We start from the raw sequence: 143,905 nt of genomic DNA, 5'->3' as shown, positions 1-143,905 counted from the left end.
CTCTCCCTATCCCTCTCCCTCTCTCCCCCTATCCCTCTCTCCTATCCCTCTCTCCCTATCCCTCTCTCCCTCTCTCCCTATCCCTCTCTCCCTATCCCTCTCTCCCTCTCTCCCTATCCCTCTCTCCCTCTCTCTCCCTATCCCTCTCTTCTCTCTCCCTCTATCCCTATCCCTCTCTCCTCTCCCTATCCCTCTATCCCTCTCTCCCTATCCCTCCTCTCTCTCTATCCCTCTCTCCCTATCTCTCTCCCTATCCCCTATCCCTCTCTTCTCTCTATCCTCTCTCCCTATCCCTCTCTCCCTATCCCTCTCTCTCCCTATCCCTCTCTTCCTCTTCCCTCTTCCTCTCTATCCCTCTCTTCCTCTCTATCCCTCTCTCTCCCTATCCCTCTCTTCCTCTCTCCTCTATCCCTCTCTCCCTATCCCTCTCCCTATCCCTCTCTCCCTATCCCTCTCTCCCTATCCCTCTCTTCCTCTTCCTCTCTTCCTCTCTCCCTCTCTTCCTCTCTCCCTCTCTCTCCCTATCCCTCTCTTCCTCTCTCCCTCTATCCCTCTCTCCCTATCCCTCTCTCCCTATCCCTCTCTCCCTCTCTCCCTATCCCTCTCTCCCTATCCCTCTCTCCCTCTCTCCCTATCCCTCTCTCCCTCTCTCCCTATCCCTCTCTTCCCTCTCTCCCTATCCCTCTCTCCTCTCTCCCTATCCCTCTCTCTCCCTATCCCTCTCTCCTCTCTCCCTATCCCTCTCTCCCTATCCCTCTCTCCCTATCCCTCTCTCCCTATCCCTCTCCCTATCCCTATCCCTCTCTTCCTCTTCCCTCTCTCCCTCTCCTCTCTCTCCCCTCTCTCCCTATCCCTCTCTTCCTCTCTCCTCTATCTATCCCTCTCCCTATCCCTCTCTCCCTCTCTCCCTATCCCTCTCTCCCTATCCCTCTCTCCCTATCCCTCTCTCCTCTCCCTATCCCTCTCTCCCCTATCCCTCTCTCCCTCTCCCTATCCTCCTCTCCCTCTCTCTCTATCCTCTCTTCCTCTCTCTCCCTCTATCCCTCTCTCCCTATCCTCTCTCCCTATCCCTCTATCCCTCTCTCCCTCTCTCCCTATCCCTCTCTCCCTATCCCTCTCTCCCTATCCCTCTCTCCCTCTCTCCCTATCCCTCTCTTCCTCTTCCTCTCTTCCTCTCTCCCTCTCTTCCTCTCTCCCTCTCTCTCCCTATCCCTCTCTTCCTCTATCCCTCTCTCCCTCTCTCCCTCTCTCCCTATCCCTCTCCCTATCCCTCTCTCCCTCTCCCTCTATCCCTCTCTCCCTATATCCCTCTCCCTCCCTCTCTCCCTATCCCTCTCTCCCTATCCCTCTCTCCCTCTCCCTCTCCCTATCCCTCTCTCCCTCTCTCCCTATCCCTCTCCCTATCCCTCTCTCCCTCTCTCCCTATCCCCTCTCCCTATCCCTCTCTCCCTCTCTTCCTCTCTCTCTCCTATCTCTCCTCTCTCCCTCTCTCCCTATCCCTCTCCTATCCCTCCTCTCCCTCTCCCTCTCTCCCTATCCCTCTCTCCCTCTCCCTCTCTCCCTATCCCTCTCTCCCTCTCTCCCTATCCCTCTCTCCCTATCCCTCTCTCCCTATCCCTCTCTCCCTCTCCCTATCCCTCTCTCCCTATCCCTCTCTCCCTCTCTCCCTATCCCCTCTCTCCCTATCCCTCTCCCTCTATCCCTCTCTCCCTATCCCTCTCTCCTATCCCTCTCTCCCTCTCTCCTCTCTCCCTCTCTATCCCTCTCTCCCTATCCCTCTCTCCCTCTCTCCCTATCCCTCTCTCCCTCTCTCCTCTCTCCCTATCCCTCTCTCCCTCTCTCCCTATCCCTCTCTCCCTCTCTCCCTATCCCTCTCTCCCTATCCCTCTCTCTCTCCCTCTCCCCCTCTCTCCCTCTCTCCCTCTCTTCCTCTATCCCTCTCTCTCCCTATCCCTCTCTCCCTCTCTCCGTATCCCTCTCTCTCCCTATCCCTCTCTCCCTCTCTCCGTATCCCTCTCTCTCCCTCTCTCCCTATCCCTCTCTCCCTCTCTCTCTCTCTTCCTCTCTCCCTCTCTTCCTCTATCCCTCTCTCTCCCTCTCTCCCTATCCCTCTCTCCCTCTCTCTGTACCCCTCTCTCTCCCTATCCCTCTCTCCCTCTCTCCCTATCCCTCTCTCCCTCTCTCCTCTACTGTCTATTTCTCTCCTCCTCCATCTCACTTTTCCTCCGACTCTTTCTCTTTCCCCCATCCTCAACCCACTCCCCCACTCCCACACTCCCCCACTCCCACACCCTCTCAGGTTGTTGTCATATCACTGGAGTGGCTTGGTTTTGGCAGAGCTGTCACAATACCACACAAAGTGGAGGATAAATACTGATGCAGGAGACTCACATTTACATTACATTTACATTTAAGTCATTTAGCAGACGCTCTTATCCAGAGCGACTTACAAATTGGTGCATTCACCTTATGACATCCAGTGGAACAGTCACTTTACAATAGTGCATCTAAATCTTAAAGGGGGGGGGGTGTGAGAGGGATTACTTATCCTATCCTAGGTATTCCTTAAAGAGGTGGGGTTTCAGGTGTCTCCGGAAGGTGGTGATTGACTCCGCTGTCCTGGCGTCGTGAGGAAGTTTGTTCCACCATTGGGAGGCCAGAGCAGCGAACAGTTTTGACTGGGCTGAGCGGGAGCTGTACTTCCTCAGTGGTAGGGAGGCGAGCAGGCCAGAGGTGGATGAACGCAGTGCCCTTGTTTGGGTGTAGGGCCTGATCAGAGCCTGGAGGTACTGAGGTGCCGTTCCCCTCACAGCTCCGTAGGCAAGCACCATGGTCTTGTAGCGGATGCGAGCTTCAACTGGAAGCCAGTGGAGAGAACGGAGGAGCGGGGTGACGTGAGAGAACTTGGGAAGGTTGAACACCAGACGGGCTGCGGCGTTCTGGATGAGTTGAAGGGGTTTAATGGCACAGGCAGGGAGCCCAGCCAACGGCGAGTTGCAGTAATCCAGACGGGAGATGACAAGTGCCTGGATTAGGACCTGCGCCGCTTCCTGTGTGAGGCAGGGTCGTACTCTGCGGATGTTGTAGAGCATGAACCTACAGCACAACAACTCTGTCTCCCCTTCCCATTATCTCTCTCTCTCTCCCCTTTCCTTTATCTCTCTCTCTCTCTCCTTCCCTTTATCTCTCTCTCTCTCTCTCTCTCTCTCTCTCTCTCTCTCTCTCTCTCTCTCTCTCTCTCTCTCTCTCCTCTCTCTCTCTCTCTCCATCTCCTTCCATGTTCTCTCTCTCCTTCCCTTTATCTCCCTTTATCTCCTTTATCTCTCTCTCTCCCCTTCCCTTTATCTCCTCTCCCCTTCCCTTTATCTCCCCTTCCCTTTATCTCCCTCTCTCTCTCCCCTTCCCTTTATCTCCCTCTCTCTCTCCCCTTCCCTTTATCTCTCTCTCTCTCTCCCCTTCCCTTTATCTCTCTCTCTCTCCCCTTCCCTTTATCTCTCTCCCCTTCCCTTTATCTCTCTCTCTCTCTCCCCTTCCCTTTATCTCTCTCTCCCCTTCCCTTTATCTCTCTCTCTCTCTCCCCTTCCCTTTATCTCTCTCTCTCCCCCTTCCCTTTATCTCTCTCTCTCTCCCCTTCCCTTTATCTCTCTCTCTCTCCCCTTCCCTTTATCTCTCTCTCTCTCTTCCCTTTATCTCTCTCTCTCTCCTTCCCTTTCTCTCTCTCTCTCCCTCCTTCCCCTTTCTCTCTCTCTCTCTCTCTCTCCCTTCCCTTATCTCTCTCTCCCCTTCCCTCTTATCTCTCTCTCTCTCTCCTCTCCCCTTTATCTCTCTCTCTCCATCTCATGTTCTCTCTCTCCCCCTCTTCCCCCCTTCCCTTTATCTCCCTCTCTCTCATGTTCTCTCTCCCCCTTCCCCCTTTATCTCTCTCTCTCTCCTCCTTCCCTTTATCTCTCTCTCTCTCTCCCCTTCCCCCTGCTCCATCTCCCCATGTTCTCTCTCTCCCCTTCCCCCCTCCATCTCCCCATCCCCTCTCTCTCTCTCCCCCTCTCTCCCCATGTTCTCCTCTCCCCCCTTTCCCCATACTTTCTCTCTCTCCCCCTCTTCCCCCTGCTCCATCTCCCTATGTTCTCTCTCTCTCCCCATCTTCCCCCTGCTCCATCTCCCCATGTTCTCTCTCTCCCCTCTTCCCCCTGCTCCATCTCCCCATGCTTTCTCTCTCTCCCCCTCTTCCCCCTGCTCCATCTCCCCATGTTCTCTCTCTCCCCCCCTCTTCCCCCTGCTCCATCTCCCCATGTTCTCTCTCTCCCCCTCTTCCCCCTGCTCCATCTCCCCATGTTTCTCTCTCCCCCTCTTCCCCCTGCTCCATCTCCCCATGTTCTCTCCTCCCCTCTTCCCCCTGCTCCATCTCCCCATGTTCTCTCTCTCCCCCTCTTCCCCCTGCTCCATCTCCCCATGTTCTCTCTCTTCTTCCCCCTGCTCCATCTCCCCCCTCTTCCCCCTGCTCCATCTCCCCATGTTCTCTCTCTCCCCTCTTCCCCCTGCTCCATCTCCCCATGTTCTCTCTCTCCCCCTCTTCCCCCTGCTCCATCTCCCCATGTCTCTCTCTCCCCCTCTTCCCCCTGCTCCATCTCATGTTCTCCTCTCCCCTCTTCCCCCTGCTCCATCTCCCCATGTTCTCTCTCTCCCCTCTTCCCCCTGCTCCATCTCCCCATGTTCTCTCTCTCTCCCCTCTTCCCCCTGCTCCATCTCCCCATGTTCTCTCTCTCCCCCTCTTCCCCCTGCTCCATCTCCCCATGCTTCTCATGTTCTCTCTCCCCTCTTCCCCTGCTCCATCTCCCCATGTTCTCTCTCTCCCCCTCTTTCCCCTGCTCCATCTCCCCATGTTCTCTCTCTCCCCCTCTTCCCCCTGCTCCATCTCCCCATGTTCTCTCTCTCCCCCTCTTCCCCCTGCTCCATCTCCCCATGTTCTCTCTCTCCCCCTCTTCCCCCTGCTCCATCTCCCCATGTTCTCTCTCTCCCCCCTCTTCCCCCTGCTCCATCTCCCCATGTCCCCCTCTCTCTCCCCCTCTTCCCCCTGCTCCATCTCCCCATGTTCTCTCTCTCTCCCCTCTTCCCCCTGCTCCATCTCCCCATGTTCTCTCTCTCCCCTCTTTCCCCTGCTCCATCTCCCCATGTTCTCTCTCTCCCCCTCTTCCCCCTGCTCCATCTCCCCATGTTCTCTCTCTCTCCCCCTCTTCCCCCTGCTCCATCTCCCCATGTTCTCTCTCTCTTCCCTCTTCCCCCTGCTCCATCTCCCCATGTTCTCTCTCTCCCCTCTTCCCCCTGCTCCATCTCCCCATGTTCTCTCTCTCCCCTCTTCCCCCTGCTCCATCTCCCCATGTTCTCTCTCTCCCCCTCTTCCCCCTGCTCCATCTCCCCATGTTCTCTCTCTCCCCCTCTTCCCCCTGCTCCATCTCCCCATGTTCTCTCTCTCCCCTCTTCCCCCTGCTCCATCTCCCCATGTTCCTCTCCCCTCTCTCCCCCTCTTCCCCCTGCTCCATCTCCCCATGTTCTCTCTCTCCCCTTCTGCTCCCCTGCTCCATCTCCCCATGTTCTCTCTCTCCCCCTCTTCCCCCTGCTCCATCTCCCCATGTTCTCTCTCTCCCCCTCTTCCCCCTGCTCCATCTCCCCATGTTCTCTCTCCCCCTCTTCCCCCTGCTCCATCTCCCCATGTTCTCTCTCTCCCCCTCTTCCCCCTGCTCCATCTCCCCATGTTCTCTCTCTCCCTCTTCCCCCCTCATCTCCCCATCCCCTTCCCCTGCTGCTCCATCTCCCCATGTTCTCTCTCTCCCCCTCTTCCCCCTGCTCCATCTCCCCATGTTCTCTCTCTCCCCTCTTCCCCCTGCTCCATCTCCCCATGTTCTCTCTCTCTCCCCTCTTCCCCCTGCTCCATCTCCCCATGTTCTCTCTCTTCCCTCTTCCCCCTGCTCCATCTCCCCATGTTCTCTCTCTCCCCCTCTTCCCCCTGCTCCATCTCCCCATGTTCCCCCTGCTCCATCTCCCCATGTTCTCTCTCTCCCCTCCCCCTGCTCCATCTCCCCATGTTCTCTCTCTCCCCCTCTTCCCCCTGCTCCATCTCCCCATGTTCTCTCTCTCCCCTCTTCTCCCCTGCTCCATCTCCCCATGTTCTCTCTCTCCCCTCTTCCCCCTGCTCCATCTCCCCATGTTCTCTCTCTCCCCCTCTTCCCCCTGCTCCATCTCCCCATGTTCTCTCTCTCCCCCTCTTCCCCCTGCTCCATCTCCCCATGTTCTCTCTCTCCCCCTCTTCCCCCTGCTCCATCTCCCCATGTTCTCTCTCTCCCCTCTTCCCCCTGCTCCATCTCCCCATGCTCCATCTCCCCTCTCTCTCCCCTCTTCCCCCTGCTCCATCTCCCCATGTTCTCTCCATCTCCCCCTCTTCCCCCCCCCTGCTCCATCTCCCCATCTTCTCTCTCTCCCCCTCTTCCCCCTGCTCCATCTCCCCATCCCCCTCTCCATCTCCCCATGTTCTCTCTCTCCCCCTCTTCCCCCTGCTCCATCTCCCCATGTTCTCTCTCTCCCCCTCTTCCCCCTGCTCCATCTCCCCATGTTCTCTCTCTCCCCTCTTCCCCCTGCTCCATCTCCCCATGTTCTCTCTCTCTCCCTCTTCCCCCTGCTCCATCTCCCCATGTTCTCTCTCTCCCCCTCTTCCCCCTGCTCCATCTCCCCATGTTCTCTCTCTCCCCTCTTCCCCCTGCTCCATCTCCCCATGTTCTCTCTCTCCCCTCTTCCCCCTGCTCCATCTCCCCATGTTCTCTCTCTCCCTCTTCCCCCTGCTCCATCTCCCCATGTTCTCTCTCTCTCCCTCTTCCCCCTGCTCCATCTCCCCATGTTCTCTCTCTCCCCTCTTCCCCCTGCTCCATCTCCCCATGTTCTCTCTCTCCCCTCTTCCCCCTGCTCCATCTCCCCATGTTCTCTCTCTCCCCTCTTCCCCCTGCTCCATCTCCCCATGTTCTCTCTCTCCCCCTCTTCCCCCTGCTCCATCTCCCCATGTTCTCTCTCTCTTCCCTCTTCTCTCCATCTCCCCATGTTCCTCTCTTCCCCCTGCTCCATCTCCCCATGTTCTCTCTCTCCCCCTCTTCCCCCTGCTCCATCTCCCCATGTTCTCTCTCTCTTCCCTCTTTCCCCTGCTCCATCTCCCCATGTTCTCTCTCTCTCCCTCTGCTCCATCTCCCCATGTTCTCTCTCTCCCCCTCTTCCCCCTGCTCCATCTCCCCATGTTCTCTCTCTCTTCCCTCTTCCCCCTGCTCCATCTCCCCATGTTCTCTCTCTCTCCCCCTCTTCCCCCTGCTCCATCTCCCCATGTTCTCTCTCTCCCCTCTTCCCCCTGCTCCATCTCCCCATGTTCTCTCTCTCCCCCTCTTCCCCCTGCTCCATCTCCCCATGTTCTCTCTCTCTTCCCCCTCTTCCCCCTGCTCCATCTCCCCATCTTCTCTCTCTCCCCTCTTCCCCCTGCTCCATCTCCCCATGTTCTCTCTCTCCCCTCTTCCCCCTGCTCCATCTCCCCATGTTCTCTCTCTCCCTCTTCCCCCTGCTCCATCTCCCCATGTTCTCTCTCTCCCCTCTTCCCCCTGCTCCATCTCCCCATGTTCTCTCTCTCCCCCTCTTCCCCCTGCTCCATCTCCCCATGTTCTCTCTCTCTCCCCTCTTCCCCCTGCTCCATCTCCCCATGTTCTCTCTCCCCTCTTCCCCCTGCTCCATCTCCCCATGTTCTCTCTCTCCCCCTCTTCCCCCTGCTCCATCTCCCCATGTTCTCTCTCTCTTCCCTCTTCCCCCTGCTCCATCTCCCCATGTTCTCTCTCTCCCCTCTTCCCCCTGCTCCATCTCCCCATGTTCTCCATCTCCCCCCCTCTCCCCCTGCTCCATCTCCCCCTCTCTCTCTCCCCTCTTCCCCCTGCTCCATCTCTCTCTCTCCCTCTTCCCCCTGCTCCATCTCCCCATGTTCTCTCTCCCCCTCTTCCCCCTGCTCCATCTCCCCATGTTCTCTCTCTCCCCCTCTTCCCCTGCTCCATCTCCCCCTCCCTCTTCCCCCTGCTCCATCTCCCCATGTTCTCTCTCTCCCCCTCTTCCCCCTGCTCCATCTCCCCATGCTCCATCTCCCCTCTCTCCCCTCTTCCCCCTGCTCCATCTCCCCATCCATCCCCATGTTCTCTCTCTCTCCCTCTTCCCCCTGCTCCATCTCCCCATGTTCTCCTCTCCCCCTCCCCCTGCTCCATCTCCCCATGTTCTCTCTCTCCCCTCTTCCCCCTGCTCCATCTCCCCATGTTCTCTCTCTCCCCTCTTCCCCCTGCTCCATCTCCCCATGTTCTCTCTCTCTCCCTCTTCCCCCTGCTCCATCTCCCCATGTTCTCTCTCTCCCCTCTTCCCCCTGCTCCATCTCCCCATGTTCTCTCTCTCCCCTCTTCCCCCTGCTCCATCTCCCCATGTTCTCTCTCTCCCCCCCTCTTCCCCCTGCTCCATCTCCCCATGTTCTCTCTCTCCCCCTCTTCCCCCTGCTCCATCTCCCCATGTTCTCTCTCTCCCCTCTTCCCCCTGCTCCATCTCCCCATGTTCTCTCTCTCCCTCTTCCCCCTGCTCCATCTCCCCATGTTCTCTCTCTCCCCTCTTCCCCCTGCTCCATCTCCCCATGTTCTCTCTCTCCCCTCTTCCCCCTGCTCCATCTCCCCATGTTCTCTCTCTCCCCCTCTTCCCCCTGCTCCATCTCCCCATGTTCTCTCTCTCCTCCCTCTTCCCCCTGCTCCATCTCCCCATGTTCTCTCTCTCCCCCCCCTGCTCCATCTCCCCATGTTCTCTCTCTCCCTCTTCCCCCTGCTCCATCTCTCCCCCCTCCATCTCCCCATGTTCTCTCTCTCCCCTCTTCCCCCTGCTCCATCTCCCCATGTTCTCTCTCTCCCCTCTTCCCCCTGCTCCATCTCCCCATGTTCTCTCTCTCCCCCTCTTCCCCCTGCTCCATCTCCCCATGTTCTCTCTCTCCCCCTCTTCCCCCTGCTCCATCTCCCCATGTTCTCTCTCTCCCCCTCTTCCCCCTGCTCCATCTCCCCATGTTCTCTCTCTCTCCCCTCTTCCCCCTGCTCCATCTCCCCATGTTCTCTCTCTCCCCTCTTCCCCCTGCTCCATCTCCCCATGTTCTCTCTCTCCCCTCTTCCCCCTGCTCCATCTCCCCATGTTTCTCTCTCTCCCTCTTCCCCCTGCTCCATCTCCCCATGTTCTCTCTCTCCCCTCTTCCCCCTGCTCCATCTCCCCATGTTCTCTCTCTCCCCTCCCCTTCCCCCTGCTCCATCTCCCCATGTTCTCTCTCTCTCTCCCTCTTCCCCCTGCTCCATCTCCCCATGTTCTCTTCCCCCTCTCCCCATGTTCCTCTTCTCCCCCTCTTCCCCCTGCTCCATCTCCCCATGTTCTCTCTCTCCCCTCTTCCCCCTGCTCCATCTCCCCATGTTCTCTCTCTCCCCTCTTCCCCCTGCTCCATCTCCCCATGTTTCTCTCTCCCCCTCTTCCCCCTGCTCCATCTCCCCATGTTCTCTCTCTCCCCTCTTCCCCCTGCTCCATCTCCCCATGTTCTCTCTCTCCCCTCTTCCCCCTGCTCCATCTCCCCATGTTCTCTCTCTCCCCTCTTCCCCCTGCTCCATCTCCCCATGTTCTCTCTCTCCCCCTCTTCCCCCTGCTCCATCTCCCCATGTTCTCTCTCTCCCCCTCTTCCCCCTGCTCCATCTCCCCATGTTCTCTCTCTCCCCTCTTCCCCCTGCTCCATCTCCCCATGTTCTCTCTCTCCCCCTCTTCCCCCTGCTCCATCTCCCCATGTTCTCTCTCTCCCCCTCTTCCCCCTGCTCCATCTCCCCATGTTCTTCTCCCCTCTTCCCTGCTCCATCTCCCCTGTTCTCTCTCTCCCCCTCTTCCCCCTGCTCCATCTCCCCATGTTCTCTCTCTCCCCCTCTTCCCCCTGCTCCATCTCCCCATGTTCTCTCTCTCCCCCTCTTCCCCCTGCTCCATCTCCCCATGTTCTCTCTCTCCCCTCTTCCCCCTGCTCCATCTCCCCATGTTTCTCTCTCTCCCCTCTTCCCCCTGCTCCATCTCCCCATGTTCTCTCTCTCCCCTCTTCCCCCTGCTCCATGCTCCTCCCCATGTTCTCTCTCTCCCCCTCTTCCCCCTGCTCCATCTCCCCATGTTCTCTCTCTCCTCTCCCCCTGCTCCATCTCCCCATGTTCTCTCTCTCCCCTCTTCCCCCTGCTCCATCTCCCCATGTTCTCTCTCTCCCCTCTTCCCCCTGCTCCATCTCCCCATGTTTCTCTCTCTCCCCCTCTTCCCCCTGCTCCATCTCCCCATGTTCTCTCTCTCCCCTCTTCCCCCTGCTCCATCTCCCCATCTTCCCCCTCTCTCTCTCCATCTCCCCATGCTCCATCTCCCCATCTTTCTCTCTCTCCCCCTCTTCCCCCTGCTCCATCTCCCCATGTTCTCTCTCTCCCCTCTTCCCCCTGCTCCATCTCCCCATGTTCTCTCTCTCCCCCTCTTCCCCCTGCTCCATCTCCCCATGTTCTCTCTCTCCCCCTCTTCCCCCTGCTCCATCTCCCCATGTTCTCTCTCTCCCCTCTTCCCCCTGCTCCATCTCCCCATGTTCTCTCTCTCCCCCTCTTCCCCTCTCCATCTCCCCATGTTCTCTCTCCCCTCTTCCCCCTGCTCCATCTCCCCATGTTCTCTCTCTCCCCTCTTCCCCCTGCTCCATCTCCCCATGTTCTCTCTCTCCCCCTCTTCCCCCTGCTCCATCTCCCCATGTTCTCTCTCTCTCCCTCTTCCCCCTGCTCCATCTCCCCATGTTCTCTCTCTCCCCTCTTCTCTCCATCTCCCCATGTTCTCTCTTCCCCCCCTGCTCCATCTCCCCATGTTCTCTCTCTCCCCTCTTCCCCCTGCTCCATCTCCCCATGTTCTCTCTCTCCCCCTCTTCCCCCTGCTCCATCTCCCCATGTTCTCTCTCTCCCCTCTTCCCCCTGCTCCATCTCCCCATGTTCTCTCTCTCCCCTCTTCCCCCTGCTCCATCTCCCCATGTTCTCTCTCTCCCCCTCTTCCCCCTGCTCCATCTCCCCATGTTTCTCTCTCTCCCCCTCTTCCCCCTGCTCCATCTCCCCATGTTCTCTCTCTCTCCCTCTTCCCCCTGCTCCATCTCCCCATGTTCTCTCTCTCCCCCTCTTCCCCCTGCTCCATCTCCCCATGTTCTCTCTCTCCCCCTCTTCCCCCTGCTCCATCTCCCCATGTTCTCTCTCTCCCCTCTTCCCCCTGCTCCATCTCCCCATGTTCTCTCTCTCCCCTCTTCCCCCTGCTCCATCTCCCCATGTTCTCTCTCTCCCCTCTTCCCCCTGCTCCATCTCCCCATGTTCTCTCTCTCCCCTCTTCCCCCTGCTCCATCTCCCCATGTTCTCTCTCTCCCCCTCTTCCCCCTGCTCCATCTCCCCATGTTTCTCTCTCTCCCCTCTTCCCCCTGCTCCATCTCCCCATGTTCTCTCTCTCCCCTCTTCCCCCTGCTCCATCTCCCCATGTTCTCTCTCTCTCCCCTCTTCCCCCTGCTCCATCTCCCCATGTTCTCTCTCTCCCCTCTTCCCCCTGCTCCATCTCCCCATGTTTCTCTCTCCCCTCTCCCCCTGCTCCATCTCCCCCTCTTCCCCCTGCTCCATCTCCCCATGTTCTCTCTCTCCCCCTCTTCCCCCTGCTCCATCTCCCCATGTTCTCTCTCTCTCCCCTCTTCCCCCTGCTCCATCTCCCCATGTTCTCTCTCTCCCCTCTTCCCCCTGCTCCATCTCCCCATGTTCTCTCTCTCCCCCTCTTCCCCCTGCTCCATCTCCCCATGTTCTCTCTCTCCCCTCTTCCCCCTGCTCCATCTCCCCATGTTTCTCTCTCCCCTCTTCCCCCTGCTCCATCTCCCCATGTTCTCTCTCTCCCCCCCCTCTTCCCCCTGCTCCATCTCCCCATGTTCTCTCTCTCTCCCTCTTCCCCCTGCTCCATCTCCCCATGTTCTCTCTCTCCCCTCTTCCCCCTGCTCCATCTCCCCATGTTCTCTCTCTCCCCTCTTCCCCCTGCTCCATCTCCCCATGTTCTCTCTCTCCCCCTCTTCCCCCTGCTCCATCTCCCCATGTCCATCTCTCTCTCTCCCCTCTTCCCCCTGCTCCATCTCCCCATGTTCTCTCTCTCCCCTCTTCCCCCTGCTCCATCTCCCCATGTTCTCTCTCTCTCCCCTCTTCCCCCTGCTCCATCTCCCCATGTTCTCTCTCTCCCCTCTTCCCCCTGCTCCATCTCCCCATGTTCTCTCTCTCCCCTCTTCCCCCTGCTCCATCTCCCCATGTTCTCTCTCTCCCCTCTTCCCCCTGCTCCATCTCCCCATGTTCTCTCTCTCCCCTCTTCCCCCTGCTCCATCTCCCCATGTTCTCTCTCTCTCCCCTCTTCCCCTGCTCCATCTCCCCATGTTCTCTCTCTCCCCTCTTCCCCCTGCTCCATCTCCCCATGTTCTCTCTCTCCCCTCTTCCCCCTGCTCCATCTCCCCATGTTCTCTCCCCTTCCCCCTCTTCCCCCTGCTCCATCTCCCCATCCATCTCTCTCTCTCTCCCCCCCTCTTCCCCCTGCTCCATCTCCCCATGTTCTGCTCTCTCTCTCCCTCTTCCCCCTGCTCCATCTCCCCATGTTCTCTCTCTCCCCCTCTTCCCCCTGCTCCATCTCCCCATGTTCTCTCTCTCTCCCTCTTCCCCCTGCTCCATCTCCCCATGTTCTCCATCTCCCCCTCTTCCCCCCTTCCCCCTGCTCCATCTCCCCATGTTCTCTCTCTCCCCCTCTTCCCCCTGCTCCATCTCCCCATGCTCCATCTCCCCATGTTCTCTCTCTCCCTCTTCCCCCTGCTCCATCTCCCCATGTTCTCTCTCTCCCCTCTTCCCCCTGCTCCATCTCCCCATCTCCCCATGTTCTCTCCCCTGTTCTCCCCTCTTCCCCCTGCTCCATCTCCCCATGTTCTTCCCCCTGCTCCATCTCCCCATGTTCTCTCTCTTCCCTCTTCCCCCTGCTCCATCTCCCCATGTTCTCTCTCTCCCCTCTTCCCCCTGCTCCATCTCCCCATGTTCTCTCTCTCCCCCTCTTCCCCCTGCTCCATCTCCCCATGTTCTCTCTCTCCCCTCTTCCCCCTGCTCCATCTCCCCTGTTCTCTCTCTCCCCTCTTCCCCCTGCTCCATCTCCCCATGTTCTCTCTCTCCCTCTTCCCCCTGCTCCATCTCCCCATGTTCTCTCTCTCCCCCTCTTCCCCCTGCTCCATCTCCCCATGTTCTCTCTCTCCCCCTCTTCCCCCTGCTCCATCTCCCCATGTTCTCTCTCTCCCCCTCTTCCCCCTGCTCCATCTCCCCATGTTCTCTCTCTCCCCTCTTCCCCCTTCCCCCTGCTCCATCTCCCTGTTGTTCTCTCTCTCCCCTCTTCCCCTGCTCCATCTCCCCATGTTCTCTTCTCTCTTCCCCTGCTCCATCTCCCCTCTTCCCCCTGCTCCATCTCCCCATGTTCTCTCTCTCCCCTCTTCCCCCTGCTCCATCTCCCCATGTTCTCTCTCTCCCCTCTTCCCCCTGCTCCATCTCCCCATGTTCTCTCTCTCCCCTCTTCCCCCTGCTCCATCTCCCCATGTTCTCTCTCTCCCCTCTTCCCCCTGCTCCATCTCCCCATGTTCTCTCTCTCCCCCCCCTCTTCCCCCTGCTCCATCTCCCCATGTTTCTCTCTCCCCCTCTTCCCCTGCTCCATCTCCCCATGTTCTCTCTCTCCCCCTCTTCCCCCTGCTCCATCTCCCCATGTTCTCTCTCTCCCCTCTTCCCCCTGCTCCATCTCCCCATGTTTCTCTCTCTCCCTCTTCCCCCTGCTCCATCTCCCCATGTTTCTCTCTCTCCCCTCTCTCTGCTCCATCTCCCCTCTTCCCCCTGCTCCATCTCCCCATGTTCTCTCTCTCCCCTCTTCCCCCTGCTCCATCTCCCCATGTTTCTCTCTCCCCCTCTTCCCCCTGCTCCATCTCCCCATGTTCTCTCTCTCCCCCTCTTCCCCCTGCTCCATCTCCCCATGTTTCTCTCTCTCCCCTCTTCCCCCTGCTCCATCTCCCCATGTTTCTCTCTCTCCCCCTCTTCCCCCTGCTCCATCTCCCCATGTTCTCTCTCTCCCCTCTTCCCCCTGCTCCATCTCCCCATGTTCTCTCTCTCCCCTCTTCCCCCTGCTCCATCTCCCCATGTTCTCTCTCTCTCCCCTCTTCCCCCTGCTCCATCTCCCCATGTTCTCTCTCTCCCCTCTTCCCCCTGCTCCATCTCCCCATGTTCTCTCTCTCCCCCTCTTCCCCCTGCTCCATCTCCCCATGTTCTCTCTCTCCCCTCTTCCCCCTGCTCCATCTCATGTTCTCTCTCTCCCCCTCTTCCCCTGCTCCATCTCCCCATGTTCTCTCTCTCCCCCTCTTCCCCCTGCTCCATCTCCCCATGTTCTCTCTCTCCCCCTCTTCCCCCTGCTCCATCTCCCCATGTTCTCTCTCTCCCCATCTTCCCCCTGCTCCATCTCCCCATGTTCTCTCTCTCCCCCTCTTCCCCCTGCTCCATCTCCCCATGTTCTCTCTCTCCCCTCTTCCCCCTGCTCCATCTCCCCATGTTCTCTCTCTCCCCCCCCTTCCATCCCCTGTCCCCCATGTTCTCCATCTCCCCATGTTCTCTCTCCATCTCCCCATGTTCTCCTCTTCCCCCTCCCCCTGCTCCATCTCCCCATGTTCTCTCTCTCCCCCTCTTCCCCTGCTCCATCTCCCCATGTTCTCTCTCTCCCCCCCTCTTCCCCCTCTCCTCTCATGTTCCTCTCTTCCCCCTGCTCCATCTCCCCATGTTCTCTCTCTCCCCTCTCCCCCTGCTCCATCTCCCCATGTTCTCTCTCTCCCCCTCTTCCCCCTGCTCCATCTCCCCATGTTTCTCTCTCCCCCTCTTCCCCCTGCTCCATCTCCCCATGTTCTCTCTCTCCCCTCTTCCCCCTGCTCCATCTCCCCATGTTCTCTCTCTCCCCTCTTCCCCCTGCTCCATCTCCCCATGTTCTCTCTCTCTCCATCTCCCCATGCTCCATCTCCCCATGTTCTCTCTCCCTCTTCCCCTGCTCCATCTCCCCATGTTCTCTCTCTCCCCTCTTCCCCCTGCTCCATCTCCCCATGTTCTCTCTCTCCCCCTCTTCCCCCTGCTCCATCTCCCCATGTTCTCTCTCTCCCCCTCTTCCCCCTGCTCCATCTCCCCATGTTCTCTCTCTCCCCTCTTCCCCCTGCTCCATCTCCCCATGTTCTCTCTCTCCCCTCTTCCCCCTGCTCCATCTCCCCATGTTCTCTCTCTCCCCCTCTTCCCCCTGCTCCATCTCCCCATGTTCTCTCTCCCTCTTCCCCCTGCTCCATCTCCCCATGTTCTCTCTCTCCCCTCTTCCCCCTGCTCCATCTCCCCATGTTCTCTCTCCCCCTCTTCCCCCTGCTCCATCTCCCCATGCTCCATCTCCCCTGCTCCATCTCCCCATGTTCTCTCTCTCCCCTCTTCCCCCTGCTCCATCTCCCCATGTTCTCTCTCTCCCCCTCTTCCCCCTGCTCCATCTCCCCATGTTCTCTCTCTCCCCCTCTTCCCCCTGCTCCATCTCCCCATGTTTCTCTCTCTCCCCTCTTCCCCCTGCTCCATCTCCCCATGTTCTCTCTCCCCCTCTTCCCCCTGCTCCATCTCCCCATGTTCTCTCTCTCCCCTCTTCCCCCTGCTCCATCTCCCCATGTTCTCTCTCTCCCCTCTTCCCCTGCTCCATCTCCCCATGTTCTCTCTCTCCCCCTCTTCCCCCTGCTCCATCTCCCCATGTTCTCTCTCTCCCCTCTTCCCCCTGCTCCATCTCCCCATGTTTCTCTCTCTCCCCTCTTCCCCCTGCTCCATCTCCCCATGTTCTCTCTCTCCCCTCTTCCCCCTGCTCCATCTCCCCATGTTCTCTCTCTCCCCCTCTTCCCCCTGCTCCATCTCCCCATGTTCTCTCTCTCCCCTCTTCCCCCTGCTCCATCTCCCCATGTTCTCTCTCTCCCCCCTCTTCCCCCTGCTCCATCTCCCCATGTTCTCTTCTCTCCATCTCCCCTCTTCCCCCTGCTCCATCTCCCCATGTTCTCTCTCTCCCCTCTTCCCCCTGCTCCATCTCCCCATGTTCTCTCTCTCCCCCTCTTCCCCCTGCTCCATCTCCCCATGTTCTCTCTCTCCCCTCTTCCCCCTGCTCCATCTCCCCATGTTTCTCTCTCTCCCCTCTTCCCCCTGCTCCATCTCCCCATGTTCTCTCTCTTCCCCCTCTCCATCTCCCCCCTCTCTCCCATCTCCCCCTGCTCCATCTCCCCATCTCTCTCCCCTCTTCCCCCTGCTCCATCTCCCCATGTTCTCTCTCCCCCTCTTCCCCCTGCTCCATCTCCCCATGTTCTCTCTCTCCCCTCTTCCCCCTGCTCCATCTCCCCCCCCATGTTCTCTCTCTCCCCTCTTCCCCTGCTCCATCTCCCCATGTTCTCTCTCTCCCCTCTTCCCCCTGCTCCATCTCCCCATGTTCTCTCTCTCCCCCTCTTCCCCCTGCTCCATCTCCCCATGTTCTCTCTTCCCCCTCTCCCCTCTTCCCCCTGCTCCATCTCCCCATGTTCTCTCTCTCCCTCTTCCCCCTGCTCCATCTCCCCATGTTTCTCTCTCTCCCCTCTTCCCCCTGCTCCATCTCCCCATGTTTCTCTCTCTCCCCTCTTCCCCCTGCTCCATCTCCCCATGTTCTCTCTCTCCCCCTCTTCCCCCTGCTCCATCTCCCCATGTTCTCTCTCTCCCCTCTTCCCCCTGCTCCATCTCCCCATGTTTCTCTCTCTCCCCTCTTCCCCCTGCTCCATCTCCCCATGTTCTCTCTCTCCCCCTCTTCCCCCTGCTCCATCTCCCCATGTTCTCTCTCTCCCCTCTTCCCCCTGCTCCATCTCCCCATCTTCTCTCTCTCTCCCCCCTCTTCCCCCTGCTCCATCTCCCCATGTTCTCTCTCTCCCCCTCTTCCCCCTGCTCCATCTCCCCATGTTCTCTCTCTCCCCTCTTCCCCCTGCTCCATCTCCCCATGTTCTTCTCTCTCTCCCTCCATCTTCCCCCTGCTCCCCCCATCCATCTCCCCATGTTCTCCTCTCTCTCTCTCTCCCCCTCTTCCCCCTGCTCCATCTCCATCTCCCCATGTTCTCTCTCTCCCCCTCTTCCCCCTGCTCCATCTCCCCATGTTCTCTCCTCTCCCCATGTTCTCTTCCCCCTGCTCCATCTCCCCATGTTCTCTCTCTCCCCCTCTTCCCCTGCTCCATCTCCCCATGTTCTCTCTCCCCTCTTCCCCCTGCTCCATCTCCCCATGTTCTCTCTCTCCCCTCTTCCCCCTGCTCCATCTCCCCATGTTTCTCTCTCTCCCCTCTTCCCCCTGCTCCATCTCCCCATGTTCTCTCTCTCCCCTCTTCCCCCTGCTCCATCTCCCCATGTTCTCTCTCTCCCCCTCTTCCCCCTGCTCCATCTCCCCATGTTCTCTCTCTCCCCCTCTTCCCCCTGCTCCATCTCCCCCTGCTCCATCTCCCCATGTTCTCTCTCTCCCCTCTTCCCCCTGCTCCATCTCCCCATGTTCTCTCTCTCCCCCTCTTCCCCCTGCTCCATCTCCCCATGTTCTCTCTCTCCCCTCTTCCCCCTGCTCCATCTCCCCATGTTCTCTCTCCCCCTCTCCCCTCTTCCCCCTGCTCCATCTCCCCATGTTCTCTCTCTCCCCTCTTCCCCCTGCTCCATCTCCCCATGTTCTCTCTCTCCCCTCTTCCCCCTGCTCCATCTCCCCATGTTCTCTCCCCTCTTCCCCCTGCTCCATCTCCCCATGTTCTCTCTCTCCCCTCTTCCCCCTGCTCCATCTCCCCATGTTTCTCTCTCTCTTCCCCCTCATCTCCCCCCTGCTCCATCTCCCCATGTTCTCTCTCTCCCCCTCTTCCCCCTGCTCCATCTCCCCATGTTCTCTCTCTCCCCCTCTTCCCCCTGCTCCATCTCCCCATGTTCTCTCTCTCCCCCTCTTCCCCCTGCTCCATCTCCCCATGTTCTCTCTCTCATGTTCCCTCTCTTCCCCCTGCTCCATCTCCCCATGTTCTCTCTCTCCCCCTCTTCCCCCTGCTCCATCTCCCCATGTTCTCTCTCTCTCCCCTCTTCCCCCTGCTCCATCTCCCCATGTTCTCTCTCTCCCCTCTTCCCCCTGCTCCATCTCCCCATGTTCTCTCTCTCCCCCTCTTCCCCCTGCTCCATCTCCCCATGTTCTCTCTCTCCCCTCTTCCCCCTGCTCCATCTCCCCATGTTCTCTCTCTCCCCTCTTCCCCCTGCTCCATCTCCCCATGTTCTCTCTCTCCCCCTCTTCCCCCTGCTCCATCTCCCCATGTTCTCTCTCCCCCTCTTCCCCTGCTCCATCTCCCCATGTTCTCTCTCTCCCCTCTTCCCCCTGCTCCATCTCCCCATGTTCTCTCTCTCCCCTCTTCCCCCTGCTCCATCTCCCCATGTTCTCTCTCTCCCCTCTTCCCCCTGCTCCATCTCCCCATGTTCTCTCTCTCCCCTCTTCCCCCTGCTCCATCTCCCCATGTTCCCCATGTTCCCCTCTTCCCCCTGCTCCATCTCCCCTCTTCCCCCTGCTCCATCTCCCCATGTTCTCTCTCTCCCCTCTTCCCCCTGCTCCATCTCCCCATGTTCTCTCTCTCCCCTCTTCCCCCTGCTCCATCTCCCCATGTTCTCTCTCTCCCCTCTTCCCCCTGCTCCATCTCCCCATGTTCTCTCTCTCTCCCCTCTTCCCCCTGCTCCATCTCCCCATGTTCTCTCTCTCCCCTCTTCCCCCTGCTCCATCTCCCCATGCTTCTCTCTCTCCCCTCTTCCCCCTGCTCCATCTCCCCATGTTCTCTCTCTCCCCCTCTTCCCCTGCTCCATCTCCCCATGTTCTCTCTCTCCCCTCTTCCCCCTGCTCCATCTCCCCATGTTCTCTCTCTCCCCTCTTCCCCCTGCTCCATCTCCCCATGTTCTCTCTCTCCCCTCTTCCCCCTGCTCCATCTCCCCATGTTCTCTCTCTCCCCTCTTCCCCCTGCTCCATCTCCCCATGTTCTCTCTCTCCCCTCTTCCCCCTGCTCCATCTCCCCATGTTTCTCTCTCTCCCCTCTTCCCCCTGCTCCATCTCCCCATGTTCTCTCTCTCTCCCTCTTCCCCCTGCTCCATCTCCCCATGTTCTCTCTCTCCCTCTTCCCCCTGCTCCATCTCCCCATGTTCTCTCTCTCCCCTCTTCCCCCTGCTCCATCTCCCCATGTTTCTCTCTCCCCTCTTCCCCCTGCTCCATCTCCCCATGTTCTCTCTCTCCCCTCTTCCCCCTGCTCCATCTCCCCATGTTCTCTCTCTCCCCTCTTCCCCCTGCTCCATCTCCCCATGTTCTCTCTCTCCCCTCTTCCCCCTGCTCCATCTCCCCATGTTCTCTCTCTCCCCTCTTCCCCCTGCTCCATCTCCCCATGTTCTCTCTCTCCCCTCTTCCCCCTGCTCCATCTCCCCATGTTCTCTCTCTCCCCTCTTCCCCCTGCTCCATCTCCCCATGTTCTCTCTCTCCCCCTCTTCCCCCTGCTCCATCTCCCCATGTTCTCTCTCTCCCCTCTTCCCCCTGCTCCATCTCCCCATGTTCTCTCTCTCCCCCTCTTCCCCCTGCTCCATCTCCCCATGTTCTCTCTCTCCCCTCTTCCCCCTGCTCCATCTCCCCATGTTCTCTCTCTCCCCTCTTCCCCCTGCTCCATCTCCCCATGTTCTCTCTCTCCCCTCTTCCCCCTGCTCCATCTCCCCATGTTCTCTCTCTCCCCTCTTCCCCCTGCTCCATCTCCCCATGCTCCATCTCCCCATGTTCTCTCTCTCCCCTCTTCCCCCTGCTCCATCTCCCCATGTTCTCTCTCTCCCCTCTTCCCCCTGCTCCATCTCCCCATGTTCTCTCTCTCCCCTCTTCCCCCTGCTCCATCTCCCCATGTTCTCTCTCTTCCCCCTCTTCCCCCTGCTCCATCTCCCCATGTTCTCCCCTCTCTCTCTCCCCCTCTCCCCCTCCCCCATGTTCTCCATCCCCTCCCCATGCTCCATTCTCTCTCTCCCCTCTTCCCCCTGCTCCATCTCCCCATGTTCTCTCTCTCCATCTTCCCCCTGCTCCATCTCCCCATGTTCTCTCCCCTCTTCCCCCTGCTCCATCTCCCCATGTTCTCTCTCTCCCCTCTTCCCCCTGCTCCATCTCCCCATGTTCTCTCTCTCCCCTCTTCCCCCTGCTCCATCTCCCCATGTTCTCTCTCTCCCCTCTTCCCCCTGCTCCATCTCCCCATGTTCTCTCTCTCCCCCTCTTCCCCCTGCTCCATCTCCCCATGTTCTTCTCTCCCCTCTTCCCCCTGCTCCATCTCCCCATGTTCTCTCTCTCCCCCTCTTCCCTGCTCCATCTCCCCATGTTCTCTCTCTCCCCTCTTCCCCCTGCTCCATCTCCCCATGTTCTCTCTCTCCCCCTCTTCCCCCTGCTCCATCTCCCCATCCTCCCCATGTTCTCTCTCTCCCCTCTTCCCCCTGCTCCATCTCCCCATGTTCTCTCTCTCCCCTCTTCCCCCTGCTCCATCTCCCCATGTTCTCTCTCTCCCCTCTTCCCCCTGCTCCATCTCCCCATGTTCTCTCTCTCCCCTCTTCCCCCTGCTCCATCTCCCCATGTTCTCTCTCTCCCCTCTTCCCCCTGCTCCATCTCCCCATGTTCTCTCTCTCCCCTCTTCCCCCTGCTCCATCTCCCCATGTTCTCTCTCTCCCCTCTTCCCCCTGCTCCATCTCCCCATGTTCTCTCTCTCCCCTCTTCCCCCTGCTCCATCTCCCCATGTTCTCTCTCTCCCCCTCTTCCCCCTGCTCCATCTCCCCATGTTCTCTCTCTCCCCTCTTCCCCCTGCTCCATCTCCCCATGTTCTCTCTCTCCCCTCTTCCCCCTGCTCCATCTCCCCATGTTCTCTCTCTCCCCCTCTTCCCCCTGCTCCATCTCCCCATGTTCTCTCTCTCCCCCTCTTCCCCCTGCTCCATCTCCCCATGTTTCTCTCTCTCCCCTCTTCCCCTGCTCCATCTCCCCATGTTCTCTCTCTTCCCCCTCTTCCCCCTGCTCCATCTCCCCATGTTCTCTCTCTCCCCCTCTTCCCCCTGCTCCATCTCCCCATGTTCTCTCTCTCCCCTCTTCCCCCTGCTCCATCTCCCCATGTTCTCTCTCTCCCCTCTTCCCCCTGCTCCATCTCCCCATGTTCTCTCTCTCTCCCCTCTTCCCCCTGCTCCATCTCCCCATGTTCTCTCTCTCCCCTCTTCCCCCTGCTCCATCTCCCCATGTTCTCTCTCTCCCCCTCTTCTCTCTCTCCCCCCCTCTTCCCCCTGCTCCATCTCCCCATGTTCTCTCTCTCCCCTCTTCCCCCTGCTCCATCTCCCCATGTTCTCTCTCTCTCTCCCCCTCTTCTCCCCTGCTCCATCTCCCCCCATGTTCTCTCTCTCCCCCTCTTCCCCCTGCTCCATCTCCCCATGTTTCTCTCTCTCCCCTCTTCCCCCTGCTCCATCTCCCCATGTTCTCTCTCTCCCCTCTTCCCCCTGCTCCATCTCCCCATGTTTCTCTCTCTCCCCTCTTCCCCCTGCTCCATCTCCCCATGTTCTCTCTCTCCCCTCTTCCCCCTGCTCCATCTCCCCATGTTCTCTCTCTCCCCTCTTCCCCCTGCTCCATCTCCCCATGTTCTCTCTCTCCCCTCTTCCCCCTGCTCCATCTCCATCTCCCTCTTCCCCCTGTTCTCCCCATGTTCTCTCTCTCCCCTCTTCCCCCTGCTCCATCTCCCCATGTTTCTCTCTCTCCCCTCTTCCCCCTGCTCCATCTCCCCATGTTCTCTCTCTCCCCCTCTTCCCCCTGCTCCATCTCCCCATGTTCTCTCTCTCCCCTCTTCCCCCTGCTCCATCTCCCCATGTTCTCTCTCTCCCCTCTTCCCCCTGCTCCATCTCCCCATGTTCTCTCTCTCCCCCTCTTCCCCCTGCTCCATCTCTTCCCCATGCTCCATCTCCCCATGTTCTCTCTCTCCCCTCTTCCCCCTGCTCCATCTCCCCATGTTCTCTCTCTCCCCCTCTTCCCCCTGCTCCATCTCCCCATGTTCTCTCTCTCCCCTCTTCCCCCTGCTCCCCATCTCCCCCCCTCTTCTCTCTCCCCCCCTCTTCCCCCTGCTCCATCTCCCCATGTTCTCTCTCCCCTCTTCCCCCTGCTCCATCTCCCCATGTTCTCTCTCTCCCCCCTCTCTCCCCCCCCTGCTCCATCTCCCCATGTTCTCTCTCTCCCCTCTTCCCCCTGCTCCATCTCCCCATGTTCTCTCTCTCCCCTCTTCCCCCTGCTCCATCTCCCCATGTTCTCTCTCTCTCCCCTCTTCCCCCTGCTCCATCTCCCCATGTTCTCTCTCTCCCCTCTTCCCCCTGCTCCATCTCCCCATGTTCTCTCTCTCCCCTCTTCCCCCTGCTCCATCTCCCCATGTTCTCTCTCTCCCCTCTTCCCCCTGCTCCATCTCCCCATGTTCTCTCTCTCCCCCTCTTCCCCCTGCTCCATCTCCCCATGTTCTCTCTCCCCCTCTTCCCCCTGCTCCATCTCCCCATGTTCTCTCTCTCCCCTCTTCCCCCTGCTCCATCTCCCCATGTTCTCTCTCTCCCCTCTTCCCCCTGCTCCATCTCCCCATGTTCTCTCTCTCCCCCCTCTTCCCCCTGCTCCATCTCCCCATGTTCCCTCTTCCCCTCTTCCCCCTGCTCCATCTCCCCATGTTCTCTCTCTCCCCTCTTCCCCCTGCTCCATCTCCCCATGTTCTCTCTCCCCCTCTTCCCCCTGCTCCATCTCCCCATGTTCTCTCTCTCCCTCTTCCCCCTGCTCCATCTCCCCATGTTCTCTCTCTCCCCTCTTCCCCCTGCTCCATCTCCCCATGTTCTCTCTCTCCCCTCTTCCCCCTGCTCCATCTCCCCATGTTCTCTCTCTCCCCTCTTCCCCCTGCTCCATCTCCCCATGTTCTCTCTCTCCCCTCTTCCCCCTGCTCCATCTCCCCATGTTCTCTCTCTCCCCTCTTCCCCCTGCTCCATCTCCCCATGTTCTCTCTCTCCCCCTCTTCCCCCTGCTCCATCTCCCCATGTTCTCTCTCTCCCCTCTTCCCCCTGCTCCATCTCCCCATGTTCTCTCTCTCCCCCTCTTCCCCCTGCTCCATCTCCCCATGTTCTCTCTCTCCCCTCTTCCCCCTGCTCCATCTCCCCATGTTTCTGCTCCTCTCCCCCCCTCTTCCCCCTGCTCCATCTCCCCATGTTCTCTCTCTCCCCTCTTCCCCCTGCTCCATCTCCCCATGTTCTCTCTCTCCCCTCTTCCCCCTGCTCCATCTCCCCATGTTCTCTCTCTCCCCCTCTTCCCCCTGCTCCATCTCCCCATGTTCTCTCTCTCTCCCCCTCTTCCCCCTGCTCCATCTCCCCATGTTCTCTCTCTCCCCTCTTCCCCCTGCTCCATCTCCCCATGTTCTCCATCTCTCCATCTCCCCATGTTCTCTCTCTCCCCCTCTTCCCCCTGCTCCATCTCCCCATGTTTCTCTCTCCCCTCTTCCCCCTGCTCCATCTCCCCATGCTCCATCTCCCCCTGCTCCATCTCCCCATGTTCTCTCTCTCCCCTCTTCCCCCTGCTCCATCTCCCCATGTTCTCTCTCTCCCCTCTTCCCCCTGCTCCATCTCCCCATGTTCTTCTCTCTCTCCCCTCTTCCCCCTGCTCCATCTCCCCATGTTCTCTCTCTCCCCCTCTTCCCCCCTCCATCTCCCCATGTTCTCTCTCTCCCCCTCTTCCCCCTGCTCCATCTCCCCATGTTCTCTCTCTCCCCTCTTCCCCCTGCTCCATCTCCCCATGTTCTCTCTCTCCCCTCTTCCCCCTGCTCCATCTCCCCATGTTCTCTCTCCCCCTCTTCCCCCTGCTCCATCTCCCCATGTTCTCTCTCTCTCCCCTCTTCCCCCTGCTCCATCTCCCCATGTTCTCTCTCTCCCCTCTTCCCCCTGCTCCATCTCCCCATGTTCTCTCTCTCCCCTCTTCCCCCTGCTCCATCTCCCCATGTTCTCTCTCTCCCCCTCTTCCCCCTGCTCCATCTCCCCATGTTCTCTCTCTCCCCTCTTCCCCCTGCTCCATCTCCCCATGTTCTCTCTCTCCCCCTCTTCCCCCCTGCTCCATCTCCCCATGTTTCTCTCTCTCCCCCTCTTCCCCCTGCTCCATCTCCCCATGTTCTCTCTCTCCCCCTCTTCCCCCTGCTCCATCTCCCCATGTTCTCTCTCTCCCCCTCTTCCCCCTGCTCCATCTCCCCATGTTCTCTCTCTCCCCCTCTTCCCCCTGCTCCATCTCCCCATGTTCTCTCTCTCCCCCTCTTCCCCCTGCTCCATCTCCCCATGTTCTCTCTCTCTTCCCCTCTTCTCCCCTGCTCCATCTCCCCATGTTCTCTCTCTCCCCTCTTCCCCCTGCTCCATCTCCCCATGTTCTCTCTCTCCCCTCTTCCCCCTGCTCCATCTCCCCATGTTCTCTCTCTCCCCCTCTTTCCCCTGCTCCATCTCCCCATGTTCTCTCTCTCCCCTCTTCCCCCTGCTCCATCTCCCCATGTTCTCTCTCTCCCCCTCTTCCCCCTGCTCCATCTCCCCATGTTCTCTCTCTCCCCTCTTCCCCCTGCTCCATCTCCCCATGTTCTCTCTCTCCCCTCTTCCCCCTGCTCCATCTCCCCATGTTCTCTCTCTCCCCCTCTTCCCCCTGCTCCATCTCCCCATGTTCTCTCTCTCCCCTCTTCCCCCTGCTCCATCTCCCCATGTTCTCTCTCTCCCCTCTTCCCCCTGCTCCATCTCCCCATGTTCTCTCTCCCCTCTTCCCCCTGCTCCATCTCCCCATGTTCTCTCTCTCCCCTCTTCCCCCTGCTCCATCTCCCCATGTTCTCTCTCTCCCCCTCTTCCCCCTGCTCCATCTCCCCATGTTCTCTCTCTCCCCTCTTCCCCCTGCTCCATCTCCCCATGTTCTCTCTCTCCCCTCTTCCCCCTGCTCCATCTCCCCATGTTCTCTCTCTCCCCTCTTCCCCTGCTCCATCTCCCCATGTTCTCTCTCTCCCCTCTTCCCCCTGCTCCATCTCCCCATGTTCTCTCTCTCCCCTCTTCCCCCTGCTCCATCTCCCCATGTTCTCTCTCTCCCCCTCTTCCCCCTGCTCCATCTCCCCATGTTCTCTCTCTCCCTCCCCCTTCTCCCCTGCTCCATCTCCCCATGTTCTCTCTCATGTTCCCTCTTCCCCCTGCTCCATCTCCCCATGTTCTCTCTCTCCTCCCCTCTCTGCTCCATCTCCCCATGTTCTCTCTCTCCCCTCTTCCCCTGCTCCATCTCCCCATGTTCTCTCTCTCCCTCTCTTCCCCCTGCTCCATCTCCCCATGTTCTCTCTCTCCCCTCTTCCCCCTGCTCCATCTCCCCATGTTCTCTCTCTCCCCTCTTCCCCCTGCTCCCCTGCTCCATCTCCCCATGTTCTCTCTCTCCCCTCTTCCCCCTGCTCCATCTCCCCATGTTCTCTCATCTCCCCTCTTCTTCCCCCTGCTCCATCTCCCCATGTTCTCTCTCTCCCCTCTTCCCCCTGCTCCATCTCCCCATGTTCTCTCTCTCCCCTCTTCCCCCTGCTCCATCTCCCCATGTTCTCTCTCTCCCCTCTTCCCCCTGCTCCATCTCCCCATGTTCTCTCTCTCCCCTCTTCCCCCTGCTCCATCTCCCCATGTTCTCTCTCTCCCCCTCTTCCCCCTGCTCCATCTCCCCATGTTCTCTCTCTCCCCTCTTCCCCCTGCTCCATCTCCCCATGTTCTCTCTCTCCCCTCTTCCCCCTGCTCCATCTCCCCATGTTCTCTCTCTCCCCTCTTCCCCCTGCTCCATCTCCCCATGTTCTCTCTCTCCCCTCTTCCCCCTGCTCCATCTCCCCATGTTCTCTCTCTCCCCTCTTCCCCCTGCTCCATCTCCCCATGTTCTCTCTCTCCCTCTTCCCCCTGCTCCATCTCCCCATGTTCTCTCCTCCCCTTCTTCCCCCTGCTCCATCTCCCCATGTTCTCTCTCTCCCCTCTTCCCCCTGCTCCATCTCCCCATGTTCTCTCTTCCCTCTTCCCCCTGCTCCATCTCCCCATGTTCTCCATCTCCCCTCTCCCTCTTCCCCCTGCTCCATCTCCCCATGTTCTCTCTCTCCCCTCTTCCCCCTGCTCCATCTCCCCATGTTCTCTCTCTCCCCTCTTCCCCCTGCTCCATCTCCCCATGTTCTCTCTCTCCCCTCTTCCCCTGCTCCATCTCCCCATGTTCTCTCTCTCTCCCCTCTTCCCCCTGCTCCATCTCCCCATGTTCTCTCTCTCCCCTCTTCCCCCTGCTCCATCTCCCCATGTTCTCTCTCTCCCCTCTTCCCTCTGCTCCATCTCCCCATGTTCTCTCTCTCCCCTCTTCCCCCTGCTCCATCTCCCCATGTTCTCTCTCTCCCCTCTTCCCTCTGCTCCATCTCCCCATGTTCTCTCTCTCCCCTCTTCCCCCTGCTCCATCTCCCCATGTTCTCTCTCTCCCCTCTTCCCCCTGCTCTCTCTCTCTGTGGCGATCTGTGTTCAGTGAACATGAAGGACAGCCTCAGTGGTTGAAGACTGTAATCATAAGCCATAAACTCCCCCATCCCTCTCTCCGTTTTTATCTCCATCGCTTTTTCTCTCTGACAGCCTGATATTGTCTCTTCCTTCGTTCCCATCACTGTCATCAATACAAATGCTGTCAGCCTGTGTGTAGCTATTTGTCTGTTTGTTGTGTGTGTTGATGTGAGTGTGTGTAAGGGGGTAAAGACGTGCTTGTGTGTATGTGTTTATCTTTGTGACTTTGTTTTTTAGGGGTGATGGGGTAGAGCTTGAGGCTGAGGATTGTGTGTGTGTGTGTGTGTGTGTGTGTGTGTGTGTGTGTGTGTGTGTGTGTGTGTGTGTGTGTGTGTGTGTGTGTGTGTGTGTGTGTGTGTGTGTGTGTGTGTGTGTGTGTGTGTGTGTGTGTGTGTGTGTGTGTGTGTGTGTGTGTGTGTGTGCCACATGAATAATACACATTGCTACTGAACAAAGCACTGTGGGCTCAGCTCCTCATCTCAGACATGCACTACAGACACACACACTCCTTGAATGCCCTTGACTACACTCGTCACTATGCACACACACACACACCTAGGATACAAGCACACATACAAACAGTACACTACAGTTCAATACTCCCTGTCAGCACCTACTGCTAGGCTTTAATGACATCCCTCACTATATACTCAGCATCTGAATAAATTACCATCATTATCTCTGTCTTTCTACCCCCCCCTTTCTCCCTCTCCTTCACTCTCTCCCTCTCCTTCCCCCCCTTTCTCCCTCTCCTTCACTCTCTCCCTCTTTCTCCCTCATCTTCTCCCCCCTTTATCCCTCTCCTTCACTCTCTCCCCCTTTCCTTTCCCTCCCTCCCTCCGTCTCTCTCTTCACCTTTCCTTTCCCTCCCTCCCTCCCTCCATCTCTCTCTTCACCTTTCCTTTCCCTCCCTCCCTCCCTCCGTCTCTCTCTTCACCTTTCCTTTCCCTCCCTCCCTCCATCTCTCTCTTCACCTTTCCTTTCCCTCCCTCCCTCCGTCTCTCCCAGCCACTGTGTCATAGTCAGGCCCAGGCAGAATGCTTGTAATGTTGCTGGTAGCTCAGGTTGTATCCAGCCTGTTTTCAGCAAATATTGCAAAGTTAATGTGACACCATGAATATTTCAGACTGACTCCCACATTAGACCTCAGTAAGACTGAGGGAAGGGAGGTAGAGGTACGAAATGATGACCTAACCCTGAGACTAAATCAGGATGAGACTAGATGAGACTAGATAAAGATGAGACGAGATAAGTGTGAGACTAGATAAGGGTGAGACTAGATGAGACTAGATAAGGATGAGACTAGATTAGACTAAATCAGGATGAGACTAGATGAGACTAGATAAAGATGATACTAGATAAGGATGAGACTAGATTAGACTAAATCAGGATGAGACTAGATGAGACTAGATAAAGATGAGACTAGATAAGGGTGAGACTAGATAAGGATGAGACTAGATTAGACTAAATCAGGATGAGACTAGATGAGACTAGATAAAGATGAGACTAGATAAGGGTGAGACTAGATAAGGATGAGACTAGATGAGACTAGATAAGGATGAGACTAGATAAGGATGAGACTAGATGAGACTAAATCAGGATGAGACTAGATGAGACTAGATAAAGATGATACTAGATAAGGATGAGACTAGATAAGGATGAGACTAGATGAGACTAGATGAGACTAGAAAAGGATGATACCAGATAAGGATGAGACTAGATAAGGATTATACTAGATGAGACTAGATAAGGATGAAACTAGATAAGGGTGAGACTAGATTAGACTAGATAAGGATGAGACTAGATAAGGATGAGACTAGATGAGACTAAATCAGGATGAGACTAGATGAGACTAGATAAGGATGATACTAGATAAGGATGATACTAGATAAGGATGAGACTAGATAAGGATTACACTAGATGATACTAGATAAGGATGAGACTAGATAAGGATGAGACTAGATGAGACTAGATAAGGATGAGACTAGATAAGGATGAGACTAGATAAGGATTATACTAGATGAGACTAGATAAGGATGTTACTAGATAAGGATGAGACTAGATAAGGATTATACTAGATGAGACTAGATAAGGATGAGACTAGATAAGGATTATACTAGATGAGACTAGATAAGGATGTTACTAGATAAGGATGAGACTAGATAAGGATTATACTAGATGTTACTAGATAAGGATGAGACTAAACAGGATGAGATAGATGAGACTAGATAAGGATTATACTAGATGAGACTAGATAAGGATGAGACTAGATAAGGATTATACTAGGTGAGACTAGATAAGGATGATACTAGATAAGGATGAGACTAGATGAGACAAAATCAGGATGAGACCAGATAAGGATGAGACTAGATAAGTGTGAGACTAGAAGAGACTAAATCAGGATGAGACTAGATAAGGATGAGACTAGATGAGACTAGATAAGGATGTTACTAGATAAGGATGAGACTAGATAAGGATTATACTAGATGAGACTAGATAAGGATGAGACTAGATAAGGATTATACTAGGTGAGACTAGATAAGGATGATACTAGATAAGGATGAGACTAGATGAGACAAAATCAGGATGAGACCAGATAAGGATAGATGTTACTAGATAAGGATGAGACTAGATAAAGATGAGACTAGAAGAGACTAAATCAGGATGAGACTAGATAAAGATGAGACTAGATGAGACTAAATAAGGATGAGACTAGATAAAGATGAGACTAGATGAGACTAAATCAGGATGAGACTAGATAAAGATGAGACTAGATGAGACTAAATCAGGATGAGACTAGATAAGGATTATACTAGATGAGACTAGATAAGGATGAGACTAGATAAGGATTATACTAGATGAGACTAGATAAGGATGATACTAGATAAGGATGAGACTAGATAAGGATGAGACAAGATGAGACTAGATAAGGATGAGACTAGATAAGGATGAGACTAGATGAGACAAAATCAGGATGAGACCAGATAAGGATGAGATGATATAAGGATGAGACTAGATAAGAATGAGACTAGATGAGACTAGATAAGGAGGAGACTAGATAAGGATGAGACAAGATAAGGATGGGACTAGATAAGGATAAGACCACATCAGGATGAGACTAGATAAGGATGATACTAGATAAAGATGAGACTAGATAAGGATGAGACTAGATAAGGATTAGACTACATGAGACTAGATAAGGATGAGACTAGATAAGGATGATACTAGATAAGGATGAGACCAGATAAGGATGAGACTAGATAAGGGTGAGACTAAATCAGGATGAGACTAGATGGGGATAAGACTAGATAAGGATGAGACTAGACAAGGATGAGACTAAATAAGGATGAGACCAGATGAGACCAGATAAGGATGAGACTAGACAAGGATGAGACTAAATAAGGATGAGACTAGATGAGACCAGATAAGGATGAGACTAGACAAGGATGACAAGGACTTGATAAGGATGATATTAGATAAGGATAAGATTAAATAAGGATGAGACTGGATAATGATGAGACTAGATAATGATGAGACTAGATAATGATGAGACTAGATAAGGATGAGTCTATATAATGATGAGACTAGATAAGGATGATATTAGATAAGGATAAGATTAGATAAGGATGAGACTGGATAAGGATGAGACTGGATAATGATGAGACTAGATAATGATGAGACTGGATAAGGATGAGTCTATATAAGGATGAGACTGGATAAGGATGAGACTGGATAAGGATGAGTCTATATAAGGATGAGACTAAATAAGGATGAGACTGGATAATGATGAGACTAGATAATGATGAGACTAGATAAGGATGAGACTGGATAAGGATGAGTCTATATAAGGATGAGACTAAATAAGGATGAGACTGGATAATGATGAGACTGGATAATGATGAGACTAGATAATGATGAGACTGGATAAGGATGAGTCTATATAAGGATGAGACTAGATAAGGATGAGACTGGATAAGGATGAGACTAGATAAGGATGAGACTAGATAAGGATGAGACTAGATAAGGATGAGACTGGATAAGGATGAGTCTATATAAGGATGAGACTAAATAAGGATGAGACTGGATAATGATGAGACTGGATAAGGATGAGTCTATATAAGGATGAGACTAAATAAGGATGAGACTGGATAATGATGAGACAAGATAATGATGAGACTGGATAATGATGAGACTGGATAATGATGAGACTAAATAATGATGAGACTGGATAATGATGAGACTAGATAATGATGAGACTAGATTTTTGTATTATTTTTTTATTTCACCTTTATTTAACCAGGTAGGCTAGTTGAGAACAAGTTCTCATTTGCAACTGCGACCTGGCCAAGATAAAGCATAGCAGTGTGAACAGACAACACAGAGTTACACATGGAGTAAACAATTAACAAGTCAATAACACAGTAGAAAAAAAGGGGAGTCTATATACAATGTGTGCAAAAGGAATGAGGAGGTAGGCAAATAATTACAATATTGCAGATTAACACTGGAGTGAAAAATGATCAGATGATCATGTACAGGTAGAGATATTGGTGTGCAAAAGAGCAGAAAAGTAAATAAATAAAAACAGTATGGGGATGAGGTAGGTGAAAATGGGTGGGCTATTTACCAATAGATTATGTACAGCTGCAGCGATCGGTTAGCTGCTCAGATAGCTGATGTTTGAAGTTGGTGAGGGAGATAAAAGTCTCCAACTTCAGCGATTTTTGCAATTCGTTCCAGTCACAGGCAGCAGAGTACTGGAACGAAAGGCGGCCGAATGAGGTGTTGGCTTTAGGGATGGTCAGTGAGATACACCTGCTGGAGCGCGTGCTATGGATGGGTGTTGCCATCGTGACCAGTGAACTGAGATAAGGCGGAGCTTTACCTAGCATGGCCTTGTAGATGACCTGGAGCCAATGGGTCTGGCGACGAATATGTAGCGAGGGCCAGCTGACTAGAGCATACAAGTCGCAGTGGTGGGTAGTATAAGGTGCTTTAGTGACAAAACGGATGGCACTGTGATAAACTGTATCCAGTTTGCTGAGTAGAGTGTTGGAAGCAATTTTGTAGATGACATCGCCGAAGTCGAGGATCGGTAGGATAGTCAGTTTTACTAGGGTAAGCTTGGCAGCGTGAGTGAAGGAGGCTTTGTTGCGGAATAGAAAGCCGACTCTTGATTTGATTTTCGATTGGAGATGTTTGATATGGGTCTGGAAGGAGAGTTTGCAGTCTAGCCAGACACCTAGGTACTTATAGGTGTCCACATATTCAAGGTCGGAACCATCCAGTGTGGTGATGCTAGTCGGGCATGCGGGTGCAGGCAGCGATCGGTTGAAAAGCATGCATTTGGTTTTACTAGCGTTTAAGAGCAGTTGGAGGCCACGGAAGGAGTGTTGTATGGCATTGAAGCTCGTTTGGAGGTTAGATAGCACAGTGTCCAATGACGGGCCGAAAGTATATAGAATGGTGTCGTCTGCGTAGAGGTGGATCAGGGAATCGCCCGCAGCAAGAGCAACATCATTGATATATACAGAGAAAAGAGTCGGCCCGAGAATTGAACCCTGTGGCACCCCCATAGAGACTGCCAGAGGACCGGACAGCATGCCCTCCGATTTGACACACTGAACTCTGTCTGCAAAGTAATTGGTGAACCAGGCAAGGCAGTCATCCGAAAAACCGAGGCTACTGAGTCTGCCGATAAGAATATGGTGATTGACAGAGTCAAAAGCCTTGGCAAGGTCGATGAAGATGGCTGCACAGTACTGTCTTTTATCGATGGCGGTTATGATGTCGTTTAGTACCTTGAGTGTGGCTGAGGTGCACCCGTGACCGGCTCGGAAACCAGATTGCATAGCGGAGAAGGTACGGTGGGATTCGAGATGGTCAGTAACCTGTTTGTTGACTTGGCTTTCAAAGACCTTAGATAGGCAGGGCAGAATGGATATAGGTCTGTAACAGTTTAGGTCCAGGGTGTCTCCCCCTTTGAAGAGGGGGATGACTGCGGCAGCTTTCCAATCCTTGGGGATCTCAGACGATATGAAAGAGAGGTTGAACAGGCTGGTAATAGGGGTTGCGACAATGGCGGCGGATAGTTTCAGAAATAGAGGGTCCAGATTGTCAAGCCCAGCTGATTTATACGGGTCCAGGTTTTGCAGCTCTTTCAGAACATCTGCTATCTGGATTTGGGTAAAGGAGAACCTGGAGAGGCTTGGGCGAGGAGCTGCGGGGGGGGCGGAGCTGTTGGCCGAGGTAGGAGTAGCCAGGCGGAAGGCATGGCCAGCCGTTGAGAAATGCTTGTTGAAGTTTTCGATAATCATGGAATTGTCAGTGGTGACCGTGTTCCCTAGCCTCAGTGCAGTGGGCAGCTGGGAGGAGGTGCTCTTGTTCTCCATGGACTTCACAGTGTCCCAGAACTTTTTGGAGTTGGAACTACAGGATGCAAACTTCTGCCTGAAGAAGCTGGCCTTAGCTTTCCTGACTGACTGCGTGTATTGGTTCCTGACTTCCCTGAACAGTTGCATATCGCGGGGACTGTTCGATGCTATTGCAGTCCGCCACAGGATGTTTTTGTGCTGGTCGAGGGCAGTCAGGTCTGGAGTGAACTAAGGGCTGTATCTGTTCTTAGTTCTGCATTTTTTGAACGGAGCATGCTTATCTAAAATGGTGAGGAAGTTACTCTTAAAGAATGACCAGGCATCCTCAACTGACGTGATGAGGTCAATTTCCTTCCAGGATACCCGGGCCAGGTCGATTAGAAAGGCCTGCTCACAGAAGTGTTTTAGGGAGCGTTTGACAGTGATGAGGGGTGGTCGTTTGACTGCGGCACCGTAGCGGATACAGGCAATGAGGCAGTGGTCGCTGAGATCCTGGTTGAAGACAGCGGAGGTGTATTTGGAGGGCCAGTTGGTCAGGATGACGTCTATGAGGGTGCCCTTGCTTACAGAGTTAGGGTTGTACCTGGTGGGTTCCTTGATGATTTGTGTGAGATTGAGGGCATCTAGCTTAGATTGTAGGACTGCCGGGGTGTTAAGCATATCCCAGTTTAGGTCACCTAACAGAACAAACTCTGAAGCTAGATGGGGGGCAATCAGTTCACAAATGGTGTCCAGGGCACAGCTGGGAGCTGAGGGGGGTTGGTAGCAGGCGGCAACAGTGAGAGACTTATTTCTGGAGAGAGTAATTTTCAGAATTAGTAGTTCGAACTGTTTGGGTATGGACCTGGAAAGTATGACATTACTTTGCAGGCTATCTCTGCAGTAGACTGTAACTCCTCCCCCTTTGGCAGTTCTATCTTGACGGAAGATGTTATAAGATGTTATAGTTGGGTATGGAAATCTGAATTTTTGGTGGCCTTCCTGAGCCAGGATTCAGACACGGCAAGGACATCAGGGTTAGCAGAGTGTGCTAAAGCAGTGAGTAAAACAAACTTAGGGAGGAGGCTTCTGATGTTGACATGCATGAAACCAAGGCTTTTTCGATCACAGAAGTCAACAAATGAGGGTGCCTGGGGACATGCAGGGCCTGGGTCTACCTCCACATCACCCGCGGAACAGAGAAGGAGTAGTATGAGGGTGCGGCTAAAGGCTATCAAAACTGGTCGCCTAGAGCGTTGGGGACAGAGAATAAGAGGAGCAGGTTTCTGGGCATGGTAGAATATATTCAGGGCATAATGCGCAGACAGGGGTATGGTGGGGTGCGGGTGCGGGTACGGCGGAGGTAAGCCCAGGCACTGGGTGATGATGAGAGAGATTTTATCTCTGGACATGCTGGTTGTAATGGGTGAGGTCACCGCATATGTGGGAGGTGGGACAAAGGAGGTATCAGGGGTATGAGGAGTGGGACTAGGGGCTCCATTGTGAACTAAAACAATGATAACTAACCTGAGCAACAGTATACAAGGCATATTGACATTTGAGAGAGACATACAGCGAGGCATACAGTAATCACAGGTGTTGAATTGGGAAAGCTAGCTAAAACAGTGGGTGAGACAACAGCTAATCAGCTAGCATAACAACAGCAGGTAAAATGGCATTGACTAGGCAATGGGGCTGACAGATAAAACAAACAAGCAGAATGGAGTACCGTGATTAATGGACAGTCCAGCGTGCATCTGCTATGTAGCCAAGTGATCAGAGTCCAGGGGCAGCGGAGGATGGGGCAGGGGGGCTGGACTGGCGAGTGTTATCCAGGTTAAGAAACTAACAATGACTAAATAGCTTGTAGCTAGTTAGCTGGTTAGCTTCTGGAGGTTCTTGAGTGTGTTCTAAAAATTACAAATAATAGCGATTCCGTACCACATTGGGTGAGGCAGGTTTCCGGAAGGTATAAACAAATTTTTAAAAATCGGGAAGAGAGTACAGTACATATGAGCCACTGCGTGTTTGGGACGCGGCGATGCAGACGGTTAGCAGGCCTGTGCTAACAAGCTAACAGATTAGCAGGCCGGGGTAAACAAGGTAGTAGTTAGCGGACCTGGGCTAAACAAGCTAGCAGTTAGCATGCCGAATTAGCAAGCAAGGAGATAGCGAGGGCTAGAGAGTTAGCCTTTGGAGGACATCGCGATGGGGTGAGTCTGTTTATTCCTCTTCATGCAGTGACATCGATAGACCGGTCGTGGGTCCGGGTATTGTAGCCCAGGAGTATGCTAGGAGCACAGGAGCTCTGGCCGGGTTAGCTTCAAGCTACGTGGGTGGAAACGCTAGCCAGAAGTAATCAACCAGGGTTGCGGTTTAGCTCCATAGCTAGTTGTGAAGATCCAGCTGAAAAATGTTCCGTTTGCGGTGGGAATCCGGGGATAGAAAAATAAATAGGTCCATTATGCTCTGGTTAGCGTCGCGTTGTTCAAACTGGCGAGAGCTTTCCGAGCTAAAGGTTAGCTGATGACCGGTTAGCTGAAGACCGCTAGCATAGCTGGTGGTTAGCTGGCTAGCTTCAGTTGAGGGGTTCCGGTTCCGAAGTAAATATAAATACTTTAGGAAAAGTAGCTACATTGGGTGAGGCGGGTTGCAGGAGAGTATTTGGAAGCTTAGGTTTAGCAAAATGTTTTTAAAGATATGCAAAGAAAAATATCTAAAACGAAAAAGAAACTATATTTACAGAGAGACGATACGACAGGACGACTTACTGCTACGCCATCTTGGAAAAGATAAGGATGAGTCTATATAAGGATGAGACAGCTTTTGTCTACAAACATGGTTTAGCTTTTTTGGGGTGATTCCACATGAAGTCTTGCAACTATTCGAATCTCAGACCATGAGAAACATTATTTACAGATGGTTAGCGTATTCACTTGCATTTCAGAGTCAGTCCTCACCAGCAGTGATTCCCCTATCATTACTTAAGCAGGATGCCTGCCACCCTTAGCTCATAGCCTTCCAGTAACATTTGGCCGGTTCAATTGAACAATTAGGTGTTGGCAGCAGTTATATCACTCAGGGAAACTAGAGAGGAAATGCTTCATCAGTACTTCCTCCTCAGACTCCCTACATCCTTTATCTTTGGGGTTCTCTGCTCTCAGCTGAGACACTTTCTGCTGACTGATCTGTACATCATCCGTATCGGCTGCCTGCTGCAAATCACACTGTCCTGCTATGACTGTTTCTGTTACTGCTACTGTTACTGTCACTGTTTCTGTTACTGTTACTACTTTCACTGTCACTGTTTCTGTTACTGTTACTGTTACTGCTACTGTTACTGTTACTACTTTCACTGTCACTGTTTCTGGTACTGTTACTGTTACTACTTTCACTGTCACTGTTTCTGGTACTGTTACTGTTACTACTTTCACTGTCACTGTCACTGTTTCTGTTACTGTTACTGTTACTGTCACTGTGTCTGTTACTGTTACTGTCACTGTTTCTGCTACTGTTACTGTTACTACTTTTACTGTCACTGTTTCTGTTACTGTTACTGTTACTGTTACTGTTACTGCTACTGTTACTGTTACTGTTACTGTTACTGTCACTGTGTCTGTTACTGTTACCGTTACTACTTTTACTGTCACTGTTTCTGTTACTGTTACTGTTACTGCTACTGTTACTGTTACTACTTTCACTGTCACTGTTTCTGTTACTGTTACTGTTACTGTCACTGTGTCTGTTACCGTTACTACTTTTACTGTCACTGTTTCTGTTACTGTCACTAATTTCACTGTTACTGTTACTGCTACTGTCACTACTTTCACTGTTTCTGGTACTGTTACTGTTACTGTTACTACTTTCACTGTCACTGTTTCTGTTACTGCTACTGTTACTGTTACTGTCACTGTTTTGTTACTGTTACTGCGACTGTTACTGCTACTGTTACTGTTACTGTTACTGTCACTGTTTTGTTACTGTTACTGTTACTGTTACTGTTACCGTTACTACTTTTACTGTCACTGTTACTGCTACTGTTACTGTTACTACTTTCACTGTCACTGTTTCTGTTACTGTTACCGTTACTACTTTTACTGTCACCGTTTCTGTTACTGTCACTAATTTCACTGTTACTGTTACTGCTACTGTCACTACTTTCACTGTTACTGCTACTGTTACTGTTACTACTTTCACTGTCACTGTTTCTGTTACTGCTACTGTTACAGTTACTGTTACTGTCACTGTTTTGTTACTGTTACTGCGACTGTTACTGCTACTGTTACTGTTACCGTTACTACTTTCCCTGTCACTGTTTCTGTTACTGTTACTACTTTCACTGTCACTGTTTCTGTTACTGCTACTGTCACTACTTTCATTGTCACTGTTTCTGTTACTGTTACTACTTTCACTGTCACTGTTTCTGTTACTGTTACTGTCACTACTTTCCCTGTCACTGTTTCTGTTACTGTTACTACTTTCACTGTCACTGTTTCTGTTACTGTTACTACTTTCACTGTCACTGTTTCTGTTACTGTTACTACTTTCACTGTCACTGTTTCTGTTACTGCTACTGTCACTACTTTCACTGTCACTGTTTCTGTTACTGTTACTACTTTCACTGTCACTGTTTCTGTTACTGTTACTACTTTCACTGTCACTGTTTCTGTTACTGTTACTGTCACTACTTTCCCTGTCACTGTTTCTGTTACTGTTACTACTTTCACTGTCACTGTTTCTGTTACTGTTACTACTTTCAGTGTCACTGTTTCTGTTACTGTTACTACTTTCAGTGTCACTGTTTCTGTTACTGTTACTGTTACTGTTACTGTTACTACTTTCATTGTCACTGTTTCTGTTACTGTTACTGTCACTACTTTCACTGTCACTGTTTATGTTACTGTTACTGCTACTGTCACTACTTTCACTGTTACTACTTTCACTGTCACAGTTTCTGTTACTGTTACTGCTACTGTTACTGTTACTACTTTCACTGTCACTGTTTATGTTACTGTTACTGCTACTGTCACTACTTTCACTGTCACAGTTTCTGTTACTGCTCCTGTTACTGCTACTGTCACTACTTTCACTGTTACTGCTACTGTTACTGCTATGGTCACTGTTATTGTTACTGTCACTGTTACTGCTACTGTCACTACTCTCACTGTTACTACTTTCACTGTCACAGTTTCTGTTACTGCTACTGCTACTGTCTCTACTTTCACTGTTACTGCTATGGTCACGGTTATTGTTACTGTTACTGTTATTGTTACTACTTTCACTGTCACTGCTTCTGTTACTGTTACTGTCACTACTTTCACTGTCACTGTTTCTGTTACTGTTACTACTTTCACTGTCACTGTTTCTGTTACTGTCACTACTTTCACTGTCACTGTTTCTTTTACTGTTACTGTCACTACTTTCACTGTCACTGTTTCTGTTTCTGTTACTGTCACTACTTTCACTGTCACTGTTTCTGTTACTGTTACTGTCACTACTTTCACTGTCACTGTTTCTGTTACTGTTACTACTTTCACTGTCACTGTTTCTGTTACTGCTACTGTCACTACTTTCACTGTCACTGTTACTGTTACTACTTTCACTGTCACTGTTTCTGTTACTGTTACTGTCACTACTTTCACTGTTACTGCTATGGTCACTGTTATTGTTATTGTTATTGTTACTGTTACTGTTACTGTTACTGTTACTGTTACTGTTACTACTTTCACTGTCACTGTTTCTGTTACTGTTACTGTCACTACTTTCACTGTTACTGCTATGGTCACTGTTATTGTTACTGTTACTGTTACTGTTACTGTTACTGTCACTAATTTCACTGTTACTGTTACTGCTACTGTCACTACTTTCACTGTTACTGCTACTGTTACTGTTACTACTTTCACTGTCACTGTTTCTGTTACTGCTACTGTTACTGTTACTGTTACTGTCACTGTTACTGTTACTGCTACTGTTACTGTTACTACTTTCACTGTCACTGTTTCTTTTACTGTTACTGTCACTACTTTCACTGTCACTGTTTCTGTTACTGTTACTGTCTCTACTTTCACTGTCACTGTTTCTGTTACTGTTACTGTCACTACTTTCACTGTCACTGTTTCTGTTACTGTTACTACTTTCACTGTCACTGTTTCTGTTACTGTTACTGTACTACTTTCACTGTCACTGTTTCTGTTACTGTTACTGTTACTTTACTGTCACTGTTTTCTGTTACTGTTACTGTCACTACTTTCACTGTCACTGTTTCTGTTACTGTTACTACTTTCACTGTCACTGTTTCTGTTACTGTCACTACTTTCACTGTACTGTTACTGTTACTACTTTCACTGTCACTGTTTCTGTTACTGTTACTGTCACTACTGTTCTGTTACTGCTATGGTACTGTTACTGTCACTGTTTCTGTTACTGTTACTGTTACTGTTACTGTTACTGTTACTACTTTCACTGTCACTGTTTCTGTTACTGTTACTGTCACTACTTTCACTGTTACTGCTATGGTCACTGTTTCTGTTACTGTTACTGTTACTGTTACTGTTACTGTCACTTTCACTGTTACTGTTACTGCTACTGTCACTACTTTCACTGTTACTGTTACTGTTACTGTTACTACTTTCACTGTCACTGTTTCTGTTACTGTTACTGTTACTGTTACTGTTACTGTCACTGTTACTGTTACTGCTACTGTTACTGTTACTACTTTCACTGTCACTGTTTCTGTTACTGTTACTGTTACTACTTTCACTGTCACTGTTTCTGTACTGTTACTGTTACTGTTACTTTACTGTCACTGTCACACTGTTACTGTTACTGTTACTGTTCACTGTCACTGTTTCTGTTACTGTTACTGTTACTGTTTCTGTTACTGTTACTGTTTTGTTACTTTTACTGTCACTGTTTCTGTTACTGTTACTGTTACTGTTACTTTACTGTCACTGTTTCTGTTACTGTTACTACTTTCACTGTCACTGTTTCTGTTACTGTTACTGTTACTACTTTCACTGTCACTGTTTCTGTTACTGTTTACTGTTACTGCTACTGTTACTGTTACTACTTTCACTGTCACTGTTTCTGTTACTGTTACTGTTACTACTTTACTGTCACTGTTTCTGTTACTGTTACTACTACTTTCACTGTCACTGTTTCTGTTACTGTTACTACTTTCACTGTCACTGTTACTGTTACTGTTACTGTCACTACTTTCACTGTTTCTGGTACTGTTACTGTTACTGTTACTACTTTCACTGTCACTGTTTCTGTTACTGTTACTACTTTCACTGTCACTGTTTTGTTACTGTTACTACTTTCACTGTCACTGTTACTGTTACTGTTACTGTTACTGTTTTTTCACTGTCACTGTTACTGTTACTGTTACTGTTACTACTTTCACTGTCACTGTTTCTGCTACTGTTACTGTTACTACTTTCACTGTCACTGTTTCTGTTACTGTTACTGCTACTTTACTGTCACTTTCTTTACTGTCACTAATTTCACTGTTACTGTTACTGCTACTGTCACTACTTTCACTGTTACTGCTACTGTTACTGTTACTACTTTCACTGTCACTGTTTCTACTTACTGTTACTGTTACTGTCACTACTTTCACTGTCACTGTTTCTGTTACTGTTACTACTTTCACTGTCACTGTTTCTGTTACTGCTACTGTCACTACTTTCACTGTCACTGTTTCTGTTACTGTTACTACTTTCACTGTCACTGTTTCTGTTACTGCTACTGTCACTACTTTCACTGTCACTGTTTCTGTTACTGTTACTACTTTCACTGTCACTGTTTCTGTTACTGTTACTGTCACTACTTTCCCTGTCACTGTTTCTGTTACTGTTACTACTTTCACTGTCACTGTTTCTTTCTGTTACTGTTACTGTTACTGTTACTGTTACTGTCACTACTTTCACTGTCACTGTTTCTGTTACTGTTACTGTCACTACTTTCACTGTCACTGTTTCTGTTACTGTTACTGTCACTACTTTCACTGTTACTACTTTCACTGTCACAGTTTCTGTTACTGTTACTGCTACTGTTACTGTTACTACTTTCACTGTCACTGTTTATGTTACTGTTACTGCTACTGTCACTACTTTCACTGTCACAGTTTCTGTTACTGCTCCTGTTACTGCTACTGTCACTACTTTCACTGTTACTGCTACTGTTACTGCTATGGTCACTGTCACTGTTACTGCTACTGTTCACTACTCTCACTGTTACTACTTTCACTGTCACTGTTTCTGTTACTGTTACTGTTACTGTCTCTACTGTCACTTTCACTGTTACTGCTATGGTCACTACTTTACTGTTACTGTTACTGTTACTGTTACTACTTTCACTGTCACTGTTTCTGTTACTGTTACTGTCACTACTTTCACTGTCACTGTTTCTGTTACTGTTACTACTTTCACTGTCACTGTTTCACTGTTACTGTCACTACTTTCACTGTCACTGTTTCTGTCACTACTTTCACTTCACTGTTACTGTCACTACTTTCACTGTCACTGTTTTTACTTTCTGTTTCTGTTACTGTCACTACTTTCACTGTCACTGTTTCTGTTACTGTTACTGTCACTACTTTCACTGTCACTGTTTTTCTGTTACTGTTACTACTTTCACTGTCACTGTTTCTGTTACTGTTACTGTTACTTTACTTTCACTGTCACTGTTACTGTTACTACTTTCACTGTCACTACTTTCACTGTTACTGTTACTGTTCACTACTTTTTCACTGTTACTGTTACTGTTACTACTGTTCACTGTTACTGTTACTTTCACTGTCACTGTTTCTGTTACTGTTACTACTTTCACTGTCACTGTTTCTGTTACTGTTACTGTCACTACTTTCTTGTCACTGTTTCTGTTACTGTTACTACTTTCACTGTCACTGTTTCTGTTACTGTTACTGTTACTTGTCACTGTCACTAATTTCACTTTACTGTTACTGTTACTACTTTCACTGTCACTGTTTCTGTTACTGTTACTGCTACTGTTACTGTTACTACTTTCACTGTCACTGTTTCTGTTACTGCTACTGTTACTGTTACTGTTACTGTCACTGTTTTGTTACTGTTACTGCGACTGTTACTGCTATGTTACTGTTACCGTTACTACTTTCACTGTCACTGTTTCTGTTACTGTTACTACTTTCACTGTCACTGTTTCTGTTACTGCTACTGTCACTACTTTCACTGTCACTGTTTCTGTTACTGTTACTACTTTCACTGTCACTGTTTCTGTTACTGTTACTGTCACTACTTTCACTGTCACTGTTTCTGTTACTGTTACTACTTTCACTGTCACTGTTTCTGTTACTGTTACTACTTTCACTGTCACTGTTTCTGTTACTGTTACTACTTTCACTGTCACTGTTTCTGTTTCTGTTACTGTTACTACTTTCACTGTCACTGTTTCTGTTACTGCTACTGTCACTACTTTCACTGTCACTGTTTCTGTTACTGTTACTACTTTCACTGTCACTGTTTCTGTTACTGTTACTGTCACTACTTTCACTGTCACTGTTTCTGTTACTGTTACTACTTTCACTGTCACTGTTTCTGTTACTGTTACTACTTTCACTGTCACTGTTTCTGTTACTGTTACTACTTTCACTGTCACTGTTACTGTTACTGTTACTGTTACTGTTACTGTTACTACTTTCACTGTCACTGTTTCTGTTACTGTTACTACTTTCACTGTCACTGTTTCCTGCTACTGTCACTACTTTACTGTTACTACTTTCACTGTCACTGTTTCTGTTACTGTTACTGCTACTGTTACTGTTACTACTTTCACTGTCACTGTTTCTGTTACTGTTACTGCTACTGTCACTACTTTCACTGTTTACTTTACTGTCACAGTTTCTGTTACTGTTACTGCTACTGTACTACTTTCACTGTTACTGTTACTGTTACTGCTATGGTCACTGTTATTGTTACTGTCACTGTTACTGCTACTGTCACTACTGCTCACTGTTACTACTGTTACTGTTACTACTTTCACTGTCACTGTTTCTGTTACTGCTACTGCTACTGTCACTACTTTCACTGTTACTGCTATGGTCACTGTTTTGTTACTGTTACTGTTACTGTTACTACTTTACTTTCACTGTCACTGTTACTGTTACTGTTACTGTCACTACTTTCACTGTCACTGTTTCTGTTACTGTTACTACTTTCACTGTCACTGTTTCTGTTACTGTTACTGTCACTACTTTCACTGTCACTGTTTCTGTTACTGTTACTACTTTCACTGTCACTGTTTCTGTTACTGTTACTGTCACTACTTTCACTGTCACTGTTTCTGTTACTACTTTCACTGTCACTGTTTCTGTTACTGTTACTACTTTCACTGTCACTGTTTCTGTTACTGCTACTGTTACTACTTTCACTGTACTTTCACTGTTACTACTACTGTCACTGTTTCTGTCACTGTTGTCACTGTTACTGTCACTGTTTCTGTTACTGTTACTGTCACTGTTACTACTTTCACTGTCACTGTTTCTGTTACTGTTACTACTTTCACTGTCACTGTTTCTGTTACTGTTCACTACTGTTACTGTCACTGTTTCTGTTACTGTTTTACTACTTTCACTGTCACTGTTTCTGTTACTGTTACTGTCACTACTTTCACTGTCACTGTTTCTGTTACTGTTACTTCACTGTCACTGTTTCTGTCACTGTTTCTGTTACTGTTACTGTCACTACTTTCACTGTCACTGTTTCTGTTACTGTTACTGTCACTACTTTCACTGTCACTGTTTCTGTTTCTGTTACTGTTACTACTTTCACTGTCACTGTTTCTGTTACTGTTACTGTCACTACTTTCACTGTCACTGTTTCTGTTACTGTTACTGTCACTACTTTCACTGTCACTGTTTCTGTTACTGTTACTGTTACTACTTTCACTGTCACTGTTTCTGTTACTGTTACTACTTTCACTGTCACTGTTTTCTGTTACTACTTTACTGTCACTACTTTACTGTTACTGTTACTGTTACTGTTACTGTTACTACTTTCACTGTCACTGTTTCTGTTACTGTTACTACTTTCACTGTCACTGTTTCTGTTACTGTTACTACTTTCACTGTCACTGTTTCTGTTACTGTTACTACTTTCACTGTCACTGTTTCTGTTACTGTTACTACTTTCACTGTCACTGTTTCTGTTACTGTTACTCTGTTACTGTTACTACTTTCACTGTCACTGTTTCTGTTACTGTTACTACTTTCACTGTCACTGTTTCTGTTACTGTTACTTACTACTTTCACTGTCACTGTTACTGTTACTGTTACTACTTTCACTGTCACTGTTTCTGTTACTGTTACTGCTACTGTTACTGTTACTACTTTCAACGTCACTGTTTCTGTTACTGTTACTGCTACTGCTACTGTTACTGCTATGGTCACTGTTATTGTTACTGTCACTGTCACTGTTACTGCTACTGTCACTACTCTCACTGTTACTACTTTCACTGTCACAGTTTCTGTTACTGCTACTGCTACTGTCACTACTTTCACTGTTACTGCTACTGTTACTGCTATGGTCACTGTTATTGTTACTGTTACTGTTACTGTTACTGTTACTACTTTCACTGTCACTGTTTCTGTTACTGTTACTGTCACTACTTTCACTGTCACTGTTTCTGTTACTGTTACTACTTTCACTGTCACTGTTTCTGTTACTGTTACTGTCACTACTTTCACTGTCACTGTTTCTGTTACTGTTACTACTTTCACTGTCACTGTTTCTGTTACTGTTACTGTTACTACTTTCACTGTCACTGTTTCTGTTACTGCTACTGTCACTACTTTCACTGTCACTGTCACTGTTACTGTTACTACTTTCACTGTCACTGTTTCTGTTACTGTTACTGTTACTGTCACTGTGTCTGTTACTGTTACCGTTACTACTTTTACTGTCACTGTTTCTGTTACTGTCACTAATTTCACTGTTACTGCTACTGTCACTACTTTTACTGTTACTGCTACTGTTACTGTTACTACTTTCACTGTCACTGTTTCTGTTACTGCTACTGTTACTGTTACTGTCACTGTTTTGTTACTGTTACTGCGAATGTTACTGCTACTGTTACTGTTACTGTCACTGTTTTGTTACTGTTACTGTTACTGTTACCGTTACTACTTTTACTGTCACTGTTACTGCTACTGTTACTGTTACTACTTTCACTGTTTCTGTTACTGTTACCGTTACTACTTTTACTGTCACCGTTTCTGTTACTGTCACTAATTTCACTGTTACTGTTACTGCTACTGTCACTACTTTCACTGTTACTGCTACTGTTACTGTTACTACTTTCACTGTCACTGTTTCTGTTACTGCTACTGTTACTGTTACTGTTACTGTCACTGTTTTGTTACTGTTACTGCTACTGTTACTGTTACCGTTACTACTTTCCCTGTCACTGTTTCTGTTACTGTTACTACTTTCACTGTCACTGTTTCTGTTACTGCTACTGTCACTACTTTCACTGTCACTGTTTCTGTTACTGTTACTACTTTCACTGTCACTGTTTCTGTTACTGTTACTGTCACTACTTTCCCTGTCACTGTTTCTGTTACTGTTACTACTTTCACTGTCACTGTTTCTGTTACTGTTACTACTTTCACTGTCACTGTTTCTGTTACTGTTACTACTTTCACTGTCACTGTTTCTGTTACTGTTACTGTCACTACTTTCCCTGTCACTGTTTCTGTTACTGTTACTACTTTCACTGTCACTGTTTCTGTTACTGTTACTACTTTCAGTGTCACTGTTTCTGTTACTGTTACTACTTTCACTGTCACTGTTTCTGTTACTGTTACTGTTACTGTTACTACTTTCTCTGTTACTGTTCACTGTTTCTGTTACTACTTTCTTTCACTGTCACTGTTTCTGTTACTGTTACTACTTTCACTGTCACTGTCACTGTTTCTGTTACTGTTACTGTCACTACTTTCCCTGTCACTGTTTCTGTTACTGTTACTACTTTCACTGTCACTGTTTCTGTTACTGTTACTGTTACTGTTACTACTTTCATTGTCACTGTTTCTGTTTCTGTTACTGTTACTACTTTCACTGTCACTGTCACTGTTTCTGTTACTGTTACTACTTTCACTGTCACTGTTTCTGTTACTGTTACTCACTACTTTCACTGTTACTGTTACTGTCACTACTTTCACTGTCACTGTTTCTGTTACTGTTACTACTTTCACTGTCACTGTTTCTGTTACTGTTACTGTCACTACTTTCACTGTCACTGTTTCTGTTACTGTTACTGTCACTACTTTCACTGTCACTGTTTCTGTTACTGTTACTACTTTCAGTGTCACTGTTTCTGTTACTGTTACTACTTTCACTGTCACTGTCTCTGTTACTGTTACTGTTACTGTTACTGTTACTGTTACTGTTACTACTTTCATTGTCACTGTTTCTGTTACTGTTACTGTCACTACTTTCACTGTCACTGTTTATGTTACTGTTACTGCTACTGTCACTACTTTCACTGTTACTACTTTCACTGTCACAGTTTCTGTTACTGTTACTGCTACTGTTACTGTTACTACTTTCACTGTCACTGTTTATGTTACTGTTACTGCTACTGTCACTACTTTCACTGTTACTACTTTCACAGTTTCTGTTACTGCTCCTGTTACTGCTACTGTCACTACTTTCACTGTTACTGCTACTGTTACTGCTATGGTCACTGTTACTTCTACTGTCACTACTCTCACTGTTACTACTTTCACTGTCACAGTTTCTGTTACTGCTACTGCTACTGTCTCTACTTTCACTGTTACTGCTATGGTCACTGTTATTGTTACTGTTACTGTTACTGTTACTACTTTCACTGTCACTGCTTCTGTTACTGTTACTGTCACTACTTTCACTGTCACTGTTTCTGTTACTGTTACTACTTTCACTGTCACTGTTTCTGTTACTGTTACTGTCACTACTTTCACTGTCACTGTTTCTGTTACTGTCACTACTTTCACTGTCACTGTTTCTGTTACTGTTACTGTCACTACTTTCACTGTCACTGTTTCTGTTTCTGTTACTGTCACTACTTTCACTGTCACTGTTTCTGTTACTGTTACTGTCACTACTTTCACTGTCACTGTTTCTGTTACTGTTACTACTTTCACTGTTTCTGTTACTGTTACTACTTTCACTGTCACTGTTTCTGTTACTGTTACTACTTTCACTGTCACTGTTTCTGTTACTGTTACTACTTTCACTGTCACTGTTTCTGTTACTGTTACTGCTACTGTTACTGTTACTACTTTCACTGTCACTGTTTCTGTTACTGTTACTGCTACTGTTACTGTTACTGCTACTGTTACTGTTACTGTTACTACTTTTACTGTCACTGTTTATGTTACTGTTACTGCTACTGTCACTACTTTCACTGTTACTACTTTCACTGTCACAGTTTCTGTTACTGCTCCTGTTACTGCTACTGTTACTGCTATGGTCACTGTTATTGTTACTGTCACTGTCACTGTTACTGCTACTGTCACTACTCTCACTGTTACTACTTTCACTGTCACAGTTTCTGTTACTGCTACTGCTACTGTCACTACTTTCACTGTTACTGCTACTGTTACTGCTATGGTCACTGTTATTGTTACTGTTACTGTTACTGTTACTACTTTCACTGTCACTGTTTCTGTTACTGTTACTGTCACTACTTTCACTGTCACTGTTTCTGTTACTGTTACTACTTTCACTGTCACTGTTTCTGTTACTGTTACTACTTTCACTGTCACTGTTACTGTTACTGTTACTGTTACTACTTTCACTGTCACTGTTTCTGTTACTGTTACTGTCACTACTTTCACTGTTACTGCTATGGTCACTGTTATTGTTACTGTTACTGTTACTGTTACTACTTTCACTGTCACTGTTTCTGTTACTGTTACTACTTTCACTGTCACTGCTACTGTTACTACTTTCACTGTCACTGTTTCTGTTACTGTTACTACTTTCACTGTCACTGTTTCTGTTACTGTTACTGCTACTGTTACTGTTACTGTTACTACTTTCACTGTCACTGTTTCTGGTACTGGTACTGTTACTGCTACTGTTACTGTTACTGTTACTACTTTTACTGTCACTGTTTATGTTACTGCTACTGTCACTACTTTCACTGTCACAGTTTCTGTTACTGCTCCTGTTACTGCTACTGTTACTGCTATGGTCACTGTTATTGTTACTGTCACTGTCACTGTTACTGCTACTGTCACTACTCTCACTGTTACTACTTTCACTGTCACAGTTTCTGTTACTGCTACTGCTACTGTCACTACTTTCACTGTTACTGCTACTGTTACTGCTATGGTCACTGTTATTGTTACTGTTACTGTTACTGTTACTACTTTCACTGTCACTGTTTCTGTTACTGTTACTGTCACTACTTTCACTGTCACTGTTTCTGTTACTGTTACTACTTTCACTGTCACTGTTTCTGTTACTGTTACTACTTTCACTGTCACAGTTTCTGTTACTGTTACTACTTTCACTGTCACTGTTTCTGTTACTGTTACTACTTTCACTGTCACTGTTTCTGTTACTGTTACTACTTTCACTGTCACAGTTTCTGTTACTGTTACTGTTACTGTCACTACTTTCACTGTCACAGTTTCTGTTACCGCTACTGTTACTGTTACTACTTTCACTGTCACTGTTTATGTTACTGTCACTACTTTCACTGTTACTGCTACTGTTACTGCTATGGTCACTGTTATTGTTACTGTCACTGTCACTGTTACTGCTACTGTTACTACTACTGTCACTGGTATTGCTACTGTCACTGTTGCTGCTACTGTTATTGCTACTGTTACTGCTACAGTGGCGTTAGGTTTAGAATTAGGTTTAGGGTTAGGAGCTAGGACTAGTTGTAGGGTTAAGGTTAGGAGCACGGGTTAGGTTTTGGGGTCAGGGTTAGGGAAAATAGGATTTTGAATGGGACAAGGTCAGTTACACACACACACACACACACACACACACACACACACACACACACACACACACACACACACACACACACACACACACACACACACACACACACACACACACACACACACACACACACACACACACACACACACACACACACACACACACAGGTGTAAAAGTGAATTCCTCATACTACAGTAACATGCATGATAAAACACGAGAAAGGAGTTGCCTTGTCATGCAGAGTACATAACTAACATGCAAAACTAAACTGTATCGTCTCCTGTCATTTAGTCTACAGACAGACAGGCCCAAGTCACATGGAACAACAGAGTGAAGAGTCATACAGTCATTTAGATGTGTTCTTGTATTGATTTATTTCACCTCTATTTAACCAGGTAGGCTAGTTGAGAACACCTTTATTTAACCAGGTAGGCTAGTTGAGAACACCTTTATTTAACCAGGTAGGCTAGTTGAGAACACCTTTATTTAACCAGGTAGGCTAGTTGAGAACACCTTTATTTAACCAGGTAGGCTAGTTGAGAACACCTTTATTTAACCAGGTAGGCTAGTTGAGAACACGTTCTCATTTACAACTGCAACCTGGCCAAGATAAAGCATAAAGCAGTGTGAACAGACAACAACACAGAGTTACACAGGGAATAAACAAACATACAGTCAATAACACAATAGAGAAAATATATATACAGTGGCAATAAATAGACCATAGTGGTGAAATAACTACAATATAGCAATTAAACACTGGAATGGTAGATGTGCAGAAGATGAGTGTGCAAGTAGAGATACTGGGGTGCAAAGGATTAAGTGTCTGCCATCACCTGCTGGATGTAGGTGAATATACTGTATCACCACAGCAGGTAGTGCCAGTTTCCATGAGGGGTAACAGATGTGGTGTGCGTAGGGTGGAGGGGGTGTTGTCTGTACACGTGTGTCAAATCAAAAATCAAATCACATTTTATTTGTCACATACACGTGTTTAACATATGTTATTGTGGGTGTAGTGAAATGCTTGTGTTTCTAGCTCTAACAGTGCAGCAATATCTAAAAGTAATATCCAACCATTTCACAACAATACACACAAATCTAAAGAAAAGGAAAGGAATTAAGAATATATAAATATTTGGGTGAGCAATGTCAGAACAGCATAGACTAAGATGCAGTATAATACAGTATATACATATAAGATGAGTAATGCAAAATATGTAAACATTGTTAAAGTGACTAGTGTTCCATTATTAAAGTGGCCAGTGATTCCAAGTCTATGTATATAGGGCAGCAGCCTCTAATGTGCTAGTGATGGCTATTTAACAGCATTTAACAGTCTGATGGCCTTGAGATAGAAGCTGTTTTTCAGTCTCTAGGTCCCAGCTTTGATGCACCTGTACTGACCTCGCCTTCTGGATGGTAGCGGGGTGAACAGGCAGTGGCTCGAGTGGTTCTTGTCTTTGATGATCTTTTTGGCCTTCCAAATGTGTGTATAAAACACCCCCTCCACTGTGTGTTAACTACTCATTTATACAGTTAATGCGTTAACTACCCTGTTTGTATACAGTTAATGTGTGTGTGTGTGTCTCGTTGTTGTACTGATGATGATAGATGGTTAGTTAACCCAGGGCTGAGGGGGAGTCCTCTGTCCTGTCACTCTCTATTGATTGTTTGGAAATCTAAAGGCAGCTGTAACTCGGCCAATCAGTGATGTGTTTATATATGTGTGTGTGTGGTAAGTGGTTGCCGTTGGCTGGTGTTTTGTGTTGTTTCGGCTCATTAACCTCTCTGGAATTTAATGTTGATGTCTGCGTGTGTGTGTGTGTGTGTGTGTGTGTGTGTGTGTGTGTGTGTGTGTGTGTGTGTGTGTGTGTGTGTGTGTGTGTGTGTGTGTGTGTGTGTGTGTGTGTGTGTGTGTGTGTGTGTGTGTGTGTGTGTGTGTGTGTGTGTGTGTGTGTGTGTTTCGATGGGGGCTCCTGCAGACTTCTCCTACTCATGATGTTCTAATGGTGAAGGGGAGTGGGTGGTGGAGGGGAGTGGGTGGTGGAGGGGAGTGGGTGGTGGAGGCTTCTGTTGCAACCACCTAGTTGGCATGCAGATGTAGGGGTCCACTGTGGCACTTTCTATAGTTGTAGTTTTCCTTAGTCTCAGACAGATTGCTCAGCAGTGTGAACGCATTTCTGTGTGTGTGTGTGTGTGTGTGTGTGTGTGTGTGTGTGTGTGTGTGTGTGTGTGTGTGTGTGTGTGTGTGTGTGTGTGTGTGTGTGTGTGTGTGTGTGTGTGTGTGTGTGTGTGTGTGTGTGTGTGTGTGTGTGTGTGTCGATGGGGGCTCCTGCAGACTTCTCCTACTCATGATGTTCTAATGGTGAAGGGGAGTGGGTGGTGGAGGGGAGTGGGTGGTGGAGGGGAGTGGGTGGTGGAGGCTTCTATTGCAACCACCTAGTTGGCATGCAGATGTAGGGGTCCACTGTGGCACTTTCTATAGTTGTAGTTTTCCTTAGTCTCAGACAGATTGCTCAGCAGTGTGAATGCATTTCTGTGTGTGTGTGTGTGTGTGTGTGTGTGTGTGTGTGTGTGTGTGTGTGTGTGTGTGTGTGTGTGTGTGTGTGTGTGTGTGTGTGTGTGTGTGTGTGTGTGTGTGTGTGTGTGTGTGTGTGTGTGTGTGTGTGTGTGTGTGTGTGTGTGTATATTGAGCCCCACAGTATGAGTCATAATACCCATAAAACCTAGCAGTGGAAATGGTTCCAGTAATTTTCCAACCATTCATTTGATCCATTATGGATTTTAGAAACCCTTCAAATAAAGGCTGTATTTTGTGTAGGCTTACCCTGGTATGACGTTTTGATAACCATATAAATCTCGCTCTGACAAAATGACCTTTATCAATATATTCGCCTGTATTTACACCCCCCCTCCCTCAGTAAGGACTACAGATGCCTTTCTCAAGCTTCATGTCATCAGGGCCATGATGACCTCGACGAGACTGATGAATTGAGTAATTAATACATTGGCTAAAGTTGTTTAAATGTACAATTCTGTTATCTGTCTTGGGAAAGTTTTAAATTGTAAATGCCTGTTATCTAGCTTGTTAGCTCATGGTTAGCTAGTTAGCAACATTAGTCTGGATAGATTAGCAGTCTATTTGTCTAGCCATTTAAATGCATGAGTTTAGATTTCTTTGGCTTTTATAAACCAACAGTCTAGCTTGCTAGTGAACTAGCTAGCTAACTTAGATGGTGAGAAGCTAGGGCTAGGCGCTCTTGATAATGTTTGTTTGTGCCTGTGGGTGAGGGGTGGGTTTCCTACTTCAAGTACTACTTGACTTGTAGACCCTAGCTAGATGTGATATTTTAGTCTGGATTTTTGAAAGGTTTTGGAGATGGACTGATTAGCATCCTCTCGAGTCTTTACAGCGGGAAAACATTGATATGTTGACTGATGCCCTCTGGACAACAGATCATGAGTATAGCTAGTAGGTGGGGTGGGGGGTATTGATATATAATGCATGCTCCCCTCAAGTTGAACTTGTTGACTGATGCCCTCTGGACAACAGATCATGAGTATAGCTAGTAGGTGGGGTGGGGGGTATTGATATATAATGCATGCTCCCCTCAAGTTGAACTTGTTGACTGATGCCCTCTGGACAACAGATCATGAGTATAGCTAGTAGGTGGGGTGGGGGTATTGATATATAATGCATGCTCCCCTCAAGTTGAACTTGTTGACTGATGCCCTCTGGACAACAGATCATGAGTATAGCTAGTAGGTGGGGTGGGGGGTATTGATATATAATGCATGCTCCCCTCAAGTTGAACTTGTTGACTGATGCCCTCTGGACAACAGATCATGAGTATAGCTAGTAGGCGGGGTGGGGGGTATTGATATATAATGCATGCTCCCCTCAAGTTGAACTTGTTGACTGATGCCCTCTGGACAACAGATCATGAGTATAGCTAGTAGGCGGGGTGGGGGGTATTGATATATAATGCATGCTCCCCTCAAGTTGAACTTGTTGACTGATGCCGCGGAGGCGGCTGCTAAGAAGGGAGCAGCTGCGAAGCACCTGTCTGTCAGGTGAGTAGTATTGGTTGGTACTGTATGTGCCTTTAGGTTCCTCTCAATGTGTAGGCTATTGTACTGGCCTGTGTGGAACAGTTTGTAGTAGTTTGTTGCATCGTATTGCTTAGTGACAACTTTGAACTCAAGCTAAGCTACAGGTTGTTAACTTCCTCCATTTTGTTGTTGACCTTCATTCACTGAACAAAAATATAAAACACAACATGCAGCAATTTCAAAGATTTAACTAAATTACAGTTAATGTAAGGAAATCAGTCAATTGAAATAAATAAATGAAGCCCAAATCGATGGATTTCACATGACTGGGAATTCAGATATGGATACAGTATGTTAGGCACAGACACCTTTAAAACAAGGTACGGTTAGTTTATGCGAAGTTGCTGGATATTGGCGGGAACTGGAGCACGCTGTCGTACACGTCGATCCAGAGCATCACAAACATGCTCAATGGGTGACATGTCTGGTGAGTAAGCAGGCCATGGAAGAACTGGGACATCTTCAGCTTCCAGGAATTGTGTACCATCATGCTGAAACATGAGGTGATGGCGGCTAGTGAATGGCACAACAATGATCTTGTCACAGTATCTCTGTTCATTCAAATTGCCATCGATAAAATGCAATTGTGTTCGTGGTCCATAGCTTATGCCTGTCCAATACCATAACCCCATCGCCACCATGGGGCACTCTGTTCACAACGTTGACATCAGCATACCGCTAGCCCGCACGACGCCATATTCGCTATCTGCCATCTGCCCGGTACAGTTGAAACTGTGATTAATCTGTAGAGCACACTTCTCCAGCGTGCCAGTGGCCATCAAAGGTGAGTATTTGCCTACTGAAGTCAGTTACGACTCCAAACTGCAGTCAAGTCAAGACCCTGGTGAGGAGGGCAAGCGCGCAGAAGAGCTTCCCTGAGATTATTTCTGACAGTTTGTGCAGAAAGGCTTTGGTTGTGCAAACCCACAGTTTCATCAGCTGTCCGGGTGGCTGGTCTCAGATGATTCCGCAGGGGAAGAAGCTGGATGTGGAGGTCCTGGGCTGGCGTGGTCACATGAGATTTGAGGCGGGTTGGATGTACTGCTAAATTCTCTAAAACAACTTTGGAGGCGGTTTATGTTAGAGAAATTAACACTCAATTATCTGGCAACAGCTCTGGTGGACATTCCTGCAGTCAGCCAATCGGGTCGAGGGTTTCAAGTTCCAAGTTCCTTCGTGTCTTCATCACCAACGAACTATCATGGTCCAAACATACCAAGTCAATCGTGAAGAGGGCACGACAAAACCTTTACCCCCTCTGGAGACTGAAAAGATTTGGCATAGACTCCCAGATCCTCAAAAGGGTCACATCTCTACACCATCGAGAGCATTCTGAACTTCCGAACTTGAAACCCTCGACCCGATTGGCTGACTGCAGGAATGTCCACCAGAGCTGTTGCATTTTATCGGTTGCATCACCGCCAGGTATGGAAACCGCTTGGCATCTGACCATAAGGCGCTACAGAGGGTAGTGCGAACGGCCCAATACATCACTGGGGCCAAGATTCCAGCCATCCAGGACCTATATAATAGGCGGTGTCAGAGGAAAGCCCATAAAATTGTCAGAGACTCCAGTCACCCAAATTATAAACTGTTTTCTCTGCTACCGCAAGGCAAGCGGTCCCGGAGCGCTTGTCTAGGACCAAGTCTAGGACCAGCTTCTACCCCCAAGCTATTAGACTGCTGAACAACTCATAAAAATTGCCACCGGACAATTTACATTGAACCCCCCTTTGTACACTGCTGCTACTTGCTGTTTGTTACCTATGCATAGTCACTTCGCCCCCACCTACATGTACATCTACATGTACCTCAACTAGCCGGTACCCCTGCACTCTGACTCGGTACCGGTGCCCCTGCACTCTGACTCGGTACCGGTACCCCTGCACTCTGACTTGGTACCGGTGCCCCTGCACTCTGACTCGGTACCGGTGCCCCTGCACTCTGACTCGGTACCGGTACCCCTGCACTCTGACTCGGTACCGGTACCCCTGCACTCTGACTCGGTACCGGTGCCCCTGCACTCTGACTCGGTACCGGTGCCCCTGCACTCTGACTCGGTACCGGTACCCTTGCACTCTGACTCGGTACCGGTACCCCTGCACTCTGACTCCGTACCAATGCCCCTGCACTCTGACTCGGTACCGGTGCCCCTGCACTCTGACTCGGTACCGGTGCCCCCCGTATACAGCCTCTTCATTGTTATTCTTCTTGTGTTACTTTGTATCTTTACTTTTTATTTTAGCCTACTTAATTTCACTTAGGGGTGTACTCACTTTTGTTGCCAGCGGTTTAGACATGAATGGCTGTGTGCTGAGTTATTTTGAGGGGACAGCAAATTTACACTGTTATACAAGCTGTGCACTCACTACTTTACATTATAGCAAAGTGTCATTTCTTCAGTGTTGTCACATGAAAAGGTATACTGAAATATTTACAAAAATGTGAGGGGTGTACTAAGTAAAGACAAAAACAAATAAACAATAAACTAACAACGAACCGTGACTACAGAGATGCTACGTGCAATAACTCAGAACAATATCCCATAAATACAGGTGGGAAAAACAGCTACTTAAATATGATCCCCAATTAGAGACAATGATTACCAGCTGCCTCTAATTGGGAATCATACACAATCACCAACATAGAAAAACAAACCTAGAACCCCACATAGAAATTATAAACTAGACTAACCCCCCAGTCACGCCTTGACCTACTCTACCATAGAAAATAAGGACTCTCTATGGTCAGGACGTGACAACCTGAAGAAAATTAAGCAGCACTTTGAAAGCAAGCATTACAAGTCTCAAATGGACCCAGTACTGGTTGATGTGCAGGCCTAAGTGGCCACACACACTCAAATGGACCTACAGCTGGGGTAAGATTCTTCCATCATTCACACACAGTAGACATAGTATAAACCACCATGTTGTCAACAAAATACTGTCCTCAATGCTCAAAATGATTTGAATGCTGCAACTAAGACGGAAGGACGTCGAGGGACACACTCTGAGGCCCCGAGTATGACTGGACATGGGGTAACAACAACCTAAAGGGGTGTTGAAGCACACCAGCACCACATTTTATGTTTATTCTATGGCCAACAATCCCTCTAGCTACCCCTTATTCCACACTATGCCTTTCATGCCCCATGGTCCCTCAACTTCAGACCCTTTTAACTCTCCATCTTATCGCTGTAAAACCACCCTACGTTCACCCAATTTCCCTATGCTGCTTCCTTTACTTGTTCTTCTCCTGATTTGATCATATCTAGACTCAGAAACACATTTAAAAGTGTTGTGGTGTACTGTTTTTGCTACCTTTCTTTCACCTATGTAAATTCTGTCCTCCTGCTCATCCTGGGGTTCAGACTGAATGCAATGGTAAAGGTGCTGCCCACAATAGCTGTGTTTAGGCATGGCTACATGGACCTGTTACACTAGAAGGGTGTTGATATAGCTGTGTTTAGGCATGGCTACATGGACCTGTTACACTAGAAGGGTGTTGATATAGCTGTGTTTAGGCATGGCTACATGGACCTGTTACACTAGAAGGGTGTTAATATAGCTGTGTTTGGGCATGGCTACATGGACCTGTTACATTGACCAGAAGGGTGTTGATATAGCTGTGTTTTGGCATGGCTACATGGACCTGTTACACTAGAAGGGTGTTAATATAGCTGTGTTTAGGCATGGCTACATGGACCTGTTACACTAGAAGGGTGTTGATATAGCTGTGTTTAGGCATGGCTACATGGACCTGTTACACTAGAAGGGTGTTGATATAGCTGTGTTTTGGCATGGCTACATGGACCTGTTACACTAGAAGGGTGTTAATATAGCTGTGTTTAGGCATGGCTACATGGACCTGTTACACTAGAAGGGTGTTGATATAGCTGTGTTTAGGCATGGCTACATGGACCTGTTACATTGACTAGAAAGGTGTTGATATAGCTGTGTTTAGGCATGGCTACATGGACCTGTTACATTGACCAGAAGGGTGTTGATATAGCTGTGTTTTGGCATGGCTACATGGACCTGTTACACTAGAAGGGTGTTAATATAGCTGTGTTTTGGCATGGCTACATGGACCTGTTACAAATCAAAATCAAATCAAATCAAATTTTATTTGTCACATACACATGGTTAGCAGATGTTAATGCGAGTGTAGCGAAATGCTTGTGCTTCTAGTTCCGACAATGCAGTGATAACCAACAAGTAATCTAACTAACAATTCCAAAACTACTGTCTTATACACAGTGTAAGGGGATAAGGAACATGTACATAAGGATATATGAATGAGTGATGGTACAGAGCAGCATACAGTAGATGGTATCGAGTACAGTATATACATATGAGATGAGTGTGTAGACAAAGTAAACAAAGTGGCATAGTTAAAGTGGCTAGTGATACATGTGTTACATAAGGATCCAGTCGATGTTGTAGAGTACAGTATATACATATGCATATGAGATGAATAATGTAGGGTAAGTAACATTATATAAGGTAGCATTGTTTAAAGTGGCTAGTGATATATTTACATCATTTCCATCAATTCCCATTATTAAAATGGCTGGAGTTGGGTCAGTGTCAATGACAGTGTGTTGGCAGCAGCCACTCAATGTTAGTGGTGGCTATTTAACAGTCTGATGGCCTTGAGATAGAAGCTGTTTTTCAGTCTCTCGGTCCCAGCTTTGATACATTGACCAGAAGGGTGTTGATATAGCTGTGTTTTGGCATGGCTACATGGACCTGTTACACTAGAAGGGTGTTGATATAGCTGTGTTTAGGCATGGCTACATGGACCTGTTACACTAGAAGGGTGTTGATATAGCTGTGTTTTGGCATGGCTACATGGACCTGTTACACTAGAAGGGTGTTAATATAGCTGTGTTTAGGCATGGCTACATGGACCTGTTACACTAGAAGGGTGTTGATATAGCTGTGTTTAGGCATGGCTACATGGACCTGTTACATTGACCAGAAGGGTGTTGATATAGCTGTGTTTTGGCATGGCTACATGGACCTGTTACACTAGAAGGGTGTTAATATAGCTGTGTTTTGGCATGGCTACATGGACCTGTTACATTGACCAGAAGGGTGTTGATATAGCTGTGTTTTGGCATGGCTACATGGACCTGTTACACTAGAAGGGTGTTGATATAGCTGTGTTTAGGCATGGCTACATGGACCTGTTACACTAGAAGGGTGTTGATATAGCTGTGTTTAGGCATGGCTACATGGACCTGTTACACTAGAAGGGTGTTGATATAGCTGTGTTTAGGCATGGCTACATGGACCTGTTACACTAGAAGGGTGTTGATATAGATGTGTTTTGGCATGGCTACATGGACCTGTTACATTGACCAGAAGGGTGTTGATATAGCTGTGTTTAGGCATGGCTACATGGACCTGTTACACTAGAAGGGTGTTGATATAGCTGTGTTTTGGCATGGCTACATGGACCTGTTACACTAGAAGGGTGTTAATATAGCTGTGTTTAGGCATGGCTACATGGACCTGTTACACTAGAAGGGTGTTGATATAGATGTGTTTAGGCATGGCTACATGGACCTGTTACACTAGAAGGGTGTTGATATAGCTGTGTTTAGGCATGGCTACATGGACCTGTTACACTAGAAGGGTGTTGATATAGATGTGTTTAGGCATGGCTACATGGACCTGTTACATTAGAAGGTTGTTGATATAGATGTGTTTAGACATGGCTACATGGACCTGTTACATTGACTAGAAGGGTGTTGATATAGCTGTGTTTTGGCATGGCTACATGGACCTGTTACATTGACTAGAAGGGTGTTGATATAGCTGTGTTTTGGCATGGCTACATGGACCTGTTACACCAGAAGGGTGTTGATATAGCTGTGTTTAGGCATGGCTACATGGACCTGTTACACTAGAAGGGTGTTGATATAGCTGTGTTTAGGCATGGCTTCCTTGTTTTGAGTCTGTTCGGTGTGTTTCTCATTCTGCTGGAGTTGACCTAGTATTTTATATAAAAGCTACCTTACACCTTCAATTGTTTCTACATTTGTAACTCACCCACCAAAAATTACAATATGCTGTTTTACATGGTGTTATTTGTGCTGGTCTAATTCCTAAAATAGAAAATCAGAAGAACCTGTGTGTTCTCTGATAGGAATAATAGTTCATATGGTGGTCTTCGATGTCCCAGGTTTGTGGCATTGATGAAGAAATCATTTCCTCATTACTTACATGAAGGTGTTTATATGTTATGTATAAAAGGCACATGCATGCATTGTTTACTATTTAGATTTCATTAAAACAATTGAATTGTTGGAGTTAAGGTGTGTGGTAGTTATTTCTTTATTATCAAATGAGGAGAGACAATACTCATCACACAAGTCAGATTTATACATAAACTAATCTTAATTCACTTATTAATAAGGAAAGCAGGTCACACCACACACACAAGTTAATGATGTGAGTACCCTGCAATAGTGATGGCTGGTCAACGAACCACCCTTATATGATTCGTTGAGAGCCCCGACACAAAGGAAACAAAGCTCTTTTATAGCAAAGATACACCCCCTTAGTCTACATGACAAACAACAGATGGTGTGGAATGGGTCACAAGGTTAGGATTTGCATAAAATAAATGGACAGTAGACAGTATCTGCTGTAAAGACTGTTCTCATTGTGTGGAAACCAGGGTCTGGCCCCCCAAAACAAAGTTCCTCTCATCATTATCCATACAGGAGCCATCTCTATCCTGGTACCTCCCAGCACACAAACACCAACTCATGCTACGGAATGCAGTCTTTAGGTTTTATCACCAAAGGTATGGTAAATCCACGGTCAGCATTGAGCCCCCAGAGGCCCAATTCAGAAGACCATGCCCAGATGACAGTGTTATAAGACCCCTATTATATTCCACAAAACAACAATTTGATGCAATAACAGTATTATAACACCATCTTGTAATTTTGCTCTCACAGGTGTTTGACGTGATTGATGGGTGACTGGTGCATTCTGGTAAAAACAATATGCTTATTTATTCATGATTATGGATACATTCTGCAATGAGTTCATTTGGCTTTGAATCGGCAACAGCATGTGAGAATGCTGTTCATCGAAGCATTTGGCTTTGAATCGGCATACCTATGTGAGAATGCTGTTCATCGACTACAGCTCGGCATTCAACACCATAGTACCCTCCAAGCTCGTCATCAAGCTCGAGACCCTGGGTCTCGACCCCGCCCTGTGCAACTGGGTACTGGACTTCCTGACGGACCGCCCCCAGGTGGTGAGGGTAGGCAACAACATCTCCTCCCCGCTGATCCTCAACACGGGGGCCCCACAAGGGTGCGTTCTGAGCCCTCTCCTGTACTCCCTGTTCACCCACGACTGCGTGGCCACGCACGCCTCCAACTCAATCATCAAGTTTGCGGACGACACAACAGTGGTAGGCTTGATTACCAACAACGACGAGACGGCCTACAGGGAGGAGGTGAGGGCCCTCGGAGTGTGGTGTCAGGAAAATAACCTCACACTCAACGTCAACAAAACTAAGGAGATGATTGTGGACTTCAGGAAACAGCAGAGGGAACACCCCCTATCCACATCGATGGAACAGTAGTGGAGAGGGTAGCTAGTTTTTAAGTTCCTCGGCATACACATCACAGACAAACTGAATTGGTCCACTCACACTGACAGCGTCGTGAAGAAGGCGCAGCAGCGCCTATTCAACCTCAGGAGGCTGAAGAAATTCGGCTTGTCACCAAAAGCACTCACAAACTTCTACAGATGCACAATCGAGAGCATCCTGGCGGGCTGTATCACCGCCTGGTACGGCAACTGCTCCGCCCTCAACCGTAAGGCTCTCCAGAGGGTAGTGAGGACTGCACAACGCATCACCGGGGGCAAACTACCTGCCCTCCAGGACACCTACACCACCCGTTGTTACAGGAAGGCCATAAAGATCATCAAGGACATCAACCACCCGAACCACTGCCTGTTCACCCCGCTATCATCCAGAAGGCGAGGTCAGTACAGGTGCATCAAAGCTGGGACCGAGAGACTGAAAAACAGCTTCTATCTCAAGGCCATCAGACTGTTAAACAGCCACCACTAACACTGAGTGGCTGCTGCCAACACACTGTCATTGACACTGACCCAACTCCAGCCATTTTAATAATGGGAATTGATGGGAAATGATGTAAATATATCACTAGCCACTTTAAACAATGCTACCTTATATAATGTTACTTACCCTACATTATTCATCTCATATGCATATGTATATACTGTACTCTACATCATCGACTGCATCCTTATGTAACACATGTATCACTAGCCACTTTAACTATGCCACTTTGTTTACTTTGTCTACACACTCATCTCATATGTATATACTGTACTCGATACCATCTACTGTATGCTGCTCTGTACCATCACTCATTCATATATCCTTATGTACATGTTCCTTATCCCCTTACACTGTGTATAAGACAGTAGTTTTGGAATTGTTAGTTAGATTACTTGTTGGTTATCACTGCATTGTCGGAACTAGAAGCACAAGCATTTCGCTACACTCGCATTAACATCTGCTAACCATGTGTATGTGACAAATAAAATTTGATTTGATTTGATTTGATTTGATTTGATTTGAACATGTCAACATGTTAGTTCTCAATTGCTTTAATACAGCAATGCATTCTAACACCATGCCAACTTCTTCATATAGCTGGCTGACAACAAACGTGTCAACTAGAGATGAAGTGCAAGAGCTTGCAGGGATGTGTAGTCCACGTGCAAGAGCTTTCAGGGATGTGTAGTCTACGTGCAAGAGCTTTCAGGGATGTGTAGTCTACGTGCAAGAGCTTTCAGGGATGTGTAGTCTACGTGCAAGAGCTTGCAGGGATGTGTAGTCTACGTGCAAGAGCTTGCAGGGATGTGTAGTCTACGTGCAAGAGCTTGCAGGGATTTGTAGTCATGATGTCTACTTGATGCTAATTAGCATTTTGGAATCCGAGAGTAAACAGAGCTGAATATATAGATAAAAGTCTCCTTGTCTGAGAGAGATTTACACGAGAGCGAACCATTTCCATGTTTGACTTCTCGGTTTTATGACGCGTCCACTGTGGGGCTCAATTGTGTAGGTAGGGGGGGTGTATGTGTGTTTGTGTAGGTTGGGGGTGTATGTGTGTTCGTGTAGGTAGGGGGTGTATGTGTGTTTGTGTAGGTAGGGGGTGTATGTGTGTTTGTGTGTATGTGTGGTTGTGTGTATGGGTGTATGTGTGTTTGTGTGTATGGGTGTATGTGTGTTTGTGTGTATGATGTATGTGTGTTTGTGTGTATGGGTGTATGTGTGTTTGTGTGTATGATGTATGTGTGTATGTGTGTTTGTGTGTATGGGTGTATGTGTGTTTGTGTGTATGTGTGTTTGTGTGTATGGGTGTTTGTGTGTATGGGTGTATGTATGTTTGTGTGTATGGATGTATGTGTGTTTGTGTGTATGGATGTATGTGTGTTTGTGTGTATAATGTATGTGTGTTTGTGTGTATGTGTGTATGTGTGGGCCATGTGAGTGCTTATATTTAAGTACACGTCCATATTGAGACACCCTCAGAGAGTGGAGTCACGGCCAGGGTCTGCCATTACCAACGGTGTCCCTGGTGCAATTAGGGTTAAGTGCCTTGCTCAAGGGCACATCAACAGATTTTTTTGACCTTGTCGGTTCAGTTATAAGTAGCAACCTTTCAGTTACTGGCCCAACGCTCTAACCGCTAGGCTACCTGCTGCCACGTGTGTGTGTGTGTGTGTGTGTGTGTGTGTGTGTGTGTGTGTGTGTGTGTGTGTGTGTGTGTGTGTGTGTGTGTGTGTGTGTGTGTGTGTGTGTGTGTGTGTGTGTGTGTGTGTGTGTGTGTGTGTGTGTGTGTGTGTAAATCATACATCTAACCTTGGATCCCACACTGGGGTGATAATGTTACTTGATATGTGTACTATAAGCCAGGCCAGCTATACAGTGGCACATAATCTTCCATTATCAGTCATGTAACGTCATTATAATGGCTAAGAAATATAGACTAAAAGGCTATGTCGATGGGAAAAACATTCTCTCAATAGAAAAGAAGACATATCCACACAGTAATGGGGACTCAGTAATCATGGACTGCTTGGGTATAGGATTCAACGCGTCTTTTATTGTAGGAGGGGAACTCACCTTCTCCATTGTATTGCATTCTACAATATATGAACGCGTAGCATAAAGAGAAATATTGTCTTCCTGGTTGCCTTCAGTAATGTTGTCATAAAAGATCACCCCAGTTGAGCGCATAACGTAATGCAGTTATGATGTATCATTTCTCCCTAACATCATCATTCCGTTGTAGCCTAGTACGTACTCACACAGAGACGTTAGGAGAACGATGGTGACACAGCAATGAAACAGTCATTATCTATATCTTGTCTTCTCCTCTCCCTTTATCCAACTATCCCTCCCTGAAAGCATCCTTCCATTAAATCTATAGAAGACTAATGTATGGTGCTTTCAGCACCTCGTGGTCGTACCGAGAAGAGCCACACAAAAGCGCATCATTCCCGACTCCGGCGAGCCATTAACAAAGCCTCGACAGACAACTTACTCACCTCTCACAATGGCGAGTAGGCACAGCAGCAGCGTCCAAGCGCCCATCGCTGCTCAGCTGCGTGCGTATGTGTGCGCTCCGAATCAAAAGGTGCTCACTCGAACTGCGAACGCCTCCGGAACACACGCAGTGTTCTTTTCTTGATATTCCGTTATTAATTCTTCACTCAGTACCTGTCATGGTTCCGTCAGGTCTTTTCAGTACAGACATAGTTTTTATTCGTGTGTAAAATCTTCAGGTATACTTGGGAGTCGAGTCGAGCTGGATTGGCTGTCCGTGTTGTGTTTAACAGCCTGGTCTCATAGACTAGACGTAACATAGTAAATGTAAATTGGGGATATTCACATTAGTTTGTTATGGTTTGGTATGGTTACATAAGACAGAAGGTTACTTAAGGCAAAAACTAAAGTAGGGTGGTTGGTCCAGGTGGATGGGTGGTTTAATTTGAAGGTTAATGGGTGGGAATATAACGCAAAAGTATAGCAACCAAAAAGTTGCATTTCGAATCTCATCACGGACAACTTTAGCATTTTAACGAATTACCAATTTTGCAACTTCTTATGACTTTTGATCTATTTTGCAACTATTTAGCATGTTAGCTAACCCTTTCCCTGACCCTGACCCTAACCTTAACCTAACTCCTAACCTTAACACTAACCCCTAGCCTATGGCATTGTTAACCACCTAGCTAATGTTACTGTTAGGATTTTGTAACATATGATACGTTTGTAATTTTGTAGCATATTGTAAGAATTGCAAAAATAACATTTTGTACAAATTGCAATTTGTAAGATATCATAAGAATTGTAATTGGTAACACATCATATGAAATGGATGATGGACATCCACTAATTAATACATAGAGTCTTGCAAAAGTCCATTTCATATGATATGTTAAGAATTACAATTCGTATGATATCTTCATTCCCCTTGGTGTTTTTTCTTATTTTGTTGCATTACAACCTGTCATTTAAATGGATTTTTATTTGGATTTCATGTAATGGACATAAACAAAATAGACCAAATTGGTGAAGTGAAGTGTAAAAAATAACTTGTTTAAAAAAAGTGGTGGTGGTGGTGTGGGTGGTGGTGCGGGCATATGTATTCACCCCCTTTGCTATGAAGCCCCTAAATAAGATCTGGTGCAATCATTTACCTTCAGAAGTCACCTAATTATATAAATAATGTCCACCTGTGTGCATTCTAAGTGTCACATGATCTGTCACATGATTTCATTATATATACACCTGTTCTGAAAGGCCTCAGATTCTGCAACATCACTAAGCAAGGGGCACCACCAAGCAAGCGGCACCATGAAGCTCAAGTACCTCTCCAAACAGGTCAGGGACAAAGTTGTGGAGAAGTACAGATCAGGGTTGGGTTCTAAAAAAAATATCTGAAACTTTAAACATTCCACGGAGCACCATTAAATTCATTATTAAAAAATGGAAAGAAAATGGCACCACAACAAACCTGCCAAGAGAGGGCCGTCCACCAAAACTCACAGACCAGGCATGGTGGGCATTAAGCAGAGAGGCCACAAAGAGACCAAAAATAACCATAGAAGGAGCTGCAAAACTCCACAGCGGAGATGGGAGTATCTGTCCATATGTCCACTTTAAGCCGCACACATCACAGAGCTGGGCATTAAGGAAGAGTGGCCAGATTTTTTTGTGCTTTTTGGCAATCAAGGAAAACACTATGTCTGGCACAAACCCAACACCTCTCATCACCCCGAGAACACCAGCTCCGCAGTGAAGCATGGTGGTTTCAGCATCAAGTTGTGGGGATGTTTTTCATCGACAGGGACTGGGAAACTGATCAGAATTGAAGGAATGATGCATGGCGCTAAATACAGGGACATTTTTGTAGGGAAACCTGTTTGTCTTCCAGAGATTTGAGACAGGGACGGAGGTTCACCTTCCCAGCAGGACAATGACCCTAAGCATACTGCTAAAGCAACACTCGACTGGTTTAAGGGGAAACATTTAAATGTCTTGGAATGGCCGAGTCAAAGCCCAGACCTCAATCCAAATGAGAATCTGTGGTATGACTGTACACCAGCAGAACCCATCCAACTTGAAGGAGCTGGAGCAGTTTTGCCTTGAAGAATGGACAAAAATCCCAGTGGCTAGATGTGACAAGCTTATAGAGACTTTCCCCCAATAGACTTGCAGCTGTTAATGCTGCAAAAGGTGGCTCTACAAAGTATTGACCTTGGGGGGTGAATAGTTATGTACACTCATGTTTACAGTTTTTTTGTCGTATTTCTTGTTTATTTCACAATAAAAAATATTTTGCATCTTCAGAGTGGTAGGAATGTTGTGTACATCAAATGATACAAACCCCCAAAAAATACATTTTAATTCCAGGTTGTAAGGCAACAAAATAGGAAAAAGACAAGGGGGGGGTGAATACTTTCACAAGCCACTGTACCATATGAAACGTAGCATATCATTCCAGTAAGTCATTTAATATGTTACGTCTACCCCTGAGTCCAGGTTGGTGCTAAGCAATGGATGAGCTAGAAAATAAAGGGAGGGGGAGTTGGGGAGGATGTGGGGTACAGCAGTTTCCCATCACTTGGCAGCATGTGCTGTGATTTCATTTATCACAATATCCTCGGTTGATATTTACATTTACATTTAAGTCATTTAGCAGACGCTCTTATCCAGAGCGACTTACATATTGAGAGGGAAATTAAAATGCCTGTTGACCTAAAATAGCAAACGATGTTTAAATGAATCAACTATGATGCCAAAAATTAGGCCATGTGTCTGACTCTGCCAATGTCTCCGTATATTTAGTAAATAGGCATAGGGACAAAGCTACCAGGTTTGAATAGCAGCATTTATCAAAACGTTTGAAAACCAGGCCTCAGTAAAAGGGCCATATTTCCATCCACTCAACATGACCAACTGACGTTTTGACTGAGTCTGTCTGTGGGCCAGTAGTCTGTCTGTGGACTAGTAGTCTGTCTGTGGACTAGTAGTCTGTCTGTGGTCCAGTAGTCTGTCTGTGGGCCAGTAGTCTGTCTGTGGGCCAGTAGTCTGTCTGTGGGCCAGTAGTCTGTCTGTGGGCCAGTAGTCTGTCTGTGGACTAGTAGTCTGTCTGTGGACTAGTAGTCTGTCTGTGGTCCAGTAGTCTGTCTGTGGGCCAGTAGTCTGTCTGTGGTCCAGTAGCCTCTCTGTGGTCCAGTAGTCTGTCTGTGGACTAGTAGTCTGGCTGTGGTCCAGTAGTCTGTCTGTGGACTAGTAGTCTGGCTGTGGTCCAGTAGCCTCTCTGTGGTCCAGTAGTCTGGCTGTGGTCCAGTAGTCTGTCTGTGGACTAGTAGTCTGTCTGTGGTCCAGTAGCCTCTCTGTGGTCCAGTAGTCTGGCTGTGGTCCAGTAGTCTGTCTGTGGACTAGTAGTCTGGCTGTGGTCCAGTAGTCTGTCTGTGGACTAGTAGTCTGGCTGTGGTCCAGTAGCCTCTCTGTGGTCCAGTAGTCTGGCTGTGGTCCAGTAGTCTGTCTGTGGACTAGTAGTCTGGCTGTGGTCCAGTAGCCTCTCTGTGGTCCAGTAGTCTGGCTGTGGTCCAGTAGCCTCTCTGTGGTCTAGTAGTCTGGCTGTGGTCCAGTAGTCTGTCTGTGGACTAGTAGTCTGGCTGTGGTCCAGTAGCCTCTCTGTGGTCCAGTAGTCTGGCTGTGGTCCAGTAGTCTGTCTGTGGACTAGTAGTCTGGCTGTGGTCCAGTAGCCTCTCTGTGGTCCAGTAGTCTGGCTGTGGTCCAGTAGCCTCTCTGTGGTCTAGTAGTCTGGCTGTGGTCCAGTAGTCTGTCTGTGGACTAGTAGTCTGGCTGTGGTCCAGTAGCCTCTCTGTGGTCCAGTAGTCTGGCTGTGGTCCAGTAGCCTCTCTGTGGTTCAGTAGTCTGGCTGTGGTCCAGTAGCCTCTCTGTGGTCTAGTAGTCTGGCTGTGGTCCAGTAGTCTGTCTGTGGACTAGTAGTCTGGCTGTGGTCCAGTAGCCTCTCTGTGGTCCAGTAGTCTGGCTGTGGTCCAGTAGTCTGTCTGTGGACTAGTAGTCTGGCTGTGGTCCAGTAGCCTCTCTGTGGTCCAGTAGTCTGGCTGTGGTCCAGTAGCCTCTCTGTGGTCTAGTAGTCTGGCTGTGGTCCAGTAGTCTGTCTGTGGACTAGTAGTCTGGCTGTGGTCCAGTAGCCTCTCTGTGGTCCAGTAGTCTGGCTGTGGTCCAGTAGCCTCTCTGTGGTCTAGTAGTCCGTCTGTGATCCAGTAGTCTGTCTGTTGACTAGTAGTCTGTCTGTGGTCCAGTAGTCTGTCTGTTGTCTAGTATTCTCTCTGTGCTCCAGGAATCTGTGGTCCACTAGTCTGTCTGTGGTCAAGTAGTCTGTCTGTGGACTAGTAGTCTCCTCAATAAATCTCTTTAAGACAGTCACACACACACACACACACACACACACACACACACACACACACACACACACACACACACACACACACACACACACACACACACACACACACACACACACACACACACACACACACACACACACACACACACACACACACACACACAAACACACACACTTTCACTGTTATGTCCTCTGTTCTCCACACTCCCTCCCTCTCTGTTTGTTCACCTCCCTCCTGCTGCTTTTCTCCTCCTGTTTCTTTCTATTTTTCTGTCTCTTTCTCAATTAAATTCAATTGACTATTTCTCTCTCTCTCTCCCCCACTACTCTTTATTTATCTGTACTCTCTCTCTCTCTCTCTCTCCTATTCTCCCCCTGGATCCCTCACTCAGTTCTCTCCATCCTTCAACCAGTGTTTTTCTAGAGTTGAGAGTCACAAGTTGTGTAATAATTATAGCCACAGGAAAGCTATGAGGGTCCTCTCCTCTTCTCCTCTCATCCCTCTGTCATCCCTTTTTCTCCTCCTCTCCTCCTCTCCCCTTTCTCCCCTCTCCTCATCCCTTTCTCCCCTCTTCTCCCATTTCTTTCCTCTCCTTTCATTTCTCCTCTCCCTCATCCTCCTTCTCCTCTCCTCTCCTCTCCTCTCCTCTCCTCTCCTCTCCTCTCCTCTCCTCTCCTCTCCTCTCCTCTCCTCTCCTCTCCTCTCCTCTCCTCTCCTCTCCTCTCCTCTCCTCTCCTCATCCCTTTCTCCCCTCTTCTCCCCTTTCTTTCCTCTCCTTTCATTTCTCCTTTCCCTCCTCCTCCTCCTCTCCTCTCCTCTCTTCTCCTCCTTTATGTCAGTCCATTCTCCTCTCTGAGGGTAAAAGCCCATGTTGGTCCTCTCCCCCCCAGGGTTCCCTGATAGAAGTGACCTCCACTCCACCTTCCCAATGATTACCAGCGGTGGAGTAGAAAGGGGGTGATCATAGCCGCGGGAACTAGGGGTGCTGAATGTGCTGCAGCACCCTCTGAAAAAAGTGAAAGAGAGGGGGGGAGGAGGGAGAAAGGTGGAGGAAAGGTGAAGGAAGGGTGGAGGAAAGACTGAGGATGTGGAAGCAGAAGGGTGGAGGAGGGAGAAAGGTGGAGGAAAGACTGAGGATGTGGAAGCAGAAGGGAGGAGGAGGGAGAAAGGTGGAGGAAAGGTGAAGGAAGGGTGGAGGAAAGACTGAGGATGTGGAAGCAGAAGGGAGGAGGAGGGAGAAAGGTGGAGGAAAGACTGAGGATGTGGAAGCAGAAGGGAGGAGGAGGGAGAAAGGTGGAGGAGGGGTTGAGGATGTGGAAGAAGGACGGGTGGGGGAGAAAGGTGGAGGAGGGACTGAGGATGTGGAAGAAGAAGGGAGGAGGAGGGAGAAATGTGGAGGAGGGGTTGAGGATGTGGAAGAAGGAGGGAGGGGGAGGGAGAAAGGTGGAGGAGGGGTTGAGGATGTGGAAGAAGAAGGGAGGGGAAGGGAGAAAGATGAAGGAAAGGGGAACGAAAGGTGGAGGAGGGACTGAGGATGTGGAAGATTAAGGGAGGGGGGAGAAAGGTGGACGAGGGCTTGAGGATGTGGAAGAAGAAGGGAGGAGGAGGGAGAAAGGTGGAGTAGGGACTGAGGATGTGAAGAAGAAGGGAGGAGGAGGGAGAAAGGTGGAGGAGGGACTTAGGATGTGGAAGAAGAAGTGAGGAGGAGGGAGAAAGGTGGAGGAGGGACTGAGGATGTGGAAGAAGAAGGGAGGAGGAAGGAGAAAGGTGGAGGAGGGACTGGGGATGTGGAAGAAGAAGTGAGGAGGAGGGAGAAAGGTGGAGGAGGGACTGAGGATGTGGAAGAAGAAGGGAGGGGAAGGGAGAAAGGCGGAGGAAAGGAGAATGAAGTTCTGATCATCTAGTGATCGTTCTCATTGAGACTGCTGATATGAGAGAGGAACGCCTGTGTCTTAGGGAGAAATAGGGGGGAAGATTTAGTCCCTGAAATTAAACGAGGAGAAGCTCACTGGTGTTCAAGTGATGAAGGAAGGAAGTACTGTGGTAAAGGAGGGAGGAATAGGAGACAAACAGAGGGAGGAGAGGAGAGAAGAGGAGAGGAGGAGAGGAGAGGAGAGGAGAGGAGAGGAGAGGAGAGGAGAGGAGAGGAGAGGAGAGGAGAGGAGAGGAGAGGAGAGGAGAGGAGAGGAGAGGAGAGGAGAGGAGAGGAGAGGAGAGGAGAGGAGAGGAGAAACAGAGGAGCGTAGGAGGGAGGAAAGAGTAAACAAGGTCAACATTAGTGCAGGATGGAAGGAGGAGACGGTCGCCGTGGTGACAAAAAGAGAACAGCACGGGAGGAGAGGAAAATGACCTGTTTCTCTTTCATTCTACTTCTATTTTCATCTCTAACACACACACATAAACAAAGACACATAAAGACACATTCACACCCAATCACTTTCACGGTGAGATCCTTTTCCTTCCACTCTCTCTATGTACTCTCTCTGTACTTTGTACTCTCTCTCTGTACTCTCTATGGACTCTCTATGTGTCCTCTCTCTCTGTACTCTCTCTGTACTCTTTATGTACTCTCTATGTATCCTCTCTCTCTGTACTCTATGTACTCTCTCTCTGTACTCTATGTACTCTCTATGTACTCTCTCTGTACTCTGTTTGTATTCAATTCAATTCAAGGGCGTTATTGGCATGGGAAACATGTGTTAACATTGCCAAAGCAAGTGAGGTAGACAACATACAAAGTGAATATATAAAGTGAAAAACAACAAAAATTAACAGTAAACATTACACATACAGAAGTTAAAAAACAGTAAAGACATTACAAATGTCATATTATATATATATATACAATGTACAAATAGTTAAATGACACAAGATAAAATCAATAAGCATAAATATGGGTTGTATTTACAATGGTGTTTGTTCTTCACTGGTTGCCCTTTTCTCGTGGCAACAGGTCACAAATCTTGCTGCTGTGATGGCACACTGTGGAATTTCACCCAAAAGATATGGGAGTTTTTCAAAATTGGATTTGTTTTCGAATTCTTTGTGGATCTGTGTAATCTGGGGGAAATATGTCTCTCTAATATGGTCATACATTGGGCAGGAGGTTAGGAAGTGCAGCTCAGTTTCCATCTCATTTTGTGGGCAGTGAGCACATAGCCTGTCTTCTCTTGAGAGCCATGTCTGCCTACGGCGGCCTTTCTCAATAGCAAGGCTATGCTCACTGAGTCTGTACATAGTCAAAGCTTTCCTTAATTTTGGGTCAGTCACAGTGGTCAGGTATTCTGCCGCTGTGTACTCTCTGTGTAGGGCCAAATAGCATTCTAGTTTGCTCTGTTTTTTTGTTAATTCTTTCCAATGTGTTAAGTAATTATCTTTTTGTTTTCTCATGATTTGGTTGGGTCTAATTGTGCTGTTGTCCTGGGGCTCTGTAGGTTGTGTTTGTGTTTGTGAACAGAGCCCCAGGACCAGCTTGCTTAGAGGACTCTTCTCCAGGTTCATCTCTCTGTAGGTGATGGCTTTGTTATGGAAGGTTTGTGAATCGCTTCCTTTTAGGTGGTTGTAGAATTTAACGGCTCTTTTCTTGATTTTGATAATTAGTGGGTATCGGCCTAATTCTGCTCTGCATGCATTATTTGGTGTTTTACGTTGTACACAGAGGATATTTTTGCAGAATTCTGCGTGCAGAGTCTCAATTTGGTGTTTGTCCCATTTTGTGAAGTCTTGGTTGGTGAGCGGACCCCAGACCTCACAACCATAAAGGGCAATGGGCTCTATGACTGATTCAAGTATTCTCTCTCTCTGTACTTTGTACTCTCTCTCTGTACTCTCTATGTACTCTCTCTGTACTCTCTATGTACTCTCTCTCTCTGTACTCTCTATGTACTCTCTCTCTCTGTACTCTCTATGGACTCTCTATGTGTCCTCTCTCGCTGTACTCTCCTTGTACTCTTTATGTACTCTCTCTGTACTCTCTCTCTGTACTCTATGTACTCTCTCTGTACTCTATGTACTCTCTCTGTACTCTCTCTCTGTACTCTATGTACTCTCTCTCTGTACTCTATGTACTCTCTCTCTCTGTACTCTCTCTGTACTCTCTCTGTACTCTCTATGTACTCTCTCTGTATACTCTCTCTCTGTACTCTCTCTCTCTCTCTGTACTCTCTCTCCACACTATGTCTGTACTCTCTATGTACTCTCTCTGTACAATCTATGCAATCTCTCTGTATTGTCGTTGTACTCTGTACTCTCTCTTTCTACTCTCTATGTACTCTTTCTCTCTGTACTCTCTCTATACCCTCTATCTGTACTGTCTGTACTCTCTCTCTGTACTCTCTCTCTCTGTACTCTCTCTCTGTACTCTCTCTCTCTGTACTCTCTCTCTGTACTCTCTCTCTCTCTCTGTACTCTCTCTCTCTCTCTGTACTCTCTCTCTGTACTCTCTGTACTCTCTCTGTACTCTCTCTGTACTCTCTCTCTACTCTCCATGTACTCTCTCTCTGTACTCTCTCTGTATCCTCTCTCGCTCTGTACTCTCTCTCTCTGTACTCTCTGTCCACACTATCTCTGTACTCTCTATGTACTCTCTCTGTACAATCTATGCACTCTCTCAGTATTGTCGTTGTACTCTGTACTCTCTCTCTCTGTACTCTCTCTATACCCCCTCTCCTTACTGTCTGTACTCTCTCTCTGTACTCTCTCTCTCTCTCTCTGTACTCTCTCTCTGTACTCTCTGTACTCTCTCTATACTCTCTGTACTCTCTCTGTACTCTCTATGTACTCTCCCTGTACTCTTTATGTACTCTCTCTGTACTCTCTCTCTGTACTCTATGTACTCTCTCTCTGTACTCTCTCTGTACTCTCTCTCTCTCTACTCTCTCTGTACTCTCTCTCTGTACTCTCTCTGTATCCTCTCTCTCTCTGTACTCTCTCTCTCTCTCTGTACTCTCTCTCCACACTATCTCTGTACTCTCTATGTACTCTTTCTGTACTCTCTCTGTACAATATATGCACTCTCTCTGTACTGTCTGTACTCTCTCTCTGTACTGTCTGTACTCTCTCTCTCTCTCTGTACTCTCTCTATGTACTCTCTCTCTCTGTACTCTCTCTGTACTCTCTCTGTATCCTCTCTCTCTGTACTCTCTCTCTCTCTCTGTACTCTCTCTCTGTACTCTCTGTACTCTCTCTATACTCTCTGTACTCTCTCTGTACTCTCTATGTACTCTCCCTGTACTCTTTATGTACTCTCTCTGTACTCCCTCTCTGTACTCTATGTACTCTCTCTCTGTACTCTCTCTGTACTCTCTCTCTCTACTCTCTCTGTACTCTCTCTCTGTACTCTCTCTGTATCCTCTCTCTCTCTGTACTCTCTCTCTCTGTACTCTCTCTCCACACTATCTCTGTACTCTCTATGTACTCTTTCTGTACTCTCTCTGTACAATATATGCACTCTCTCTGTACTGTCTGTACTCTCTCTCTCTCTGTACTCTCTCTCTCTCTCTGTACTCTCTCTCTGTACTCTCTCTATGTACTCTCTCTCTCTGTACTCTCTCTGTACTCTCTCTGTATCCTCTCTCTCTGTACTCTCGCTGTACTCTCTCTGTACAATTTTCTCTGCATTGTCTCTGTACTCTGCACTCTCTCTGTACTCTCTCTGTACTCTCTCTGTGTACTCCCTCTGTATTCTCTCAAAACGCTGTACTCTCTCTCTGTGCACTCTATGTACTCTCTCTGTATTCTCACTGTATTCTCTATGTACTCTCTTTGTTTTCTCTCTGTACTCTCTCTGTATTCTCTATATACTCTCTCTGTACTCTCTATGTACTCTCTCTGTACTCTCTATGCAATCCCTCTGTACTCTCTATGTACTCTCTATGTACTCTCTCTGTATTCTCTATGTACTCTCTCTGTATTCTCTATGTACTCTCTCTGTACTCTCTATGTACTCTCTCTGTACTCTCTATGTATTCTCTATGTATTCTCTATATACTCTCTTGGTACTCTCTCTGTATTCTCTCTGTACTCTCTATGTACTCTCTTGGTACTCTCTCTGTATTCTCTCTGTACTCTCTATGTACTCTCTCTGTACTCTCTCTGTATTCTCTCTCTCTGTACTCTCTCTGTACTCTCTATGTATTCTCTATGTATTCTCTATATACTCTCTTGGTACTCTCTCTGTATTCTCTCTGTACTCTCTCTGTACTCTCTCTGTACTCTCTCTCTATGTGTAGTCTCTCTCCACACTATCTCTGTACTCTCTATGTACTCTATCTGTATTTTCTCTGGGATCTCTCTCTATGTACTCTCTCTGTATTCTCTATGTACTCTCTCTGTATTCTCTATGTACTCTCTCTGTATTCTCTATGTACTCTCTCTGTATTCTCTATATACTCTCTCTGTACTCTCTCTATATTATCTCTATGTACTCTCTCTGTACTCTCTCTGTATTCTCTATGTACTCTCTCTGTACTCTCTATATACTCTTTCTGTATTCTCTATGTACTCTCTGTCATGTTTTGTCATTGATTATCATGCCTTGTCCCTGTTCTTCTCCTTCTATTCGTTTCCCTCTGCTGGTCTTATTAGGTTCTTTCCCTCTTTCTATCCCTCTCTCTCCCCCTCCCTCTCTCACTCTCCCGCTCTCTCTTCTCTCTATTGTTCCGTTCCTGCTCCCAGCTGTTCCTATTCCCCTAATCAATCATTTAGTCTTCCCACACCTGTTCCCGATCCTTTTCCCTGATTAGAGTCCCTATTTCTCTCCTTGTTATTCGTTTCTGCCCTGTCGGTTCCTTGTCTAGAATTCACCGTGCTGTGTTTGTGTATCGCCCTGTCGTGTCGTGTTTTCCTCAGATGCTGCGTGGTGAGCAGGTGTCTGAGTCTGTTTGGTTCAAGTGCCTTCCCGAGGCAACCTGCTGTTCACCTGCTGTTCAAGATCGAGTCTCCAGTTTGTCCTCGTCATTTCGAGTGAAAGTTGTGTTTTTGATTGTATTTACTTTACTGGATTAAAGACTCTGTTTTCGCCAAGTCGCTTTTGGGTCCTCTTTCACCTGCATGACAGAAGGAACCGACCAAGGAATGGACCCAGCGACTTCAGACGCTCGTTACACTGCCGTCGAGATCCAAGGAGCCATGCTCGGCAGACACGAGCAGGAATTGTCTGCTGCTCGCCATGCCGTGGAGAACCTGGCCGCTCAGGTTTCCGACCTCTCTGGACAGTTCCAGAGTCTTCGTCTCGTGCCACCTGTTACTTCCTGGCCTGCCGAGCCTCCAGAACCTAGGGTTAATAACCCACCTTGCTACTCCGGGCAGCCCACTGAGTGCCGCTCCTTTCTCACGCAGTGTGAGATTGTGTTCTCTCTCCAACCCAACACATACTCTAGAGAGAGAGCTCGGGTTGCTTACGTCATTTCACTCCTTACTGGCCGGGCTCGAGAATGGGGCACAGCTATCTGGGAGGCAAGGGCTGATTGCTCTAACAAGTACCAGAACTTTAAAGAGGAGATGATTCGGGTTTTTGACCGTTCAGTTTTTGGTAGGGAGGCTTCTAGGGCCCTGGCTTCCCTATGCCAAGGTGAACGGTCCATAACGGATTATTCTATTGAGTTTCGCACTCTTGCTGCCTCTAGTGAGTGGAACGAGCCGGCGCTGCTCGCTCGTTTTCTGGAGGGACTCCACGCAGTGGTTAAGAATGAGATTCTCCCGGGAGGTTCCTTCAGATGTGGACTCTTTGATTGCTCTCGCCATCCGCATAGAACGACGGGTAGATCTTCGTCACCGGGCTCGTGGAAGAGAGCTCGCATCAACGGTGTTTCCCTGCTCCGCATCGCAACCATCTCCCTCCTCTGGCTCAGAGACTGAGCCCATGCAGCTGGGAGGATTCGCATCTCGACTAAGGAGAGAACGGAGGATCACCAACCGCCTGTGCCTCTATTGCGGAGTTGCTGGACATTTTGTTAATTCATGTCCAGTAAAAGCCAGAGCTCATCTGTAAGCGGAGGGCTACAGGTGAGCGCAACTACTCAAGTCTCTCCATCAAAATCCTGTACTACTTTGTCGGTCCATCTACGCTGGACCGGTTCGGGTGCTACATGTAGTGCCTTGATAGACTATGGGGCTGAGGGTTGTTTCATGGACGAAGCATGGGTTCGGAAACATGACATTCCTTTCAGAGAGTTAGAGAAGCCTACGCCCATGTTCGCCTTAGATGGTAGTCATCTTCCCAGTATCAGATTTGAGACACTACCTTTAACCCTCACAGTATCTGGTAACCACAGTGAGACTATTTCTTTTTTGATTTTTCGTTCACCGTTTACACCTGTTGTTTTGGGTCATCCCTGGCTAGTATGTCATAATCCTTCTATTAATTGGTCTAGTAATTCTATCCTATCCTGGAACGTTTCTTGTCATGTGAAGTGTTTAATGTCTGCCATCCCTCCCGTTTCTTCTGTCCCTACTTCTCAGGAGGAACCTGGCGATTTGACAGGAGTGCCGGAGGAATATCATGATCTGCGCACGGTCTTCAGTCGTCCCGAGCCAACTCCCTTCCTCCTCACCGGTCGTATGATTGTAGTATTGATCTCCTTCCGGGGACCACTCCTCCTCGGGGTAGACTATACTCTCTGTCGGCTCCCGAACGTAAGGCTCTCGAGGATTATTTGTCTGTGTCTCTTGACGCCGGTACCATAGTGCCTTCTTCCTCTCCGGCCGGGGGCGGGGTTCTTTTTGTTAAGAAGAAGGACGGTACTCTGCGCCCTGCGTGGATTATCGAGGGCTGAATGACATAACGGTTAAGAATCGTTATCCGCTTCCCCTTATGTCGTCAGCCTTCGAGATTCTGCAGGGAGCCAGGTGCTTTACTAAGTTGGACCTTCGTAACGCTTACCATCTCGTGCGCATCAGAGAGGGGGGACGAGTGGAAAACGGCGTTTAACACTCCGTTAGGGCATTTTGAGTACCGGGTTCTGCCGTTTGGTCTCGCCAATGCGCCAGCTGTTTTTCAGGCATTAGTTAATGATGTTCTGAGAGACATGCTGAACATCTTTGTTTTTGTCTATCTTGACGATATCCTGATTTTTTTCTCCGTCACTCGAGATTCATGTTCAGCACGTTCGACGTGTTCTACAGCGCCTTTTAGAGAATTGTCTCTACGTAAAGTCTGAGAAGTGCTCTTTTCATGTCTCCTCCGTTACTTTTCTCGGTTCCGTTATTTCCACTGAAGGCATTCAGATGGATTCCGCTAAGGTCAAGCTGTCAGTGATTGGCCCGTTCCAAGGTCACGTGTCGAGTTGCAGCGCTTTTTAGGTTTCGCTAATTTCTATCGGCGTTTCATTCGTAATTTCGGTCAAGTTGCTGCCCCTCTCACAGCTCTTACTTCTGTCAAGACGTGTTTTAAGTGGTCGGTTCCGCCCAGGAGCTTTTGATCTTCTAAAAGAACGTTTTACGTCCGCTCCTATCCTCGTTACTCCTGACGTCACTAGACAATTCATTGTCGAGGTTGACGCTTCAGAGGTAGGCGTGGGAGCCATTCTATCCCAGCGCTTCCAGTCTGACGATAAGGTTCATCCTTGCGCTTATTTTTCTCATCGCCTGTCGCCATCTGAGCGCAACTATGATGTGGGTAACCGTGAACTGCTCGCCATCCGCTTAGCCCTAGGCGAATGGCGACAGTGGTTGGAGGGGGCGACCGTTCCTTTTGTCGTTTGGACAGACCATAAGAACCTTGAGTACATCCGTTCTGCCAAGCGACTTAATGCCCGTCAAGCTCGTTGGGCGTTGTTTTTCGCTCGTTTCGAGTTTGTGATTTCTTACCGTCCGGGTAGCAAGAACACCAAGCCTGATGCCTTATCCCGTCTGTTTAGTTCTTCTGTGGCTTCTACTGATCCCGAGGGGATTCTTCCTTATGGGCGTGTTGTCGGGTTAACAGTCTGGGGAATTGAAAGACAGGTTAAGCAAGCACTCACGCACACTGCGTCGCGCGCGCTTGTCCTAGTAACCTCCTTTTCGTTCCTGTTTCCACTCGTCTGGCTGTTCTTCAGTGGGCTCACTCTGCCAAGTTAGCTGGTCATCCCGGTGTTCGAGGCACTCTTGCGTCTATTCGCCAGCGCTTTTGGTGGCCGACTCAGGAGCGTGACACGCGCCGTTTCGTGGCTGCTTGTTCGGACTGCGCGCAGACTAAGTCGGGTAACTCTCCTCCTGCCGGTCGTCTCAGACCGCTCCCATTCCTTCTCGACCATGGTCTCACATCGCCCTAGACTTCATTACCGGTCTGCCTTTGTCTGCGGGGAAGACTGTGATTCTTACGGTTGTCGATAGGTTCTCTAAGGCGGCACATTTCATTCCCCTCGCTAAACTTCCTTCCGCTAAGGAGACGGCACAAATCATTATCGAGAATGTATTCAGAATTCATGGCCTCCCGTTAGACGCCGTTTCAGACAGAGGCCCGCAATTCACGTCACAGTTTTGGAGGGAGTTCTGTCGTTTGATTGGTGCGTCCGTCAGTCTCTCTTCCGGGTTTCATCCCCAGTCTAACGGTCAAGCAGAGAGGGCCAATCAGACGATTGGTCGCATACTACGCAGCCTTTCTTTCAGAAACCCTGCGTCTTGGGCAGAACAGCTCCCCTGGGCAGAATACGCTCACAATTCGCTTCCTTCGTCTGCTACCGGGTTATCTCCGTTTCAGAGTAGTCTGGGTTACCAGCCTCCTCTGTTCTCATCCCAGCTTGCCGAGTCCAGCGTTCCCTCCGCTCAGCGTTTGTCCAACGTTGTGAGCGCACCTGGAGGAGGGTGAGGTCTGCACTTTGCCGTTACAGGGCACAGACTGTGAGAGCCGCCAATAAACGCAGGATTAAGAGTCCAAGGTATTGTTGCGGCCAGAGAGTGTGGCTTTCCACTCGCAACCTTCCTCTTACGACAGCTTCTCGTAAGTTGACTCCGCGGTTCATCGGTCCGTTCCGTGTCTCCCAGGTCGTCAATCCTGTCGCTGTGCGACTGCTTCTTCCGCGACATCTTCGTCGCGTCCATCCTGTCTTCCATGTCTCCTGTGTCAAGCCCTTTCTTCGCACTCCCGTTCGTCTTCCCTCCCCCCCTCCCGTCCTTGTCGAGAGCGCACCTATTTACAAGGTACATAAGATCATGGACATGCGTTCTCGGGACGGGGTCACCAATACTTAGTGGATTGGGAGGGTTACGGTCCTGAGGAGAGGAGTTGGGTTCCGTCTCGGGACGTGCTGGACCGTTCACTCATTGATGATTTCCTCCGTTGCCGCCAGGATTCCTCCTCGAGTGCGCCAGGAGGCGCTCGGTGAGTGGGGGGGTACTGTCATGTTTTGTCATTGATTATCATGCCTTGTCCCTGTTCTTCTCCTTCTATTCGTTTCCCTCTGCTGGTCTTATTAGGTTCTTTCCCTCTTTCTATCCCTCTCTCTCCCCCTCCCTCTCTCACTCTCCCGCTCTCTCTTCTCTCTATCGTTCCGTTCCTGCTCCCAGCTGTTCCTATTCCCCTAATCAATCATTTAGTCTTCCCACACCTGTTCCCGATCCTTTTCCCTGATTAGAGTCCCTATTTCTCTCCTTGTTATTCGTTTCTGCCCTGTCGGTTCCTTGTCTAGAATTCACCGTGCTGTGTTTGTGTATCGCCCTGTCGTGTCGTGTTTTCCTCAGATGCTGCGTGGTGAGCAGGTGTCTGAGTCTGTTTGGTTCAAGTGCCTTCCCGAGGCAACCTGCTGTTCACCTGCTGTTCAAGATCGAGTCTCCAGTTTGTCCTCGTCATTTCGAGTGAAAGTTGTGTTTTTTGATTGTATTTACTTTACTGGATTAAAGACTCTGTTTTCGCCAAGTCGCTTTTGGGTCCTCTTTCACCTGCATGACACTCTCTCTGTACTCTCTCTGTATTCTCTATGTACTCTCTCTGTACTCTCTCTGTATTCTCTATGTACTCTCTCTGTACTCTTTGTATTCTCTCTGTACTCACTCTCTCCAACCTCCTCCCTATCCTCCATCTCTCTCCCCCTCATCCCTCTCTCTCTCGCTCCCTCTCTCTCTCCCCTCTCCCTCTCTCCCCCACCTGTCTCTCTCCCCCCTCCTCTCTCGCCCCTCTCCCTCTCTCCACCACCTGTCTCTCTCCCCCTCTCTCTCTCTCTCTCTCTCTCTCTCTCTCTCTCTCTCTCTCTCTCTCTCTCTCTCTCTCTCTCTCTCTCTCTCTCCCTATCCCTCTCTCCCCCACCTGTCTCTCTCCCCCTCCTCTCTCGCTCTCTCTCTCTCTCTGCTCTCAATGAGCTGACCTGACAGTGCTCCTCCTCTGTACTGAGTGCTTAGTCTCTCTCTGAATTATTTAGAAGCTGGGACCCCCATGAGTACTTGTCTTCCCCTCACACTCCCTTATGCTCCCTCCTTCTCTCTGTCCCTTAGTCCCTTCCTCCCTCTCTGTCATCCTCTCTCCTTCGACTGCAGACATTGCCTGCTGCATTCTGTTGTGTGAGTGACACTGCTTGACTGTCACATATTCAGATGTGACTGCTGCCCTATCAACTCAACAGGTTCAGATATTGTGGCGGTGTAGGGACTGACTGACTGCGCTAGGGTTAATGTATGCAGTGCTGGATGTATAGAACATGTGGATGTGTTCACACAGCCAGCAAACTCTATCACCATCAGGTAGACATACAGACAAACCAAGGGACTCAGTGCGAAAGATGGACGGGTGGATTGAGTTATGGAAGGGTGGATGGATGCGTGGGTGAGTGCACGACAGACTGACCAATGGACTGATAGACAGACCCAGCGGCGATTGTACGTCCATCTCCTCTGCCTCTAGGTCACTGTGACCTATATATAGCTCTCTAAATGAGAGACCATTGAGGAACGAATGAGGGAGACAGATGGAGGGAGAGAGAGAAAGGGATGGAAGAAAAGAGGTAGATGGCTGGATGGTGTTGGTTGTGTAGCGCGGGTCTGTCACAGGAAGTGTTTTGGGGAGTGTAGTTATGGCAGGAGGGTCAGAAGTTCAGTAAATTACTTTATTTCTGTTTCTCCTCTGACTTCCATCTCACTGCTCTTCATTCACAAACAGAGAGCTATGCGTATGGCCACGCTTATTCACCGTTATTCATAGCTCTTTTTATGTTGCAGTCTCTCTCTCTCCATTCCCTCCCTTCCTCACTATCTCTCTCTGTCTCTCTTCTCTCCCTCAATCTGCCTCTGTCTCTCCCTCTCTGTCTCTCTTCCCTCCCTGTCTCAATCTCTCTTCCCTCCGTCTCTCTGTCTCCCTCTCTCCCCCTCTTCTTTCTCCTCTCAATAGAGATGGCCTTATCTCACTCACTAATCACCATGGCAACCTGGTAATCCCTTATCTAGCTGTCACGCCTGACCATAGAATGCTGTTTATTCTCTATGTTGGTCGGGGCGTGATAGTGACTAGGGTGGGTCATCTAGGTGAATTTGTAATTCTATGGTGGCCTGATATGATTCCCAATCAGAGGCAGCTGTTTATCGTTGTCTCTGATTGTGGATCATATTTAGGTAGCCATTACCCCATTGTGATTTGTGGGATCCTGTCTACAGATAGTTGCCTTTGTGCACACCAGTAGCTTCACGTTTCGTTTGTGATTTATTGTTTTTGTTTGATGAGTTTCGATTTATTAAAAATATGTGGAACTATATGCTGCGCCTTGGTCCATTCATTTCAACGAGCACGACACTAGCAGAAAAATTCTGACACACTCAGTGACATACAGTGGGGCAAAAAATGTATTTAGTCAGCCACCAATTGTGCAAGTTCTCCCAATTAAAAAGATGAGAGGCCTGTAATTTTCATCATAGGTACACTTCAACTATGACAGACAAAATGAGGAAAAAAATCCAGAAAATCACATTGTAGGATTTTTTATTAATTTATTTACAAATTATGGTGGAAAATAAGTATTTGGTCACCTACAAACAAACAAGATTTCTGGCTCTCACAGACCTGTAACTTCTTCTTTAAGAGCCTCCTCTGTCCTCCACTCGTTACCTGTATTAATGGCACCTGTTTGAACTTGTTATCAGTATAAAAGACACCTGTCTACAACCTCAAACAGTCACATTCCAAACTCCACTATGGCCAAGACCAAAGGGCTGTCAAAGGACACCAGAAACAAAATTGTAGACCTGCACCAGGCTGGGAAGACTGAATCTGCAATAGGTAAGCAGCTTGGTTTGAAGAAATCAACTGTGGGAGCAATTATTAGGAAATGGAAGACATACAAGACCACTAATAATCTCCCTCGATCTGGGGCTCCATGCAAGATCTCACCCCGTGGGGTCAAAATGATCACAAGAACGGTGAGCAAAAATCCTAGAACCACACGGGGGGACCTAGTGAATGACCTGCAGAGAGCTGGGACCAAAGTAACAAAGCCTACCATCAGTAACACACTACGCCGCCAGGGACTCAAATCCTGCAGTGCCAGACGTGCCCCCTGCTTAAGCCAGTACATGTCCAGTCCCGTCTGAAGTTTACTATAGAGCATTTGGATGATCCAGAAGAAAATTGGGAGAATGTCATATGGTCAGATGAAACCAAAATATAACTTTTTGGTAAAAACTCAACTCGTCGTGTTTGGTGGACAAAGAATGCTCAGTTGCATCCAAATAACACCATACCTACTGTGAAGCAGTTGCAAATGGTCGCAGTTGCAAATGAGAACTTGTTCTCAACTAGCCTACCTGTCATGTTTGTCATTTATTATCATGTCTTGTCCCTGTGCTCCCCATTCTATTCGTTTCCCTCTGCTGGTCTTATTTGGTTCTTTCCCTCCTTCTATCCCTCTCTCTCCCCCCTCCCTCTCTCACTCTCTCGCTCTCTCTTCTCTCTATCGTTCCGTTCCTGCTCCCAGCTGTTCCTATTCCCCTAATCATCATTTAGTCTTCCCACACCTGTTCCCGATCCTTTCCCCTGATTAGAGTCCCTATTTATTCCTTTGTGTTCCGTTCCTGTCCCGTCGGTTCCTTGTTTAGTATTCACCATGCTGTGATTGCGTTTCGCCCTGTCCTGTCGTGTTTTTGCTGTGATTGTGTATCGCCCTGTCCTGTCGTGTTTTTTTGCCTTCATCAGATGCTGCGTGTGAGCAGGTGTCTCTGTCAACTACGGCCTGCGCCTACCCGAAGCGACCTGCAGTCTGTGGCCGCTTCTCCAGTTATTCCCCTCTACAGACTAGAGGATTTTTGTTATTCCCTGTTTGGACTTAAATAAACTCTGTTTCTGTTAAGTCGCTTTTGGGTCCTCTTTCACCCGCATGACAGAAGGAACCGACCAAGGAATGGACCCAGCGACTTCAGACGCTCGTTACACTGCCGTCGAGATCCAAGGAGCCATGCTCGGCAGACACGAGCAGGAATTGTCTGCTGCTCGCCATGCCGTGGAGAACCTGGCCGCTCAGGTTTCCGACCTCTCTGGACAGTTCCAGAGTCTCGTCTCGTGCCACCTGTTACTTCCTGGCCTGCCGAGCCTCCAGAACCTAGGGTTAATAACCCACCTTGCTACTCCGGGCAGCCCACTGAGTGCCGCTCCTTTCTCACGCAGTGTGAGATTGTGTTCTCTCTCCAACCCAACACATACTCTAGAGAGAGAGCTCGGGTTGCTTACGTCATTTCACTCCTTACTGGCCGGGCTCGAGAATGGGGCACAGCTATCTGGGAGGCAAGGGCTGATTGCTCTAACAAGTTCCAGAACTTTAAAGAGGAGATGATTCGGGTTTTTGACCGTTCAGTTTTTGGTGGGGAGGCTTCTAGGGCCCTGGCTTCCTTATGCCAAGGTGAACGGTCCATAACGGATTATTCTATTGAGTTTCGCACTCTTGCTGCCTCTAGTGAGTGGAACGAGCCGGCGCTGCTCGCTCGTTTTCTGGAGGGACTCCACGCAGTGGTTAAGGATGAGATTCTCTCCCGGGAGGTTCCTTCAGATGTGGACTCTTTGATTGCTCTCGCCATCCGCATAGAACGACGGGTAGATCTTCGTCACCGGGCTCGTGGAAGAGAGCTCGCATCAACGGTGTTTCCCTGCTCCGCATCGCAACCATCTCCCTCCTCTGGCTTTGAGACTGAGCCCATGCAGCTGGGAGGGATTCGCATCTCGAATAAGGAGAGGGAACGGAGGATCACCAACCGCTTGTGCCTCTATTGCGGAGTTGCTGGACATTTTGTTAATTCATGTCCAGTAAAAGCCAGAGCTCATCTGTAAGCGGAGGGCTACAGGTGAGCGCAACTACTCAAGTCTCTCCATCAAAGTCCTGTACTACTTTGTCGGTCCACCTACGCTGGACCGGTTCGGGTGCTACATGTAGTGCCTTGATAGACTCTGGGGCTGAGGGTTGTTTCATGGACGAAGCATGGGTTCGGAAACATGACATTCCTTTCAGAGAGTTAGAGAAGCCTACGCCCATGTTCGCCTTAGATGGTAGTCATCTTCCCAGTATCAGATTTCAGACACTACCTTTAACCCTCACAGTATCTGGTAACCACAGTGAGACTATTTCTTTTTTGATTTTCCGTTCACCGTTTACACCTGTTGTTTTGGTTCATCCCTGGCTAGTATGTCATAATCCTTCTATTAATTGGTCTAGTAATTCTATCCTATCCTGGAACGTTTCTTGTCATGTGAAGTGTTTAATGTCTGCCATCCCTCCCGTTTCTTCTGTCCCTACTTCTCAGGAGGAACCTGGCGATTTGACAGGAGTGCCGGAGGAATATCATGATCTGCGCACGGTCTTCAGTCGGTCCCGAGCCAACTCCCTTCCTCCTCACCGGTCGTATGATTGTAGTATTGATCTCCTTCCGGGGACCACTCCTCCTCGAGGTAGACTATACTCTCTGTCGGCTCCCGAACGTAAGGCTCTCGAGGATTATTTGTCTGTGTCTCTTGACGCCGGTACCATAGTGCCTTCTTCTTCTCCGGCCGGGGCGGGGTTCTTTTTGTTAAGAAGAAGGACGGTACTCTGCGCCCCTGCGTGGATTATCGAGGGCTGAATGACATAACGGTTAAGAATCGTTATCCGCTTCCCCTTATGTCATCAGCCTTCGAGATTCTGCAGGGAGCCAGGTGCTTTACTAAGTTGGACCTTCGTAACGCTTACCATCTCGTGCGCATCAGAGAGGGGGACGAGTGGAAAACGGCGTTTAACACTCCGTTAGGGCATTTTGAGTACCGGGTTCTGCCGTTCGGTCTCGCCAATGCGCCAGCTGTTTTTCAGGCATTAGTTAATGATGTTCTGAGAGACATGCTGAACATTTTTGTTTTTGTCTATCTTGACGATATCCTGATTTTTTCTCCGTCACTCGAGATTCATGTTCAGCACGTTCGACGTGTTCTACAGCGCCTTTTAGAGAATTGTCTCTACGTAAAGGCTGAGAAGTGCTCTTTTCATGTCTCCTCCGTTACTTTTCTCGGTTCCGTTATTTCCGCTGAAGGCATTCAGATGGATTCCGCTAAGGTCCAAGCTGTCAGTGATTGGCCCGTTCCAAGGTCACGTGTCGAGTTGCAGCGCTTTTTAGGTTTCGCTAATTTCTATCGGCGTTTCATTCGTAATTTCGGTCAAGTTGCTGCCCCTCTCACAGCTCTTACTTCTGTCAAGACGTGTTTTAAGTGGTCCGGTTCCGCCCAGGGAGCTTTTGATCTTCTAAAAGAACGTTTACGTCCGCTCCTATCCTCGTTACTCCTGACGTCACTAGACAATTCATTGTCGAGGTTGACGCTTCAGAGGTAGGCGTGGGAGCCATTCTATCCCAGCGCTTCCAGTCTGACGATAAGGTTCATCCTTGCGCTTATTTTCTCATCGCCTGTCGCCATCTGAGCGCAACTATGATGTGGGTAACCGTGAACTGCTCGCCATCCGCTTAGCCCTAGGCGAATGGCGACAGTGGTTGGAGGGGCGACCGTTCCTTTTGTCGTTTGGACAGACCATAAGAACCTTGAGTACATCCGTTCTGCCAAACGACTTAATGCCCGTCAAGCTCGTTGGCGTTGTTTTTCGCTCGTTTCGAGTTTGTGATTTCTTACCGTCCGGGTAGCAAGAACACCAAGCCTGATGCCTTATCCCGTCTGTTTAGTTCTTCTGTGGCTTCTACTGATCCCGAGGGGATTCTTCCTTATGGGCGTGTTGTCGGGTTAACAGTCTGGGGAATTGAAAGACAGGTTAAGCAAGCACTCACGCACACTGCGTCGCCGCGCTTGTCCTAGTAACCTCCTTTTCGTTCCTGTTTCCACTCGTCTGGCTGTTCTTCAGTGGGCTCACTCTGCCAAGTTAGCTGGTCATCCCGGTGTTCGAGGCACTCTTGCGTCTATTCGCCAGCGCTTTTGGTGGCCGACTCAGGAGCGTGACACGCGCCGTTTCGTGGCTGCTTGTTCGGACTGCGCGCAGACTAAGTCGGGTAACTCTCCTCCTGCCGGTCGTCTCAGACCGCTCCCCATTCCTTCTCGACCATGGTCTCACATTGCCTTAGACTTCATTACCGGTCTGCCTTTGTCTGCGGGGAAGACTGTGATTCTGACGGTTGTCGATAGGTTCTCTAAGGCGGCACATTTCATTCCCCTCGCTAAACTTCCTTCCGCTAAGGAGACGGCACAAATCATTATTGAGAATGTATTCAGAATTCATGGCCTCCCGTTAGACGCCGTTTCAGACAGAGGCCCGCAATTCACGTCACAGTTTTGGAGGGAGTTCTGTCGTTTGATTGGTGCGTCCGTCAGTCTCTCTTCCGGGTTTCATCCCCAGTCTAACGGTCAAGCAGAGAGGGCCAATCAGACGATTGGTTGCATACTACGCAGCCTTTCTTTCAGAAACCCTGCGTCTTGGGCAGAACAGCTCCCCTGGGCAGAATACGCTCACAATTCGCTTCCTTCGTCTGCTACCGGGGTTTTATACCAGCCTCCTCTGTTCTCATCCCAGAGTCAGCGTTCCCTCCGCTCAAGCGTTTGTCCAACGTTGTGAGCGCACCTGGAGGAGGGTGAGGTCTCACTTTGCCGTTACAGGGCACAGACGGTGAGAGCCGCCAATCAGGATTAAGAGTCCAAGGTATTGTTGCGCCAGAGAGTGTGGCTTTCCACTCGCAACCTTCCTCTTACGACAGCTTCTCGTAAGTTGACTCCGCGGTTCATTGGTCCGTTCCGTGTCTCCCAGGTCGTCAATCCTGTCGCTGTCTTCGACATCGCGTCCATCCTGTCTTCCATGTCTCCTGTGTTAAGCCCTTTCTTCGCACCCCGTTCGTCTTCCCTCCCCCTCCCGTCCTTGTCGAGAGCGCACCTATTTACAAGGTACATAAGATCATGGACATGCGTTCTCGGGGACGGGGTCACCAATACTTAGTGGATTGGGAGGGTTACGGTCCTGAGGAGAGGAGTTGGGTTCCGTCTCGGGACGTGCTGGACCGTTCACTCATCGATGATTTCCTCCGTTGCCGCCAGGATTCCTCCTCGAGTGCGCCAGGAGGCGCTCGGTGAGTGGGGGTACTGTCATGTTTGTCATTTATTATCATGTCTTGTCCCTGTGCTCCCCATTCTATTCGTTTCCCTCTGCTGGTCTTATTTGGTTCTTTCCCTCCTTATCCCTCTCTCTCCCCCTCCCTCTCTCACTCTCTCGCTCTCTCTTCTCTCTATCGTTCCGTTCCTGCTCCCAGCTGTTCCTATTCCCCTAATCATCATTTAGTCTTCCCACACCTGTTCCCGATCCTTTCCCCTGATTAGAGTCCCTATTTATTCCTTTGTGTTCCGTTCCTGTCCCGTCGGTTCCTTGTTTAGTATTCACCATGCTGTGATTGCGTTTCGCCCTGTCCTGTCGTGTTTTTGCTGTGATTGTGTATCGCCCTGTCCTGTCGTGTTTTTTTGCCTTCATCAGATGCTGCGTGTGAGCAGGTGTCTCTGTCAACTACGGCCTGCGCCTACCCGAAGCGACCTGCAGTCTGTGGCCGCTTCTCCAGTTATTCCCCTCTACAGACTAGAGGATTTTTGTTATTCCCTGTTTGGACTTAAATAAACTCTGTTTCTGTTAAGTCGCTTTTGGGTCCTCTTTCACCCGCATGACACTACCTGGTTAAATAAAGGTAAAATAAAAAAAAGCATGGGGGTGGAAACATCATGCTTCGGGGCTGTTTTTCTGCAAAGGGACCAGGACCGACTGATCCGTGTAAAGGAAAGAGTGAATGGGGCCATGTATCGTGAGATTTTGAGTGACAACCTCCTTCCATCAGCAAGGGCATTGAAGATGAAACGTGGCTGGTTCTTTCAGCATGACAATGATCCCAAACACACCGCCCTGGCAACGAAGGAGTGGCTTCATAAGAAGCATTTCAAGGTCCTGGAGTGGCCTAGCCAGTCTCCAAATCTCAACCCCATAGAAAATATTTGAAGGGAGTTGAAAGTCCGTGTTGCCCAGCAACAGCCCCAAAACATCACTGCTCTAGAGGAGATCTGCATGGCAGAATGGGCCAAAATACCAGCAACAGTGTGTGAAAACCTTGTGAAGACTTACAGAAAACGTTTGACCTCTGTCATTGCCAACAAAGGGTATATAACAAAGTATTGAGATAAACTTTTGTTATTGACCAAATACGTATTTTCCACCATAATTTGCAAATAAATTCATTAAAAATCCTACAATGTGATTTTCTGGATTTTTTTTCTCCTAATTTTGTCTGTCATAGTTGAAGTGTACCTATGATGAAAATTACAGGCCTCTCTCGTCTTTTGAAGTGGGAGAACTTGCACAATTGGTGGTTGACTAAATACTTTTTTGCCCCACTGTATACACACACAATAACACACAAACACATACACAGTGTCGCACACTGAAGTGAGGAAGCCAGCAATATCCTCCCATACACACACAAAAATCATATTAACATAACATCTAATCAAATGTTATTTGCCTCATGCCCCGAATACAAAAGGTATTTGTGAAATGCTTACTTACAATCCCTTACCCAACAATGCAGTTTTAAGAAAAATAAGAGTTAGGAAAATATTTACCAAAAAACTAAAGTTAAAAAAATGAGTTACAATAAAATAACAATAACGAGGCTATATACAGGGGTGCACTCGATGGTGCAGCTGTAGAACTTTTTGAGGATCTGTGGACCCATGCCAAATCTTTTCAGTCTCCTGAGGGGGAATAAACTTTGTCGTGCCCTCTTCACTACTGTCTTGGTGTGTTTGGACCATGAAAGTTTGTTGTTGATGTGGACACCAAGAAACTTGAAGCTCTCGACCTGCTCCAATACAGCCACGTCGGTGTGAATGGGGGTGCGAATGGGGGTGCGAATTGGGGTGCGCTCGGCCCTCCTTTTCCTGTAGTCCACGATCAGCTCCTATGTCTTGATCACGTTGAGGGAGAGGTTGTTGTCCTGGCACCACACTGCCAGGTCTCTGACCCCCTCCCTATCTACCATTGTGTTGTCGGCAAACTTAATGATGGTATTGGAGTCATGCTTGGCCACGCAGTCGTGGGTGAACAATCAATCAAATGTATTTATAAAGCCCTTTTTCATAAACCGATGTCACAAAGTGCTATCCAGGATCCCAGCCTAAAACCCCATCAGCAAGCTATGCAGATGTAGAAGCACAGTGGCTAGGAAAAACTCCCTAGAAAAAGGCAGGAACCTAGGAATAAACCGAGAGAGGAACCAGGCTCTGAGGAGTGGCCAGTCCTCTTCTGGCTGTGTCGGGTGGAGATTATAACAGTACATGGATAAGATGTTCAAACGTTCATAGATGACCAGCAGGATCAAATAATAATCACAGTGGTTGTAGAGGGTGCAACAGCTCAGGAGTAAATGGCAGTTGGCTTTTCATAGCTGATCATTCAGAGTTAGAGACAGCAGGTGTGGTACAGAGAGAGAGTCGAAAAACAGCAGGTCCGGGACAAGGTAGCAAGTTCGGTGAACAGGCCAGGGTTCCATAGCTGCAGGCAGAACAGTTGAAACTGGAGCAGCAGCACGAACAGGTGGACTGGGAACAGCAAGGAGTCATCAGGCCAGGTAGTCCTGAGGCATGGTCCCAGGGCGGGAGAGAGAGAAATTAGAGGGAGCATCCTTAAATTCACACAGGACACCGAATAAGACAGGAGAAACACTCCAGATATAACAGACTGACCCTAACCCCCCCCGAAACATAAACTATTGCAGCATAAATACTAGAGGCTGAGACAGGAGGGGTCGGGAGACACTGTGGCCCTGTCCGACAATACCCCCAGACAGGGCCAACCAGGTAGGATATAACCCCACCCACTTTGCCAAAGCACAGCCCCCACACCACTAGAGGGATATCTTCAAACCACCAACTGAGACAAGGCTGAGTATAGCCCACGAAGATCTCTCCACGGCACGAACCCAAGGGCGGCGCCAACCCGGACAGGAAGATCACGTCAGTGAGTCAACCCACTTAAGTGACGCACCCCTCCTAGGGACGGCATGAAAGAGCACCAGTAAGCCAGTGACTCAACCCCTGTAATAGGGGTAGAAGCAGAGAATCCCAGTGGAAAGAGGGGAACCGGCCAGGCAGAGACAGCAAGGGCGGTTCATTGCTCCAGTGCCTTTCCATTCACCTTCACACCCCTGAGCCAGACTAGACTCAATCATAGGACCTAGTGAAGAGATGAGTCTTCAATAAAGACTTAAAGGTCGAGACCGAGTCTGCGTCTCTCACATGGATAGGCAGACCATTCAATAAAAACGGAGCTCTATAGGAGAAAGTCCTGCCTCCAGCTGTTCGCTTACAAATTCTACGGACAATAAGGAGGCCTGCGTTTTGTGACCGTATCGTACGTGTAGGTATGTACGGCAGGACCAAATCGGAGAGATAGGTAGGAGCAAGCCCATGTAATGCTTTGTAAATTAGCAGTAAAACCTTGAAATCAGCCCTAGCCTTAACAGGAAGCCAGTGTAGAGAGGCTAGCATTTGAGCAATATGATCACATTTTTTGGTTCTAGTCAAGATTCTAGCAACAATGTTTAGCATTAACTGAAGTTTATTTAGTGCTTTATCCTGGTAGCCGGAATGTAGAGCATTGCAGTTGTCTAATCTAGAAGTGACAAAAGCAAGGATGAACTTTTCTGCATCCTTTTTGGACAAAAAGTTTCTGATTTTTACAATGTTACATAGATGGAAAAAATCTGTCCTTGAAATAGTCTTGATATGTTCATCAAAATAGAGATCAGGGTCCAGAATAATGCTGAGGTCCTTCACAGTATAAGGGCACAAGGCGAGACACAGATGCAGACACGGGATGCAAATAATTTGAGTCTTTGATATTTATTATATCCAAAAGGGGTAGGCAAGAGAATGGTCGTGGACAGGCAAAAAGTCCAAACCCGTTCAGACTCCAGGAGGTACAGTGTGGCAGGCAGACTCGAGGTCAGGGCAGGCAGAATGGTCAGGCAGTCGGGTACAGAGTCCAGAAAACAGGCAACGGTCAAAACCGGAAGGACTAGTAAAAGAGAATAGAAAATGTTGGTGTCATGTTTTGTCATTGATTATCATGCCTTGTCCCTGTTCTTCTCCTTCTATTCGTTTCCCTCTGCTGGTCTTATTAGGTTCTTTCCCTCTTTCTATCCCTCTCTCTCCCCCTCCCTCTCTCACTCTCCCGCTCTCTCTTCTCTCTATCGTTCCGTTCCTGCTCCCAGCTGTTCCTATTCCCCTAATCAATCATTTAGTCTTCCCACACCTGTTCCCGATCCTTTTCCCTGATTAGAGTCCCTATTTCTCTCCTTGTTATTCGTTTCTGCCCTGTCGGTTCCTTGTCTAGAATTCACCGTGCTGTGTTTGTGTATCGCCCTGTCGTGTCGTGTTTTCCTCAGATGCTGCGTGGTGAGCAGGTGTCTGAGTCTGTTTGGTTCAAGTGCCTTCCCGAGGCAACCTGCTGTTCACCTGCTGTTCAAGATCGAGTCTCCAGTTTGTCCTCGTCATTTCGAGTGAAAGTTGTGTTTTTTTGATTGTATTTACTTTACTGGATTAAAGACTCTTTTTTCGCCAAGTCGCTTTTGGGTCCTCTTTCACCTGCATGACAGAAGGAACCGACCAAGGAATGGACCCAGCGACTTCAGACGCTCGTTACACTGCCGTCGAGATCCAAGGAGCCATGCTCGGCAGACACGAGCAGGAATTGTCTGCTGCTCGCCATGCCGTGGAGAACCTGGCCGCTCAGGTTTCCGACCTCTCTGGACAGTTCCAGAGTCTTCGTCTCGTGCCACCTGTTACTTCCTGGCCTGCCGAGCCTCCAGAACCTAGGGTTAATAACCCACCTTGCTACTCCGGGCAGCCCACTGAGTGCCGCTCCTTTCTCACGCAGTGTGAGATTGTGTTCTCTCTCCAACCCAACACATACTCTAGAGAGAGAGCTCGGGTTGCTTACGTCATTTCACTCCTTACTGGCCGGGCTCGAGAATGGGGCACAGCTATCTGGGAGGCAAGGGCTGATTGCTCTAACAAGTACCAGAACTTTAAAGAGGAGATGATTCGGGTTTTTGACCGTTCAGTTTTTGGTAGGGAGGCTTCTAGGGCCCTGGCTTCCCTATGCCAAGGTGAACGGTCCATAACGGATTATTCTATTGAGTTTCGCACTCTTGCTGCCTCTAGTGAGTGGAACGAGCCGGCGCTGCTCGCTCGTTTTCTGGAGGGACTCCACGCAGTGGTTAAGGATGAGATTCTCTCCCGGGAGGTTCCTTCAGATGTGGACTCTTTGATTGCTCTCGCCATCCGCATAGAACGACGGGTAGATCTTCGTCACCGGGCTCGTGGAAGAGAGCTCGCATCAACGGTGTTTCCCTGCTCCGCATCGCAACCATCTCCCTCCTCTGGCTCAGAGACTGAGCCCATGCAGCTGGGAGGGATTCGCATCTCGACTAAGGAGAGGGAACGGAGGATCACCAACCGCCTGTGCCTCTATTGCGGAGTTGCTGGACATTTTGTTAATTCATGTCCAGTAAAAGCCAGAGCTCATCTGTAAGCGGAGGGCTACAGGTGAGCGCAACTACTCAAGTCTCTCCATCAAAATCCTGTACTACTTTGTCGGTCCATCTACGCTGGACCGGTTCGGGTGCTACATGTAGTGCCTTGATAGACTCTGGGGCTGAGGGTTGTTTCATGGACGAAGCATGGGTTCGGAAACATGACATTCCTTTCAGAGAGTTAGAGAAGCCTACGCCCATGTTCGCCTTAGATGGTAGTCATCTTCCCAGTATCAGATTTGAGACACTACCTTTAACCCTCACAGTATCTGGTAACCACAGTGAGACTATTTCTTTTTTGATTTTTCGTTCACCGTTTACACCTGTTGTTTTGGGTCATCCCTGGCTAGTATGTCATAATCCTTCTATTAATTGGTCTAGTAATTCTATCCTATCCTGGAACGTTTCTTGTCATGTGAAGTGTTTAATGTCTGCCATCCCTCCCGTTTCTTCTGTCCCTACTTCTCAGGAGGAACCTGGCGATTTGACAGGAGTGCCGGAGGAATATCATGATCTGCGCACGGTCTTCAGTCGGTCCCGAGCCAACTCCCTTCCTCCTCACCGGTCGTATGATTGTAGTATTGATCTCCTTCCGGGGACCACTCCTCCTCGGGGTAGACTATACTCTCTGTCGGCTCCCGAACGTAAGGCTCTCGAGGATTATTTGTCTGTGTCTCTTGACGCCGGTACCATAGTGCCTTCTTCCTCTCCGGCCGGGGCGGGGTTCTTTTTGTTAAGAAGAAGGACGGTACTCTGCGCCCCTGCGTGGATTATCGAGGGCTGAATGACATAACGGTTAAGAATCGTTATCCGCTTCCCCTTATGTCATCAGCCTTCGAGATTCTGCAGGGAGCCAGGTGCTTTACTAAGTTGGACCTTCGTAACGCTTACCATCTCGTGCGCATCAGAGAGGGGGACGAGTGGAAAACGGCGTTTAACACTCCGTTAGGGCATTTTGAGTACCGGGTTCTGCCGTTTGGTCTCGCCAATGCGCCAGCTGTTTTTCAGGCATTAGTTAATGATGTTCTGAGAGACATGCTGAACATCTTTGTTTTTGTCTATCTTGACGATATCCTGATTTTTTCTCCGTCACTCGAGATTCATGTTCAGCACGTTCGACGTGTTCTACAGCGCCTTTTAGAGAATTGTCTCTACGTAAAGGCTGAGAAGTGCTCTTTTCATGTCTCCTCCGTTACTTTTCTCGGTTCCGTTATTTCCGCTGAAGGCATTCAGATGGATTCCGCTAAGGTCCAAGCTGTCAGTGATTGGCCCGTTCCAAGGTCACGTGTCGAGTTGCAGCGCTTTTTAGGTTTCGCTAATTTCTATCGGCGTTTCATTCGTAATTTCGGTCAAGTTGCTGCCCCTCTCACAGCTCTTACTTCTGTCAAGACGTGTTTTAAGTGGTCCGGTTCCGCCCAGGGAGCTTTTGATCTTCTAAAAGAACGTTTTACGTCCGCTCCTATCCTCGTTACTCCTGACGTCACTAGACAATTCATTGTCGAGGTTGACGCTTCAGAGGTAGGCGTGGGAGCCATTCTATCCCAGCGCTTCCAGTCTGACGATAAGGTTCATCCTTGCGCTTATTTTCTCATCGCCTGTCGCCATCTGAGCGCAACTATGATGTGGGTAACCGTGAACTGCTCGCCATCCGCTTAGCCCTAGGCGAATGGCGACAGTGGTTGGAGGGGGCGACCGTTCCTTTTGTCGTTTGGACAGACCATAAGAACCTTGAGTACATCCGTTCTGCCAAACGACTTAATGCCCGTCAAGCTCGTTGGGCGTTGTTTTTCGCTCGTTTCGAGTTTGTGATTTCTTACCGTCCGGGTAGCAAGAACACCAAGCCTGATGCCTTATCCCGTCTGTTTAGTTCTTCTGTGGCTTCTACTGATCCCGAGGGGATTCTTCCTTATGGGCGTGTTGTCGGGTTAACAGTCTGGGGAATTGAAAGACAGGTTAAGCAAGCACTCACGCACACTGCGTCGCCGCGCGCTTGTCCTAGTAACCTCCTTTTCGTTCCTGTTTCCACTCGTCTGGCTGTTCTTCAGTGGGCTCACTCTGCCAAGTTAGCTGGTCATCCCGGTGTTCGAGGCACTCTTGCGTCTATTCGCCAGCGCTTTTGGTGGCCGACTCAGGAGCGTGACACGCGCCGTTTCGTGGCTGCTTGTTCGGACTGCGCGCAGACTAAGTCGGGTAACTCTCCTCCTGCCGGTCGTCTCAGACCGCTCCCCATTCCTTCTCGACCATGGTCTCACATCGCCCTAGACTTCATTACCGGTCTGCCTTTGTCTGCGGGGAAGACTGTGATTCTTACGGTTGTCGATAGGTTCTCTAAGGCGGCACATTTCATTCCCCTCGCTAAACTTCCTTCCGCTAAGGAGACGGCACAAATCATTATCGAGAATGTATTCAGAATTCATGGCCTCCCGTTAGACGCCGTTTCAGACAGAGGCCCGCAATTCACGTCACAGTTTTGGAGGGAGTTCTGTCGTTTGATTGGTGCGTCCGTCAGTCTCTCTTCCGGGTTTCATCCCCAGTCTAACGGTCAAGCAGAGAGGGCCAATCAGACGATTGGTCGCATACTACGCAGCCTTTCTTTCAGAAACCCTGCGTCTTGGGCAGAACAGCTCCCCTGGGCAGAATACGCTCACAATTCGCTTCCTTCGTCTGCTACCGGGTTATCTCCGTTTCAGAGTAGTCTGGGTTACCAGCCTCCTCTGTTCTCATCCCAGCTTGCCGAGTCCAGCGTTCCCTCCGCTCAAGCGTTTGTCCAACGTTGTGAGCGCACCTGGAGGAGGGTGAGGTCTGCACTTTGCCGTTACAGGGCACAGACTGTGAGAGCCGCCAATAAACGCAGGATTAAGAGTCCAAGGTATTGTTGCGGCCAGAGAGTGTGGCTTTCCACTCGCAACCTTCCTCTTACGACAGCTTCTCGTAAGTTGACTCCGCGGTTCATCGGTCCGTTCCGTGTCTCCCAGGTCGTCAATCCTGTCGCTGTGCGACTGCTTCTTCCGCGACATCTTCGTCGCGTCCATCCTGTCTTCCATGTCTCCTGTGTCAAGCCCTTTCTTCGCACTCCCGTTCGTCTTCCCTCCCCCTCCCGTCCTTGTCGAGCGCACCTATTTACAAGGTACATAAGATCATGGACATGCGTTCTCGGGGACGGGGTCACCAATACTTAGTGGATTGGGAGGGTTACGGTCCTGAGGAGAGGAGTTGGGTTCCGTCTCGGGACGTGCTGGACCGTTCACTCATTGATGATTTCCTCCGTTGCCGCCAGGATTCCTCCTCGAGTGCGCCAGGAGGCGCTCGGTGAGTGGGGGGTACTGTCATGTTTTGTCATTGATTATCATGCCTTGTCCCTGTTCTTCTCCTTCTATTCGTTTCCCTCTGCTGGTCTTATTAGGTTCTTTCCCTCTTTCTATCCCTCTCTCTCCCCTCCCTCTCTCACTCTCCCGCTCTCTCTTCTCTCTATCGTTCCGTTCCTGCTCCCAGCTGTTCCTATTCCCCTAATCAATCATTTAGTCTTCCCACACCTGTTCCCAATCCTTTTCCCTGATTAGAGTCCCTATTTCTCTCCTTGTTATTCGTTTCTGCCCTGTCGGTTCCTTGTCTAGAATTCACCGTGCTGTGTTTGTGTATCGCCCTGTCGTGTCGTGTTTTCCTCAGATGCTGCGTGGTGAGCAGGTGTCTGAGTCTGTTTGGTTCAAGTGCCTTCCCGAGGCAACCTGCTGTTCACCTGCTGTTCAAGATCGAGTCTCCAGTTTGTCCTCGTCATTTCGAGTGAAAGTTGTGTTTTTTTTATTGTATTTACTTTACTGGATTAAAGACTCTGTTTTCGCCAAGTCGCTTTTGGGTCCTCTTTCACCTGCATGACAGTTGGTGCACGGGAAAAACACGCTGGTTGACTTGAAACATACAAGACAAACTGGCCCAGAGAGACAGGAAACACAGGGATAAATACACCAGCGATACCAAGTGACACCTGGAGGGGGTGGAGACAATAATAAGGACAGGTGAAACTGATTAGGGTGTGACACACAGTTTTATTTGAGACAACTATACAACCATCAAGATTAATTGTCAGATCCAACAGAAGATCTCTTTGTTTCTTGAGACCTAAAACTAGCATCTCTGTTTTCTCTGAGTTCCTTATGTCTGAAACACAGGCTTCAGGGGAGGAAAATTTTGGGGCTTCACCATGTTTCATCGAAATGTACAGCTGTGTATCGTCTGCCTAGCAGTGAAAGTTAACATTATGTTTCCGAATGACGTCACCAAGAGGTATAATATATAGTGAAAACAATAGTGGTCCAGGAGGGGACTAAGGAGGGGGCAGCCCGTCAGGAAGTCCAGGATCCAGTTGCAGAGTGAATTGTTTAGTCCCAGGGTCCTTAGCTTAGTGATGAGCTTTGAGGGCACTATGGTGTTGAAAGCTGAGCTGTGAGCACGTCCTTGTAATCCGTCTGGCCCTACGACCTTGTGAATGTGGACCTGTTAAAGGTCTTTCTCACATCGGCTAAGGAGATCGTGATCACACTGCTGTACGGAACAGCTGGTGCTCTCATGTATGCTTCAGTATTGCTTGCCTCAAAGCACACATAGAAGTCCTTTAGCTCATCTGGTAGCCACGTGTGATGAAGCTTATTCTTTTCAAAAAGAGATTGTTGTTTGTGGCTTTTTAAAAAGCCCACCATGTAAATGAGAGTGGTTTTGTGTGTACTCAACTTATGTGTGCATGGTGTAAATGTGAGGTGTGCCTGTACATTTGTAAGTGTGTGTTTCTCTCTCTCTTTCTGTGTGTATGTTCCTGTGTAGTGTCTAACTCTAATTTATTTACTACCCAGGTCAATGGCTCTGCGCTTAAAGAGGAGCTCATCTCACACATCCTGTAGTTAGCTTCTCACTCTCATCACAGGGCAATCATCACCCAAGTCATATGTGTTTCTGTTCTGATCTGTGTGTGCGCACACGTCTGTGTGCTTGTGTGTGTGTGTGTATGTGTGTGCAAGTGTACATGTGTGTGTCTGTGTATGTGCGTGTGTGTGCATGTGTGTGTGTGTGCGCATGTGTTTGTGTGTGTATGTGTGTGTGTATATCCTTCCTGTTTGGCCCTGTCCGGGGGTGTCCTCGGATGGGGCCACAGTGTCTCCTGACCCCTCCTGTCTCAGCCTCCAGTATTTATGCTGCAGTAGTTTGTGTCGGGGGGGTTGGGTCAGTTTGTTATATCTGGAGTACTTCTCCTGTCCTATTCGGTGTCCTGTGTGAATCTAAGTGTGCGTTCTCTAATTCTCTCCTTCTCTCTTTCTTTCTCTCTCTCGGAGGACCTGAGCCCTAGGACCATGCCCCAGGACTACCTGACATGATGACTCCTTGCTGTCCCCAGTCCACCTGGCCATGCTGCTGCTCCAGTTTCAACTGGCCTGGGCCCTAGGACCATGTCCCAGGACTACCTGACATGATGACTCCTTGCTGTCCCCAGTCCACCTGGCCATGCTGCTGCTCCAGTTTCAACTATTCTGCCTTACTATTATTCAACCATGCTGGTCATTTATGAACATTTGAACATCTTGGCCACGTTCTGTTATAATCTCCACCCGGCACAGCCAGAAGAGGACTGGCCACCCCACATATGCTCTCTCTAATTCTCTCTTTCTTTCTCTCTCTCGGAGGACCTGAGCCCTAGGACCGTGCCCCAGGACTACCTGACATGATGGCTCCTTGCTGTCCCCAGTCCACCTGACTGTGCTGCCTCTCCAGTTTCAACTGTTCTGCCTTATTATTATTCGACCATGCTGGTCATTTATGAACATTTGAACATCTTGGTCATGTTCTGTTATATTCTCTACCCGACACAGCCAGAAGAGGACTGGCCACCCCACATAGCCTGGTTCCTCTCTAGGTTTCTTCCTAGGTTTTGGCCTTTCTAGGGAGTTTTTCCTAGCCACCGTGCTTTTACACCTGCATTGTTTGCTGTTTGGGGTTTTAGGCTGGGTTTCTGTACAGCACTTTGAGATATCAGCTGATGTACGAAGGGCTATATAAATAAATTTGATTTGATTTGATTTGATTTGTGTCTGTGTCATAATTATTCAATTGCCTTTATCTAAAAAACAGAAGAAACTAAATGCACAGTCACTTTATTCCAGTCAACATTACAGTATTGCATGCATTGTACAACAAGTCTGGGTTATTACAGTAACACCCTGGGTTATTACAGTAACATGCCTGGGTTATTACAGTCAAGATCCTGGGTTATTACAGTAACACACCCGGGTTATTACAGTAACAAGACTGGGTTATTACATTAACAAGCCTGGGATATTACAATTACAAGCTTTGGCTCCTTGGCTATTACAGCAACAAGCCTGGGATATTACAGTAACAAGCCTGGGCTATTACAATAACAAGCCTTGGATATTACAGTAACAAGCCTGGGTCATTGCAGAAGCCATCACATGTGCAAATACATTCACATCAAAAACAGATCATACTGCTGTCTAACAGGCACCATACTGTATGTGTCTGATGATAATACAGACAGCTATCAAATCAATGAGGCCTAATATTACCCAGAGCACACGACACATTCAGGTACTTAGGCTAACTAGCTGAACATTTGGCATTTGGTATTTATCGGGCTCCCCATTAGCCACTGCAAAAGCATCAGCCACTCTTTCTGGGGCCCATATGAAACATGACATAATACATAGTACAGAACATTATTCCCTCCTGAAACATTCTCTGTGCTACGCAGTGTGAGGGTTTGACCACTAGGCTGTGCATTGGAGAAACTCAAGATGATACTGTACCTCTCAAGCTGTTTGGGTGAGACCTGCTACTCCTTTGCAGTGGTGTGTGTGTGTGTTCAGTGTGTGTTCAGTGTGGCCTGGGGACAGGGTGTTGCAGGGTCATGTGTTCAGCTCCAGTGAAGGGCAGTCTGTGTGTACAGTAGTGATGCACCACCTCTGGTATACTGTTGAACACACAGCTACTCTGGTCCAGAGTATAACCCAGACCCTTACTGCCTTTAGTCTGGGCCACGATGATATGGACACAACACTGACTGGTCCTGGGAGGGAGGGCGAGAGAGAGAGGGAGGGAGGGAGGGAGGGAGGGAGGGAGGGAGGGAGGGAGGGAGGGAGGGAGGGAGGGAGGGGGAGAGAGAGAGAGACCACATTACTTCAGTAACAGGGGAAGATGTGGAGCTATAGCTACATAACTAGAGGATACAGTCTGGATGTTTGTACTGTAGCAAAGGGTTAGGGGCTTAGTTATTCCAACACATGCTGCTCACCCTCCATGTCTGTGGTGTGTAAAGTGGTTAATGGTGAGTGCTCACTGAAGAGTGAGAAGTGTAACACAGAAACACACTAACTTGAGCGCGATGGAGTATTTGCTGGTCCCTGATTCGCTGTCTCTAACCAGGAAGCTGGCATCCCTGCAGCGCTGGAGCTGAGCCTCTGCCTGCTGGCGACTCACACTGCCGTGGTACCAGCTAGGGGGGGGGGGGGGTGGACAAACATACATACAATGTTTAGAGCTTCAGAGCAGTAGAATGGATGGGGATGAATGTCATATTGAAGGTTAGGGGAGGAATATAGGGAGGGTTGGGAAGTTAGAGCAATATGCTGTGACGATATACAGTATACAGGGCCTTCAGAAAGTAATCACACCCTTCAGGCTGAGGAGTAAGTACAGGCTAGAGCAATATGCTGTGACGATATACAGTATACAGGGCCTTCAGAAAGTAATCACACCCTTCAGGCTGAGGAGTAAGTACAGGCTAGAGCAATATGCTGTGACTGTCACGCCTTGGTCATTGTATTTTGTGGTTTTGTTATATGTTTGGGTAGGCCAGGGTGTGACATGGTTTATATGTTGTATTCGTATTGGGGTTTGTATTATTTGGGATCGCGGCTGATTAGGGGTGTTGTTAGGCTTGGCTGCCTGAGGAGATTCTCAATCAGAGTCAGGTGCTTGTTGTTGTCTCTGATTGGGAACCGTATTTAGGCAGCCTGAATTTCGCTTTGTATTTCGTGGGTGTTTGTTCCTGTCTCTGTGTTGTAGTCACCAGATAGGCTGTAATTAGTTTCACGTTCCGTTCTGTTGTTTTTGTATTTAGTTTCAGTTATTTCATGTACCGCGATTCTTTCATTAAAGTCATGAGTAACCTACACGCTGCATTTCGGTCCGACTCTCTTCATTCAACAGACGAACGCCGTTACAATGACGATATACAGTATACAAGGCCTTCAGAAAGTATTCACACCCTTCAGGCTGAGGAGTAAGTACAGGCTAGAGCAATATGCTATGACGATATACAGTATACAAGGCCTTCAGAAAGTAATCACACCCTTCAGGCTGAGGAGTAAGTACAGGCTAGAGCAATATGCTATGACGATATACAGTATACAAGGCCTTCAGAAAGTATTCACACCCTTGATATTTTGTGTCACTGGCCTACACACAATACCCCATAATAAATTAATAAAAAATGGAAAGCTGAAATGTCTTGAGTCAATAAGTATTCAACTTTTTTTAATGGCCTCAATAAGTTCAGGAGTAAAATCTGCTTAACAAGTCACATAATAAGTTGCATGGACTCACTCTGTGTGCAATAATATTGTTTTTTTAAAGACTAACTCATCTCTGTACCCCACACATACAATTATCTGTAAGGTCCCTCGATAGAGCAGTGAGTTTCAAACACAGATTCAACCACAAAGCCCTGGGAGTTTTTCCAATGCCTCGCAAAGAAGGGCACCTAGTGGTAGATGGGTAAAAATAAACAAAGCAGACATTGAATATTCCTTTGAGCATGTTGAAGTTATTAATTACACGTTGAATGGTGTATCAATACACCCAGTCACTACAAAGATTCAGGTGTTGTTCCTGACTCAGTTGCCGGAAAGGAAGGAAAACCCTCAGGGATTTCCCCATGAGGCCAATGGTGACTTTAAAACAGTTACATTGCTTATTGGCTGTGATAAGAGAAAACTGAGGAAGCATCAACAACATTGTAGTTGCTCCACAATAATAACCTGGCAGAGTGAAAAGAAGGAGGCCTGTACAGAACAAAAATATTCCAAAACATGCATCCTGTTTGCAATAAGGCATTAAAGTAAAACTGCCTGAAATTTGGCAAAGAAATTAACTTTATGTCCTGTATAGAAAGTGTTTTGTTTGGGTCAAATCCAACACAAGACTTCATTGAGTACCACTTTTCATATTTCCAAGCATGGTGGTGGCAGCATCATGCTACACTACAAGACCAAAAGTATGTGTACACCTGCTCGTCAAACATCTCATTCCAAAATCACGGGCATTAATATGGAGTTGATCCCCCCTTTACTGCTATAACAGCCTCTACTCTTCTGGGAAGGTTTTCCACTAGTTGTTGGGACATTGCTGCGGGGACTTGCTTCCATTCAGCCACAAGGGCATTAGTGAGGTCGGGCACTGATGTTGGACGATTAGGCCTAGCTTGCAGTCAGCGTTCTAATTCATCCCAAAGGTGTTAGATGGGGTTGAGGTCAGGGCTCTGTGCAGGCCAATCGAGTTCTTCCACACGGATCTCGACAAACCATTTCTGTATGGACTTCGCTTTGTGCACAGGGGCATTGTCATGCTGAAACAGGAAAGGGCCTTCGCCAAACTGTTGCCACAAATTTGGAAGCACAGAATTGTCTAGAATGTCATTGTATGCTGTAGTGTTAAGCTTTCCCTTCACTGGAACTAAAGGGGCCTAGCCGGAACCATGAAAAACAGTCCCAGAACATTATTCCTCCAACACCAAACTTTATAGTTGGCACTATGCATTCGGGCAGGTAGCGTTCTCCTGGCATCCGCCAAACCAAGATTTGTCCGTTGGACTGACAGATGGTGAAGCGTGATTCATTACTACAGACAACACGTTTCCACTGCTCCAGAGTCCACAAACCGAGATTGCATGGCTTTGTACTCAAATGTATACAGCTGTCAGCAACAGGTGTGGCTGAAATAGCCGAATCCACTCATTTAAATGGGTGTCCACATACTGCTGTATATATAGTGTATCTCATTCCCCCCATCCAGCCTCTCCCTTCTCTCTCTCCTCTTCCCATACCTCTGTTTCTCCAGGGGCAGGGTGGGGTCCACTTTGGCTGTCTCTGCATTGGGTGTGGAGGTGGTGGAGGGAGGAGAAGAGGATGGGGATAGTTTGGGAGTGAGAGAAGAGTGAGAGGTGGGAGAGGGGGGAGAGGAATGAGAGAGAGGTGAGGGAGGAGAGAGATTGAGAATGGGGGGAGTAGGGGAGGAGGGAGAGGGGACGAGGACTTTCTTGTTCCAGGTCTTCTGTCTGAGGGTCTGCTGATGACTGAGAGTCTGCTGTCTGATGGGTGGAGGAGGTTCATCTTTAGGGGGCAAACTGCTCATTCCCTTCTTAAACTGGGCTGGAGAGAGAGAGAGAGAGAGAGAGAGAGAGAGAGAGAGAGAGAGAGAGAGAGAGAGAGAGAGAGAGAGAGACAGAGAGAGAGACAGAGAGAGAGACAGAGAGAGACAGAGAGAGGCAGAGGGAGAACTGTGTATGTTTGTGTATCATTGTTGTATGCAATATGTTCCCTCTCCTTCCGTCCCTCTACCTCCCTCCTTCCCTCCCTTTACCTCCCTCCCCTCCTTTTACCTCCCTCCTTCCCTTCCTCTATCTCCCTCCTTCCCACCCTTTACCTCCCTCCTTCCCACCCTTTACCTCCCTCCTTCTCTCCCTTTACCTCCCTCCTTCCCTCCCTTTACCTCCCTCCTTCCCTCCCTTTACCTCCCTCCTTCCCTCCCTTTACCTTCCTCCTTCCCATCCTTTACCTCCCTCCTTCCCACCCTTTACCTCCCTCCTTCCCACCCTTTACCTCCCTCCTTCCCTCTTTTTACCTCCCTCCTTCCCTCCCTTTACCTCCCTCCTTCCCACCCTTTACCTCCCTCCTTCCCTCCCTTTACCTCCCTCCTTCCCTCCCTTTACCTCCCTCCTTCCCTCCCTTTACCTCCCTCCCTCTGGAAAAAATATATATCTACCTGTCAGTGCTCTGACGATGTCCTCCTTCCTCCACTCCCAGGGTAGTTCATACTCTCCAGGGGGGCGAGGGTCTGACTCCGGCCGTGTCACAGGGATCCACACCCCTCCTGCCTCCCCATCTGTCTCCAGCAGCCCCTCGTAGGGAGTGTCGTAGATGTGGGGGGGTGCGGGCTTGCCCCCTTCTCCATCTCCCTTGGGAAGCAGCACACACACCTTCAGCAGGTCCTTGGAGCCCCGCCTACGAATACCTGCAAAGTCATTAGAACAATAACATGGTCATTATTTGGTAGGCCTGTTTGACCCATGTGGATATCAAACCCTCAACTCTGCCATTCCAACATTACTGCTGATGTGACATGATTGTGATCCATTGTTCAGTTGTAGACTGTTAGAAAAAACTATTCCATCTAGAACCTAAAAGGGTTATTCGGGTGTCCCTCATAGGAAAACCTTTAGAAGAACCCTTTTTGGTTCCAGGTAGAACCTTTTACACAGAGGGTTCTTTCTACATGGAACCCAAAATAGTACTGCCTGGATCAAGAAGGGTTCTACCTGGAACCAATGGGGACAGCCGAAGAAACCTTTTGGTACCCCTATTTCTAAGAGTATAACACATAGCTTAGTAGCTTGTGATGTGGTCAGACATGTCTGTGGAGGCCGTCAGGTAGCCTGTGTGTCTGGGCTATTGTGTGACTAAACAATGGAGCTACGGGAAGAAAGGTCAACACAGAGCCTGAATGGATGACAGAACGGACCTCTTCCTGAATTCTGGGAAGTGATTGGGTGAGACCAGGAGGAGGGGATGGGAGGTGGGGGTCTTTTGGTTCTTTTCACACAAAAGTAAAGTAAAATGGAAGGGGTGGGGGGAAGAAACTGGAGGTAACTTCCTTTCCAGAGAATGGGGTAAAGGAAACAGAGGCAGGAGACAGGAAATCCAAGAGGAAGCTGCACCCACTGTCGCAGCACAACACCATTCCCATAGCAACCGCCAGTAGGGAGGAAGTCAGGGGAGAGAGAGAGGAGGGTCTCGTTCTAGTCCGATCCTTTAAAAACCTTTTAATAGCAGCAGTCTAGAACCTTGATTCTGGAGAGCTGCAGGGATTGCAGGCTTTTGTTCCAGCTCAGCACTAACTCCAGCCCTGATTCCACTAATCAAGGTCTCGGTGATTAGTTGATTATCTGAGCCAGTGTGTATCAGCGCTGTGCTGGAACAAAAGCCTGGACTCTCTGTAGCTCTCCAGGACAAGATTTGACCCCTGACCTTACTGACCTGTGATGATAACCTGGGCGTCATAGGGCTCCATGTATCCATCGTTCTCTCCCTCCCTCTCCGCCTCCCTCTGCTCTCTCGTTTTCTCTGCGTCAAACGGGTCAGCATAGTCCTCCAGAATAATCAGCTACACAGCGGGAGAGAAGTTGTTAAATGCTCTACCTAACCTTCACAGTACTATACTGTAGGCCTTCTGCCAGAGTAACTGCAATAACCTGTGTAATTAACCTGTAACAGTCTAGTTGGTATGGAGACGTCCCCTTGACGAACTGGGAATGTTTCTTGGGGAATCTCCCCTGCTCTGTGCTCTGTGTGTGTCTTCCCTCCCATGGCTCTGTGTGTTGTTTTTACGTGTCTGTCTGACTGCCTGTATGATCTTCATCAAAGCGGCGCCACAGTGATCTGAGCTGCTTGTGGGGGAGCTACAGGCACCACAGTGTTAGATGATGCCTCAAACATAGCCTTCACTGGGTGAAGAAATATAGGAGGAGAAAGAGGTATCGTGTGTGTGTGTGTGTGTGTGTGTGTGTGTGTGTGTGTGTGTGTGTGTGTGTGTGTGTGTGTGTGTGCGTGCGTGCGTGCGTGCGTGCGTGCGTGCGTGCGTGCGTGCGTGGGTGGGTGTGTCTGTGTGTGTGTTCGTGTGTCTGTGTGTGCGTGCGTGCGTGCGTGCGTGCGTGCGTGTGTGTGTGTGTGCGTGTGTGTGTGTGTGTGTGTGTGTGTGTGTGTGTGTGTGTGTGTGTGTGTGTGTGTGTGTGTGTGTGTGTGTGTGTGTGTGTGTGTGTGTGTGTGTGTGTGGTGCGTGCGTGCGTGCGTGCGTGCGGGTGTGTGTCTGTCTGTCTGTGTGTATGTGTGTGACAGCAGTTAGGGAACAGGAGGGGAAGGGACACAGGAAGACAGACTGGGGAAAGAGGTTAGGTCTCATTGTGTGTTTTTTGTACGGCTGGTCCCGTGCGCTGTGGCATGAATGCAGCGGGTTATAAAAGCACAGTGCATTGTGTGGTGAGGAAAGAGAGACAGGAGGGGGAGGGAGAAGTAGAGACAAAGGCTGAGGTGGGAGAGAGAGACTGATCACAACTCTCCGAGCTACAGTTCTTTCTTTATATCAGTGCACACATATATGTATGGAAGCTCGTTCCCGCCACCCAATTAAAAAAAAAATCTGACTATGAGATAGTAAGTCATTGTAATGAGATACTAAGTCATAATTATGAGATAGTAAGTCGTTATTATGAGACAGTATGTCATAATCATGAGATAGTAAGTAATAATATTGCAATACTAAGTCAGAATTCTGAGATAGTAAGTCATTATTAGGAGATACTAAGTCAGAATTCTGAGATAGTAAGTCATTATTAGGAGATACTAAGTCAGAATTCTGAGATAGTAAGTCATTATTAGGAGATACTAAGTCAGAATTCTGAGATAGTAAGTCATTATTAGGAGATACTAAGTCAGAATTCTGAGATAGTAAGTCGTTATTAGGAGATATGTTTAGGCGATCTGTATTACGTGAATCACAGATTTTGTGTGTGTGTGTGTGTGTGAGAGAGAGAGTGTCACGATTGTTGGAAGCATACTCGGTCGGACCAACATGCAGCGTGATCTGGGTTAGAATGAAACGTGATGACAATGGCGTGCTGGAGTACTACCCATATCCCACCAAACACAGGTAGAAAAAATGCTACTTAAATATGATCCCCAATTAGAGACAATGATTACCAGCTGCCTCTAATTGGGAACAAAATCACCAACATAGAAAAACTAAACTAGAAACCCACATAGAAATAATAAACTAGACTAAACCCCCAGTCACGCCCTGACCTACTCCACCATAGAAAATAAGGGCTCTCTATGGTCAGGACGTGACAGAGAGAGAGAGTTTGTGGTGATATTGTTCCAAATGAATGGACTGAAGAGTTTTGTTGTTGTGAGTTGGTGCCTGTTTAATTCAATTAATTAATTATTAACATATAGCCATTGATTCTTGAAGAATGTAACTTGGAAATTCCTCATGAGCAATGGTCTTACCCCATCAGAACCAAAAATATAAACTTGTGTTACTCCATTGTTTGTAAACAACGTAATTGTAAACAAACAATGTATAGGTTCACAACACAGATGGTCAGTTCTTGCATCCATACAGATGTAGGATCTTAATTTGGTCAATTTTGTTGCTTTGAATTATTTTCCTGCACTGCAGGAATGGCAAACTTGTAGTCTATTTGAGGATTAAAAAGGCTTCTAAAGTTTGTAATTTCCACTTTAAAATAACAGACTTGATTTGCCATAATGAAAAATGTATCAACCCCTACAAAAAATGGCCATGAATTAGAATCCACATAATAATTCACATGTCCTGTTGCTGCAGGATTCTATTCCTGCTGTAGCATACAGGATCAAATGAAGATCCTACATCTGTTTGTGAGAGTCCTTGCATCTATGTATTTAAATGTGGTTACATTTCTCCTGCCCCATTCCTCAGCTGTTTACCAATTAAGTGGCGGGTAAAGGCTTTGTTATTGTTTGAATCACAGATTTCCCTTTTAAAAGGGGTCGTGACCTGCAGGACTATTCAATGTCCATGATCCAGACTTATTATCTCATAATTATAACTTACATATCTCATAATAATGAATGACTACCTCATAATTATGATGTAGTATCTCATTATTCGGATTTACTATCTCATAATTATGACTTATGTAAGGGATAATCAACATGCGTTGTATGGAAAATAATGAACAACGCGGAAAGTGTGTTCCACGACGGGAAAACGTATAGAGCCCCGAGTTGATTATCCCTTTCATACCATGGCTATAATTTCACATATTTACTGCTAGAAATGAAGTAGCTAGCAAGTTTACTAAATATATACCATTCCCATCATAGCCATTATGAAAATCTAACTCAACAATGCCAATAATGTTTTGAATTCGACTTTTGCTTTCAAAAGCAGCTCAAGCATAGTCAAACATGAGTTATACCATGGCGTTGTCGAATACATGTTTCTGATTGTCTTGAAGGGCATTCTAGGGCGTGCATTATTTCCTTTTATAAACTTGTTGGTTCAAGTCCTGAATGCTGATTGGCTGAAAGCCGTAGTATATCAGACCATCCTACAGTTCACCATGGTATATTGGCCATACACCACATTCTATTACGCAATTATGACTTATAACTTGGGTGGCGGGAATGAGCTTCCAAATGCTTCCATACACATATGACAATAAACAACAGGATCAAATGTGAAGACAGTAAGCCTAATAACACTGTAGGGCTAATTATAGCATATATTGTTACAACTAAATGACTTTTTCATTTTGTTCAATCTAAGACTTTGTTGACAAAGATGTCAGTACCAAATCAGCGCCACTCACCATCGTTGTTTTGATGTCCACCTTCTCCCTCTCGTTTTCGGATCCCACCTGTTCACCTGTACCGCTATGTTTGGGACCCTTATCCTGTTTGTCCACCTTGATCATCCTGCTGATGCACGCATGCGCCAAACTGGATGTCCTGGTGGGACGATGCTCCTCAGATGGCCCCACCTCGAGCTTGGAATTCTTCCTACTCTTCCCAGGGATGAGACTGTCCCAGATCTTACCGTCCTTAAACGAGTTCCCGCCAGTACCCGAGCCGTTCCGACCCAGTTCGATGGCCGAGTTTTTCCGGTTTCTTCCGGTCAGTATAGAGCCTATCCCTCCAGCACTTTCCTTGACCCGGTTCCCCTTCAGACTGGTCCCCGGTGTTAACCCGTGTCTGGTTCGGGGTTGAGTGCCGGACTCCGAGGCAGAGCGGACCCGTTCGGTCCCGTTCTTCAGATTGATGGCGGAACTAAACCACTTTGCCATTGCTGGTTACGATCAATGGCAGTTTTTTAGTTTCTAGCTTTGGCTCCAAACTTATCCTAATATAACACACTCACTTAGGACTACTTAGTCTTAATGTTTATAAATCATCCGCAATCAAGTCACAGAGAATAGTTGGTAAGCCTACATAAAACTTGCCAATGACCACATAGGCCTACGTTTACGCGCCTCGCGCCTGATATTTTATCCGAATCACCCCCTTTGTGATGTTAATTTATTTCAAAACATTATTAATAATGATTTCTACCCCATAAATTTAGTAGTAAATGTTCTCATATAATTTTAACTCCAAACTTCACCCCATTTGTCGCTTGACCCAATACTCTTTTTCGTTCCACAGTGCGTAAAGTTACCTCTCCTTTCATCAACTGGTAACGCCTGTAAATATCTATTTCTGCCAGTCGCTATCGCTTTATCTCGAAGCTATCCCCGCAGTTTGAAGAGTAGTCTTTGGAGAGCGTAGAATCGGAAGAACTGGAAGTTTTTCTTCGCACTCACTAATGATGATCCCATTCCCGGAGCTACTGGTGTATGGAGCGGGCTGTCAAAGCTGAGTGCTGGAGAGAGAAGTGCGTGTGTGAGAGAAAGAGTTTGGTGGAGTTGGGAAATGGGTGTGGTGGTGGACTAGCCTACAACATAATGGTCAAAGAACGCCTGTAGTAGGCTATTATTCAATAACAGGGAGGAGACAGGGAAGCTTTGGCAACGCAATTCTCAATTGATGATTTAAAAAAGTTGTCATCACAGCCGTATTACAACATAGTCAATATTTATTAATCAACATAGTCAATATTAACCTACATTGTTTGAAATTGGTGTGTGCAACACAATAGGCTGCAATTAAACATGTCATCCAAAAATATGAACACTGTTTGAATTCACAGGTTTTGGCACCACAATGAGTGAGAACAAATATGTTTTCAAAATAAGAAAATATTTAATTTGTGTTGAGAATGTTCTATATGGAAAAGAGTCGAAAGGCCATTTCAGTGGTTGATTCAAATTAGTAGAATAAACTGTCCCCTAGGCCTCTGTCCTAATTGCCAATAATCGGTCATAATGTGTGCTAAAGGCGCCCTCTGCAGGAGATCTGGTAGATCAAGTGGAACGGTTACCCTTTGGGATGGTTGGAATTTGAGGTGTGCAAACTGATTAATGCTACAAGTTGTGATGCGTTTCGTTTGTTTCTGCAATAGCTTACCTCTTTCTTAGCAGTTAAAACATGTATTATGACAAACACAGCACTAGGCATTTTCATTCACAAAGTTTTTTATTTCTATTTATGTAGACCACTGAAAGACCTCTCCCCTGAGTCAATTTATCACAGATTGACAGACAGACTCACCAATATTCAAAGCGGGCGCTGTCCAGAGCACCGCCTACTGCTATGTGCTCAACCAATACCTGTACTCCCTCTAGCGGGGCTAGGCGGCTCGTCTGGCTTCGGTCACAAAGGTAACAGGTTGGAGCTGCATTTAACGAATTTATCTGTCTGTCTCGAATTATGGATATGCTCTGCTCTTTCAGAAGTATTTTCTCTCAGATTTAAATAGTATCTGCATCAACACCAAGTAAAACAACAGAAGAGGACTCGAAAGTCGAAAATAAATTGATGAATTGTACTACTTTGACCAAATAGCAGGTATGTTTCTGGATGTTGTTTAGTTAGCAAGCTAGCTAACGAACTAACCCAGACAGCTAAATTAACTAGTTAGTTATGACAGTAGCTTGGGGTTAGCTTGCTAGCTCTAGCTGGTTGGCTTGCGCAATACAGACACATAGCTAGCTAATACATTTGTCCACTCCGTCTTTAATAACTTGCTCTCTTGTTGGTGTCTTACCCTAAGTTTACTTTTATTAATGGCGAAACGGTGCTGGGTAACGTCACTCAGAATTCAAAGGCCACGGAGCAGGTGTATCTTTGCATTGCCTCGTCTAGATCTCTCCCGTAGTGGTATTCTCATTTTAAACCACGTGTACCCATCTGTCAATGTCAGTTATTTGACGCCTTCTCGGAGCTCCTCAACAACTTTGCTCACTGCCTCTCTTCTCCCAAGTTTCGCTAACGCTAGATGATACTATGACGCATACACTGAGGAATTCAATGTAGCCAGCGAAATCTGTTCAAATGAGACCCAATTTAATTTATCTAAGCGATTTACCATTCTGTCATTTTATTAGCCAACATTCAGTGATTACACATGGACATGTGGCCTACAGAAAGTACCCACTGGCCAGGGTGTTGTCTCATATCTGATGCAAGATCGCAAGTGTTAGATGGCTTGATAAGATGATGTTATGAATTTAAACTTGACATTGATGTCTATGCATTATTTTGTCTGTTAGTATGTAGAATTTAACATAGAATTTAACACAGCAGTGTATTGATGACAGATGGGAGAATGCTCAGCCTGAGGGACATGTTTTACTGTTGCCACAGGCACAGAGTGAGAGAGAGAGAGACTGACAGAGAGAGTGATGAGACTGTTTACAAATTGGATGCTCTTAGAGCAAGACCCTGAAGTGTGCAGGTAGGTGTGTTTAAGGGGGATGTTTACTGAGCAACACAGTGTGGAATATGGGTGACTGGAGGGGTGTATTAGGTGCTTCTATTTGGAAACACTGAAGTCTTTGTTATGCCAATGACTCAGAGAGGAAGAAATGGCTGGTTGTTTGAGTGTGAGAGGAGTGGAAAAGGGTTTGGTCTAAGTCAAGAATGTAATAAAGAGACAGAAGGGATGAATTGCCAATCACCAAGGAAACAGTCTTAACTGAAGGACTGTCTTGGGGACCCAAGTTGGTGTGTTATTTACATTTTATAATGACAGCAGCATTAATGTGGAAAGTCTTTGGTATTTCAGCCACTCATGACTGACAGTCATCAGTAGGGCCCTATAAAATCCCTGTTGTGGATGGAACACAGAATCTAGACACTAAAATGGAATTCAACAATATTTGAACAATAATTTGTTTTTCAATTGAAGTGTGATTTTGAGTGAACCTAAATAAACTGCGAAAAACGGAAACCTAGAAAAACAAAACGGAGAAATCAGGCAAAAAATAAACCAGATTTTACAGGGCCCAACATCAGTCATGATATGTAATCTATTTGTGTCTCCACAGAAGGAGACAGTCACACACATGTAAGGCCATCCTCTTTCAGGTGCTTTCACTGAAGCACAGAAGCCTGTTGGTCTTAACCTCAGACAAGTATCCACAGACAATCTCTGTTGCAGGTCCGGTCAGCTGCCTCATCATGTACTTCTCTCCAGAGAGAAACAGATTTGGAACCCAGGGGCGGGTTAGAGAGAGGTTAGGGGGATGGAGGGAAGGCTGGAGAGTTTAGAGAGATGGAGGGAGTGATAGAGAGGTTAGGAAGATGGATTGAGGGATAGAGAGAAGTGGGAGGGAAGGATAGAGAGTTTAGAGTTGGCGGTAGGGATAGAGGTTAGGATGGGAAGGAGCGATAGAGAGGTTAGGGAAGGGAGGGATAGCGAGAGGTTAGAGACAGGTTCGAGAGATGGAGGGAGGGTCAGGTGCAGAACAGTGATATAAGTGAGGCAGACAGACTGAGGGAGAGCTGGAGAGGGCCAGGGGGAGAAGAGTGTTGCGCTCCCAGCGTTTCTGCCCTCATTTTCTGCTCCACATCGTTTGGACAATAGGATGGGCTCACCCTCTTTCCCGTGACTGTCTCCCCTGGCCCTCTCCTCTCAACTGTACCCTTTCACTGCTTAGCAGCTGAACTGGCCTGTTGGAAGTGGCTTGACACACTGACACAGACGGATAGATAGAAAGGGAGGTGGAATGAGAGAGAAAGGGAGGTGGAATGAGATAGTGAGAGAGGGAAGTGGCTGGGGTCCACTCCTGTGTTCCTGTTATGTTTGGTCCTATTCACTGTCAGTTCTCCCTGCTGAGACTGAGCCTCTGTCTCACACACGCAGGCGCACAAGCAAGCAGTGTTTCCCAATATATTTCAGTACCAGGGACAGGCAAGCAATGCCCCTCCCTCCTTAAAATAGCCAAGTGCCTAGATTAAACTGTAGAATGGAGTAAATCAATGGCAGGAGGTCAGCAACATACTCCCAAGGACCAGGGGCTGAGAAACACTGCTTTAAACTCAGCCTTCTACAACTGATTATGGATGATTAGCCTCTGCATGCAGAAAGAAGGGTTAGTGTTGAATGTCCTTTGTATCTGTTGACCTATATCTGAAATAGATATCCTAGGCTTTCTGTGGTCCTCTGTCTGAAAGACCAGACTTGTAGCTGTCTTTGGGACATCTTCACCACTACTTGCCACTTGGCCATTAGGAGGTGTGTGTGACTGCGTGTGTGACTTTGTGCACGTGTTACGGTCGTCTGCACTAATGTACAGTGACGGGGGCTTTTTCAATGGCATGCTTTGGATGTCTGTCTTAGGGCGAGGGATGTGCTAAGTGATGAGCTGAACTGTACACACACTGGAGTTGTAATGACAATGGCATTTTGGGTTATGATTAATTGTCATGCAAATGGACACGGTTATTGTAATTTTTGTTGCAAAAAGTTTTGAGCTTATAATGTATCTGTAAAATGAGTTGGGACTAGAGGTCGACTGATTATGATTTTTCAACGCCGATTCCGATTTATTGGAGGGCTAAAGAAAAGCCGATACCGATTAATCGGCAGATATATATATATATTTGTAATAATGACAATTACAACAATACTGAATGAACAAAAACTACAGTTTTTTTATTTTAACTTCATATAATACATCAATAAAATATATTTAGTAGGTTCAATTTGGCAAAAACAAAGTGTTGGAGAAGAAAGTAAAAGTGCAATATGTGCCATGTAAAAAAAGCTAACGTTTTAAGTTCCTTGCTCAGAACATGAGAACATATGAAAGCTGGTGGTTCCTTTTAACATGAGTCTTCAACATTCCCAGGTAAGACGTTTTAGGTTGTAGTTATTATAGAACTATTTCTCTCTATACCATTTGTATTTCATATACCTTTGACTATTGGATGTTCTAATAGGTACTTTAGTATTGCCAGCCTAATCTCGGGAGTTGATAGGCTTGAAGTCATAAACAGCGCAATGCTTGAAGCACAGCGAAGAGCTGCTGGCAAACGCAGGAAAGTGCTGTTTGAATGAATGCTTACAAGCCTGCTGCTGCCTACCACCGGTCAGTCAGACTGCTATATCAAATCATAGACTTAATTATAATATTACACACAGAAATACGAGCCGTGGGTCATTAATGTGGTCAAATCCGGAAACTATAATTTCAAAAACAAAATGTTTATTTTAGTGAAATACGGAACCGTTCCATATTTTATCTAACGGGTGGCATCGATAAGTCTAAATATTGCTGTTAACATTTAAGGTTGTGCAATGTATGTCATAATTATGTAAAACACAATTTCCCTAGTTAATATTGCCTGCTAACATGAATTTCTTTTAACTAAATATGCAGGTTTAAAAAATATATACTTCTTTGTATTGATTTTAAGAAAGTCATTGATGTTTATGGTTAGGTACATTCGTGCAACGATTGTGCTTTTCCGTAAATGCGCTTTTGTTAAATCATCCCCCGTTTGGCGAAGTTGGCTGTCTTTGTTAGGAAGAAATCGTCTTCACACAGTTCTCAACGAGCCATGCGGCCAAACTGCTGCATATACCCTGACTCTGTTGCACAGAACGCAAGAGAAGTGACACAATTTCTCTAGTTTAAAAAATTAATGTTAACAGGAAATATTAACTAAATATGCAGGTTTAAAAATAGATACTTGTGTATTGATTTTAAGAAAGGCGTTGATGTTTATGGTTAGGTACACCATTGGTGTTTATGGTTAGGTACACCATTGGTGTTTATGGTTAGGTACACCATTGGTGCAACAACAGTGCTTTTTTTTGCGAATCCACTTGTTAAATCACCTGTTTGGTGAAATAGGCTATGATTCAATGATAAATTAATAGGCACCGCATCGATTATATGCAACGCAGGACAAGCTAGATAAACTAGTAATATCATCAACCATGTGTAGTTAACTAGTGATTATGTTAAGATTGATTGTTTTTTATAAGATACGTTTAATGCTAGCTAGCACCTTACCTTGGCTCCTTGCTGCACTCGTGTAATAGGTAGTCAGCCTGCCACGCAGTCTCCTCGTCGAGTGCAATGTAATCGGCCATAATCGGTGTCCAAAAATGCCCGATTACCGATTGTTATGAAAACTTGAAATTGGCCCTAATTAATCGGCCATTCCGATTAATCGGTCGACCTCTAGTTACATTTACATTTAAGTCATTTAGCAGACGCTCTTATCCAATACCACACAGCTTGGTGACACCCCTGTCTCCAAAATGAATGAGACAAATGAACCTGCTCCTTCCGACTGCTTTTCTGTTTGTAAAATAATTAGAATCTTTCACACTCCATTTAAAAATAGTTCACGCAATATAAGTTTTTCTATCTACTTGAATATAAAGTTGAATCCCTTTCTACTAAAATGTATGTATTATAACGATTATTTTTAGTTCAAGGTTGTCCTTGAACAGCGTTATATGATCATTCTTCCAAGCCTAACACACACTCATCCCCTAGTCAGATTGACAGATTAACCTCAACATCTTAGTCATTTTGTCATACTCATATATCATCTGTCTGTACTGTAATGATATGAGCATCCCCACCCCCAAACTACTTACTATGGCTATGCTCATATCATTACAGTACAGACATGATATGAGTATGACAAAATGACTGAGATTGAGGTTAATCTGACTAGGGGATGGGTGTGTGTGTCTCCTCTCTTGTCCTGATAGCGAGGGCTTTGATTTACACTGGACACCGTGTATAAACTGCACCAAGGTCATCACTGATGCTCTTTACAACACCACTGATCACCTGTGAGTGTGTGGGCCTGCTTGTACACAGTTCATTCCAGAGTGTGTATGAGGAGTGCAGGCATGTGTGGGGGCAGGGCTTCTTATCCACAGGAACAAGAGCTTGACATTGGTGTTATCACCACCACCACCGCCACACTGATAAGAGAGGAAAAACTCTGTACTCTGTTTTTGTGTGTCAGTGAGGGAGGCAGCGGGAGAATTAAAGTTTGTCTGTATGTGAAAGAGGGAGCGAATGAGAGAAGGTGGAGAAGGGTGGTAACTGGGTTAGTGCCTGGTGTTGTAGTTGGTTGGTTATAAGTGCAAAGGAGGCATGCGGTGTAATGACCTAGTCATGACAGCTGACCATGTTAATGAGGCATGCGGTGTAATGACCTAGTCATGACAGCTGACCATGTTAATGAGGCATGCGGTGTAATGACCTAGTCATGACAGCTGACCATGTTAATGAGGCATGCGGTGTAATGACCTAGTCATGACAGCTGACCATGTTAATGAGGCATGCGGTGTAATGACCTAGTCATGACAGCTGACCATGTTAATGAGGCATGCGGTGTAATGACCTAGTCATGACAGCTGACCATGTTAATGAGGCATGCGGTGTAATGACCTAGTCATGACAGCTGACCATGTTAATGAGGCATGCGGTGTAATGACCTAGTCATGACAGCTGACCATGTTAATGAGGCATGCGGTGTAATGACCTAGTCGTGACAGCTGACCATGTTAATGAGGCATGCGGTGTAATGACCTAGTGGTGACAGCTGACCATGTTAATGAGGCATGCGGTGTAATGACCTAGTCGTGACAGCTGACCATGTTAATGAGGCATGCGGTGTAATGACCTAGTGGTGACAGCTGACCATGTTAATGAGGCATGCGGTGTAATGACCTAGTGATGACAGCTGACCATGTTAATGAGGCATGCGGTGTGATGACAGCTGACCATGTTAATGAGGCATGCGGTGTGATGACAGCTGACCATGTTAATGAGGCATGCGGTGTGATGACAGCTGACCATGTTAATGAGGCATGCGGTGTGATGACATGACCATGTTAATGAGGCATGCATGACAGCTGACCATGTTAATGAGGCATGCGGTGTAATGACCTGACCATGTTAAGCATCATGACAGCTGACCATGTTAATGAGGCATGCGGTGTAATGACCTAGTCATGACAGCTGACCATGTTAATGAGGCATGTGGTGTGATGACAGCTGACCATGTTAATGAGGCATGCGGTGTAATGACCTAGTGATGACAGCTGACCATGTTAATGAGGCATGCGGTGTAATGACCTAGTCATGACAGCTGACCATGTTAATGAGGCATGCGGTGTAATGACCTAGTCATGACAGCTGACCATGTTAATGAGGCATGCGGTGTAATGACCTAGTCATGACAGCTGACCATGTTAATGAGGCATGCGGTGTAATGACCTAGTCATGACAGCTGACCATGTTAATGAGGCATGTGGTGTAATGACCTAGTCATGACAGCTGACCATGTTAATGAGGCATGCGGTGTAATGACCTAGTCATGACAGCTGACCATGTTAATGAGGCATGCGGTGTGATGACAGCTGACCATGTTAATGAGGCATGCGGTGTGATGACAGCTGACCATGTTAATGAGGCATGCAGTGTGATGACCTAGTGATGACAGCTGACCATGTTAATGAGGCATGCGGTGTAATGACCTAGTGATGACAGCTGACCATGTTAATGAGGCATGCGGTGTGATGACAGCTGACCATGTTAATGAGGCATGCGGTGTGATGACAGCTGACAGCTGACCATGAGGCATGCGGTGTAATGACCAGTCATGACAGCTGACCATGTTAATGAGGCATGCGTGTAATGTGTCATGACAGCTGACCATGTTAATGAGGCATGCGGTGTGTGATGACAGCTGACCATGTTAATGAGGCATGCGGTGTGATGACAGCTGACCAAGTTAATGAGGCATGCGGTGTGATGACAGCTGACCAAGTTAATGAGGCATGCGGTGTGATGACCTAGTGATGACAGCTGACCATGTTAATGAGGCATGCGGTGTGATGACAGCTGACCAAGTTAATGAGGCATGCGGTGACCTGATGACAGCTGACCATGTTAATGAGGCATGCGTGTGTAGTTGACAGCTGACCATGTTAATGAGGCATGCGGTGTGATGACAGCTGACCAAGTTAATGAGGCATGCGGTGTGATGACAGCTGACCATGTTAATGAGGCATGCGGTGTAATGACCTAGTGATGACAGCTGACCATGTTAATGAGGCATGCGGTGTGATGACCTAGTCATGACAGCTGACCATGTTAATGAGGCATGCGGTGTGATGACCTAGTCATGACAGCTGACCATGTTAATGAGGCATGCGGTGTAATGACCTAGTCATGACAGCTGACCATGTTAATGAGGCATGCGGTGTAATGACCTAGTCATGACAGCTGACCATGTTAATGAGGCATGCGGTGTAATGACCTAGTCATGACAGCTGACCATGTTAATGAGGCATGCGGTGTAATGACCTAGTCATGACAGCTGACCATGTTAATGAGGCATGTGGTGTGATGACAGCTGACCATGTTAATGAGGCATGCGGTGTAATGACCTAGTGATGACAGCTGACCATGTTAATGAGGCATGCGGTGTAATGACCTAGTCATGACAGCTGACCATGTTAATGAGGCATGCGGTGTAATGACCTAGTCATGACAGCTGACCATGTTAATGAGGCATGCGGTGTAATGACCTAGTCATGACAGCTGACCATGTTAATGAGGCATGCGGTGTAATGACCTAGTCATGACAGCTGACCATGTTAATGAGGCATGCGGTGTGATGACCTAGTCATGACAGCTGACCATGTTAATGAGGCATGTGGTGTAATGACCTAGTCATGACAGCTGACCATGTTAATGAGGCATGCGGTGTAATGACCTAGTGATGACAGCTGACCATGTTAATGAGGCATGCGGTGTGGTGACCATGTTGACCTAGTCATGACAGCTGACCATGTTAATGAGGCATGCGGTGTGATGACCTAGTCATGACAGCTGACCATGTTAATGAGGCATGCGGTGTAATGACCTAGTCATGACAGCTGACCATGTTAATGAGGCATGCGGTGTAATGACCTAGTCATGACAGCTGACCATGTTAATGAGGCATGCGGTGTAATGACCTAGTCATGACAGCTGACCATGTTAATGAGGCATGCGGTGTAATGACCTAGTCATGACAGCTGACCATGTTAATGAGGCATGCGGTGTAATGACCTAGTCATGACAGCTGACCATGTTAATGAGGCATGCGGTGTAATGACCTAGTCATGACAGCTGACCATGTTAATGAGGCATGCGGTGTAATGACCTAGTCATGACAGCTGACCATGTTAATGAGGCATGCGGTGTAATGACCTAGTCATGACAGCTGACCATGTTAATGAGGCATGCGGGTAATGTGTCATGACAGCTGACCATGTTAATGAGGCATGCGGTGTAATGACCTAGTCATGACAGCTGACCATGTTAATGAGGCATGCGGTGTAATGACAGCTGACCATGTTAATGAGGCATGCGGTGTGATGACCTAGTGATGACAGCTGACCATGTTAATGAGGCATGCGGTGTGATGACAGCTGACCATGTTAATGAGGCATGCGGTGTAATGACCCAGTGATGACAGCTGACCATGTTAATGAGGCATGCGGTGTGATGACAGCTGACCATGTTAATGAGGCATGCGGGTAATGACCTAGTGATGACAGCTGACCATGTTAATGAGGCATGCGGTGTAATGACCTAGTCATGACAGCTGACCATGTTAATGAGGCATGCGGTGTAATGACCTAGTCATGACAGCTGACCATGTTAATGAGGCATGCGGTGTAATGACCTAGTCATGACAGCTGACCATGTTAATGAGGCATGCGGTGTAATGACCTAGTCATGACAGCTGACCATGTTAATGAGGCATGCGGTGTAATGACCTAGTCATGACAGCTGACCATGTTAATGAGGCATGCGGTGTAATGACCTAGTCATGACAGCTGACCATGTTAATGAGGCATGCGGTGTAATGACCTAGTCATGACAGCTGACCATGTTAATGAGGCATGCGGTGTAATGACCTAGTCATGACAGCTGACCATGTTAATGAGGCATGCGGTGTAATGACCTAGTCGTGACAGCTGACCATGTTAATGAGGCATGCGGTGTAATGACCTAGTCGTGACAGCTGACCATGTTAATGAGGCATGCGGTGTAATGACCTAGTCGTGACAGCTGACCATGTTAATGAGGCATGCGGTGTAATGACCTAGTGGTGACAGCTGACCATGTTAATGAGGCATGCGGTGTAATGACCTAGTGATGACAGCTGACCATGTTAATGAGGCATGCGGTGTGATGACAGCTGACCATGTTAATGAGGCATGCGGTGTAATGACCTAGTGATGACAGCTGACCATGTTAATGAGGCATGCGGTGTAATGACCTAGTCATGACAGCTGACCATGTTAATGAGGCATGCGGTGTAATGACCTAGTCATGACAGCTGACCATGTTAATGAGGCATGCGGTGTAATGACCTAGTCATGACAGCTGACCATGTTAATGAGGCATGTGGTGTGATGACAGCTGACCATGTTAATGAGGCATGCGGTGTAATGACCTAGTGATGACAGCTGACCATGTTAATGAGGCATGCGGTGTAATGACCTAGTCATGACAGCTGACCATGTTAATGAGGCATGCGGTGTAATGACCTAGTCATGACAGCTGACCATGTTAATGAGGCATGCGGTGTAATGACCTAGTCATGACAGTGACCATGTTAATGAGGCACCTAGTCATGACAGCTGACCATGTTAATGAGGCATGCGGTGTAATGACCTAGTCATGACAGCTGACCATGTTAATGAGGCATGCGGTGTAATGACCTAGTCATGACAGCTGACCATGTTAATGAGGCATGCGGTGTAATGACCTAGTCATGACAGCTGACCATGTTAATGAGGCATGCGGTGGTGTAATGTTGACCTGCGGTGTGATGACAGCTGACCATGTTAATGAGGCATGCGGTGTAATGACCTAGTGATGACAGCTGACCATGTTAATGAGGCATGCGGTGTAATGACCTAGTGATGACAGCTGACCATGTTAATGAGGCATGCGGTGTGATGACAGCTGACCAGTTAATGACAGCTGACCATGTTAATGAGGCATGCGGTGTGATGACAGCTGACCATGTTAATGAGGCATGCGGTGTGATGACAGCTGACCATGTTAATGAGGCATGCGGTGTGATGACAGCTGACCATGTTAATGAGGCATGCGGTGTGATGACAGCTGACCAAGTTAATGAGGCATGCGGTGTGATGACCTAGTGATGACAGCTGACCATGTTAATGAGGCATGCGGTGTGATGACAGCTGACCAAGTTAATGAGGCATGCGGTGTGATGACAGCTGACCAAGTTAATGAGGCATGCGGTGTGATGACAGCTGACCATGTTAATGAGGCATGCATGTTAATGAGGCATGTGATGACAGCTGACCAAGTTAATGAGGCATGCGGTGTGATGACAGCTGACCATGTTAATGAGGCATGCGGTGTAATGACCTAGTGATGACAGCTGACCATGTTAATGAGGCATGCGGTGTAATGACCTAGTCATGACAGCTGACCATGTTAATGAGGCATGCGGTGTGATGACCTAGTCATGACAGCTGACCATGTTAATGAGGCATGCGGTGTAATGACCTAGTCATGACAGCTGACCATGTTAATGAGGCATGCGGTGTAATGACCTAGTCATGACAGCTGACCATGTTAATGAGGCATGCGGTGTAATGACCTAGTCATGACAGCTGACCATGTTAATGAGGCATGCGGTGTAATGACCTAGTCATGACAGCTGACCATGTTAATGAGGCATGCGGTGTAATGACCTAGTCATGACAGCTGACCATGTTAATGAGGCATGCGGTGTAATGACCTAGTCATGACAGCTGACCATGTTAATGAGGCATGCGGTGTAATGACCTAGTCATGACAGCTGACCATGTTAATGAGGCATGCGGTGTAATGACCTAGTCATGACAGCTGACCATGTTAATGAGGCATGCGGTGTAATGACCTAGTCATGACAGCTGACCATGTTAATGAGGCATGCGGTGTAATGACCTAGTCATGACAGCTGACCATGTTAATGAGGCATGTGGTGTAATGACCTAGTCATGACAGCTGACCATGTTAATGAGGCATGCGGTGTAATGACCTAGTCATGACAGCTGACCATGTTAATGAGGCATGCGGTGTGATGACAGCTGACCATGTTAATGAGGCATGCGGTGTGATGACAGCTGACCATGTTAATGAGGCATGCAGTGTGTTAATGTAATGTGATGACAGCTGACCATGTTAATGAGGCATGCGGTGTAATGACCTAGTCATGACAGCTGACCATGTTAATGAGGCATGCGGTGTGATGACAGCTGACCATGTTAATGAGGCATGCGGTGTAATGACCTGTCATGACAGCTGACCATGTTAATGAGGCATGCGTGTAATGACCTAGTCATGACAGCTGACCATGTTAATGAGGCATGCGGTGTAATGAGTCATGACAGCTGACCATGTTAATGAGGCATGCGGTGTGATGACAGCTGACCATGTTAATGAGGCATGCGGTGTGATGACAGCTGACCATGTTAATGAGGCATGCGGTGTGATGACAGCTGACCATGTTAATGAGGCATGCGGTGTAATGACCTAGTGATGACAGCTGACCATGTTAATGAGGCATGCGGTGTGATGACAGCTGACCATGTTAATGAGGCATGCGGTGTGATGACAGCTGACCATGTTAATGAGGCATGCGGTGTGATGACAGCTGACCAAGTTAATGAGGCATGCGGTGTGATGACAGCTGACCAAGTTAATGAGGCATGCGGTGTGATGACAGCTGACCAAGTTAATGAGGCATGCGGTGTGATGACCTAGTGATGACAGCTGACCATGTTAATGAGGCATGCTTTGTAATGACCTAGTGATGACAGCTGACCATGTTAATGAGGCATGCGGTGTGATGACCTAGTCATGACAGCTGACCATGTTAATGAGGCATGCGGTGTGATGACCTAGTCATGACAGCTGACCATGTTAATGAGGCATGCGGTGTAATGACCTAGTCATGACAGCTGACCATGTTAATGAGGCATGCGGTGTAATGACCTAGTCATGACAGCTGACCATGTTAATGAGGCATGCGGTGTAATGACCTAGTCATGACAGCTGACCATGTTAATGAGGCATGCGGTGTAATGACCTAGTCATGACAGCTGACCATGTTAATGAGGCATGCGGTGTAATGACCTAGTCATGACAGCTGACCATGTTAATGAGGCATGCGGTGTAATGACCTAGTGATGACAGCTGACCATGTTAATGAGGCATGCGGTGTAATGACCTAGTCATGACAGCTGACCATGTTAATGAGGCATGTGTGTAATGACCTAGTCATGACAGCTGACCATGTTAATGAGGCATGCGGTGTAATGACCTAGTGATGACAGCTGACCATGTTAATGAGGCATGCGGTGTAATGACCTAGTCATGACAGCTGACCATGTTAATGAGGCATGCGGTGTGATGACCTAGTCATGACAGCTGACCATGTTAATGAGGCATGCGGTGTAATGACCTAGTCATGACAGCTGACCATGTTAATGAGGCATGCGGTGTAATGACCTAGTCATGACAGCTGACCATGTTAATGAGGCATGCGGTGAATGACCTAGTCATGACAGCTGACCATGTTAATGAGGCATGCGGTGTAATGACCTAGTCATGACAGCTGACCATGTTAATGAGGCATGCGGTGTAATGACCTAGTCATGACAGCTGACCATGTTAATGAGGCATGCGGTGTAATGACCTAGTCATGACAGCTGACCATGTTAATGAGGCATGCGGTGTAATGACCTAGTCATGACAGCTGACCATGTTAATGAGGCATGCGGTGTAATGACCTAGTCATGACAGCTGACCATGTTAATGAGGCATGCGGTGTAATGACCTAGTCATGACAGCTGACCATGTTAATGAGGCATGCGGTGTAATGACCTAGTCATGACAGCTGACCATGTTAATGAGGCATGCGGTGTAATGACCTAGTCATGACAGCTGACCATGTTAATGAGGCATGCGGTGTAATGACCTAGTCATGACAGCTGACCATGTTAATGAGGCATGCGGTGTAATGACCTAGTCATGACAGCTGACCATGTTAATGAGGCATGCGGTGTAATGACCTAGTCATGACAGCTGACCATGTTAATGAGGCATGCGGTGTAATGACCTAGTCATGACAGCTGACCATGTTAATGAGGCATGCGGTGTAATGACCTAGTCATGACAGCTGACCATGTTAATGAGGCATGCGGTGTAATGACCTAGTCATGACAGCTGACCATGTTAATGAGGCATGCGGTGTAATGACCAGTCATGACAGCTGACCATGTTAATGAGGCATGCGGTGTAATGACCTAGTCATGACAGCTGACCATGTTAATGAGGCATGCGGTGTAATGACCTAGTCATGACAGCTGACCATGTTAATGAGGCATGCGGTGTAATGACCTAGTCGTGACAGCTGACCATGTTAATGAGGCATGCAGTGTGATGACCTAGTGATGACAGCTGACCATGTTAATGAGGCATGCGGTGTGATGACAGCTGACCATGTTAATGAGGCATGCGGTGTGATGACAGCTGACCATGTTAATGAGGCATGCGGTGTAATGACAGCTGACCAAGTTAATGAGGCATGCGGTGTGATGACCTAGTCATGACAGCTGACCATGTTAATGAGGCATGCGTGTAATGTGTCATGACAGCTGACCATGTTAATGAGGTGATGACAGCTGACCATGTTAATGAGGCATGCGGTGTAATGACCTGAGTCATGACAGCTGACCATGTTAATGAGGCATGCGGTGTGAGTCATGACAGCTGACCATGTTAATGAGGCATGCGGTGTAATGACCTAGTCATGACAGCTGACCATGTTAATGAGGCATGCGGTGTAATGACCTAGTCATGACAGCTGACCATGTTAATGAGGCATGCGGTGTAATGACCTAGTCATGACAGCTGACCATGTTAATGAGGCATGCGGTGTAATGACCTAGTCATGACAGCTGACCATGTTAATGAGGCATGCGGTGTAATGACCTAGTCATGACAGCTGACCATGTTAATGAGGCATGCGGTGTAATGACCTAGTCATGACAGCTGACCATGTTAATGAGGCATGCGTAATGTGTAATGACCTGAGGCATGACAGCTGACCATGTTAATGAGGCATGCGGTGTAATGTGTCATGACAATGACCATGTTAATGACAGCTGACTGACCATGTTAATGAGGCATGCGGGTGTAATGACCTGAGGCAGTCATGACAGCTGACCATGTTAATGAGGCATGCGGTGTAATGACCAAGTTAATGAGGTCATGACAGCTGACCATGTTAATGAGGCATGCGGTGTAATGACCTAGTCATGACAGCTGACCATGTTAATGAGGCATGCGGTGTAATGACCTAGTCATGACAGCTGACCATGTTAATGAGGCATGCGGTGTAATGACCTAGTGATGACAGCTGACCATGTTAATGAGGCATGCGGTGTAATGACCTAGTCATGACAGCTGACCATGTTAATGAGGCATGCGGTGTAATGACCTAGTCATGACAGCTGACCATGTTAATGAGGCATGCGGTGTAATGACCTAGTCATGACAGCTGACCATGTTAATGAGGCATGCGGTGTAATGACCTAGTGATGACAGCTGACCATGTTAATGAGGCATGCGGTGTAATGACCTAGTCATGACAGCTGACCATGTTAATGAGGCATGCGGTGTGATGACCTAGTCATGACAGCTGACCATGTTAATGAGGCATGCGGTGTGATGACCTAGTCATGACAGCTGACCATGTTAATGAGGCATGCGGTGTAATGACCTAGTCATGACAGCTGACCATGTTAATGAGGCATGCGGTGTAATGACCTAGTCATGACAGCTGACCATGTTAATGAGGCATGCGGTGTAATGACCTAGTCATGACAGCTGACCATGTTAATGAGGCATGCGGTGTAATGACCTAGTCATGACAGCTGACCATGTTAATGAGGCATGACCTAGTCATGACAGCTGACCATGTTAATGAGGCATGCATGACAGCTGACCATGTTAATGAGGCATGCGGTGTAATGACCTAGTCATGACAGCTGACCATGTTTAATGAGGCATGCAGCTGACCATGTTAATGATGACCTAGTCATGACAGCTGACCATGTTAATGAGGCATGCGGTGTAATGACCTAGTCATGACAGCTGACCATGTTAATGAGGCATGCGGTGTAATGACCTAGTCATGACAGCTGACCATGTTAATGAGGCATGCGGTGTAATGACCTAGTCATGACAGCGGTGTAATGACCTAGTCATGACAGCTGACCATGTTAATGAGGCATGCGGTGTAATGACCTAGTCATGACAGCTGACCATGTTAATGAGGCATGCGGTGTAATGACCTAGTGATGACAGCTGACCATGTTAATGAGGCATGCGGTGTAATGACCTAGTCATGACAGCTGACCATGTTAATGAGGCATGCGGTGTAATGTAGATGACAGCTGACCATGTTAATGAGGCATGCGGTGTAATGACCTAGTCATGACAGCTGACCATGTTAATGAGGCATGCGGTGTAATGACCTAGTCATGACAGCTGACCATGTTAATGAGGCATGCGGTGTAATGACCTAGTCATGACAGCTGACCATGTTAATGAGGCATGCGGTGTAATGACCTAGTCATGACAGCTGACCATGTTAATGAGGCATGCGGTGTAATGACCTAGTCATGACAGCTGACCATGTTAATGAGGCATGTGGTGTAATGACCATGTTAATGAGCATCATGACAGCTGACCATGTTAATGAGGCATGCGGTGTAATGACCTAGTCATGACAGCTGACCATGTTAATGAGGCATGCGGTGTGATGACAGCTGACCATGTTAATGAGGCATGCGGTGTGATGACAGCTGACCATGTTAATGAGGCATGCGGTGTGATGACCTAGTGATGACAGCTGACCATGTTAATGAGGCATGCGGTGTAATGACCTAGTGATGACAGCTGACCATGTTAATGAGGCATGCGGTGTGACAGCTGACCATGTTAATGAGGCATCATGACAGCTGACCATGTTAATGAGGCATGTGGTGTGATGACAGCTGACCATGTTAATGAGGCATGCGGTGTAATGACCTAGTCATGACAGCTGACCATGTTAATGAGGCATGCGGTGTGATGACAGCTGACCAAGTTAATGAGGCATGCGGTGTGATGACAGCTGACCAAGTTAATGAGGCATGCGGGTGATAGCGTTAATGACCTGTGATGACAGCTGACCATGTTAATGAGGCATGCGGTGTGATGACATGTTAATGAGGCATAGTGATGACAGCTGACCATGTTAATGAGGCATGATGACCTGTGATGACAGCTGACCATGTTAATGAGGCATGCGGTGTAATGACCTAGTCATGACAGCTGACCATGTTAATGAGGCAGGCATGACCTAGTCATGACAGCTGACCATGTTAATGAGGCATGCGGTGTGATGACCTAGTCATGACAGCTGACCATGTTAATGAGGCATGCGGTGTAATGACCTAGTCATGACAGCTGACCATGTTAATGAGGCATGCGGTGTAATGACCTAGTCATGACAGCTGACCATGTTAATGAGGCATGCGGTGTAGTCATGACAGCTGACCATGTTAATGAGGCATGCGGTGTAATCATGACAGCTGACCATGTTAATGAGGCATGCGGTGTAATGACCTAGTCATGACAGCTGACCATGTTAATGAGGCATGCGGTGTAATGACCTAGTCATGACAGCTGACCATGTTAATGAGGCATGCGGTGTAATGACCTAGTCATGACAGCTGACCATGTTAATGAGGCATGCGGTGTAATGACCTAGTCATGACAGCTGACCATGTTAATGAGGCATGCGGTGTGATGACCTAGTCATGACAGCTGACCATGTTAATGAGGCATGCGGTGTAATGACCTAGTCATGACAGCTGACCATGTTAATGAGGCATGCGGTGTAATGACCTAGTCATGACAGCTGACCATGTTAATGAGGCATGCGGTGTAATGACCTAGTCATGACAGCTGACCATGTTAATGAGGCATGCGGTGTAATGACCTAGTCATGACAGCTGACCATGTTAATGAGGCATGCGGTGTAATGACCTAGTCATGACAGCTGACCATGTTAATGAGGCATGCGGTGTAATGACCTAGTCATGACAGCTGACCATGTTAATGAGGCATGCGGTGTAATGACCTAGTCATGACAGCTGACCATGTTAATGAGGCATGCGGTGTAATGACCTAGTCATGACAGCTGACCATGTTAATGAGGCATGCGGTGTAATGACCTAGTCATGACAGCTGACCATGTTAATGAGGCATGCGGTGTAATGACCTAGTCATGACAGCTGACCATGTTAATGAGGCATGCGGTGTAATGACCTAGTCATGACAGCTGACCATGTTAATGAGGCATGCGGTGTAATGACCTGAGGCATGCGGTGTAATGTCATGACAGCTGACCATGTTAATGAGGCATGCGGTGTAATGACCTAGTCATGACAGCTGACCATGTTAATGAGGCATGCGGTGTAATGACCTAGTCATGACAGCTGACCATGTTAATGAGGCATGCGGTGTAATGACCTAGTCATGACAGCTGACCATGTTAATGAGGCATGCGGTGTAATGACCTAGTCATGACAGCTGACCATGTTAATGAGGCATGCGGTGTAATGACCTAGTCATGACAGCTGACCATGTTAATGAGGCATGCGGTGTAATGACCTAGTCATGACAGCTGACCATGTTAATGAGGCATGCGGTGTAATGACCTAGTCATGACAGCTGACCATGTTAATGAGGCATGCGGTGTAATGACCTAGTCATGACAGCTGACCATGTTAATGAGGCATGCGGTGTAATGACCTAGTCATGACAGCTGACCATGTTAATGAGGCATGCGGTGTAATGACCTAGTCATGACAGCTGACCATGTTAATGAGGCATGCGGTGTAATGACCTAGTCATGACAGCTGACCATGTTAATGAGGCATGCGTAATGTGATGACAGCTGACCTGAGGCATGCATGACAGCTGACCATGTTAATGAGGCATGCGGTGTAATGACCTAGTCATGACAGCTGACCATGTTAATGAGGCATGCGGTGTAATGACCTAGTCATGACAGCTGACCATGTTAATGAGGCATGCGGTGTAATGACCTAGTGATGACAGCTGACCATGTTAATGAGGCATGCGGTGTAATGACTAGTGATGACAGCTGACCATGTTAATGAGGCATGAGGTGTAATGGTGTGATGACAGCTGACCATGTTAATGAGGCATGTGTAATGTGTCATGACAGCTGACCATGTTAATGAGGCATGCGGTGTAATGACCAGTCATGACAGCTGACCATGTTAATGAGGCATGCGGTGTAATGACCTAGTGATGACAGCTGACCATGTTAATGAGGCATGCGGTGTAATGACCTAGTCATGACAGCTGACCATGTTAATGAGGCATGCGTGTAATGACCTGATGACAGCTGACCATGTTAATGAGGCATGCGGTGTAATGTAGTCATGACAGCTGACCATGTTAATGAGGCATGCGGTGTAATGACCTAGTCATGACAGCTGACCATGTTAATGAGCATGCATGACAGCTGACCATGTTAATGAGGCATGCGGTGTAATGTGTGATGACAGCTGACCATGTTAATGAGGCATGCGGTGTAATGACCAGTCATGACAGCTGACCATGTTAATGAGGCATGCGGTGTGATGACCTAGTCATGACAGCTGACCATGTTAATGAGGCATGCGGTGTAATGACCTAGTCATGACAGCTGACCATGTTAATGAGGCATGCGGTGTGATGTAGTGACAGCTGACCATGTTAATGAGGCAGTCTAGTCATGACAGCTGACCATGTTAATGAGGCATGCGGTGTGATGACCTAGTCATGACAGCTGACCATGTTATGAGGCATGAGGCATGACAGCTGACCATGTTAATGAGGCCTAGTCATGACAGCTGACCATGTTAATGAGGCATGCGGTGTAATGACCTAGTCATGACAGCTGACCATGTTAATGAGGCATGCGGTGTAATGACCTAGTCATGACAGCTGTTAATGAGGCATGTTAATGAGGCATGTTAATGAGGCATGTGGTAATGTGATGACAGCTGACCATGTTAATGAGGCATGCGGTGTAATGACCTAGTCATGACAGCTGACCATGTTAATGAGGCATGCGGTGTAATGACCTAGTCATGACAGCTGACCATGTTAATGAGGCATGCGGTGTAATGACCTAGTCATGACAGCTGACCATGTTAATGAGGCATGCGGTGTAATGACCTAGTCATGACAGCTGACCATGTTAATGAGGCATGCGGTGTAATGACCTAGTCATGACAGCTGACCATGTTAATGAGGCATGCGGTGTAATGACCTAGTCATGACAGCTGACCATGTTAATGAGGCATGCGGTGTAATGACCTAGTCATGACAGCTGACCATGTTAATGAGGCATGCGGTGTAATGACCTAGTCATGACAGCTGACCATGTTAATGAGGCATGCGGTGTAATGACCTAGTCATGACAGCTGACCATGTTAATGAGGCATGCGGTGTAATGACCTAGTCATGACAGCTGACCATGTTAATGAGGCATGACAGCTGACCATGTTAATGAGGCATGCGGTGTAATGTCATGACAGCTGACCATGTTAATGAGGCATGCGGTGTAATGACCTAGTCATGACAGCTGACCATGTTAATGAGGCATGCGGTGTAATGACCTAGTCATGACAGCTGACCATGTTAATGAGGCATGCGGTGTAATGACCTAGTCATGACAGCTGACCAGTCATGACAGCTGACCATGTTAATGAGGCATGCGGTGTAATGACCTAGTCATGACAGCTGACCATGTTAATGAGGCATGCGGTGTAATGACCTAGTCATGACAGCTGACCATGTTAATGAGGCATGCGGTGTAATGACCTAGTCATGACAGCTGACCATGTTAATGAGGCATGCGGTGTAATGACCTGAGTCATGACAGCTGACCATGTTAATGAGGCATGCGGTGTAATGACCTAGTCATGACAGCTGACCATGTTAATGAGGCATGCGGTGTAATGACCTAGTCATGACAGCTGACCATGTTAATGAGGCATGCGGTGTGAATGACCTAGTCATGACAGCTGACCATGTTAATGAGGCATGCGGTGTAATGACCTAGTCATGACAGCTGACCATGTTAATGAGGCATGCGGTGTAATGACCTAGTCATGACAGCTGACCATGTTAATGAGGCATGCGGTGTAATGACCTAGTCATGACAGCTGACCATGTTAATGAGGCATGCGGTGTGATGACAGCTGACCATGTTAATGAGGCATGCGGTGTAATGACCTAGTCGTGACAGCTGACCATGTTAATGAGGCATGCGGTGTAATGACCTAGTGGTGACAGCTGACCATGTTAATGAGGCATGCGGTGTAATGACCTAGTGATGACAGCTGACCATGTTAATGAGGCATGCGGTGTGATGACAGCTGACCATGTTAATGAGGCATGCGGTGTGATGACAGCTGACCATGTTAATGAGGCATGCGGTGTGATGACAGCTGACCATGTTAATGAGGCATGCGGTGTGATGACCTAGTGATGACAGCTGACCATGTTAATGAGGCATGCGGTGTGATGACAGCTGACCTAGTGATGACAGCTGACCATGTTAATGAGGCATGCGGTGTGATGACAGCTGACCATGTTAATGAGGCATGCGGTGTGATGACAGCTGACCATGTTAATGAGGCATGCGGTGTGATGACAGCTGACCATGTTAATGAGGCATGCGGTGTGATGACAGCTGACCAAGTTAATGAGGCATGCGGTGTGATGACAGCTGACCAAGTTAATGAGGCATGCGGTGTGATGACAGCTGACCATGTTAATGAGGCATGCGTGTGATGACAGCTGACCAAGTTAAGTGTGATGACCACCATGTTAATGAGGCATGCGGTGTGATGACAGCTGACCATGTTTAATGCGGGCATGACAGCTGACCAAGTTAATGACATGCGGTGTGATGACAGCTGACCATGTTAATGAGGCATGCGGTGTGTGAATGACCTAGGCATGCGGTGTAATGATGACAGCTGACCATGTTAATGAGGCATGCGGTGTAATGACCTAGTCATGACAGCTGACCATGTTAATGAGGCATGCGGTGTGATGACCTAGTCATGACAGCTGACCATGTTAATGAGGCATGCGGTGTGATGACCTAGTCATGACAGCTGACCATGTTAATGAGGCATGCGGTGTAATGACCTAGTCATGACAGCTGACCATGTTAATGAGGCATGCGGTGTAATGACCTAGTCATGACAGCTGACCATGTTAATGAGGCATGCGGTGTAATGACCTAGTCATGACAGCTGACCATGTTAATGAGGCATGCGGTGTAATGACCTAGTCATGACAGCTGACCATGTTAATGAGGCATGCGGTGTAATGACCTAGTCATGACAGCTGACCATGTTAATGAGGCATGTGGTGTGATGACAGCTGACCATGTTAATGAGGCATGCGGTGTAATGACCTAGTGATGACAGCTGACCATGTTAATGAGGCATGCGGTGTAATGACCTAGTCATGACAGCTGACCATGTTAATGAGGCATGCGGTGTAATGACCTAGTCATGACAGCTGACCATGTTAATGAGGCATGCGGTGTAATGACCTAGTCATGACAGCTGACCATGTTAATGAGGCATGCGGTGTAATGACCTAGTCATGACAGCTGACCATGTTAATGAGGCATGCGGTGTAATGACCTAGTCATGACAGCTGACCATGTTAATGAGGCATGCGGTGTAATGACCTAGTCATGACAGCTGACCATGTTAATGAGGCATGCGGTGTAATGACCTAGTCATGACAGCTGACCATGTTAATGAGGCATGCGGTGTAATGACCTAGTCATGACAGCTGACCATGTTAATGAGGCATGCGGTGTAATGACCTAGTCATGACAGCTGACCATGTTAATGAGGCATGCGGTGTAATGACCTAGTCATGACAGCTGACCATGTTAATGAGGCATGCGGTGTAATGACCTAGTCATGACAGCTGACCATGTTAATGAGGCATGCGGTGTAATGACCTAGTCATGACAGCTGACCATGTTAATGAGGCATGCGGTGTAATGACCTAGTCATGACAGCTGACCATGTTAATGAGGCATGCGGTGTAATGACCTAGTCATGACAGCTGACCATGTTAATGAGGCATGCGGTGTAATGACCTAGTCATGACAGCTGACCGTGTTAATGAGGCATACTGAGGGAACCAGAGGGATGATCCTTCACAAGGACTGGCTATGGATCATGTGTGATTACACATAAAGATCCTAGATTGAGGAAGGAGTCTCACCTTTACTGTGCTGTTTGGGCAAGGCTGGCCTGGCCTGGCCTAGGCAGGGAAGATGATAAACTAAACCAAGTGGAAGTCAAGAGAGAGAGCAAGAGAGTACACGTAAGGGGAGCCAGAGAGTGGGAGGTAAGGGGGTGTGTGTTTCCAGGTTAATGAATAATGAAGGTCACTATGAACAAAGTCCATTCTAAAGCAACTCCACTGAGACTCATTCTCTCACACACCTTTGTAACTTGCAAACCCAATAGAAACGCACACAGTCCACCCTCTTTCTGTGTGTCTGCATGACATTCATACCAGTCAGATATTCAGTTGACGACCTTTCCCGGGAAAGAAAATAATATATTACTGCTGTCACATTCACTTCTTTAAAGTATAACACTTGGAATAGCTATATTAATATTGTCTTTCCCCCTCTCCACTTTCTCTCCCCTTTCCCTGTCTCTCCTCCTCCGCACCGTCCCCTCTCGCTCTCTCCCTCCCCAGTATGAGTACTCCGTCAGGTCGGAAGAGCCCCGTGGACTACGGGGTTCAGATCCGCTTCATCAACGACTCAGCAGGGGGGCTCCCCTCGACCCAGCTGAGATCCAAGCCCCCCTCCACCTCTAAGTATGGGGTGGCTGTCAGGGTCCAGGGCATCGCTGGACAACCCTATGTGGTTATGAAGGACAGGGGCCCAAAGGGAGATTCGTATGGGGTGCAGCTCCGTACCCACTACCCCCCGGGTTACGGCAGTCTGCCCCGCAGGAGAGACCGAGAGGAGGGAGGGGGAGAGGGAGAGGGGGGAGGAGGGCCAGGAGGGGCGTTACGCAGGGCACAGTCACATGGTTCATTACTGGAGAGTGAGGGGGGAGGAGGATTTGGGAGACCACCAGGGGATGGGAGGTCTGGTAGCTATGGGAACCTGGATGGAGGGATTGGGGTCGTGGAAGAGAGAATGGAAAGAGGGGTGAGGGAGGGTGGTAAGGGGAGGAATATAATGTGTGGGTCGTATCAGTCTGGGCTCAATGGGTCACTGGGGAGGGGAGGGGGGAGTCAGTATGCCCCTGACCTCCATCCTTCCCAAACAGAGCAGCTGACCATGGCACACCTCCACCCCCAGAGCCTTCCTTACCCAACACAGCCCCACCCCCAGACCCCCGTCAACAGACTGATCAGCAGGTTTGATGGCAGCAGCAGTACCAGAGAACAACAGAGGGGGCGCTCTCCTGTAGCAGAGGACTCTAGAAACCCCATCTCCTCTTCCCTCGCCCCCAACCCCTACTCCCCTTCACCCTCTCTCACCCCCAACCCCTACTCCTCCTCTCCCTCCTCCACTCAGAGCAGCCTGGGGCAGGGCCAAGGCTCCGTCAGTAAGGCAACACCCCACCCAGCCAGTCAGTGGGCTCCGCCGGGGAGGTTTGTCGCTGTGGAGATGCCGTCAGCCAATCGGACAGACCCGCTGGTAAGAGGCTGGACGGGAGGGGAGAGCGGTATACTTAGCTAGTACATTATCAATACCTCCAGTAAAGTTTAAAAACATACTAACACTGAGCTCTGTCTAAAGGTGACCCCTGATCTGCTTCAGAGTTCAGAGGTCACCAGTGAGGAGGAGCAGGTCATGCAGACCATCTACAGTGTCCTCAGAGAAGGGTACAGCAGTTATCTTACGGTGTCATTCAATATTAATTCAGGCCAGTTATCAACATCCTTCTGACCATGTGTGTTTGACCTGTTGTTCACCCCACAGGACTAGTGAGAGGGACTCAGTCATCAGACACAAAGTCAGGGTGATCTTCCAGAAGATCCAGGGACTCAAGGTACTTTAATATACAGTGCCTTTGGAGTATTCAGACCCCTTGACTTTTTCCACGTTTTTGTTGTTACAGCCTAATTCTAAAATGGGTTAAATAAAACACCTCTTACTGAGGGAAGGAGGTTGTTGGCCAAGATCTCGCGATACATGGCCCCATCCATCCTCCCATCAATACGGTGCAGTCGTCCTGTCCCCTTTGCAGAAAAGCATCGCCAAAGAATGATGTTTCCACCTCCATGCTTCACGGTTGGGATGCTGTTCTTGGGGTTGTACTCCTTCTTCTTCCTCCAAACACGGCCAGTGGAGTTTAGACCAAAAAGCTATATTTTTATCTCATCAGACCACATGACCTTCTCCCATTCCTCCTCTGGATGATCCAGATGGTCATTGGTAAACTTCAGACAGGCCTGGACATGTGCTGGCTTGAGCAGGTGGACCTTGTGTGCGCTGCAGGATTTTAATCCATGACGGCGTAGTGTGTTACTAATGGTTTTCTTTGAGACTGTGGTCCCAGCTCTCTTCAGGTCAATGACCAGGTCCTGCCGTGTAGTTCTGGGCTGATCCCTCACCTTCCTCATGATCATTGATGCCCCACAAGGTGAGATCTTGCATGGAGCCTCAGACCAAGGGTGATTGACCGTCATCTTGAACTTCTTCCATTTTCTAATAATTGCGCCAGTTGTTGCCTTCTCATCAAGCTGCTTGCCTATTGTCCTGTAGCCCATCCCAACCTTGTGCAGGTCTACAATTTTATCCCTGATGTCCTTACACAACTCTCTGGTCTTGGCCATTGTGGAGAGGTTGGAGTCTGTTTGAGTGTGTGGACCGGTGTCTTTTATACAGGTAACGAGTTCAAACAGGTGCAGTTAATACAGGTAATGAGTGGAGAACAGGAGGGATTCTTAAAGAAAAACTAACAGGTCTGTGAGAGATGGAATTCTTACTGGTTGGTAGGTGATCAAATACTTATGTAATGCAATAAAATGCAAATTAATTACTTTAAAATCATAATGTGATTTTTTTTCTGGATTTTTGTTTTAGATTCAGTCTCTCACAGTTGAAATGTACCTATGATAAAAATGACAGACCTCTACATGCTTTGTAAGTAGGAAAGCCTGCAAAATCGGCAGTGTGTCAAATACTTGTTCTCCCCACTGTACATCTCTATACATCTCTGTAGTACTCTATTAGACACTTCTGTAGTACTCTATTAGACACTTCTGTAGTACTCTAATATACATCTCTATACACCTCCGTAGGACTGCTCATCCTCTTATTTCAGTTTGTCATTTGTGGTGCTAGCTGTCATTCTATGGGGTATCCACTAAAGTCACTCTCCCCCTCAGTCCAGTGAGAGTTCTGGTGAGGAGTGGAGGAGAGAAAAGAGGGATCTGGAGAGGAAGATGATGGAGCTACAGACCTCTCTACAGGAGGAGAGGGTGAGTGGAGGAGAGTAGGAGAAAAATAGGAAGGAGTGATCATTTGGGACGTGATGGAAAGAGTGGAGCGATGGTGTTTGTTTGGCACTTAGGAGGCTCTCACGGTGAGCTGTTTCAACAGTACACACACCAGCTGAGCCCACCGTGTGTGCGTTTTCTGAGAGGAGCTGATGTTTTTAGTGGCAGTCCAATCCGAATGCCCTAAAAGCCCTGTAAATGGACTACAGATGATTTTTAAACCAGTTTAAACCTGTTGGGTTAGAGGTGGACACACACACAGTATTCTATCTGATAATGAGTCATTATGTGTTGGCTTAAGGGAGTTGGGCTGGTATTTAACTCTAACACCCTATAATCACTTAATCATGTATGTGAATTCTACAGTGAGGATTAAAGCCTGTCTGACACCATTCTGAAGAACACACAGACACACATCATGTTTAAATAGAGAATCATGCCTGTTCTCCAAAATATTTCTAATGGTGTAATTAAATACTACCACTCTGTCACCTCTCCACTGTCTGTCGTTGTCTGATGTTGTGGTGGTCATGTAGCCTACAGTACAGGACTGTGTGTGTGCATAGGGCTCTGTGGGCAGCTCTGACCCTGTGTTAAAGGCAGAGCTGGATTCATGTCTGGATGAGAACATGCAGCTCCAGGAGACTGTGGACAGGAAAAAGACTGAACTACACCAGACACACTCTGAGTGAGTAACAGTGAGCAGGACAAATGACCTGGGTAGAAGGAAACCTTGAGACCAACCAGGCAGGTTGAAAGTGACTCCAGGCTGCTGGATCAGAACTGGTTATAATGATGGCTTATTGAAAGGTTCTTTGTTAGTGTTGAGATAAAGAGCATCAGATCTCTCTTGTAAAATAGATTTTATCTCAATGAGAATGACCTGTAGAAATAAAAGTTAAATGAATAAATCACGGTCTCTGTCAGGTTGAGTCAGTTGCGTATGGGAGAGAGAGTGCTGAGTCCAGAGTCAGAGAGATGGAGGACCGACTGGGCGAGCTACAGGAGGAGCTGAGGACCGAGAACGGCAACAAGACGGTAACACAACATTTGGGTGGACTTGAGACACAATATCTTTGTTGTGCACTCTTTGTAACTGTCCTGTAGAATGTGTTATGTGTGTATTGTGTGTCTACAGGACCTGGTGACTTGTCAAGCGTCTCTGTTGGAGGTGTCCATGTTGAAGCAGAAGCTGGAGGATTCTCTGAGACAGAGAGAGAGGGAGCTGACGGCCCTGAAGGGAGCTCTGAAGGACGAGGTGGCCACGCACGACAAAGACATGGAGACATTTCGAGAACAGTACAGCACTGACATGGAGAGACTGAGGAGTACCGTGGAGCAGGTCTCACAGGTACACACACACACGTTTCAGCGTTTATTCACCATGGCCACAGGATACAACCGGTGGAAAACGGTAGTCAGATTCTTACTTGAGAGCTCTTTCCCACCCACACGCGTGCACTGAGGGAGCAGCAGAGCGTGAAGTGATTGAGACCCACTGGACTTGCTTCACACCGGGCATTATAGCAGGAACAACAAGTGATTACACTGTTACGTTTGACTGCACAATGACACGTCTTAATGACATGTCTTACTCCCTCTCTCTCCCCACTCTCTCTCTCATATCCATCCTCCATCTCTTCTCTCCCCCTACCCCTCTCTCCCCACACTCTCTTATCCACCCTCCCTCTCTCTCCCCACACTCTCTCATAACCACCCTCCCTCTCTTCTCTCCCCCTACCTCTCTCTCTTTCTCCACACAATCTCATATCCACCCTCCCTCTCTCTCCCTACACTCTCTCATATCCTCTCTCCCCCTCTCTTCTCTCTCTCCCCAGTCTCAGGCGGGTATCGAGTCAGAGCGGTTGCGTGTGAATGCGTCGGTGCGTACTCTACAGCAGCAGCTGGAAGACTGCAGGGACGAGAGTGGCCACTGGATGACGCAGTTCCACAATACTAGAGATGAACTACGGACCACCAAACAGGAGTGAGTACACGCACCTACAGAGAATACAACCTTACTGTGACATGCTTACTTTTAACCAACAATGCAGTTTTAAGAAAAATAAGTTATTTAATTTACTTAAGTAAAAAAATGACTGGTACTGTACACACACACACACTTCACTTACCAAGTCTTACACATCTCTTCCTGTTTTTCAACCATCCATGTATACATCTATGTAACCATCCACATGTCCCATTTCTGTTCTCCCATTCTGTACCGTCTCCTCCTCTCGTGTCTTATTGACTAGAGACACGCCCATCACCCCTGAGCCACCCTGAGGGAGCCTATATAGGTTATAGCCGTGCCAGTAGCCAGCCGTGCCAGTAGCCAGCCGTGCCAGTAGCCAGCCGTGCCAGTAGCCAGCCGTGCCAGTAGCCAGCCGTGCCAGTAGCCAGCCGTGCCAGTAGCCAGCCGTGCTAACCCTTAGCCTATAATTTCTGCGACCCCGTGGAAATGTAATTAAGATATTGAAAAAATCCCAGCAAAATGTCTGTTTAAACTAGAGAGCTGTTTTTTTTGCATGGGCTGCATGCATGTTAGTAGCTGTGGTACAGTTCCATATTTTAGAATCCTCTCTAGAGGATTTTAATAGCTGCGGTTAATAGCCGGGATTTATGGCCGTGTAGCTGACATTCCAGTTAAACCAGCTTCTGTGTTTCTCTATTTGACTGACTGTGTGATACTGTAGAATGACTTCATTTTAACAACTAAATGTTTGATCAACTTTGAGGGACTGATATCAGCATTGGAGATTGAACTGTAGCTTCTGTGATCAAACTAAATTATGTCTGATCAGTGCTCATCTGTGCCTTGATTTCTAGATTTTGAAATGGATATCTTTAATTGGTTAAAATGGTGTGTGTTTGTGTTGCAGGATGCTGCAGGCTCGTCTGGAGAAAGAGGAGCTTGAGGAAGAACTGAATGAAGTACAGGAGAGGGTCAACACCATGAAACAGCAGATACCAGACCCCAGTCATACACACACACTCAACCAGGTACACACACACACACACACACACACACACACACACACACACACACACACACACACACACACACACACACACACACACACACACACTGATTCTGACACACACACTCTCAACAAGGTACACACTGACACTGTTCTCCACTGTCATGTCAGGAGCTGCAGAGTTTGCGTGCCGATCTGCAGCAGGCCCAATCAGAGGCAGAGAAGAAAAGGGCGGAGCTCGATAAAAAGGTCATGGAGGTAATCTCCCTGAAGAAGGCCAACCAGGAGCAGGAGGCGGAGCTCAAGTATGAGATGGACAGGCTGAGGGCCAATCAAATCGAGCCAAAGAGGATCTGGCCAAGGCCCAGGAGAGAACCAAACAGGTGTGTGTTGTGTAGTACCAGCTATGTGACTGGGAAAGATGGCCACTTTTCCTCCCTTATATTCATCATCTCCATCCTTCTCTCAACCACTCACCTCTTTTGTTTCTCTCCATAGCTCCCTGACCTATCGGTCGTGTCTGGCCTGCAGTCAGAGTTGACTGATGCTCGTGGGGAGAGAGACCGACTGGGAGAGAAACTCTCCAGCACTGAGCAGGAGCTGCAGTCAAACACAGAGCGGCTGGCCAGAACCCAGACAGAACTAAACGCTCTCAGAGACTCACAGCAGGAGCAGGAGGCAGCTAACACACGCCTCCGAGAGAAACTCTCACGCCTGGAGGTGAGACATACACACACGTTACACTACCTCTTTCTCACAGCTCTTTGTTAGTGGGTGTGTTGTTTCACAGTATGTATTTGTGTGTGTGTCCCCAGTCTCAGCTGGCTTCCAGTGCATCAGAGAGTTCGGAGGCAGAGCTGTCCCTCCAGGCGGAGTTGAGGGAGCTGAGGCAGGAGCTTGATGAGGCCAGGAGAGGAGCCTCTCGGCTGGGCCAGGACCACCGGCAGCTCAGCCTGCGTCTGGAGGACAGGGAGAAGGAGAGGGACCAGCTCACACAGACCAACACACAGCTGGAGGAACAGAGGAGACAGCAGGAGCGGTCCCTGGACAAACTCAATAAGGAGGTGAGGAGTATGTGTCTACATGGGTTTTTCTGATGCTCTGTGTACTGCATTGAAGTGCTGTGTTTACAAATGTACACTGTGCAAATAAAAATCTCTCTCTCTGTCTACTTACTCCTCGCTCTCTCCCTACTCTCACTCTGCCTCTTTCTCTGTCCATGTAGTTTGAGTCTCTGTCCCAGTCGTCTGGTGAGGAGGTGCAGGTTCTCAGGCCCAGCTGGAGGAACAGAGAGAGATCTCGCAGTGAGACACAGGAGGCCCAGAGGCAGGGCAATGACACACTGGTAGAACTGGAGAGGAGCCAGACCTCCCTCAAGAGACTGGAAGAGGAGGTGAGAGAGAGGAAGGGACAGGGTGAGAGAGGAGGAGGAAAAGAGAGGAGACTGAGGAGGAAAGGGTCTTCAGGAGGTGAGAGAGAGATGGATGGAGGGAGGGAGGAAGGGACAGGGTGAGAGAGGAGGAGGAGGAGGGAAAGAGGGAGGAGACAGAGGAGGAAAGGGTCTTCAGGAGGTGAGAGAGGAAGGGACGGGGTGAGAGAGGAGGAGGGAAAGAGGGAGGAGACAGAGGAGGAAAGGGTCTTCAGGAGGTGAGAGAGATGGATGGATGGATGGAGGGAGGAAGGGACGGACGGGGTGAGAGGAGGGAAAGCGAGAGGAGACAGAGGAGGAAAGGGTCTTCAGGAGGTGATGGTATTCGTCAGGGCTAGTCAACTCTCACCCTGCCGGAGCCTGCTGCTTTTTTCTTCTACCTGCTAATGAATTGTACCCACCTGGTGTCCCAGGTCTAAATTGGTCCCTGATTAGAGGGGAACAATGAAAAAACACAGTGGAACTGGCTTTGAAGTCCAGAGATGAGTTTGAGGGGTGAAGGTGATTTGTCTTTAATGCTTTAATCCAGTGTGTGTGTGTGTGTGTGTGTGTGTGTGTGTGTGTGTGTGTGTGTGTCGTGCGCCAGGTGTCCCGTCAGAAGAAGGAGCTGCTCTCTGTGGTTGAGGAGCGAGACAATGTTCAGCTGGACAAGGAGCTGCTCACCAACCGCCTGCACCACCTAGAGGCTGAACTGGAGAACAGCAGGAGCAGCCTCACAGACAAGAGCAGGGATCTCCGCAGCACGGAGGACAAGGTGAAACGACTGGAGCTGGAGCTGGAGGAGGAGAAGGGATCTGTGGAGCTACTCACTGACAGAGTCACCAGGACCAGAGACCAGGTATACACACACACACTATAAATGTGTGTCTAGCAGCTTTCACCAGTCTGTTGGTTAACAGTTGAAAGAACCAGGACCAAGCTAGGAAAATAATGTATTTGTTATTTCTCTCCTCACCCTCTTTCTCCCCTCACTCTGTCTGGTGTTCCTCTGTCTGGCGCTCCTCTGTCTGGCGCTCCTCTGTCTGGCGCTCCTCTGTCTGGCGCTCCTCTGTCTGGCGCTCTTCTGTCTCTCTGTCTGTGTGCAGATGGAGCAGCTGCGTTCAGAGCTGATGCAGGAGAGATCCTCCAGACAGGACCTGGAGCTGGACAAGAATGCCCTAGAAAGACATGTACGTTAAGTCTGTGTCTCCACTGAAATGATCTTAAGGTCTGAGTGATGATTGATTATGCTTAAATCTCTCTCTCTCTCCAGTTGAAGGAGTTGAAGACCAGAGTATCTGATATGGAGGGTCAGTCTCGCTCCTCTGTAGGAGTGGCTCAGCTGGAGAGTAAAGTTCACGAGTTGGAGGAACGCCTCCACAGCGAGGATAGGTACACCGCACACTACACGTCCCACAATGCACCACACCCCAGGAACTACAGACGCCACAATGCACCACATAGTCTGGAATATGATATTTTGTAACCAAAGCTGATTTTGTGTTTGGTATGGTAGTTCACTGTTAGTTAGAGAAGTGTACCTTAAAGCTTATGATATTATGAACTGGTCACACATCTGTATCCAGAATCACCTTGTTCATGTTTGTGCTAAACGTGTGTGTGTGTCTTAGGGAGAAGAACTCCATGTTGTCGTCTCAGCGTCGCCTGGAGAAGAAACTGAAGGAGCTCAACTTTACCCTGGAGGAAGAGAGACACCAACACACAGAACAGAGAGACCAGGTACACACACACACACGCACACACACACACACACACACACACACACACACACACACACACACACACACACACACACACACACACACACACACACACACACACACACACACACACACACACACACACACACTCTCTCTCTCTCTCACCCTGACTGATTCCTCTGTGTTGTAGCTGTCTCTGCGTGTGAAGGCTCTGAAGAGACAGGTGGATGAGGGGGAGACCGAGGTAGAGAGGATGGAGGGATTGAGGAGGAAGTCCCAGAGAGAGATGGAGGAACAGATGGAACTAAAGGAGGCCTTGGGGCAGAGTCACCGCGCTGGAGACTGAGCTCAAGTAAGTCTGTGTGGGTTGTGTTTCCAAGTCTGACACTCTACCTGTTTCACATGTTAGATTACTATGTATCTCCTTTCTCCTAGATGTGACTCTTCTTCTGAACCAGCCCAATTCTCTCTGTTCTCCTCCACTCCCTCCAGACCTCTTTCCTGTTCCCTCTGTTCTCTCCACTCCTCCAGACCTCTTTCTGTTCTCCTCCACTCCCTCCAGACCTTTCTGTTCCTCTGTTCTCCTCCCTCCAGACCTTTTCTGTTCTCCTCCACTCCCTCCA

At 48.1% G+C, this 143,905-nt stretch overlaps 3 protein-coding genes across 3 annotated transcripts; 2 read left to right on the top strand and 1 right to left on the bottom strand.

The window, feature by feature from the left end:
* Positions 1-99,318: 99,318 nt before the first annotated feature.
* Positions 99,319-110,003, bottom strand: LOC124022878 (SH2 domain-containing adapter protein E-like). The gene is made up of 6 exons (XM_046337569.1): positions 108,889-110,003; positions 105,512-105,638; positions 104,241-104,489; positions 103,303-103,627; positions 100,573-100,692; positions 99,319-100,266 (listed from the first exon to the last, which is right to left on the bottom strand). Exons 1-6 carry the CDS (start codon positions 109,360-109,362, stop codon positions 100,074-100,076), a joined length of 1,488 nt encoding a protein of 495 aa, XP_046193525.1. The 5' UTR covers positions 109,363-110,003; the 3' UTR covers positions 99,319-100,073.
* Positions 110,004-113,425: 3,422 nt separating this feature from the next.
* LOC124022877 (cingulin-like) lies at positions 113,426-138,081 on the top strand. Its single transcript, XM_046337568.1, has 6 exons — positions 113,426-113,550; positions 134,407-135,364; positions 135,467-135,552; positions 135,650-135,719; positions 137,062-137,154; positions 137,739-138,081. The coding sequence occupies exons 1-6, from the start codon at positions 113,522-113,524 to the stop codon at positions 137,862-137,864; spliced, it is 1,362 nt and encodes a 453-aa protein (XP_046193524.1). The 5' UTR covers positions 113,426-113,521; the 3' UTR covers positions 137,865-138,081.
* On the top strand, positions 137,884-143,600 carry LOC124022876 (cingulin-like; the record flags this gene model as incomplete). Its single annotated transcript, XM_046337567.1, is given in 15 exon segments — positions 137,884-137,892; positions 138,100-138,210; positions 138,311-138,523; positions 139,011-139,159; positions 140,055-140,175; positions 140,325-140,480; positions 140,483-140,536; positions 140,652-140,873; positions 140,969-141,217; positions 141,379-141,546; positions 142,169-142,420; positions 142,668-142,751; positions 142,835-142,953; positions 143,193-143,301; positions 143,473-143,600. Coding segments are annotated over 15 exon segments (2,144 nt in total), but the record flags the coding sequence as incomplete, so codon positions are not given.
* Between the last annotated feature and the right edge of the window lie 305 nt (positions 143,601-143,905).

This window comes from Oncorhynchus gorbuscha, unplaced genomic scaffold (genome assembly GCF_021184085.1).
Source record: "Oncorhynchus gorbuscha isolate QuinsamMale2020 ecotype Even-year unplaced genomic scaffold, OgorEven_v1.0 Un_scaffold_1465, whole genome shotgun sequence".
NCBI classification, from domain to species: domain Eukaryota; kingdom Metazoa; phylum Chordata; class Actinopteri; order Salmoniformes; family Salmonidae; genus Oncorhynchus; species Oncorhynchus gorbuscha.
Note: the sequence above shows the minus strand (reverse complement) of the source record. Positions and strands in the feature narration are given on the sequence as shown.

Coding starts and splice junctions, on each gene's coding strand:
- LOC124022878 (XM_046337569.1), bottom strand. CDS start 109,362: ATGGCAAAGTGGTTTAGTTCCGCCATCAATCTGAAGAACGGGACCGAA. Junction 105,639..108,888: donor TGGACATCAAAACAACGATG/GTGAGTGGCGCT, acceptor CCCGCTGTGTAG/CTGATTATTCTGGAGGACTA. Junction 104,490..105,511: donor CGCCCAGGTTATCATCACAG/GTCAGTAAGGTC, acceptor ATGACTTTGCAG/GTATTCGTAGGCGGGGCTCC.
- LOC124022877 (XM_046337568.1), top strand. CDS start 113,522: ATGATTAGCCTCTGCATGCAGAAAGAAGG. Junction 135,553..135,649: donor TACAGTGTCCTCAGAGAAGG/GTACAGCAGTTA, acceptor TTCACCCCACAG/GACTAGTGAGAGGGACTCAG. Junction 137,155..137,738: donor CCTCTCTACAGGAGGAGAGG/GTGAGTGGAGGA, acceptor GTGTGTGCATAG/GGCTCTGTGGGCAGCTCTGA.